At 36.0% G+C, this 144,179-nt stretch overlaps 1 long non-coding RNA gene across 1 annotated transcript; it reads right to left on the reverse strand.

The window, feature by feature from the left end:
- Positions 1-19,503: 19,503 nt before the first annotated feature.
- Positions 19,504-73,132, reverse strand: LOC126940159 (uncharacterized). Its single transcript, XR_007720632.1, has 3 exons — positions 72,351-73,132; positions 56,691-56,781; positions 19,504-20,937 (listed from the first exon to the last, which is right to left on the reverse strand). It is a non-coding gene; the product is annotated as an uncharacterized LOC126940159 (long non-coding RNA).
- Between the last annotated feature and the right edge of the window lie 71,047 nt (positions 73,133-144,179).

A 144,179-nucleotide genomic window follows, 5' to 3' on the forward strand; every position in this document is an offset into this window, starting at 1 on the left:
TAGGAAATATGGACCACTCTTCTCGCCTCTCTAGGCAGGGGTCAGAGTTCAATAAGCCCGTGGGAGAACTCTTGACTTGTACCCACATCAGAAACATCACTGGTGAGTCAAGCAATGGCAATTACTCAGCTCTCCATATACCCCAGGCTGATGTCTGGTGGTACTGTGGGAAAGGGAGCCTCTGTGACCCGTTACTGTCCAATTAGACCGGGACTTGTCTTTAAGTCCAATCGGCCATTCCCTTCACCCTGGTATTCCACAAGATACCTGAAAATACACATGGCCACTGAAACCACAGAGATTAAATAAATTGTTTTGATCCAAATCTATATGTTGACTCGATAGGAGTCCCTAGGTGGGTACCTAATGAATTTAAGGCCTGAAACCAAATAGCTGCTGGGTTTAAGTCAGCACTCTTCTGGTGGTCAACTATTAATGAGGATGTGAATTGGATTAACTACATCTATTATAATCAACAGAGATTCATCAGTTATACTCTGGACACTCTCAAAGGGGTGGTCAGCCAACTGGGTACCAACAGCCAAATGGCCTGGGAAAACAGGCTTGCTCTAGACATACTAGCAGAAAAAGGGGTCATATGTGTTATGCTGGGTGAGAAATGTTGTACTTTCATTCCCAACAATACTGCCCCAGATGGGACCATCACAAAAGCTTTATGAGGACTGATAACTCTAGCCAATGAACTGACAGAAATTGCTGAAATTGATGACCTATTTATGGGTTGGCAAGAAGGCTGGTTTGGAAAATGGAAAGGCATGGTAGCTTCAGTTCTTACATCTCTCATAATTGTGGCAGGAGTCTTAACAACAGTGGGATGTTACATTATCCCTTGTGTGAGGAGACTAACACAGAGATTAATTGAAATAGCTATTAATAAGCAAATGCCCGTGACTTACTGGCAGAATAACCTGCTACTGTTTGAAATCAAATTAAACTCAGTCTCCTATGAGGAAGAAAGTAAAAAACTTCTAGAGCAATTCGAAGACCAAAAGGGTTTACATGAAAATAAGACCAAAGGAAGTAAATAGAAAAGAGGAGGGAATTTGTGAGAAAACATTTTAAATGGTCCCTTTCAAGGCATGATAAGTTTAAGTACCGGCAGCCAGCCTGCAAATGTAACAAACCACACAGCTCCTGCACCTAGAAGGTCACAATAAGTGAACAGAATGTAGAAGAGGGATCAGTTAAATGGGAAGAAAGTTTCATCATTGAGAAATCGAAACTTAAGCAGAGAAGTGGACCTGGGTGTAACCTTCTAAGGGGGATAATGAAACTTAGGCAATGCCTGGGAAGATTGTAACCCCATAGTAGTCGATCAGTGAGGAACTCAGGGAGGGACTTGTGTGCTAGGAGGTAAGTTACCTATTGTGACTGCCCTGGATGTGCCCGCCCACCAGACACTAATCTTGCAAGACCATTATTAAAAAGTCTTACTTTTGCTGTTCTTTGTGTCTTTAAGTCAATTCTTGGTGTTTGGATGGGTAATTGTGTTTCTCATATAACTCAAAAGGTTATGACTTTAGATTATAGTATCTCAGCTGTCTGAGGAAATATAATTTACTCTCACCAGTTTACAAATGAGAGAAAAAAAATAGATAAATATAATTTCCATAGAAAAAAAGTAGCTTTCTTTCAAAGCCACTTGGAGAGATTAAAGTAAATTGATGTTATAGATACAGATAAATGGATGATAGACAGATAGACCTATCTTATAAAATCTATGTCTTTTTTATTCTTTTTGTATGTTATATGAGGATAAACTGAATTATTTCAACTAGTTAAATTTGATTTAAGAGGCAATAAAAATCTACTCAATGAATCTACCTGTATCATTTAGAAAATATCCCTCTGATATAATGCTGTAAGAATAAAATGCAGTTAAAGTGCTGGTTCATTTTGATACATGTCCCTGGTAATTATTTAGAAAAGGATACAAAGAACAACTAAGTAGCATTTTATTTACCTATTAATTTCTATTACTTTGTTTTATGTATATCCATTAATTATGGTATATTAGAACATGTCAAAATAAACACTGTAAATATCTCAGTGCATACTTTTTATAAAATTATGCATTTGACATTTGACAGATGATAATACTATAAATCATACAACTTCCATCTTTGATATTGTTATATTCTGTCAGTCTTAAAGGCGAAGAATAATGCATTCTGTTGATGTGTTCATGCTAAATTACTTTCAGCATACCCCCAAGTATTTACAAATGTTAATTTATGAAAATATTTTATATTTAAAACTTCTAGGTTTAAAGCACCAGTTTTGCTTTAATGTAAGCAATTTTCTTATATTTTGTCAGAAAGAAAATTTGAGAATGATCTGCCTTGTAAATTGAAAATTTTTCATTGAATTCAAATGAAGCTTATTCCACAATCTGAAATTTGAACTCTTTGATACATTTTATTATGTTACTTGCAAAATACCCTTGGCTTAAAAAAAGCTACTGAATGTTTAGTCCATAAACAAGCAAGTGTGCATATTTTGTTTAAATATTTAAAACTAACTTATGTATTAATCATAAAATGAGGACAGAGGTGCCGTTTCATTACATGCTTCAAAAAATACTGATCATTTAGCTCAAGAAAATTTACTTTTAAATTGTATTTTTCTTTATGCAATTCAAATAAATGATCCTCTTAAATTTAAAAAAAATTATACATATTCTTAAAATCTACATTAAGCAAACAAGAAATCATTCCTATTTGATTCCACAGCTATTGAACTGTAAAGTACAAATAACACACTTATTATTACACTTGAGTTTGTTTTGGAGAACTACTAAAATGCAGTGGAGTGAAGAGTATTGGTAAGGGAATAATGTGTAACTACCAAATGCAGCATAGAATATTTAGGTTGTAAATAGAGGAATATAAATGATAGGTTATCATGCTCCTATTCAATTTGTTCTTATCTCAAGAAAACTTGGTGTATAATTTCAAACTCTATAAATTTACATAATTTATTACCTATGGTTTTAGTCCAGAAAGCAGGCTACATTCTCTTAAATTATGAGAAAATTTGTCCAAGAAGTGTTAAGTATACAGTACTGGCTTTTTACAATTAGAAGAACTAAATATTTATTTTTATGTGTACTTTGCCTGAAGCTAAAAACTGTGACTGGATGAAGCAGTTACTTTCCTAGTGTAAAATTTTATTGCTCTGATTAACATTCTTTCTTCTTTTTACTATAAGGGCATAAGATAAGAGAAGGGGCATTTATTATGCACCAAATCGTTTCCAGATACTGTGCTAGATATTTTTATAAAATGGTCTCAATTTTTAATAATAGAAACCATCAATTATTACTTAAGTATTGTATGTTCACTTCTATTTTGCTCAATATAATATAGCTAATAGGAAACACAGTAGCTTCACATATTTGCTACTGAACATACGTTCTGTCTAATATAACTGAATATGTTTTGGAAGATATTGTTACAATCTAGAAAAAAATATAAACATTGTAGAAAATAAATCTTCCTGGTGGCTCACGCCTGTAATCCCAGCACTTTGGGAGGCCGAGGCGGGCGGATCACAAGGTCAGGAGATCGAGACCACGGTGAAACCCCGTCTCTACTAAAAATACAAAAAAACTAGCCGGGCGCAGTTGTGGGCGCCTGTAGTCCCAGCTACTCGGGAGGCTGAGGCAGAAGAATGGCGTGAACCCGGGAGGCGGAGCTTGCAGTGAGCCGAGATCGCGCCACTGCACTCCAGCCTGGGCGACAGAGCCAGACTCCGTCTCAAAAAAAAAAAAAAAAAGAAAAAAAGAAAATAAATCTTCATAGAGTAAATTAATAAAAAGTATAACACCAGACAAATTTTAATGTATTATTACTAAAGAATCATAAAGGCTATAGGCAAAATATAAAAAGTCCTAAAATCAAGTAGAATCACTGCTATCAACTTTGTCATAAACTTCACACTTTACTTTGCTCGCAGGAAGTCATTTTTAACACCTGGCATTGCTTTTTAAAATTTGTATTGTTTGACAGATCTTTTTGAATAATAGATTCTAGCCTTAGGTATATTCCTACTTTTAATTTAAATAGAACGATAAAAGCATGAAATCCTTCTTTGTAGGAAATACTCTGCAGCTTTATTTTAGTTGTACATTATCATCAGAAGAACAAGCCATGACTGGCCTTGCAAAAGTCTTCACTATAAAGGATCTCATTCAGAGATATGAACTTCACTGTAAGAGAAGAATAGCTCCCACAGAAGCTAAAGATATGTGCCGCCTTTGATGTAAGCCAAGAAATTTTTTTTTTTTTTTTTTTTTTTTTTAATGAGGACATTAAAAATCGAGACATAGTATGTAATCAGCAGCCCACAAATTTCTACCAAATTTTTACTCATATAGTTAGGACAACTCAGAGAAATGCTTTGTCATGAAACACACTAAAGAGTGAGACTAGGCCGGCACAATGATTCATGCCTATAATCCAGCACTTTGGGAGCCCAAGGCGGGCTGATCATTTGTGTTCAGGGCTTCAAGTCCAGCCTGGCCAACATGATGAAACTGTCTCTACCAAAAATACAAAAAGTAGCTGGGAATAGTTGGGCTTACCTGTAATCCCAGCTCCCAGGGGACTGAGGCAGGAGAATTGCTTGAACCCAGAAGATGGAAGTTGCAGTGAAGGCAGATTGTGGCACTGCACTCCAGTCTGGGTGACAGAGCAAGACTGTGTCAAAAAAAAAAAAAAAAAAAGAGAGAGAGAGTGAGACTAACAATAAATACAACTATTGCCATAATTTAAGGGCTTCCTGAGGTATAATCAGAAAGGCTTGAGCTATTATCAAAGTTTCAAGTATTAGCTCATAAAATTTTGGCACGTGAAACATTAGTCACTTTCTATCCAGAAAGTTCATTATAAAGAGTTTTCAACACCAGCAAGGGGCTCAGTTCCTACGCCAGTCAGAGAACTAGAAAGGCAGTTCTTCCTTAAAAGCCTGCTGTCTGTTCAGTAGCCTGCTTCACTTCTCCCTCAACAGCTCTCCTTAGAAAACTGAGCTTTTTGTTTGAGGACCAATTCTAGAATATATAATAGTGTCTGTTACTTAGCTGTGTAACATTAACGTTCAGTCCATCCTTTGGTCTTTCATGATCTCATGCCTAATTCTCTAGAGGAAAAAAATTATATATATATAATTTTTTTATATATATATATATCCGCCTACCTTGGCCTCCCAAAGTGCTTGGATTACAGGGGCTAGGTTTATAACAAAGATAACGGAGAGCCTTTGAGTGAGAGGAGCTAAGAGAAGCGCTAGCAAGATATGCAAATTATACTATATATATATATAGTATAATATATATATAATTATACAAATTATATATATATAATTTGTATATATATAATCTGTTATAAGTATATATGATTTGTTATAAATATATGTATATATATAATTTAATATATATACGTATGCATAACACAGAACCAAGCAAAGAACTGCTCTTTACGAACACAAAAATATCGCAACTTTGGAACTGCTCATTTGGTGAATGGATGTTCTCTACTACGTTACAGTGAATGCACTGGACAGCAACGTGGCATCCAGGGAGCACATGTGTAAAAAGAAAATAGCAACAACACCATCGATGTGCACATCACAATGGTGATAGCATCCCACTGGCCTTTTAGCGCTGATGAGTGACACCGATCTTAGTGGTATGTTCACAGCATCATAGCAATTCTCAACAAAACATGACCACAGGTGTCATATTGGCTTGAGGAAACACACATATAAGGGTTGTAATGCACTTTCATGGTGTTCTATGTCCAGCAAGAACTGGACAATCAGTACACGTAGAGCTGAATATACTGTTCTAGGAATCCGCTTAGGAGACTTTTGGGGAAAGTAGTTGAATGGTCCTGTATGTTTTAAAATAGTGAGTAGAAAAAAAGAGATGGAGAAATGCCCTTTACCACTCTTTATGTGAGCTATCCTTCTCTTTTCTTTCAACCTATTGTGCTGGTGAAGCAGGAAAATATGCTATGGGGAAAAATATAAATTTAAGAACACAGAGGTTCTAGTGTGTGCAACTGCACATTGCCACATTATACATTAACTTGAGAGAGAGAGAGAGAGAGATGGCTGTCTCCTACATAATTACCAGAGACTGATTCAGTTGATGAGCAAATACCCATTGGCTGTGAATTTGATTTATTGAATATAAGTAATGAACGAAGACTCAGAGGAAAAAAGAGTGCCATGTGGTGATAGCTATCTCGGTCATTGCAGCTTGTCTATGTGCTTCTTGTACAGTATATTAATGTGTCAATTGTCTTCCTTCCCCCTCTTTCCTTGACATCTAAGAGGAGCTTTTACTTTGCTTGCTTTGAGGTCAGAAAGATGTTCAACATTTTGTGATAAAAAATTGTGAGACTGAAAAGATGGAGACAGAATCTGAGTTTGGAGAAATGAGGAGGGTATACATGGGGCTAGCTATTTTTTTTTTTTTTTTTTTTGAGACAGCATCTCGCTCTGTTGCCCAGGCTTGAGTGCAGTGGCATGATCTTGGCTCACTGCAAGCTCTGCCTCCCGGGTTCACGCCATTCTCCTGCCTCAGACTCTTAAGTAGCTAGAACTACAGGCGCCTGCCACCACGTCCGGATAATTTTTTTTTTTTTTTTTTTTTTGTATTTTTAGTAGAGACGGGGTTTCACGGTATTAGCTAGGATGGTCTCGATCTCCTGACCTCGTGATCTGCCTACCTTGGCCTCCCAAAGTGCTTGGATTACAGGGGCTAGCTTTATAAAAAAGATAACGGAGAGCCTTTGAGCGAGAGGAGCTAAGAGAAGCGCTAGCAAGATATGCAAACAAGTTTCAAGACTTTATACGAGAGTGAGTTTCGAAGAGTGGCAAGCTCTCAAACAGCCAGCTATTAAGGGTTAAACGACTTGTCAAGGTGGCGAAAAGACCTTCCCAAGTAATTGCTGTAAATTACCAGATTTATAACTTGCTTTTGGTTGCTATACTAACACTCTCAAAAGACTGATTCTGTTCAGGCCCGTTACTCTGTTTAAATGAGTTACCTGACCATCCAATGTTGCAGCACCATCTAGGTCCAGGGTATACAGCTGGGAGAGGGGAGATTTGATGCAATTATATTTTCAACTACTGGAAAAAGGAGATAATTTTTTCACGTATTTTAAGTGTAAACTTTTTCTAAAGAAAAATATTTAAACAAATTTTAAAATATAATTTCAAAAAGACCATAAATCTTCATGCTGGTCATCCTTGTACTTTAAATTTTCATATGCTACTCTATGTGTCAGAGGAAAAACAGTGACCATTAGGCAGGGCTAGACTCAGTGCCGTTGGGGCATTACTAGGGCAAATGTCTAGGCAAGGGGCTTCAGCTCTGGGGAACCAAAGGGCACTCCTGGGGTCAAGTTGCTCAGTCTCCTATAGGTGTGGGAGAAGTGGCGGACACAAGGGCAATCCATGGAATCCCTATTTGCATAAAAATACATGATTGGCCACTCTCACCCTGGCTTCAATGGTTTTTGTTCCCAGATGGGAGAATTGTCTGAAGAGGATAAATGATCACCTTCCAGGTGGAGGTGAGAATGCGAGAGCCAGTCCCTTAGAGAAGGGACTCATTAGCCTGATCACAGCCTACACAAGATCAAGTGAAACCACATGTCCACACACAATGCCACCACAGATAGAGCATACTGCTAACATGACCACAATACAGAGAGAAGTGTGGTTACAACAGGGAAAGGCCAAGCAGCCAACCTCTTTTTTTATTTAAACATTTTTAATTAACAAATAAAAACTGTATATAGTTATACAATTGTACAATATGATGTTTTGAAATATGTAACGTGCATAATTTCACATACCTTGTTTGTGATGAGAGCACTTGTTTACTTTCTTAGCAATTTTGAAATACACAATATATTGCTATTAACTAGAGTTTCCATGATTACAACCATATTTTCAATTAACAGTCTTCCTTTCTCAATAGTGATGAGCCCAGAAAGACCCAATCAGATGCCAAGGAAAACCTAAAGCACAAAAGGAAAAAAAAATGGCCATACTAGAAATTGAATCTCAGAGGAAATACAAAAATCCCAAATGCAAGGTTGTATATACAAGTATCCCCAGAGATACTCCATTTTTAAGATAAGTTAGAGAATAAGAAATAAGACTTGTAAGTAGATACCATATTTCCTCTCATTAATAATTATTATTGTTATTATTAAATAGAATAATGTAAAGATAGAATTGAAATTTATATGTCATGGAATAAAAGGCAAAAATATAAAATATGCTAGAATATTATAAAACACAAAGGATCAATACAGGAGATTAATTTACATGTAAAATGCATTTCAAATAGAGGTGGCGCACATCAACACATTAATTCACACGCTTTCATTTTCATTTTTTCAAGGAAGGAGTCTCATTATGTTGCTCAGGCGGGACTCATTGACTCAAATGTCTGGGCTCAAGGGATACTCCTGCCTCAACATGTCAAGTGGCGGCGACTACAGGTGCCGTGTCAGCCACTCAGCTCAATCACACATCAGACCATTAAAAATAAGGATACTAGGCTCAAAGCTAAATTTTATTGTTGTCAAAATTTTCAACATCAGTACTAAAAACCTAGAGGAATATGGATAAGCATTTAAAAAATTCTGTCCAGCTAATTCTGTCCAGTGTTCCTTTAAATATCATGCAAAAAAGCTAGTTTTATAAGTGTAAAATCTGCATTTATGGAGGGGAGGAACGCAAGCTTACTGGAAAAAGCCCCTAATGAAGGAAATTACCTGCTATGAGATTGAAAAAACAATGGATCTCACCCAGCAGGGCCTTGAAAATAAATGTTGAGATCACGTTTTACAACAGACTGGTACAATCAATCTAATAATTACTGTTTAATAATTAGCAGAATTAAGACATTTTATGACATAAGAGATGTAGTAAAGAAAGGCTTACACTTTTTGATTGACAATATAAATAAAAAATTTTAGAAAAACAATATAGTCATGTAACTTATGGTCCAAATATGAATTAAACTAGAAGGTAACATGACTTTATTCAGTTAATGTAGTATTCAAAAAGTGATTCCAATTAGTCTTGGGTGTTGTACCAACTTCCTTCAAAGGAGTAAGTTTTAGAGAAAGCAGATTTCATATCCCATACAAATTCAATAATATTCTTGTTCAAAAGGTTATAAATTACATCACTGTATTATAATAAAAAGTGTTTATAACATTTTATTTTTCAGAGTCAATCAGAAACAGCATGAAATAATTATAGCTAAATAATGAAACATAAATGTTATAAATCTTGACATGGTAAAATAAACAATGTAGTTGTCAAGCTGAGAGGAAGAGTGGTGGAAATGTACAGAGAAATAGTTGTACACGTTTTAGAATTTCACCTAATGAGCAAAGATATATTATCTAAATCTGGTGGATCAAGATTACATTTGAACATAGTATTCAGATTTATAAGCTTGAAAAAAGGAAATAAAAACCAAAGATAAATCTAAAAAAAAAAAAAAAAGAAGGGAATGGGAAGGTAGCAAGGCAAAGCTGTGTAAGTCACACACCTATCTTCTCTCTCACAGCAGAGAGTAAAGCAATAGGGTTTATGTTGATAAATAGAATACATAAATGATAAATGTATACAAACATATTAACTTACAATTACAGAGGTGACCATTAGAAGAAGTGAGAACAGAAATTGTCAAATCCAACGAATAGAATAGGAGATTAGGAGAGGTTTTTCAGTATTTTTTAATGCTTATATCAATTGCGGAACTTACAAATGAAAATGGGAAAGACAAGTATGAATCTAATCATAGATCCATAAGTAACTAAAATGAATAAATACTATACTGATACTTTAAGTTAATGTAGGTACTCTGTAAGCAATGAAATCTATTTTATAAATAGTGAAGTCATTTTTAAAAACCTATAATGTTTATTTTGTCATTGATAACTAACTAAATCACTAGCTAATCACTAGCTACTCTCAGTTGCCATATAGGGTTAAATGTAAAATTGCATACTTCTCTAGACTGGAATTACATTTGTGAAAATACAAAACCATGATGGACAAAGGTCTATGGAAGTGTGCATTGGAGAGTGAAACAGCAGTACCCAGGTGGCTACAGTCAGCAGGGGTGTTTGATGCTGGGACAAAGCGATTATACATGGAATAAATGTTTGCTGTATCTTGGGAAATACTTTCTAGGTATGATTCATTCTAGAAGTTGCTTTCTCTCTGACAAAACTAGGTCAATCTTTACAACTCCGCTCCTGGCTTTGGAGCACAAAGATGAAATTGTTCCTTTGTGGTCAAAGGCAGTTGTGACAGGCATAATTTTATCAAATTTGCAACAGAAAAAATAATCCTCTTTAAATTTCCAGATGGGATGAAATTGTGGAGCAGATAATAGAGGGAAAAAAGTATATCCACAGAACTCTAGAAATTCAGATAATGAAGAACCCATATATAGCACCAGAGATTCTTGTAACTATAGGCAAATAAATTGAGAAATCTTGGTAAAAAATAATTAACTTTGAAAAGGAAGTGATTTTTGATAAAGACATTGTGTTGAGGCAAATAAATGTTTCAAAATTTAGAATTAGGAAACAAAAAAGAAATATAAACATCAGCTGCAAATAGAACTGTGATATGTCCTTTGATCATATTCAGAATTCCCAAGTGAGGCCTGAAGAGTTAACATAAGAATCACATTGCAGTTAGACCTGGATATTAATTTTAGGCATATATGGAAATTTATAAATATATACATATATATGTGTGTGTGAGAGTCTGCTTGTGTATGTATTCTGATACTAAATTACATCTTTTTCATTGCTTAGTGGTGATGCCGTCACTCTTTTAAGTGATTTCTACATACATATTTGATTTTATGAAAGTGATTTTCAAGCTAGTGAAATATATATGTTTATGGGTATAGACAGAAAATAGTTTAAATTGGTATTTTATGTGGCTTTTACATATGAAGGTGTGCAACTGCTTTATTATTATTATACTTTAAGTTCTGGGATACACGTGCAGAATGTGCAGGTTTGTTACATAGGTATTCACGTGCCATGGTGGTTTGCTGCACCCATCAACCCGTCATCTACATTAGGTATTTCTCCTAATGCTAACCCTCCCCTAGCCCCCCACCCCCTGACAAGCCCTGGTGTGTGATGTTCCCCTCCCTGTGTCCATATGTTCTTGTTGTTCAACTCCCACTTATCAGTGAGAACGTGCAGTATTTGGTTTTCTGTTCCTGTGTTAGTGTGCTGAGAATGATGGTTTCCAGCTTCATCCATGTCCCCGCAAAGGAATGAACTCATCCTTTTTATGGCTGCATAGTATTCCATGGTGAATACATGCCACATTTTCTTCATCCAGTCTATCATTGATGGGCTTTTGGATAGGTTCCAAGTCTTTGCTATTGTGAACAGTGCTGCAATAAACGTACGTGTGCATGTATCTTTACAGTAGAATGATATATAATCCTTTGAGTATATACCCAGTAATGGGATTGCTGGATCAAACGGTATTTCTGGTTCTAGATCCCTGAGGAATCGCTGCACTGTCTTCCACAATGGTTGAACTAACTTCTACTCCCACCAACAGTGTAAAAGTGTTCCTATTTCTCCACATTCTCTCCAGTATCTGTTGTTACCTGACATTTAATGACTGTCATTCTAACTGGTGTGGATGGTATCTCATTGTGGTTTTGATTTGCATTTCTCTAATGACTAGTGATGATGAGCTTTCTTCTTTTAATCATATGTTTCCTGTCTGCATAAATGTCTTCTTTTGAGAAGTACAGCAGCTTTTTCAGAATGGTGTCTGAGGCAGGTAATGTCCTCTAAAGATGTCAGCATTTAATCCCCCAAACCTGAGAATATGTTACCTCAAATAACAAAAGGAATCTTGCACATAAAATTGAGGTAGCATACCTTAAAATAGGCAAAATATTTTGGGTTATCCAGATGGACCTAGTTAGGTCCAATTCAGGCTTTTTCAAGTAGAAGAGGAAGACAGATGCGTGGGGCAGAGAATGTGAGAGAAGAGACAGGAAGGATTCAAATCATGAGAGAGACCCAGCCTGCTGGGACTGGTTGTGAAGATGGAGCAAGGGGCCATGAGTTGAGAAGGGTGGGCAGCCTCTATAGTTTGAAAGCAAACCTCAGCTGATAGTGAGCAAGGAAACAGACTTCAGTCCTATAGTTGCAAGGAACTGAATTCTGCCAAAAATCCAGATAAGAAAACAACAACAAAAAACAGATTCTCCCTACAGCTCCCAGAAAGTAACTTGACCTTGCCAGCACCTAAATGTTAGCCCAGTAATACCTGTGCTGGGATTCTGAAATACAGAACTATAAGATAATGAATTTGTGTGATGTTAAGGTGTTTAAAATTTGTGATAATTTCTTATGACATCAATAGAAAACTAATAGTCTCCAAACCATTAACTTACTATAATTATATGCCTTATTATTTGCTTACTCTAGGCTTATCACGTGAGCAGCATCAGCAAGGGACTTCCATATAAATTGTTTCTTTACAAAATTCTGCATTTGGATGTTGTTATGTCCATTTTACAGGTAAGAAAATAAATCTAGAGAGGAAAAGTAACTTTCTAAAAGGAACACAACTAGTGAACTCTATGAGTAGTATTCAAAAATAGGACTTGAAATCAGATTGTTTGAAATCACTGTGACATATTTACATATTTATATGCATATATGCCCACACATATCTACATATACATACTGCATCTCCATAAATGCATTTTAAAATGTCTAAGTAAATAACATAATGCTTTATGGAACATAGAGCAGCTATTTTATTATCTATTTGTGTAGAAATTTACCTTGCAATAAATGTTTAAAGAAATGCAAATTTCCTTGCTTATTCCTTTAAATATATTTGCCTTTAAAAATTAGTAAACATTTTTACTGAACTTAGAAATTTAAATATTTACTATATAAAATTTAAAGCCATCTTGAATTCAAAGTAATTTTAGCATGTAAATATGACAGGTGCATTTGATTATATGTAACATGACTTGAAATTAAATGAAGTTTGACATTCAATAATAAACTGTGAATAAAAGCATTTATGGATCAAATAAATCATGTAAATTACAAAAGGAATTAAACAAACTTCACATGCACATACACTTAGTTTGTATCTTAAACAAATGTTGCATTAATATTTGTTATCTAATTTTTTTAAGTTTATATTTGATATGGTTAGGCTTTGTGACCCCACCCAAATCTCATCTTGAATTATGATCTCCATAACCTTCAGGAATTGAGGGAGGAACCTGGTGGGAGATAACCGGATCATGGAGGTGGTTTCCCTTATGCTGTTATCATGACAGTGAGTTCTCACAAGATCTGATGGTTTTATAAGTGTTTGGCAAGTTCCTTCTTCACTACTTTTCTCTCTCCTGCCGCCATGTGAGAAGGTGTAAGCTTGCTTCCCCTTTGCCTTGTGCCATGATTGTAAGTTTCCTGAGGCCTTCTCACCCATGTGGAACTATGAGTCAATGAAAATTCTTTCTTTTATAAATTACCCAGTCTTGGGTAGTATTATTACAGCAGTGTGAGAATGGAGCAATATAATATTCCTATTATACAGCATCACTTCCATCTTTGCTCACTTCCCCTTAAAGGAAACTATGGTATGACTTATGGTGGCAGGACAGTTCATATAGTGAAGTCTTGAGAACGAGATTGGAAGCAAACACTTATTTCTTGATGTAGAGTGAAACATCACAGTGCAGAAGTGAACTGTGTCCTTCTCTGGGAACAGAAACGACTTCCAAACATGAGGACATAGGTTAGGAAGATGTAGTAAATAATCATTTTTTTTTTTAAAAAAAGGACAAGATAAATAAATGCTAATCTGTTTGATAGGAAAGAGTGTGAATGAGACATTGCAATTTAAGTAGAGTAGTCAGAGAATGCACTAGAATGATGAAGAAATAGTCATGTCAAGAACAAGGTTGTAGGTCTCATATATAAAGATAAAGACTTGTAATGATCCTAATGCATAAATGGAAAATGTGGCTGGAAGTGAGTAAATGAGCTAAGTAGGGAGAGTAATAAAAAGTTGATGTTAGGGACGATGTAGGCAAAGACCAGACAGTAGAAACTTGTGAACCATGGTAAACAGTTCGGATTTTATTCTGAATTTAATGGGTAGTTATCAGAAAAGTTTTTTGTTTGTTTGTGTTTTGATACAGAGTCTCTCTCTGTCACCCAGCCTGGAGTGCAGTGGAGCGATCTCGGCTCACTGCAAACTCCGCCTCCTGGGTTCAAGGGATTCTCCTGCATCAGCCTCCCAAGTAGCTGAAATTACAGGTACCTGCCACCATGCCCATCCAATTTTTGTATTTTCAGTAGAAATAGGGTTTCACCATGTTAGCCAGGCTGGTCTCAAACTCCTGACCTTAAGTGATCCACCCGCCTCGGCCTCCCAAAGTGCTGGGATTACAAGCGTGAGCCACTGTGCCTGGACAGAAATTTTTTTTTTTTTGGAATATGTATTTTATTTACATGATCTGATTATATTGGAAGATATATCTGACATTTTTAGAAGATGCAATGTGGAGAGTAGTGGATCATAAGGAGTCCAGAACAGAAGTGGAGGACCTTCCCTGCTATTGCAGGTGTCAGGACAGATGATGCTGGTTAGGTTAAAAGATGAAGATAGGACCCACTAATGGATTACACAGTGGGTGTGAGAAAAAGAGACAAATTAGGAATGACTTCCTTTCTGGCTGTGACGAATAAGCTGGATAGTGCCATTTGGTTATTTGAAATTGACTGTGTTTGGAAACAGACACTTAAAAGATATCCATAGTACTGACTTTACAGCAAAATTTCCACCTAAGGTAGAGTGACACACTGCAAAGGGAGAACGTTAATAAGCATTACTGTCTCCACCTGCAGTAAGAAGAAACCTGAGATCGTCCCCATGACTCCCATCCACAGCACACATACCCTATAGAATTCCCTCCTCTTCAGTGTGGCTGAGACCATTGAGTATGATGGGATATCACCTCCATAATAGGTTGCTAACCACTTAACTTTGAGGGTGGCCCTTACATAACCATGTGAGATATTCAGAACATGGTGATATGGTTTGGCTCTGTGTCCCCACCCAAATCTCATCTTGAATTGTAATCCCCATGTTGAGGAAAGGACCTGGTAGGAGGTAATTGGAACATGTGGGCAGTTTTCCTCATGCTGTTTCTGTGATAGGGGGTGAGTTCTAATGAGATCTGATGGTTTTAAAGTGTAACACTTCCTTGCTCACACTCTCTCCTGCTGCCATGTAACACGTCTTGTTCCCCATTTGTCTTCCACTATGATTGTTTCCTGAGGCCTTCCCAGCTATGCAGTACTCTGAGTCCATTAAACCTCCTTTCTTTATAAAATATCATATTTTAGGTAGTATGAATACTACAGCAGTATGAGAATGGACTAATACAGACAGTGAAGTATCATTGAGATTGTTTCTGGCAGGCCTAAACCAAACAGCCATGTACTTTGTAAACTGCCTACACAAGGGGCCACATGACTATGACCTGGAGGAAGCATCTAGAAGCCTCTGAGGGGACCACTGGCCAAAACCCAGCAAGAAAATAAGGATCTTAGTCCTACAAACACAAGACACTGAATTCTGCCAACCATCTAAATGAAATCAGATGAGAACTCTGAGCTCCAGATAAGAAAGGAGCCCCAGCTGACACTTTAATTTCAATTTTATGAGGTTCTAGAAAGACAACCCAATTATGCTACCCCTGGACTTTCTAATTACAGAAGTCATGAGATAATAATTTTGTGTTATTTTAAACTGTTAACTTTTCAGTAATTCATCGTAGCATCAAAAGAACACCTTAGTACTTAGAAGTGGAGTGGTGCTGATACCAAAATTTGGGATACCAAAATTTGGGAACAGCTTTTAAATCGGGCAGTGAGTGATGACTGGAATAATTTTGAGTAGCATACTAAGAAAAAATTTAAATCATCTTGAACAAACTGCTAATAGAAATTAGGATTTTAAGGATAATGCTTATGAGAGCTAAAAACAGAATCTGCAATCCAAAGGAAAGGACGTCCTTCTCATACAGTGGCAGAAGCCCTGGTGAAACTATACGATGTTGATCGCAGAATTTTGAAGTGATGAACTTAGGTAGGGACATTTCCAATCATAGTGTTAAGGGTGCTGCCTGGTTTCCTTCTGCTACTTACAATAAAATCATGAAGAGAGAGAGAAATTGAGGGAAGAAATGTTAAATGAAGAGGAACAAAGAATAGATGATTTTGAAACTTTCAAGGTCTCTGGATAGTGAAAGATTCTAAAATTTTCATATGGCTGCCAGAAACCTGGCATGGAGAAGAAGCTGATGTGTCACTATATGACCTTTGCTAAAATATCAAACAGATCAAAGGTCAAAACAATCAATAACACAAAGGGTCTTTGCAAGGTACTAAGGGTATCCCTCACAGATCCTCTTGAACAAACAAGTGGGCCTTTATGAGGCTTTAGTGTATTGTCCCTCAGTCATCTCAGTGGAAGCCAAAGATGGAGAAAAAAAATCTCAAAAATCTTTTGGGATATGCCTTTGACTACTGAAGTGAGACCAGTGAAATTCACACAAGAAATACAAAGTTTTTGAGAACATTGTTTTAGCAGAAATAATCTTGGCTTATACTGAAAAGACTAAGAGAAGATGAAGTTAAAGTAGGCTCTTGGATCCCAAATTCTAACAACAGAAGGCTAATGAAACTCTTCAGCAGCAAACACATGCTGCTTATTCAATAAAGAAAGGAAGAATGGAGCCAAGAGCCTAGAGGACGAAGTCAAAAGCTGTGGGTGATTATTCCCAGTCCTTGAAACCTAATAAAAAATTCTAATGCTGTTTTCCTGTGTTGATTTCAGAACTAGCTTGGACTAATCATTCCTTCTCATCTTCCTCTGCCTGCTTTTTCTTTCTTTTTCTTTCTTCTTCTTTTTTTTTTTTTTTTTTTTGATGGAGTTTCGCTATCGTCACCCAGGCTGGAGTGCAGTGGCAAGATCTCTGCTCATTGCAGCCTCAGCCTCCGAGGTACAAGCGATTCTCCAGCCTCAGCCTCCTGAGTAGCTGGGATTACAGGCACCTGCCACCACGCCTGGCTAATTTTTTGTATTTTTAATAGAGACAAGATTTCACTATGTTGGCCAGGTTGGTCTCGAACTCCTGACCTCAGGTGATCCATCCACCTTGGCCTCCCAAAGTGCTGGGATTACAGGTGTGAGCCACCGTGCCCGGCACCTTTGACTGCTTTTTCAAGCCCAAATGTGTTTAACCATTATGCAATAACCTACTCCTCTACTGTATGTCAGGAGTGTTGGGAGGAGATACCTTACACCTTTAGGTTCACATGTCCACAGGTGGGGAGGAATTGTGCCCAGGAGCTGTGTTTAATGAATTACACACAGTGGCCTCATTCACACTTACTTTAGATAATGAGAAATTTAGACTTTCAGCTGATAATATAATAGAGTAAGACTCTTTGTAATGCTTGAAGAGGGTGAATAACATTTGCTTGTGTGAGGGATATGAATCATTAGGGCCCAGGAAGTAGACTGTGGCAGGCAGAATACTAAGATGACTCCTCTCTGCTATGGTTGAACAATTTTGCCCCTCACAAACTTATATGTTGAAAGCTTAATTACTAATTTGATGGTATTACAAGGTGGGTTTTGTTAGGGGTTTATTAGGTCACGAGGGCAGCCCTCATGAATGGGATTAGTACCATTGCAGGACTTTGGGAGGCCAAGGCAGGCAGATCACGAGGTCAAGAGATCGAGACCATCCTGGCCAACATGGTGAAACCCCATCTCTACTAAAAATACAAAATTTAGCTGGGTGTGGTGGCAGGCGCCTGTAGTCCTAGCTACTCAGGAGGCTGAGGCAGGAGAATCACTTGAACCTGGGAGGCGGAGGTTCCAGTGAGCCGAGATTGTGCCACTGCACTCCAGCCTGGCAATAGAGTGAGACTCTGTCTCAAAAAAAAAAAAAAAAAAAAAAGGAGGGGGTGCCCAGAGAACTGCCTTGCCTGCTCCACCATGTGTGGACACACTGAAAAGGTGCCATGTATGAGACATCACATCTGCTGGTGTCTTGATTTTGGACTTCCCAGCCTTGAGAACTGCAAGAAATAAATTTCTGTTGTTTATAAGTTACTCAATTTATGGTTTTTCTTATACCAACCTGAATAAACTAGGACAGCCCCCAGTGTCCCCATACAAGGTCTGTATGTCTTCTCCTGAGTGTGAGGAGCACCAGTGATATGAAGAAATAACACTCCTATTTGTATGTTATATAATATGCGAAAAGGATTTTTTTAGAGACATAAGTAAGGTCCCTAAACAGTTGCCTTTGAGTTACTCAAAAGGGAGATTATCCTGAATGGGTCTGAGCCAATAGGGTGAGCTCCTTAAAGGAAGGTGAAGCATCATTGAGATCCTCTTCTGCTAGCCTGAACATAAACAAATAGCCATGTTATAAACTGCCCATGGAAGAGATATACAGCCAGGGCCTAGTGCCAGCCTCTAAAAGTGGGAAGAAATTCTTTGCTGATAGCCAGAAAGAAGACAGGAATTTCATTCCTACACATAAAAAAAACTTGATGCTGGGGAAGGGGCAGTGGACTGGTGAATTGGAAGAGTACTCTGAGCTCCACTTGAACGCTTAGCCATAGTTGGTACTTTGCTTTCAGTTTTTTGAGACCCTGAGCAGAGAACCTAGTACCTAGTTATGCCAATTTTAGACTTCAGACCTATAGAGACTGTGAGATAGTGAATTTGTGTTGTTTTAAGTACTAAGTTCATACTCATCTGTTACACAGCAATTGAAAACTAATACAACACCAATGCACGTTTTGAATGGGAATTGCTAATTTCCCAAGTGTCCACATTGTGGGTATTGACCCACACTGGGCCATCACTAGACTTCTAAGTGAGTCATCGTGATTGCTGATGGCAATCATCAGGCTATATGGCATCTTTTACTTAGATTGCTTGTATTGAAATACACGTGTCTATTTTTTTTTTTTTTTTTTTTCTGAGACAGAGTCTAGCTCTGTTACCCAGGCTGGAGTGCAATGGCACGATCTCGGCTCACTGCAACCTCTGCTCCTGAGTTCAAGCAATTCTTCTGCCTCAGCCTCCCGAGTAGCTAGGATTACAGGCGTGCACCACCACACACAGCTAATTTTTGTATTTTTAGCAGAGACAGGGTTTTGCCATGTTGGTCAGGCTGGTCTTGAACTCCTGACCTCAGGTGATCCACCCGCTTCGGCCTCCCAAAGTGCTGGGATTATAGGTGTGAGCCACCGTGCCTGGCCTGAAATGCATGTGTCTTTTCTATGTGGATCAGCCATATGACCCTGAAGCTTCCCTTGGCCATGTTTCCTGCTGGATGAACAAAATTATCACAGAGGAAGAATAAATGGCATCAGTGGCCACGGGGAAGCATGAATAAATGATCATAGCAAGTATGAAGGCGGATGGTGTCTGTGTTGCTGTTCAAACTCCACGTTTCACCACGGAGAAACTGTGAGTTTCCCTGAATCGTAAGTTCTCATGAAAGCTACCCTGGTATATATTCATTAAATTCAAATTGGGCCTCTGTTACTTGAAACCAAGAGTGCTCTCACTCATAGAACTCAAACTAAATATTATATAAATCGTCTATAAATGACCAGGAAACCTACACAGCAAGCAGTCTCAATGTTCACCTTTTAAAAATTTCTTGCATTTATTTCTTTTGCCAGATGTTCAAAACCTTCTCCTTCAATAAGAATTAAATTCCTCAATCTCCTTCTCTTTTATACTTGAGTTGTTTTCTTCCCTGGAAAATCTTCCTGTATCATTAAACTGTCTTTTACCTGTCCTTTTTTCCTTCTGCTTCTAGGGAAGATTCCAGTGTTCTAGTGAAGACTGTTTGCAGACTAATCGCATTGCCGTTATCCATTAGAATTAATGACTTCTACTGCCTCTGGGGCCGTTAGTCTCATTCATTCCCTCTATTTCACCCATTCTGAAGCTTTCTCATTCCACTCGCATTTCCTTTCTGTCCCAGAATATCCTCAGATCTTTTGTACGCCTTGCATCAATTCTTTAAAGCCACATCTGTCTCTCTTCTCTTTATTGCAGTCACTTCATTCAAATTATCTTCTCTCACTACTTATTTTCTCAATGCATATTCCTCTCTGTATCAATTAGAGTCCAGTCAGGCAACCGTATCTATCAAGTTGTTGGAAGGACAGAATTTGATATAAAAAAAATCTTACCCCAATGTATGAAAGTGTTACTAAAGGGTAAACAAAAAACTTATGTAGCATGGAAATAATTGCTGTGGGAAGCAACTGTCATTCCTAGGACTGAAGGAAGGTTCTGGAATTATTAAACCTTAGAAACTTAAGAAGTTACTTAGATCTCTGCAGAGACTAAAGTAAGAGTCCTGAGGAAGGATCGCCAGTTCAGCTGGTTCTGGTGTAGCTGAGTTTGGGAGGGGCCCTGAGGAAGGCAGCACTGCTTAGATAGCCCCTGAGAGGCAGTTGCCGTGAAGCTGGTAGGGCACATTTGGGAAAAACTGGTAAATGGATTCAGTTGTTGACACAAAACCTGCTGGAGGTGTGAGAAGGCCCTATTGGAGTGAGGTTCACAGGAATTACAAGCCCAGGAGAAGGCCCAAGTGAGCAGACAGACGGAAGCAAGCTCCCTTTCCTCTTCCAGACACACAGCCTCCTTTCAAGGCCTCGCATGGGCAAATCTGTGGTGTTCAGGATCCCAGTTCCACCATCACAAAGCCAATCTAGAAGGGCGAGTTGGGTCCTGAAAGACAATAGCTTCAATCTATTGCATTTTGGCTTTGGTGCTTATACTTCTGTAGCAATACCTTTTTAATTACACTTATTAAGAGACAGCATAAACTCACATTGTCTAAAACCAGTGACATCTTACCTGAACTTTTTTCTTATGTGATTACTGATATTGAATGAGGCCATAATTGTCCTCTCTGATACTTGACTCTTGACTTTTCTGGTATATACCTAGGTATTAGCTCTCTAGGTTCATAATTGATTTACCATTGTCTTTTACAACTTTAATTTATAATATATACTTATCCTTTCAACAAATATTAATATTAACAAACATTAATTTAAAGTCTGTCATGGACTAGCCACTGTGCTATTTGACAAATAGAAAATGATCAAGATTAATATAGTTCTTTCCTTGTGGGTTTTATCTGAAAAAAATATATATCAATCATTTTTCAGTGACATGTTCAATGAGGACTGAAAAGCTGAAGTACAGTGCCAGTTGAGAAATAGTAGATACACACATATAAATATGTATATCTGCATAGACATGTTTCTACATGTGTCTATACATACATATATAAATATGTGTATATTTACAAATAGATGTTTATTTACATATATTACAGGGCAACCTCTGTGAATATGCATAGGAGCAGGTTGTAACAAAATTATCTGGCTTACATTTGAGGAATAGGCAGGGCTTTCCTGAAACAATTTTATTTTTAACTTGAAGAGTTAACTCAGTAAAATAGTATATGGAATTAGGAAGTTTCCAAGAAAATGGGAGAAACACTGAGAAGCACATTAAGTAGGAAGGAACTTACTTTGAGGAATAGAAAGAAAGTTAAGAGAGGTGATAAATGTATACAAGTAATAACTTCCACAAAATTATTTTATTATCTCTCTGTTGTCTCCATAGTATAATATGGAAGAGTATATTGTTCTTTCTATAGCATACCACACACACATTTACAGATGTATATACATGCACATATATATATAAACATGTGTACATACATATATACGGTGGGGGATTGCTTTCAGAACCCCCTCAGATACAAGAATCCATAGATGCTCAGGTCCCTTATGTGAAATGATATTACATTTTATATAATCTGTACACATCTTCCCATAAACTTCAAATCACCTATAGGTTACTGTTAATACCTAATGCAATTTAAATGCTATATGAATAGTTGTTATACTATATTGCTTAGGAAATAACTATGACAAAGAAAAAACCTGTACATGTTCAGTACAGACACAACTATCCATTTTTATTTTTTTAATATTATTAATAAATTGTTGAATCCATAAATATAGAACCCAGGGACATCAAGGGCTGACTATACACACACACAGACACACACACACATACACATGCACACAAATAGAAATATGTCTAGACATGTATTCATATACACATATATGTCTAGTTTTAGTCATCAGGTACTTAAGAAATGTGTTCTATTTTGGTAATGTAACATCTTATTCTTGATTGGGGAGGAAAATGATTAACTTACTTAAATTTACCAATATTCAGACTAAAGTTTCACTATCTGTCAATTTTCTGTATACATTCTGATTTTTTAGGAGCTTGTGTCAGTGATTTTTGTTGTTGTTTTCAATTTTATACCTTCCCTTGATGTATTTTATTCCCTACTTTGATCATCCTTGATTTTCTGTTACAACATTTCAAGAAGACACAAACACCTATTGTATCTGGTCAACTAATTAAAGATACACAATTAATTTTGGTAACCTCTGTGTTTATTCCTGATCGTACATTTATTTTAGCATTTTCAGGTTTCTATGTTCCCCTGATTTAGAAATAATCTTATAAGTATTTTTTCCTGTGAGGGAAAATAGCAAATACATTTCTTGGCATACAGTAAAGACTTTAACCTTGCCCAGAGTGTGGTCTGACCTTTGCCCTCAGATCTTGGGAAGTGATCGCTAAGCTCTGGAAATGTTCTGCCTGGTAAGAGTGTCTTTGTTCTTGGGCCATGCCATATAATCTAGGGCTTTGAGTGGCCAGGTATCAGCTTAGTACCTTCAGAGGATCTGGGGACTCGGGTGGATCATTTGGGCAGGGGATCATGTCTCTGTGACAGAGCTCCATAAAGACCCTGGACACCAAGGCTTGAGAGGGTGTCTTTGGTTGACAATGCTCTATGAATGTTCTTTGCTAGGAGAAGTTTATAATGTCCATGACTATGAAAAAAAGCAAACCTGGATGTTCCATTTTTGAAATTATCTTGGATTCTGCCCCATGTACCTTGTCTTTGGCTGATTTTGATCTGTCTACTTCCATTGTAACAAACTGTAACTGTGAATATAACAGCTTTTAGTGAATTCTGTGAGTCTTTCTAGAAAATTACCAAAACTGAGGTGGAGTGGGACCTTCCTGAACTTGCCAGGATGTCAGAAAAGGAACCATCTTGGTGATTGCTTCTTAACTCACTCTCAGTAGGTTAAAAAAAAATGCAAATACTTTTTTTTTTTTTTTTTTTTTTTTTTGGAGACGGAGTCTGCTCTGTCACCCAGGCTGGAGTGCAGTGGCCGGATCTCAGCTCACTGCAAGCTCCACCTCCCGGGTTTACGCCATTCTCCTGCCTCAGCCTCCCGAGTAGCTGGGACTACAGGCGCCCGCCACCTCGCCCGGCTAGTTTTTTGTATTTTTTTTAGTAGAGACGGGGTTTCACCGTGTTAGCCAGGATGGTCTCGATCTCCTGACCTCGTGATCCGACCGTCTCGGCCTCCCAAAGTGCTGGGATTACAGGCTTGAGCCACCGCGCCCGGCCTGCAAATACTTTTAAACACAGAAAAAAATCATTGAAGGTAGTCATATTTTAGAGTGTCAATATTTTACTCTTGATAATTACAAAGGAATTAAGGAGGATGTTATGTACATCTTATTAATGTAATTTCAAATATTATTTTTCTTTATGAATTATTGAAGTGTAACTCTAAAAGATGATTACTATTGATACACCCTCCAAAACTTTTCCAGACAGTTCATATTTCTAATATTGCTAATCAAAGGTACAAAATCAAAGATGAAATAAATGAGAATATTAGGCATTGCACCAAAAGTCATGACGTGTGAATGTTAGACCTAACTCTTCTACACACGAACTCACAAGGCCTTCAGCATATCACTTACGCTTTTTTCACTCTTCTAATTTTTGAGGAGAGAGTGGGTATTCAACAATGTAAGGAATGATAAACTATTTTCTTCAGGGACATTTTTATTCAGCGCCTTTATTCTATAAGTGTGTCTTTTTAAATCATATCAAATTATGTAGAAAAACATTAAGTAGAAACAATTGATTATTATTAAATTGTGGAAAGAAATTGGTAGTTGCCTATATAAAACATTAAATAACTCAAAATTACCTAAGAATGCTTAATTTGTTCTTCATGTAGAAATATCCATTGCATATTAAGAATTTCTGTTTCTGAAGCCAGGCACAGCAGCTCACGGCTGTCATCCCAGCACTTTGGAAGGCAAAGGCAGGTAGGCACTTGAGGTTAGGAGTTGGAGAACAGCCTGCCCAAGATAGCGAAACCCCATCTCTACCAAAAAGTATAAAAAATAACCTGTAATCCCAACTACTCAGGAAGCTGAGGCAGGAGAATCACTTGAACCCACAAAGCGGATGCTGCAGGGAGCGGAGATCGCACCACTACACTTCAGCTTGGGCGACAGAGTAAGTGACACTCAATCTCAAAAAAAAAAAAAAAAAAAAAAAAAAAAAAAAAAACTCTTTTTTCTGAGTCAAAAAATCCTATCTTCAAGCACTTTTACAAAATTTCACCCAGATTATATAGCCTGTTTGTAGGTATTAATTTACTACTACAGTCTTCCCTTGATGTTTTCTTCATTACTAATTGGAAATTTTTTAAATTTTTTTCTAGTAACAGGACAGATCTCAATTCTATTACAAGATAGTATAGACTGCTCCTCTCTCAGACTTTAGAAATCAATGACTCTTCTTTATTAGTCCTGCTCATCAGATTAGAGAGAAATTAGATAATCCAATTTACAATGGCTACTGAATATTAGTGCTATGAATAGGGATTGCTTTTAAACAAAATTCCTTATTCTGCTCATTAGCAAAGCCACATCCTGAGGCTAACTACAGCATTCCGTAGTTGAACCCAATCATGATCTTGTCAAAACTCTGAAGGAGCGTAAGAATGGCCAATTCTAACTATTGGTTTCCCTATTAATCTATTACATGCATTATAACGACCATGTATTCGCACTTAGGTTTCAATGCATAAGTCTCCTTTACATATCCCAGTCTGCAGAATGTGGTGTTCTGAATCTGAATTTCGGTTCCAGTAGCATGTAAAGCTCCATAGTCTTTTTACAGGACTGGCTTCCTATATTGTTTGTTTTCTAGTTCATCCTCTGGAAATTGAAGTTCATTCCCTAAATACTAACTTGCAACAAAGACAGCTTTCCTGCATTGATATTACATATTTTTATGTTCTGCTTTCCTAATGGAACACCATTATTTTGTTTCAGGTTCCTTAATATTGAACATTTTCATGTATTATAACTACAAAACTTTGGGTTCTCTGTTGTAATTTGCTTACCAAACATAACTTAGCTTTGCCACCTGAAATCTAAATAGTTTCACTAGAAATTTCCCTGTTTCATTTGGCAGGTTATCTCAATACCTGTTAGGACACTGTTAACCACCTATCCCTTATATAGATTAACTGTCATATATAACTGATACATACTGAGTTATGGCTACACTTCATTAAATGTGCTAGTTAGTCTGTAAGTCACAATAATAAAATTTAATTTAATACTTTTTTCACTACTCAATAAAGTCTATGACTATATTATAATAATTTTTTGGGAACTTTCGTTACTTTGATTTCATTTTCTGCAGTGCTGATCAGTTTGAAATCTCAATTCTCCTAGAAATAACTGAAAATTCAATTCAAGGCATTGAATTTAACTAGATCAAAACCAACAGAAGTTCTAATACTTATACTGAAACAGGAAAAAAATGAATCAGAAAAGGTATCATTCTTATATAAAGAGATATGAATCTCTGCAGCATCAAAGAAAAGTTAGATGCTGAATTAGTTTGACTAAGGTAACAGGAGAAAGTCTGAATAGGAAGATACCATTAGAAAAGAGAGATAAGCTGCTATCCTTCTTCACTGGCAAACATGTTTCAACAAGGTTGATGCTGAATACAGTGCAAACAAACAAAATGCTCTCCATCAGAGGCAGATTCTTCCTCATTCTTAATGAAAAAGTCCCTGAGTATATGTTTGAAAGCCAAATGTCTGAATATGTAAAAGTGAGATGACAGAGAGTTTCCTTTCCAGAAAGCCAATAAATAATTCTAAAAATTAGTGCTTTATTTGTCTTTCCTTGCCTTAAGCAAATTAAGCTGGCAGAGGATAAAATGTATGAGAAATCAGATATCATGGAACCAGTGGCAGTTCTCCATCTTTAAATCTTCATAATGGTTTATACATCTAGAATAAAATTCTGTCCAGAATTGGTTCCTTCCAGTGGGTTCTTGGTTTCGCTGACTTCAAGAATAAAGTCGCAGACCCTCACGATGAGTGTGACAATTCTTAAAGATGGTGTGTCCAGAGTTTGTTCCTTCAAATGTTCAGATGTATCCGGAGTTTCTTCCTTCCGGTGGGTTCATGGTCTGGCTGACTTCAGGAGTGAAGCCGCAGACCTTCACAGTGCATATTACAGCTCTTAAAGGTGGTGTGTCCAGAGTTGTTTCTTCCTCCTGGTGGGTTTGTGGTCTTGTTGACTTCAGGAATAAAACCACATACCCTCGGGGTGAGTGTTACAGCTCATAAAGGTAGTGCAGACCCAAGGAGTGGGCAGCAGCAAGATTTATTGTGAAGAGTAAAAGAACAAAGCTTCCACATCGTGGAAGGGGACCCGAGCAGGTTGCTGCAGCTGGCTCGGGGTGGCCAGCTTTTATTCTCTTTTTTGACCCTTCACACATCCTGCTGATTGGTCCATTTTACAGAGCACTGATTGGTGCATTTACAATGCTTTAGCTAGACACAGAGCACTGATTGGTGTGTTTTTACAGAGTGCTGATTGGTGCATCTACAATCCTCTAGCTAGACAGAAAAGTTCTCCAAGTCCGCACTTGACCCAGGAAGTCCAGCTGGCTTTACCTCTCAAAACTGGGAAAGGTACATTTCTTCCCCTATTGAACCAGATTTTGCTTGCTGTCATCCTGTACTCATCTGACCAGAACTACAGAGAGAAGATTCCTGTGTTCTTGTTAACCCACAACTCCTGAGATAGTGGGAAGAGATGATACAACCTGTAAGAACCAGATGATGCAGGATAACTAGTGGTAGGAGATTCATAGAAACGAGAGCTCTATAAGCATGACGAAAGGAAAGGGCAGGTAGGATTGAAGTCCAATTTCAGGTAAGACTGAGAGTCAGCTTGTCAAGACTTATCTTCCTTAAATATCATTTTCTAAACCAAGCTTGTCCAACACATGGCCTCTGGGCCACATGGAGCCCAGGATGGCTTTGAATGTGTCCCAACACAAATTTGTAAACTTTCTTAAAACATAAGATTTTTTGTTTGTTTGTTTGTTTTGGTTTTTTTTTTTTTTTTTTAGCTTATCAGCTATCATTAGTTTTATTGTATTTTGTGTGGGGGCCAAAACACTTCTTCTTCTTCTAGTGTGGCCCAGGGAAGTCAAAAGATTGGACATTCCTAGACCTTCCTTGTATCTCAGTAGCGGCCATTTGCTCTACTCCAAATGACTAGACAATGGAACTACCACAAAAGAGCTCCAAATTATATTTTGACATCTGAGGCATGAAAGACCAAATTGGACATAAAATAACATATAATGGCGATCAATAAAAAATCAGATACAACTGTGAAGCTGAGTTGAGTGAATCACAGTTAAAAACATTAAAATTAAATATCAGGAAATGAGATTCAGAGGACATGCCATGTGCATTTTAGAAATAAAAACAAACAAAAATATAATCATGACATAGCTGGTCAGAAAATAAATAACAAACTGAATAAATACATAAACTGAAAATAAATAACAAACTGAAAAATTGAGTACTGAATAAAGGTAGGAAGAGGGGGTTATAAACAAAAGTCAGCAAGGCAATAGAGTAAAGCCATTTTGTCATATAAGTATTAAGAGTAAGTAGGATTTTCACTATCCTATGAGAATACAGTTTTCTTTAAAATAGAGGGGAAAATGAAAGTTGACTTTTATGTGTTTTCATGATGCTTAATGTCTAAATAAGTTTTTTTGAATGGTTTCCTCCATGGGGATCATGATTAGAATGGGAAAACTCAAGTTTGGAGCTGCTACACTATATATTGTAATAATTTAAACCAGAGAAAGAACAAATTGTTAGTTTAATTCTCTCTTTGTATTAATGACATAGTAACATCAAATGTACCTAGAAGCTATACCATGAAGTGCAGCTCTGGGTTATGAAATAAAACCAAGATAAGACTGCAAAAACCAAGACACAAATGTAATAAAACAGGAGGAAAAAGTGAAAAAGGACGAACTCTGAACAGAGTAAATGATGGCCAGAATGTCAGCTTTAATACCATTCATGTTAAACTCTATGAAAAGTTTTTGTATTTGTAGAGGGCTAGATGCAATTTCAAAACACTTATTTAAACCCTATTACAGGTGAGTCACTGCAAACTAAGAGGGAAATAAAGGTTATTGGAGGCTACTTAGACAAAAATGAAAAAATGTAGGAACAAAAGAAGATTAATAGTGAAAACAGAAAATCAGAAAGTAGACCAAGAGTTCTACTATTGAAAAATGAATATACCAACAGTTACTTTCTGTCTCATAATCCCTCACTTATTAGATGCATACATGTGTACATATTTGTTAGCATACTTAGCTCTTTCTATATATTTATGCTAACTTTTTGAACTTTGCATTCAAAATAATAAATGGTTATACCCCCACACCCAGATCTTGGGTTCTAATCGCATTTTCAAATAACAGGAATCTAGAGTCAATGGGGAAAAAATATGGGTGATTTTAGAGCTAAGACAAAGAAGCACGCAAGATGATCCCTGCAGCATCCTGGAGTGCCAGAAAGGAAGAAAATGTTCAAAAAACAAACTCTAGGGGCATGTATAAGTGACAAAAGTGTCAGTCTGAAGCAACTCCCAATGACTGAAACCTGGAACAATTTGAGAAACAAAATAAAGTGGTATGAAATTATGATCCAATGAATAAAATAAACATTCATGAGTCTATGAATATATAAGTAAATTCTAAAATAAATAGGGCAGAATAGAAAAATTTCCCATGCAGAAGGATTCTACTCCATTGAAGTAGAGCATTTTTCTTGCATCCTCAAGCGTGACTGTACATAGTGACTTCCTATTAAGGAGTACACTATATAAAAGGAGATGAGGAGAGAGAGTAACCTTATGGTGGAGAAACTTGACAAACGCTTTCGAAGGAGGGAGTCAAAGTTAACATCAACAGTGATAAAGCATGTTGATAGCATCTACCCTAATATAATGTCCGGAGAAGGGCAATTTACCTCTGTAGACTTCCTCCTGAAAAAAAACACCATCACCACTATCTAACCATGAGAAAAAACATCAAACAATTCCCAGTCGAAGACATTGTACAATATACTTTACCAGAACTCCTGAAAATTGTCAAGGTCATCAACACTAAGAAAAATTTCAGAAACTATCTCCACAAAGAGGAATCTAAGGAGACGTGTAAATGTAATGTAGTAACCTAGATGGGATTTTAGAACAGAGGAAGAAATGAGGAGAAAAGTGGGAAAATCTAATGTATTGACTTTAATAAAAATATATAAATATTAGTTCATTAATTGTGAGACACGAACCACAAGAATGTTAACAATAGCGGAACCTTGGTGTGGCAAATGTAGGAACTCAAAAATTATTGCAATGCTTTTGTAAAACCAAAACTGTTCTCTAAAAGTTTCCTAAATGTTTAAATGTTACATAAAATACAAGAAAAAAATGGTTCAAATTAATGAAATAAATTCTTATATTTCATTAGATAAAGAACAAAGGCCACATTCTGCAAATGTCTGTGGTGCTTATTATCATATAATACACACAATGTGAGTTAAAGAGATGTCTTGAAGAAAGTAATACCAGAATTAGAATATCAGCTACTAGGTAAGGCTTTTGGCTCATAAACAACAGAACATCGATTCAAGATACTTCAAGAAAAATGTCGAATGAATTGAATGGAATAGTCAAACCACAGCAAGAACAAGAATGGACTGGCCTTAGGAATTTTTATAATCAGTGATTTGAATAGCATCTACACTTAATCTCTCACTTCTGTTGTTTTCAAGATGCAAACCTTACAATTTTAGTTAATCATTTTCTTTGACTGCTGGTATTTATGCACAAGCAACAGAGTTCCAGGAAAAAACAAAACAAAACAGAAGAACGTTTATTCACAGGGCTGATTTGCCTAAAAGTTGAAAGCTTTTAGGCAAGAACTCTGATTGGCAAGTCTTGGGTATTAAGTCCAGCAGAGCCACTCACTGTGTCCAGAGTGGTGGACCTGTGTCTACACATCAGTCTGTCACTGCAGCCGGGGAAGCAAAGTCATGAAAGGGCAAGCAGTTCTATTCAGACAACATGATAATAGTGGAGGGAGAAGGACAGAGAGGGACAGTTTTCCTAAGGAAGCTGGTGGCCGTACAGATAAATGGCTATAACAGAGGCAAAAATGTTTAACCAGAGAGCCAAAATAAGTAACATTTATACTAAGAATTTTGTATAATTTACTATATGTATCATTTTCCCCCAAATGCCAGAAAGTTGAGGGTAAAATTTGAAAATTACACTTGGCTTTCCTATAGGTTTTATATTTATGCTTCCCATTCAAAATGTTACCTGGTTGGTAATGCTTATTAACTAGAATCTCCCTGGTCTTTATACTTTCCAATCTGTCTCTCAGACTTTTTAAACCTGATTTTGTAAGTATTTATGTTATTTTTTCATAAGCCATTTCAGTTCATTTTTAGAATTAGTAAATCTATGTTTAGATTCTCCAAGAAGCGGATACCAACACACCGTATGATTGGCAAGGGACCTGTGAAGGAAAATGCCTATTAAAGAAAGATGGTTGGAAACAGGAATTTGCAGAAAGAGCCTTCAGACTACAAGGCAAGACTGGCCTGTTATAACACAGGGCAAGCAAGGAGGATTGCTTAGATGGTCTCACCACAGTTTTAAGAAAGTTCCTGTCCAGGCAGTGGGGAGTGCATAGCCAGTGTTGCCTGTTAGCATAGATGAGCTCTAGGTACAGGACAGCACTAACACTGCAAACACACCCAGTCACTGGGTGGGAATAATCTGGGGAATGGGACCTCAGCAGAAATGGGGTCCTTGATTCCCAGGGGCAGCAGCTGGAGCTGTCAGTCAACCATGCTCCATCCCCCATGAGATCTGAGTAGCACATTTTTATAGCTGTCTCCAGGAGGGACAAGAATTATAAACAAGTAATATATAGACTCCAAATTTAATAATAATATCACTAAATGTCATCAAGCAAAGGGCAAAGGTAAATGTCAATGCATCCTTGCCTCAGAGGGCCAAGTAGGAATCCTACAGAGGGATGAGCAGACGCAGAAGATGCTGCTTTCATAGTACAGAGCTGAGACCTCAGTGGGGCTAGGCTCCAGCCTAGTCAACAGGTGGCAAAAGATCTAAGTCCGTGTTCCAGCTATTCAAGTGGGTTTCTAGTACCTGGGAACCTCAAAGAAAGCAAAAGTGAAGAGTGGCCCTCCCTGCTCTGGTTTGGAGAAGTCTCCTCTCACCCTGGAGGTAGCACTAGACAGCCAGTCACAGAGTACCTGGGCTGTTCACCTGGCCACCCTCGTTTTGTTTCTCATGTGTGATCCTTTGCAATACTTAAACCATGGGATTACAACAAACAGAAGAAAGCATAATACTCTCACAACAGCCAATGTCAATCCAGAGCTTGATAGAAAGTGAGCCTCTGAGAGCTTCTGAATGGTCTCTGAGGACAGAGCATAGATGATATAATGAAGTACTGTCGGGCTCATGTTCGTAGTTGATAATGCCCTCCCAGGGAACAGACCATCCATTTTCAACATCCCATTATCAAGCAGCAGGTTAGGTGATTTTTAAATGTGAGCTTCTTAATAGTCAGATTATGATATGCCTACAGGTTTGAGGAGTGGGAGGCAGGAGGCAGGAGGCAGGAATGAATGATTAGACTAGTGCCAGTGAGAAGGACAAAGCTCCAATTCTTCTGTTCAGCGCTGGAGTCTACACAACAAAGAATGATAGCAGCAGGCAGTGTGCGCTTTGCAGGCATGTGTTGACATCCTAATAAAAAGTAAAATTCTGATTTTCATTCTAGGTCTGCAAATCATCGTTTTATGGCCCTGTGTTTTTCAAAAAGGAGGGAAAATGCAGGAGATGAGTGGTGGGGGTGGTTTATTTCTTTCGGTACCCGAAGACAGGATGATACATCAGAGCCATTTCGGAAGAAGCAGAGAAATATACAGTAGAGACAGCAGGTGGTATCACATGTGTCAAATTAACTTCGTCCAAATAAATATTTTCTCTACAATCCCCAGCTGTGTGGAAAAGTAGAAACCTATGAAAGTCTCCCCATGATGACATTTAAAAGAAAGATACTATTGGTGGTGCCTTGAGATAAAGCAATATGTTTATGGTTGAGTGTTAGGGAAATTTTCCTTTGTCTGTTTCTCCTTTATTTCTGCCACAGCATATGTTGGGATTATATTTTTACTCTTTATGATTAAAATCCAATGGTGGTAGTTCCAGTATCATCAGGATCAGTAATGGATAATTGCCTCCCTCCTCTGCCTTCCTTGTTGCTGTCTTAGAAGAGAACAAGGGCAGAGATGTCTTCAGAAAATAAAGTGATAAGATGAATTGCTAAACTGGGAGGGACATTAAAGCTTATATACACAAGCACCCTGTGTAATATCCTCAGAAGAGCTTTGTAGATTGTCCACAGTGACAGTTATTGGGAGCCAGGGTTCAATCAGTATCTACATATTTCTTGGTTAGTGGGCTTCAGTCCTCTACCAAATGCAGGTGTCTTGACTTTTTCTGTTAATTTTTTATTTCCTTATTAATCTTTCCAGTAACTGCCTCTCTCCCTGAGTACTCTGACTTCTTGCAGTAGCCCAACCAACTTCCCTAGGGAGGCCTAGCTTAAAAGACAGCTACTAAGGAAAACTTTCCCTACTAAGTGTTAGTTTCTGAAAAATTACCTTAGGTACCTGTGCACATCTAAATGAAATTACCTCAATGATCTGGCACTTGTAATTTACATAAAACAATAGTCTTGGGTGTCTAGAAATAAAATGACAGTAGATGAGGACAGTTGTTGGAGTCTGAGAGAGAAATATTTAGAAATGTGTGTATATGGTAGGTGTAAAGCAAATTCAGTGATGCTTTTCCAAGATACTTATCCAGTCATACAAAACAGGTTGTTGTCTATTTGATCTAAGTCTAAAACCATCCATGATTAGGAAATTTTTAAAAATTTGAAGTAGGAATTCAGATTCCCTAAAGTTGGGAAAATCATATTGGTCCAATATCTGGTTTGTGTTTTCTTCTTTAAGTAAGCAACAATGAAATGTGTAAAAAGAGCTGATTTCACACAATTGAGAATCTGGAGAAAATGAGCATTAGTTCTACAAATTAACATAGAATTGTAATCCTGTACAGGCATACTTTCTATTCCAAAAACTCTGTAATATCATATATTGCATTTAAACAATTATTTCCAGGATATCAAGATGACAATTAGATATGTTTCTGAGAGTCCATTTGTTTATGTGGAGGAAAATCAGGCTTTAATCAAACACAGTCTTTGCACATGGGAAACACTTTGCAGATTTGCTAAATTGAATTATATTGAACTAATGAATATTTTGAGTAAAAAGAAGAGTGCCTTGTTAGTGATAAATAAAACAATTTTGGAGGAAGTTTCATTCACCAATACAATCCTCTAGTCCTGTATTATCTACCATTTTCTCCTTTGTGTTAAGAAATGAAAACAGATGCAAACTTTCTGTCATCACAAGGATATCACTGCAACCATCAAGGAGTCCAAATGAATGTATGCCTCAGACTAAATAGGGCTGCATCAGAGAAATACAGTTCAGTAAAGAGTCTCTCTTCCCTAAGCAAAACACACAGGCTATGCACATACAAGGTGAATTGTAAAATTTGGCATATAATCCTAGTTGCATATCCTTTGCTCCTAAACCTTCTACAGAGACTAATGAGGTTGCTGAAAATTATGAACTTGTAATACTTGAAATGTTTTTCTTCCCATCACAAATCTCACTTCTCTTAAAATAATCATAATATTTTGACTATACAGTTTTTTTATTTTTTCTGTGGAAAAAATACCAAATATTTTTATAAGAAAATCAAATGAAAATGTAGTTAAGCTTTTCTTTTAATCTGTTTCCAACTCCCCAAACTCCAGATCTGCCCTTTGTTTTACTCACGTAGATAAAAGAGAAAATTATACTTAAAGGTAATTAAAGGATCTAAATTATACAAGTTCACTACAGTATGACAGCTTTTGAAATTTTAATTGAGGATAGTATGAATTAAATCATGAGAGAAAAAAATGTCTATTCATGGTATTTTTTATTATGCATATATAAAAGAGAAATGTCAGTATAGGTCAATATATTTGCTTTTTAAAATTAAATGACAGAAATAACTCATCCAAGGAACCAGCAGAAAGAGCAGATTTTTCACATTGACACTTATGGCATTTGCAAGTGTGATTGATCATAATGTGATAAAATGGCTTCCTTCTGCCAGTCTCTATGTGAGAAGTACAATCGGAAATGGTGTGAACAGTGTCTCCTCTGCTATTTATGCTTCAGTTCAAAATCAGAGAACAATGGAACAGCATTTTCTATGCAGGAAAATGTATTGAAATGTAAAGGCGCATGTAGTCCCTGAGAATCAGTATTATTAGTTGTCTAATGTCCAGTAGATTGAGTGGCTAAGAGCATGAAGTTTGCAGTAGGATTACATGAGTTCCACCCACAGTCCCATCCTTTTCTGCCTTTCACACCTCAAGCCAGTTACCTACCTATTTAAGGCTAAATTTTATGATGTATACTAAGGAATTAAAAATTGCTTCTTAGAAGGTTTTTGTAGAAATAAGTGATATAACAGACTTAGCACAACACTTGGCAAATAATGCTTTTAACTTGGTCACATAAAATTAGAAGATAGAACATTTATGTGTTTTTATTTAAAAATGTTCATTGTCATGTATGGCTATTGCTTATATAATTTTTCTTGAATGCTTCTATGAATTATGTTTAAGAATATCTATATACAATTGTTCTTTAAAAAGATGATTGTTGTCAATACAGATAACCCTAATTTTTCTCCCAAGAAAAAGTCACACACCTTTGGGAAATCTAGCACAATTTTTCACTCAGAAAGTTGAAAAATATTGTGATTCCAGCAGTAAAATCACTCCTCTTCATTAACAATACTGTCACTAGAGAAAATTATTTACTAACTTTAAGGCCCATTATGTTTCTGAGTTATGCTACTTCCCTATTTAATGTATGAGAAGTAAAAAATTATATAAAAAATTGAAAAACAAGCATAGAAAAACTTTGTACTTTCTAAGTGTTTACTCCTTAATTTGTAAACATGCTGAGGCATACATATCAGTAGTGTACATTAAGGGCAACAGAAAAGAAACAACAACAAACAAATAGCTGATATGGTGTGACCTCAGGTTCATTAAAATTATACATACTGAAGATTCTTTTAATATGAGGTAAACATACACTGTTTGAGGAACAACTTAAAAACATATTAATCATGTCTTTGTTTGTTTTACACAACATCACCTCCTGACAGAGACCTTAACAGGGCAAAGTGTGCCACTGTGACCAGAATGTCATCTTACCCAGATCAGGACTTTGCAGATGCTTTATGATTTTTATTATACTTAGACAGAATTTCCTTACTTTTGGACCAGCGTGTTATACAAAATCACCAGGATATTTGGTCTTCCTAGGTGCTCACTGTATGAAGGCAGATTTCATGTGGATTTAAACATTCATAGCACAGATGTTCCGTGGGTATACATCACACTCCTGGAATACCTAGTGCTGTTTGTTTTGTCTAGCTGTTCAGACATTTATAATCATTTTTATAATTTTCACAAAGGTCACAAGGAACTTTCAGTATTTGCAAATATACAGTTATGGGAGCTCAGCAATATTAAAATGCCATTGACTACATATTAGCAAATGTTCAGATGACTGACTAGGTTATATAAAGAACCTTGAAGGGGTAAAGCATAATATGATTGGAAGTTTGGCTGCATTGGAGTTTAGTCAATTAGAAAACACTTCAATAAAAAGACAAGTAAATTAGATTTCCCCAAATTCAAAGGTAAAAATAAATGTAAGAAAAATGCTATGTCATATGAAAAAATATTTTGCAATGAAATTGCTTTTAGACTATCACAAATATCAAAGTCATACTTAGGTTGTTAAAAGGAATCAATTTCTTCAAGTCCTAAAATATTTATAAGCAATTGTTTTAAAAGTAACCTCGTGAACTACCATAGCATATAGTGAAACATGAACAATTCATCGACGAATGTAAATAATCAATAATTAAGAATCCTTCCTGGAATTTCCTTTAGTGTCTGGAATAATACATTTTCTAAATAATCCATGAGTCTCTACGTTATTTATTTTTTCCACAAATGTTTAAAGCTAATGATATAATTTAAGCTTTTAGAATGCTACAGAGCTCCAAATGTCAATAATCGTATGCTTTTTCACATATATATCCAAAATACACAGGTAATTACTTTGGCATTGCTCAGTAGAAATGGAAGGAAAATGTATACTCTGGAAACAGTTGTCAGTTACCATGCTTCTGAACAACATCCTATTGAAACTATTCAATCCCTTCAATAATATATATTTTTATTTTCCTGCTTATTTTTATGTATGTGTCACATATTTTCTTAAGCATAGACTCTGTATTTTTTGTTTAATATAACCTTGAAAACAAAATAATATGTTACATACAAATTCCTGGACTTAACAATATTTCTTTTTGCTGGAATTTAGACAGTATAATACTCACCATCATTTTCGTTTTTGTGCTAAAGTGAAGCCTAAGAACAGTTATCCTAAAGTTTGCATGCTATAGACATAAAAGGATATGGCTGCTTCTTACCTAGAGCAGAGGATAAACTTGAATGGACCTGGGAGGTTCCATTTGACATAAGAATAAACCTACTGTGAACTCCAATGACTACAGAAAAGCTCTGTCAATCCTTTTCCAGGACTTAGAAGAGAGGGACTAAAGCCAATAGAGCTGCCTGAGCTCATGACAGAGAACGATTCTACCCCAGTGACAAGACTTTAAAAGTTACCTATTTTGTTTCCTCTGAAATTCCAGAAAAACTGAAGAAATCAAGATATTAAAGTGATATTCTAAATGCTATTTCCAGAGTTCACAACATAAAAATAGACAATAAACTTCATTATTGTACTTGCTGCTTTAGAAGATATTTAAATGCTGTCTTTATAGAATGACATACAGTTTCATTCATTTCTTCATCTTGCTTCCCTACTGAATCAATAGTTGACTAGTGTAAGTCTAAAAATTGTCCACTTGAGGCTATTTTAGATATGCCTCATGAATTTCAATGTTGCCCCACTTTTATCACGCTTTTAAAACTGATTTAAGAATTTGTCTTTTCATTTTATATTCTTTTTATAAATTTATATCAGAAGAGTGAAATAAATCACTCAGAAGTACAAAAATACTAATGTACAAAGTTAGAGACACTGCCAAAATATAACAGCAAGCAGCAGCATCATATAATACCTCAAAATATTCTTTCACCAGTTGAGGTATAAAAATCTGAATCTGGCATGCAAAAGAAAATAAGGATGTGAATGTGCAATGCATGACAGTTGTGTGAACGTTGAAAGAAAGAAAGTGAAGGATATTTTACTAGACAATCTCGTCCCATCTCTTGAAGAACTAAAGAAAATCGTATTCACACTTGTAAATGAAGGAAAAACTGTTAAGCAGAATTACTAGATGCAGGAACACGATATATCACCAAAAGGCTCCAAATCATTTAAAACTCACCTTTCTCTATACACTTTTTGTTCTCTATGTTTGTCATGTATGTTTACTGTTTAGAAATTTCTATGGCTTAATATTTAACTCAGAAATATGCCACATCTGTCAATACCCTTGCTATAATTTTTTGCACAAGTGAGCTGCAGTTTGTGGAACTCTATCTAAAAATAAAATACTTTCCTATCTATTACTATGGTTTTACATTTTTCTGATTTTTCGCGGTTCTTTGTAATCTATGAAAATCACTTTCACTTAGGAGGTATCCTAGTATTTTTGCATATAATTTTTCTAGATATAAGGCAAACTTCATGAAAAACATAGAAATCATTTCTGTGTCCTGAGAAAATTTCTGCAACATTGGATTTTACCTTTTATTCTTTTTTGGAATAAAAAGTAAAATTAAGGCTAGAAAACAATAATGTATATTTGATAGACAAAGACCAGCCAGATTGCCAGGAATATAGAATTTCCATGAAGAAATAATGATGCGTGTCGTTAAGAGGGAAGTTGAGGGGCATATTATGGCAAATCTTAATTATAAACCAAATGAATTTAGTTTAATTCAGTAACAAAGGATCACTGGAAATTTGCTGGGCAAAGGTTGTGATTATAGAAGTTGAATATGACACAAATGATTGAGGGTCAAGAGCAGGCAAGTCAGAATTCACTTTTAGTAATACTGAAATGAGATGAAAAGCCTATAAAGTTGACACAATTAAGAATGAATAACATGGAAAAGAGAAAAGAGTTTTTTTGTTTTTTGTTTTTTCGCAGATTGATAATGACTCCAGTGGCATTCACTTAATGTTTGCAATTTGTATTTTTTCTGTGTAAATGAGATTCTGTACTTTCAAAGTCTCCAGGCGAGGATGATGCAATTTGTTCAAGGACCGCAGTTTGGTTAGCATGTCTTCAAAGTAAGGAACTTGTACCATGTGAAAGTATTATGTCTTCCACTTAGGAAAAAAAAAAAAGCATTCATATATATATATATATATATATATATATACACACACACACACACACACACACACATATATATACATACATATATATATGTGTGTGTGTGTGTGTGTGTGTGTGTGTGTGTGTGTATATATATATATATATATATATTTTTTTTTTTTTTTGAGATGGAGTCTTGCTCTGTCACCCAGGCTGGAGTGCAGTGGCGAGATCTCGGTTCACTGCAAGTTCCACCTCCCGGGTTCACACCATTCTCCTGCCTCAGCCTCCCTAGTAGCTGGTACTACAGGCGCCTGCCACTACGCCCAGCTGATTTTTTGTATTTTTAGTAGAGACGAGGTTTCACCGTGTTAGCCAGGATGGTCTCTATCTCCTGACCTCGCTATCCGCCCACCTCGGCCTCCCAAAGTGCTAGATTACAGGTGTGAGCCACCGTGTGCTCGGCCTTTCAAAGCATTTTTAACAAGGTCTCCTGATGATTTGTATGCACATTAAAGAAGAATATTTTCAATAAAGTAATTTTTTCTTGACCAAAAGAAAATTGTTATTAAAAAAGTTCATGTTGTATTAAAAACATGGTAATAGTGATTGATTTCCAAATTAATAATTCACTCCTATTTATTACCTATTATCTATCTATCTGTCTTTATCTCTATCTATCTATCTACCTACTAATCTTTCAGTGTTTTTTCTTCATTGCAATTTTTTTTTCTTTACTGATAATTGAGTTCAAGGTTAGAAAGAGAGGCAATAAAACAATCAGCAATTCATTGTTTTAAACTGGATAGAATGTAGTAATGGAAGTTAAAAGATAAACATCTTAATGACAAAGGTTGAAAAATAAATATGAAATATTTCACAATATTGATATATAATGTCTTCTTATATAAGAAAACCGAAATTGTTTATAATAAAGACAATATCCAAAGGTAGCAATAAAAAAGCAAGTTTCATAGGGATTATATTTGTATGAAGATACTGTGGGTCAAAAACATTTTAAAGTTCAAACTTTGAAATTGTATAACAAGTTTAAAGATATTTGAAGGTGATTACAAATATCGAGGTCATTACACTGAGAAATGTTTTCTAATGATCTGATCTTACACTTTTAAAACTGTATTGTTTTTTAAGTAGAACATTTTCTATTTGCATTTCTCATACAATCAAGGTAATATCTTGCATGATTTATCTTTTCAAGGAGTTGACAGTCTAATTGGGGAGAGAAAAGTAACAAATATGAAATACAAACTCATTAAGAGTTACATATTGATGTATACTCTAGAGGTTTAGTAAAAGTGAATTTAATCATTCCAGCTCCTGACATTTAAGGATTCAGAAGCCTGTTTGTTAGAAATTTGCTTCATCTGTTTTTAGATATGTATTCTTACTAAAAAAAAAAATAAATAAATAAATAAAAATAAAAAATAGAAAACAGAATTTGGAATAAACATGATTTATCATTATTATCATATTTTAATATGAATATATCTACATTATGACATTATGGGCATCAAACTTATCTTATTATCATTGTTCTCAAGTATAACTTCTTTGAAGTCCAAGATGGAAATGTGATTATTTCAAAAAGATAGACATTTTAAAATAATGTACTATAGAACCCTATGCCTCTTTCAAAGATAAATTGGTATTTAAGAATATTCCAATAATAGGGTGATAATAGCCTTAGAAAGTCTTTATATAAAAATAAAAATTTTCTATTTTTTGCATTTTGGAATAACCTAATATAAAATGTGGTGGTTATAGAGCTGTCGTTCTAACTCAGATCTTCAATCATTGTGAAGTTTATTGTTTATAGCAAATAGACAATTACTCTTCAATTAATTTTGAGAATATATATTTTTCCAAAAATATTTAATCCAGGATTTAAATTTATTGGTGAAAATGATCTTATGTATTCGTAAAAGTTATATTGATATTTATGTCATATTCATTTATAATTAGTGAGCACTCACATTAGGTTCCTTTACATGAGGTCAGTACCGAGCACTTAAGTAATGTAATGGTCACGTTAGTTTTACTTTCTTATTTACTTTTTTTCCTGCCATCTTGACAGATCTACGATGGAACTCAGATAAACTTAAATATAAATGAAATTTTCCATGTATTTTTACTGTGGTTTAACTTTCAAATTTTACCTTTTAAAATAAGAAAACATTAACTTTATTTTGTTATCAGTGGTTAAATGAAATTAACCTACATATTTTATCATTTCTAAAAATGTTTTTATGTCTCACGTTTGCCATGGGGGTTCCCTTTTCTCATTTCTAATTTTTCTTTCAGTAAGAGTCTGTGGGTGGTACAACCTTAGTCTTTCTCTGTATAAATATATGATATTATATTGTTAATCATAAAAATGTACCTTAACTGGTATAAAACTTTAGATTAGTAAGATTTCCCTCAATAAAACTGAAGTATCTATTTCTGTGGTGAAAAATCTTTTCAAAATTTTTCCTCTTTAGGGTTTATCTTTCTGCTAAGTAGATTTTAAAATAGCATCTTTATTTTATGCTCTGGAATTTCACAAAATATGTATTTAATATAATAATTCATCCTACCTAGAACACAGAATGCCTTTACTGCTAATCCATGTCCTTTCCTTTTGGAAAAAAAAAAAAAAACATTCATTTTACTTTAAATATTACTTTTGCATATATATCCATTCTTTTTCCTATCTTAATCAAATTCTCTCACAGCTCATTGCATTCTTCAGTCCTGTCTTTTGATGAACTCAGATCAGTCCTGTCTCGGTTGAGAGGCAGTAGCAGAGTGGTTAAAAATACCTAATCTGGAACCAGATTTTATGGCTGCAAGAAGCTCCAGGTCTGCCTTGTAAGGTGTATGAAATACAGAAAATGATAGGATCTAAAACAAGATGCTTTTAAGTGAGTGTGATGCTTTATATGGATAAGTACAAAATGAGTGATAGGTAGTATTACACCATCAACTTTGTTTTTTATCAATAACTTTATTTTTCATTTCATGTGTGTGTGTGTGTGTGTATGTGTGTGTGTGTGTGTGTGTGTGTGTGTGTGTGTGTGTGTGTATATATTTTTTTTTTTTTTTCCTGGGACAGAGTCTTGCTCTGTTGCCAGGCTGGAGTGCAGTGGCGCGATCTCGGCTCACTGCAACCTCCACCTCCAGGGTTCAAGCTATTCCCCTGTCTCAGCCTCCCGAGTAGCTGGGACTACAGGTACGTGCCACCAAGCCCTGCTAATTGTTTTTTTGTATTTTAGTAGCGATGGAGTTTCACCCTGTTGGCCAGGATGATCTGGATCTCCTGACCTCGTGATTCGCCCGCCTTGGCCTCCCAAAGTGCTGGAATTACAGGCATGAGCCACCGCGCCCGGCCCCAATATTTCTTTTTGTAATGGCTGCCTATTTCCATGTTTTCCTTAGTATATTTTGTATTAGTTTACAGATTTTTCTTCTTAAGCCTGGACATACTTCTTATATTATTTTTTTAAATAATTTTTTATGTTGTAAATTCTATATTTGTCAGCTGAATGCTGCAAATATGCTGGGAGCAGTGTCTCGTGCCTGTGATTCCAGCTACTTAGGAAGCTGAGGTTGGAGTATCGCTTGAGCCCAGCCAGGACTTTGATACCACCCTGGACGACCTAGTGAGATGTGGTGTCTAAATAATAATAAAAATAAAAAATATTAGGAAGTCAAGGTAGTGCATGCCTTTGGTCTAGCTGTTCTAGAGTATAAGGCAAGAGGATAACTTGAGCCCAAGAGTTCAATGGTGCAGTGAGCTATGATCACACTACTGCACTCCAACCTGGCCAACAGAATGAGACCCCATCTCTTAAAAATGATAATACTAATAAATAATGTTCCAAATATGTGTTTTGAAATTGGAGTTTCTTAGCTTAACTAGATAATTTTGTTGTTATTGGAGTAGTTGTTTTATTTTTTATTTATGCCTTAGATTTTTTTTTTAGAAAAATGACTTTTCGCTATGTGCATACTGCAAAATCTAGCATCTTTGAAGGGATTTGGCTCCTCACAACTAAAATAATGATTTGTAATTCTAATATTGTTGCAGTATGGGATATTTCCTGATTAGCCAATGGTAACATTCTTTAGTTTCTAGTCACCTGGCAATATCCATGGACTCCTAATTCCCAAGACCTGCAAGCTATTATAAGCTTGAAGCTAAGAGCTTGGTCTACAGCATTTCTTTGGGATTTTTTTTTCACAAGTGGAAACTCTTCTTCAGAATCCCTGAATACAAGCAGAGTTTGTCTCCAGACCACTTTTTGCATGGAGCTATCATATTCCCTGTTACTGCTTGGACGCTTTATTTCTGCTTCCAGATCTGGATTCCAACATGCTGTGGCATGCTTGTAGATTCATCCTCACTCAATAATACTGTCTCTCAATTTAATTTCCAAATGGTGAAATATTTGTTTTTCAACCTTGGCTATGCTATTTCACAATCTGTTTATTGTTCTTGGTTATTCTCTCTGTTATACACATGAATATAAATGTACTGTTCTTTGTAATTATATGTTTTGAACAAGAGAGAAATGACAAATCATTACATTTGACCCATCTGACTATGGGCTTTACAATACTAGCCAGAAGGAAACCATCTAAAATAAAATAGGCATAGATAAAAAAATAGTAAAAATAAAAGTTAAAAGACAAATAGTATTTTAAAAAAAATAGTAAAAATGAGACAACAGAAAACATATTAATATTTGACCAAATGGTACCACAGGCCTATTTTAATAAGCTGGGTAAAAAAAGACATTACATGATAAAGATAATTATCATGCACACAATAGGAAAAAAGTTATAAAATGCTATATGCCAATAAAGAATATTTTTCTCTCACAAAAAAGCAAGAAACATAGAAAAATAAACAAAATTTACGAAGCACAGTTGTAAAGAGTGATTTTATTTTATTCACATTTAAAATATCAGATTGAGCAATATTAATTGAACTATGTTTATATATGCATATATTTATGTGTGTGTATGTATATAAATACATGTGTCCATGCATATATTTGAAAAACTGAAAAACAAAAATAATTGACAAAAAAGTATGATCAAAAGGAATATATTTTAAATGTATAGATTAAGTGATTCATTACTTTGTAATTTTAAAAAATCAAAAAGAAAATAAAAATCAATATTGCAAAGTGATGTCTACAAGCTAGTAGTATAGGCGCTTTCTAGGATAATCCTTCCACAGAAGTATCAATTTTGATAACTACCCACAGACCCACAGACAGGAGTACCTTTGTGGGAGTCTGCGAGCCTAGCAGAGAAGTTTCAGCACACCACTGGAGAAAAAAGTCTGAGAATAGATGCACTGAAGAAGGTAAGAACTGTTTCACTTTTGAATTTCCCCTCCTCCCAAGGAAGCACAGCTTAGTGCCAAGAGAAACCTCTTTGGTTACTATTTTCTCCCACGGGGGAAGTGAGAGTGTCGGAAGTGCCCTGTTTTCCCAGCCATACTGGACAAAGCCCGAAGAGATGCTGACTTCTTTCTTGCTCCACACAGAATATTGAGGCAATCAAGACAGTTGAGGGATTAAGAAAGGATGAGGGCAGAGAAGAGTGGACTCTACCAATTGCTGTGAAGTTTCCATTAGGAAGCCTGCCATGGGCTATTTGGAATGCTTTTCCTGTGGACCCTCCCCTCAACTGCCTGATGGGTACCCAAGTGCTCCATATGCCTCAACCCTTCCTCTCAGCCCAGCTCCCAGGGGTTTTACCAGTGAATGGTGAGTGCAAGTATCGTGCACAGACTAGTTTCAGTCAGCACGATGGGGAGAAGGCACATAAACTTGATCATTTAGTGGTATTACCCTAAGGAAAACAAACAAGAGGTTCTCAGCACCTGGCTTGGCTTTGTGAGATTGATAGAAGCCATTCAATCTTAAAAATTTTCCCCAGAAAGGAACAAAAAGTGGGAAGTAAACTCAAATGTAAAAAATGTTTGAGAGAGACTTGGAACTCTCAGGCAGACTAACTGGTGAAAGCATTTCCCTCCTGAAGCCAGTTAGCAAAAATTGGAGAAGATGACTTCTTCAAATGCCAAATGTAAGACTTCAAGAATATTTTTTAAAAATGAATAAAATATGACACCACCAAAGGAGCACAATATTTTAGTAACTAACTCAACAAAATGGAGACCTATGAATTGCTTGAAAAAGAATTCAAAATACATATTTTAACAGAGTATGGTAAACTACAAGAGAACACAGATGACTCAATGATACCAGAAAAATAATATATAAACAAACTAAGAAGTATAATGAGGATACAGAAATCATAAAAAAAGAACCAAACAGAAATTCTGAAACTGGAAAACAAAATGAAGAAAATTATAGACAATAGTAAGTGCCAACAGAGGACTTATAAAGCAGCGGTAGAAGTCTGTGAACTTGAAGAAAAGTCATTTGAAAGTATTTAGTCAGGAGATAAAAAATACCAAATAATAAAAAGGAATAAAGGAAGCCTGTGAGATTTATAGGGAACCATCAAGACAGCTACCTTACACATTAGGACAGTTCCTGAAGGAGAAGCTAGAAAGGTACAGAAAGCTTATTCAAATAAATAATGACTGAAAACTCCCCAATCTGAGTTGGATGTGAGTACACAGGTATATAAAGAATAAAGTTCTTTAAGCAGTTTCAACCCAAAGGTTTCACAAAGACAATAATCAAACTGTCAAAAATTTAAGACAAAGAGAGAATTTCTAAAGTAGCAAAAAAAGAGGTTATTATATATAGGAGACTGTTAATTAGGAAAAGTCTCTGCTAAATCTTCACTAGCCTGGGAGAGAGTGGGATGATATATTCAAACTACAGAATGGAAAAAAAATAAAACAACAACAAAAAAACCCTCCAGCAAACTACCAACAAAAATTCTACCTGGCAAATATTTTCTTGCAAAAAGAAGGGAAGATTAAACATTTTTTTACAAACAAAAGCTGAGAGCTCATTACCACTTGAACTGACACACAGGAAATGCTAATGGGAGTTTATTAACCTAAAATTAAAGGACACTTGTGACAGAAAAACTTGTGCTAGCATAAAACATGCTAGAAAATGTAATTACATAGTTAAATTTAGAATACTCTAATATTGCAATGGTAGTGTGTACATCAATTATTATTCTAGCATAAAGCTCAAAATGCAAAAGTAGGAAAAATAACAAATTATAAAAATTTGTATGGGTACACAATATAAAAAGATGTAAATTGTGATAAGAAAAACATAAAATGTCAAAGAGGAAAGTAAAAGTGTAGAGATTTTGTATTCCATAAAAGCTAAATTGTTATTAACATAAAATAATCTGTTATAACAACAAATTGTTTTATGGAATCCTCATGGTAACAACAAAATCAAAATAAGTAGATACACATAAGATAAAGAGAAAGGAATCAAATCACACCACTACAGAAAACCAACAAGTCATAAAAGAAGACTCAAATTTAGGAAAAAAGAAACAAAATATATGTATTTTAAAGCCAAAATAATGACAATATTTAGTTCTGATCAAATCATAATTACTTTAAGTGTAAACTGATGAAATTCTCTAGTCAAAAGACATATACTAGCTGAATGAAAAACAAAATGCAACTATATGCTGCTTACAAGAGATTCACTTCAGTTTTAAGGGCACAGATAGATTAAAAGTGAGGAGACAGAAAAATATATTCAAAGTCAATGGAAACTAAAAGAGAGCAGGGTAACTATAATCATTTCAACCAAAATAGACTCTAAGTAAAAACTTAACAAATTGTGATTTTTTCTTTTAGATTTTACATATTCAAAATTATTGTTTTCAAATAAAGTTTGCTCTTCCTTTAATGTTTATCTTGGCTATATTTTAGTTTTATAATTACATTAAACATAACAAAACAAAAAACCACTTTGGATAATACTGATTATAATACACCTCTGACTCCTTTCTTATTTTGATAGAGAAATGAGTCAGACTTTTACAGTTTATTCCAATGCTTGTTGTTATTTATAGTTAAAAAGATCTAATTTAATTAAGTGGAAAGATTTTTCTCTAAGAACTGGAAAAGGATAAGGATGCTCACTCTCATCGCTTTTATTTAACATAGTACAAGAAATCCTATTCAGAGAAACTAGGCAAGAGAAAGAAATATGGAGCATACACATTAGAAAAGAGAAAGTCAGGCCAGGCGCGGTGGCTCAAGCCTGTAATCCCAGCACTTTGGGAGGCCGAGACGGGCGGATCACGAGGTCAGGAGATCGAGACCATCCTGGCTAACATGGTGAAACCCCGTCTCTACTAAAATATACAAAAAAAAACTAGCCGGGCGAGGTGGCGGGCGCCTGTAGTCCCAGCTACTCGGGAGGCTGAGGCAGGAGAATGGCGTGAACCCGGGAGGCGGAGCTTGCAGTGAGCTGAGATCCGGCCACTGCACCCCAGCCTGGGCGGCAGAGCAAGACTCCGTCTCAAAAAAAAAAAAAAAAAAAAAAAAAGAGAAAGTCAAATTGTTCCTCCTTTGTGGAAGTTATAATTTTCCTTTTTTTTTTTTTTGTTTGAGACGGAGTCTTGCTCTGTCACCCAGGCTGGAGTGCAGTGGGGAGATCTCAGCTCGCTGTAAGCTCCGCCTCCCGGGTTATGCCATTCTCCTGCCTCAGCCTCCTGAGTAGCTGGGACTATAGGCACTGCCACCTCGCCTAGCTAATTTTTTTTTGTACTTTTAATAGAGACAGGGTTTCACCATGTTAGCCAGGATGGTCTCAATCTCCTGACCTCGTGATCTGCCTGCCTCAGCCTCCCAAAGTGCTGGGATTACAGGCGTGAGCCACTGTGCCCAGTCAATCTTACAAAATTCCGCCATTGATTATTGTACTGTTTATTTCTCAAGCAGTGCCTCCCTAAAGAGGACAAGTGACTTTCGCATAAATGTAAAAGCACCGTTTCACATAAGAATCTGTTATTCACACCCTCCTTGCAGAAAATGCCTAGAATATATTTAAGAAAGGCATACTTCTTTCCCTATGCACGTTTTCCCCTTGAAATTGTGTGTTTTGTTTTTGTTTTTATACCAGTTCTACTTAATAAAATTCCAAGCATCATTGCTCATTTTGACAATCAGTTACTTCCTTAGTTTCTTTAGTCATGGCAACACCAAGTTTTCTCTGCTGTCTTTCAAGATAGGTAGCTGTTTCCCTACACCCTTTATTTCATTGCATTCTAACTATGTCTTCTAACTATGTCATTCTATATGTCTTCTGCTTTTACCTGGTAGGTATATGGACCTTGCTTTTGTGGCTGGTCATGTCATAGAGTGTAAAGAACATATGCCTTCAAGCCAGGCAGATATGAATTCAAATTTTCTTTCCATAATTTCACTCCAACTTGGATTTTTGAATAAGTCAAGTACCTTATCTGAGGCTCACGTTTTGAATCTAGGATTTGAGTAATAATAAATAACACATATGTTTGGCATCAAATGAAGACACAAAATGTAAGACAATCATGTTGTTTTCCTTTCCGTACTTTCCTACTATACTTAGTTCATTGAAGTTGGGAGCATATTCATACTCTTCTTCATCACAGTTTTATAGCACAATGATTCATAAACATTTTTCAATAAAGATTTATCTGAAAGTAAGTTTACTAGTTACTTCATCTGAACAAAACACCTCTTCTTTGAGTTACTAAACAATAATATACAAGATAACATTATTAATTGTATCTGTATATAGGAATTTTAAAACCATTCTGTAATACTTTTATAATAGCTATTTTTAATAGTGTCTTATGATGAACTTCACTTTATTCTCATCTAATAGTAATTTCTCAATTCTTAGATATTCTCTATTTAATAATTTTCCTCACAGTTTGATGCTTAAATGCTGTCTACAAGATACTATCATAAGAACTACAATAACATTTTACAAAAGCTTATTTATAACCTCTACAGCAGTAGATTCTAATGTACAACTTAATTTGATAGCCATAGCACATAAATATATTTAAAGATTATGTCAAGTCTTGATGTCCAAAATGATTAATTTACTTCCATGACTCCATTTTAACTGCTTATATTTAAAATAGATCTTATATAAAAATTATTTGACTTGTCATTTTTGATGTGTCACTTTTCGTAAATTTTATGCATTTTATTTTTTCATGTTTTACAGTTCATTATTTTAGTTACAAATTGGTGTTTGGTTTTTGGCGCAATTAAAATAATCAACAACTGAAACAAAAAAGTGTTCTAAGTTTACTTCACTGCTCATAAGGAAATAGAGGATCAAAATAATTGCACCGCTAATTATTATTTTTATTTTCTAAAAGAAAACAACAACCGAAACCAGGTACATTTTCATTAATGGAGTAGTTCAGTTGAAAGTAGCTTGCTACATCTGGGTCACTCAGTTAATTACCCTGTGTGGTTTCTTCTTCATCAGCAAGCTTAATCACCTGCAGTCTGAAGCCACATCTATCAATCTCCTTCAACTTCTCTCTCTCCATTTAGTAACTTTTTCACTGTGCAACTCAAGGACCTTCTATTTTTCCTAAGATTTTATTATCTTTAACTGTTCTCTATACATAAATCCTTTCTTTTAAAAATTATCTTGAGTAAAGACATTGTGCATATCTGAAAGATTGTATTACAGAAAAAAAATGTTAAGATAAACTTTAGTGAAAGAAGAAACACCATTTTGTTGAATTAGGTAAGATATTTAATAGGAACTTTAAATGTTGTAAGGAGGGAAGCTTAAATTTTCCATTTTCTTATATCTAATTAGGAGAAAACTTCGATTGCATTCTCTGGGCTGGGCGCGGTGGCTCACGCCTGTAATCCCAGCACTTTGGGAGGCTGAAGCAGGGGGATCATGAGGTCAGGAATTCGAGACTAGCCTGGCCAGCATGGTGAAACCACGTCTCTACTAAAAATAACAAAAATTAGCCAGGTGGAGTGGTGGGTGCCTGTAATACCAGCTACTCGGGAGGCTGAGGCGGGAGGATCACTTGAACCTGGGAGGCGGAGGTTGCAGTGAACCGAGATCGCGCCACTGCACTCCAACCTGGGGAACAAGAGCGGATCTCTGTCTCAAAAAAAAAAAAAAAAAAAAAAAGAAAGAAAGAAAGAAAAAGAGAAGAAGAAGAAAAGAAAAAAAGACACCAAGCCTTTTATCCAGAAATTGACTGCCTATTTGTTAAAAAATAATAGTAATAACAATATACATAAATTTTGATTCAGAATAAATTCACTATGGACAAATACTCAAATAGTGATATCTTCCTTTTATTTATTTATTTGTTCATTTTTTGAGATGGAGTCTCATTCTGTTACCAGGCTGGAGTGCAGTGGCACGTTCTCAGCTCCCTGCAACCTTCGCCTCCCAGGTTCAAGGAATTCTCCTGCCTCAGCCTCCCTAGTAGCTGGGACTACAGGCATGCACCACCACGCCCAGCTAATTTTTGCATTTTTAGTACAGACAGGGTTTCACCATGTTGGCCAGGATATCGGCCTCGATCTCTTGACCTCGTGATCTGCCCGCCTTGGCCCCCCAAAGTGTTGGGATTACAGGCATGAGCCACTGCGCCCCGCCAAAAAGTGATACCTTAAGTACTATCGTACAAAAACAGTGGTAGAATCAGTGGATTTTTTTGCACAAGGCTCTTGTGTTCCGGCATGACACACCTAAAGTATTGGGTTGGTAAACATAACAATTTAATTCACGCAGGCATTGAGCACCTTTTATTCAGGTCTTTTATCTAGAAGACATTGAGAATTTGATGTGAGCAACAGAGAAAAGCAGACAATTAACAAGAAAATAGATAATAGTGATTAGGAAGCAGTCAATTGAAACAGAGTTATGACATATTTGTAATAATGATTAGGAAGAACTCAACTGAAATGAAATTACCAGGTCTGATACATGGAAACCTAGAGGATTGGGAGAGAGTCTACTGAGAAAGTCACAATAAGTCAAATAAGGTGAAGAATAAACTAGTAGGGAAAAAATAGGAGGGAGTATTTCAGGTTCTGAGTGAAAACTTGTAGATAAAAAAGGACTTAGCTTGGGAGACCAAGGTGGATGGATCACCTGAAGTCAGGAGTTCGAGACCAGCCTGGCCAACATGGAGAAACCCTGTCTCTACTAAAAATACAAAATTAGCTGGGCGTAGTGGTGGGTACCTGTAATTCCAGCTACTCAGGAGGCTGAGGCAGGAGAATGACTTGAACCTGCTCCGCTCAGGTGGAGGTTACAGTGAGCCGAGATTGCGCCATTGTACTCCAGCCTGGGCAAGAGGAGTGAAACTCCGTCTCAAAAAAAAGAACATAGCAGGATAGAGGAATTGAACAGAGGGTTGCCAATGAGTCTAGAAGACAATGGATGAGCAGGAGAATAAGAGGAAGCAAAGTACATAGTGCTTAGGTCATTTTGTGCTTTCTTGGCTCTGGCAAGAATAAATTGAATATTTACTGAGCAATTATTTACTGTGTGCCAGGTACTATTTTAAGTTGCTTTATGAATTAACCCATTTAACTCTAACAGTAACCTTTTAAGAGGGTACTATTACAATATTTTACAATGAGGTACTGAAACAAATAGCTTAAGTTCTTCAAAACCTCATCACCAGTAAGTCCCTGAGTCATGATTCTAAAGTAAGCAGGCTTATGTAGAGTCTTCTTTTTTCACGACTATAGTGTGCTTCCTGCAGCCAATAAATTCATATGTTGTATTAGAGATACAATGTGTTATACTTCAATTATCAACAGTGGCCTGAAATTGGACACAGAAATAATGTGGATTGTGACTCTTTTATCGTCAATGTTTACCACAGCTAATATTTTAAAAATGGTTTAGAGGACAAGAATGGTTTAGAGAACAAGAAGGGGGATTAAAAAATAACTAAATAAAAACCTGTTACATTCATTCAGACCTAGAAATCATGGTGACTCAAACTAGAATGGGGTGCATGGAGATGTAGAGAAAAGGAAATTTGACCCTTTGACATGCATTTTGAAACTAGACATGTTAGGACTTGTCAACATGAGGGAGGGTAAGCAATTAAGAATGACATTGAGGATTCTAAATTTTGTAATATGGAATTGCTACCACTGTTATCATCTGTTTGTCTTTGAATAGTCATTAACCAAACCAAAATGAAATTCATCAACCAAAGAGCTCAGAGTGGGGTAACTATTATGCACTGGCATAAATTTCAGGTAAACAATCTATCAGCTCATTCATGGCAACGTCCAAACTTAACAGTATATTCAACTAGGGCTCTTTGTAGACCAATTGGTGATTTACTAGCAGTTGAAAATGTTAAAATGAGTTTATATGGTGCTAAAACTTAAACATTTTCCACTTTAGGAAATAATGGGATATATATTATTGTTGTAGTACAAATATTAAAATGGTTGTGATGAGAGGATAGGTAGGGGGCTATAATATCTATTACAAGGCCCAGTGGAATTTGGCCTTTCATCCTATTCTTCAGTACCTGGGTCTGCAATAGGCACTAGAAGGTAGCATTGCAAAATATATCAAAATACATCATTGGTCTGTGGAAGCCTACCCTAAGCACTCCAAGGCAAATTACATGTAAAACAAAGTAAAATTACTCGTTTTCCTTAGCCCAAGTTTAAAAACTGAATCTCAAAAAAAGGTCCACATATAATCATTTTAAGTTTGTTTAAATGTTTATTGCCCATTTATTATCTAGTATTTGAGTACATTTGTTTAAACTTCTATTTATTGCCGATTTTAATTAAAAGAATGTATATAATTGTCTAAATTTTGTCATAGTTGAGAGTAAGCTGTTTTTGACAAATCAAATTCTCAACACTACACTGAATCTGTGGCTCAAAAGCATTATCCACATTAAAAAAAAAAAGACATTTTTCTACTATAGGCTCATATTCCTGGATGTAATCAGGTGGCAGAATTGATAAATGGTTTTAAGACAACACAGATGGAAACCAAGACATGTTTATTTGTCACCACATATTGTCCATGTGGCCATAGCTAAAATATCTATCACATAAAAATTTCTCCTCTGTGACCATTCTTAATCATGTATATCCTGAATAGTGGTATGAATCTGCCCTGACACGCCACTACTTGTCTTCCCAGGCCCCCCTTTGTTGACAACATCTTTCGTTAACCAGAATATATTGATGCCATATAAATGTCTGGTCATAAGTTCTTAACCTCTTAGGCTCCCTTATCATGATATGTTTATACCCCTTAGAAACTCAAACACTGGCATAAATTTCAGGTAAACATCAGCTTGTTCATGGCAACATCCAAACTTAATAGTATATTCAACTAGGGCTCTTTATAGACCAAATGATGATTTACTAGCGTTAAAAATATTAAAATGAGTTTATATGATGCTGACATTTAAACATTTTCCATTTTAGGAAATAATGGACTTAACAATGTCTACAAAGAGAACCAAGGAAAATTCTAGGTTTTAGTCTGACACTTAAGGAGCTTAGAAGTTGCCACTTCTTCTAACAGCAAGTAAAACCTCAACGAACTGAAAAAATCAACAACTTTTCTTAGACCAAAGAAGTAAAGTCACAGGGTAAACTGCTATCCTGAATATTGAAAAGACAGGCGGATACAGAAAATGACAACTTACTGAAACAGTAACCTACATGCATAAACCTCCATGGGACCCAGTGTTAGGGTAGAAAAACCTAAATTTTAATTGATGAATTGCTGGCGGCTCAGTGTGGGAAAGTCTGAAAGTTAAAACCCCAGAGGACCCAGTCATAGAGATGATGCCCTTACATTTTGTGAGAATTACCTCCAAGAGCTCTACCAGGGACTCGCCGAGTATACAGGAGAAAAATCTCCTTCTACTTCCAGCAGGGGGAGGGGAAAATTACCAGTTGAAATACCCTAGACATTCTGTTTTTAACAAGGTCTGACCTCAGGAGAAACTATTTACTAAAACGTAATCATCTGAGGTCTTATTAGAGCCCAACCTACCTGGGGAAATAAAAATATCCAACTCTGGTCCCCTCTAGCCATTCTGTCTTACTAAGGGGAGAAAAACCGAGGAGCACTGCTGAAGTTCACAGTCTAGTAGCAAAGGTTTATGAACTAATGACAACCATAGACCCATAGAATGCTTCCCTTCCCCCACACCTTAACACCACACCACTAAAGACCTATTTACTGAAGTTTCTTTTACTTAATACATCATGTCAGGATTTCAAAGAAAAAAAATTTTTTTAATTACATACATACATGTATACAAAGAGGCAAAGAAAAAAAAAGAAAACAAGAAAAAACAAAAAATGCCATTTGAAGATACTGAATAAGCATCAGAACCAGAGTCAGATATTTTAGGAATATTGGAATTATCAGACCAGCAATTTAGAACAACTATAATTAGCATGCTAAGAGCTCTAATGGAGAAAGTAGACAGCATGCAATGGATAATGTAATCAGAAAGATGAAAACTCCAAGAAACAATAAAAGAATGCTAGAGATCAAAAATACTTAAGAAACGAAGAATGTCTTTGATAGGCTAACGAGTAGACTGCAGACTGCTGAGGAAAGAATCTCTAAGCATGAAGATATGGCAGTAGAAACAAATAAAAAACAATTTAGGCAAGGCGCGGTGGTTCACACCTGTAATCCCAGCACTTTGGGAGGCCAAGGCAGGCAAATCAGGGGGTCAAGAGATCGAGACCATCCTGGCCAATATGGTGAAATCCCGTCTCTGCTAAAATTACAAAATTAGCTGGGCATGGTGGCTCATGCCTATAGTCCCAGCTGCTCAGGAGGCTGAGGAAGGAGAATCACTTGAGCCCAGGAGGTGGAGGTTGCAGTGAGCCGAGATTGTACCACTGCACTCCAACCTGGCAGCAGAACAAGACTCTGTCAACAACAACAAAAAAAGAATTTAAAAAACAGCAGAAGATTATATTTTCTGTTATTATAACCCTAATAGCCATAGGGCAACTACAGAAAGTATATAATATGTGTAATAGTGATACCAAAAGGAGATGAAAGAGAGAAAGGAACACTAGAAATAGTTGAAGCAATAATGACTAAGAATTTTCCCAAATTATGTTAGACCTAATGCCACAGGTCCAGGAATCTATAAAAACCCAAGCGTGGGCCAGGTGTGGTGGCTCATGCCTGTAATCCCAGCACTTTGGGAAGCTGAGGTGGGCGGACTACAAGGTCAGGAATGTGACACCAGCCTGACTAATATGGTAAAACCTCGTTTCTACTACAAACATACAAAAATTAGCTAGGCATGGTGGCTGGCACCTGTAGTCCCAGTGACCTGGGAAGCTGAGGCAGGAGAATCACTTGAAACCAGGAGGCAGAGGTTGCAGTGAGCCAAGATCACACCTTTGCACTCCAGCCTGGGACACAGCAAGACTCTGTCCCAAACAAAACAAAACAAAACAAAACCAAAATAAGCAAACAAAAAAAAGCCACCAAGCATGATAAATGCCATACACACACACGCCAGCTTCATCTAGGCATATCATATCCCAATTTCAGAAAACAAAGCAAAAAACAAAAGAAGCCAGAGGAAAAAATATACCTTACCTATAAAGGAACAAAGATAACAGACTTACATCAAACTAATTCTTGAAAACTGTGCTAACAAGAAGAGAAATAAAGTATTTGAAATGTTGAGAGATAAAAACCAAACTATAACTCTGTATCCTGCAAAATTACCTTTTAAAAGTAAAAAAAGAAATAATTTCTCAGCCAAACAAAAATTGAGGAAATTTTTCCAGTAGACAATAAGAAATGTTAAAATAACTTCTTTGGACAGAAGGCAAATAATATAGGCCAGAAACTCAAATCTACATAAAGAAGTCAAGAGTATCAGAGAGTGAATAAGTGAAGGTAACATAAAAATAATTTGCTTTCTTATTTTTATTTGATCAAAAAATAAGTTTGTTCAAAATTACAACAGCAATAATGTATTCAATTATGTATACTTATGTTTGCGTGTGTATGTGTGCATATATGTATATATATGATATACGTATGCTTATGTATAAGTGAAATAAATGGCACAGAGAGGAATAGGGAATATTTTGTTATTATAAGGTAGTTTCATGACCTGTGAAGTGATATGGTATTTGAAAGTAGACTTGAATTTGTATAGCAAACATTAAAGCAAAAACTTAAAAGTTTTTTAAAATAGTGAAAATTAATTAAATAATTAAAGAAAAAATATAAAATCATGTAAAATTAAATTAAATGTATTAATGTAATATTAAATTAAATTTAATTTAATATTAAATTAAATTAAAACCACAATGGCAGGAAAAAGTGTAAGACATATAGGAACGAAGAACAAGGGCAACAAACTAAAAACAGTAACAAGTATGGTAGATATTCATCCAACTATATTGGTAATTACTTTGAATATCAATCATTAAGATGCATCAATTAAAACTCAGAACTGCCAAAGCAGATCAAAAAACAAGATCCAAATACTTGTTGTCTAACAGGAAACCCTATTTAAATATAAAGACACCTATACATTAAAAAATAAAGAGATAGGCTAGTCATGGTGACTCCTACCTGTAATCCTGGTACTGGGAGGCTGAGGTGGGAGGATCATTTGGGTCCAGCAGTTCAAGACTAGCCTGGGCAGCATAGTGAGATCCTGTCTCTACAAAACAAAAAAATAAAAACATTTCCAGGTGTGGTGCTGTGTACCTGTAGCTCCAGCTACTTAGGGATCTGAGATGGGAGGACTACTTGAGCCTGGGAGTTTGAAGTTGCAGTGAGATATGAGGTTTGCACCTACCTAACTTCAAGACTTACTATAAAGCTACAGTAATTGAATCATGGCTGCGGGGTTTTCTCATGCTGTTCTCATGATAGTGGATAAGTCTCATGAGATCTGATGTTTTTTTAAAGACGATTTTCCCTGAACAAGTTCTCCTTCTTTGTCTACTGCCATCCATATAAGATGTGACTTGCTCCTCTTTGCCATCCATCATGATTGTGAGGCTTCCACAGCCACATGGAACTGTAAGTCCGCTAAACCTCTTTTTTTTTTTTTTTAATTACCCAGTCTTGGGTGTTTCTTCAGCAGCATGAAAACAGACTAATAAAATTATTAACATATATGAAACCAAAGAAGATATGGAGATGGGAAATCAGCACATAAAAAGATGCCTCACATTATATGTCATTAGGGAAATGCAAATTACAACAGCAATGAGATACTACTACATACTTATTCGAATGGACAAAATTCAGAACACTGACAACATCAACTGATGGCAAGGATGTGGAGAAACAGAAACTGTCATTCACTGTCAGTGGAAACGCAAAGTAGTATATTACAGTGGAAGACAATTTAGCAGTTTCTTACAAAACGAAGTATGTCCTTACCACACAATCCATCAATTATACTCCTTAATGTTTACTCAAAAGAAGTAAAAGTTGTGTCCACACGAAAACCTCCACAGGGCAGCTTATAATACTTTTGTTCATAATTGTCAAAACTTCACAATTGATGCAACCAACATGTTCTTCAGTAGGTGAATGTATAAACTGTGGACCAGACATTGGAATATTACTGATTGCCAAAGAGAATTGAGCTATCAAGTCATGAAAATCTCATGGAGAAATATGAAATGCGTATGACTAAGTGAAAGACTTCAAGTTGAAAAGGTTACATGTTGTATGAGTCCAACATGTTGTATGACATTCTAGTAAAGGCAAAACTATTGAGACAGTAAATATATCAGTGGTTGCTAGAACTTAAGAAGGGATAGAGAGATACATAGGGAGAGAACAGAGGATCTTTAGGGAAGTAAAACTATTCTGTATGATACTACAATACTGGACACATTGCATTATATATTTGCACAAATCCATAGAATATTCTACACCAAAAATGAAACAGAATATAAATGGTGGACTTCAGTGAATAATGATGTATCAACGTAGGTTCATTAGTTGTAATACATGATAGAGGGTATGTGGATAATGCGGGATGCTATGTATGTGCAGGGGAAGGGATTCATGGAAATCTCTGTACCTTGCTTCAGTTTTGCTGTGAATGTACAACTCCCCCAAAAAGTAAAATCTATTTAAAAAATATATATTTGAAAATAATTAATGCTGTAGTTTCTATTGGATGGCTATGCATAGAGACATTACATTGGATGTTCAGCTTTTAAATAATAAAATATAGTAAATATTAAAAATTAATATATAGTTTTATATCAGAAATTACTAGAGTTAAATTATTAATTGAGAAAAAGTATAAGCTCTCATTCTATATCTCCCATTTAAAAATAAGTAGTCCAAGAAATTGTTTTATTTTACAATAATAAGGTTTAAATGCTTAAAGAATATTTATTTTGTTACGTATGCAAACTATAATACTTAACACTTTAATATTCATTTTGAAGTTTTTGTAACATAATGTATTTAATTATGCCCATGAGAAATGTTAAAATGTAAATATACATATCTATGTAATTTTAAGACAGCATTAACATTTCTTACTAGTATATTTTATGTAGAATTTATTTATATCATTGATTTGTATCATTTAATTACCTTACTTTTCACATAGCAAAAGTTCATAAGAATACAAGAATCACAAAATTGATTCAATACATAATAAATCTTGTCAAGTATTTAAAGTGTTAAGAAAAAATAAGACCAGTTAAATTTAACAAAGTTTATTGAGCAAGAAATAGATTCTAGAACCAGGCAGCATTCCAGAGCTAACACAGTTCGAAATGACTCCCTATCCAATGTGGTAAACCATATGTATAGCCAGAAAACAGGAAATTACATACATAGATTACCTGATTGGTGCAGTTCATGGTTGACCTTATTTGGACAGAATTGGAAAACTTTCAGCTTGGGTTTGGCTGAAGGTTTGGCTGCTGTGATTGGCTGTGGTGCTGTTGCTTGATTACCAGGGTATAGTCGTAAGTTTGGTCACAACTTATTTACACATCAAGTTAGGGTACAGTTCACTGTATAGGCCATTAGGAACACTCTTTATCCCACAAGTACAGAGACAGGTTTAGGCCAAGTAACTCAATTTAATAAAAGACAATTTTACCAAAGGCTATTTTATGTCATTAAAATATTTTTCTCCACAATCATAACCTGAGTTCAAGATACTTCCCCACAATATTTTTATTCTTCCTATCAAAAATCATACTGTACCATAGCATATTTTATATGTTTACCACTTCCTATAATCATGTATTCTATTATTTGTTAAGTATAGCTCTTTTTTGTTTGCCTAGGATATCATTTTCTATGTCTCTAGAGAACAATCTAAACTGAACACATTATATCCTCTTTTGTTGGATCATGATTGAGAATCACAAACCAACAGCATGACAAATTTGCATGATTCTTGCTTGTCTATATGTACCTGTGTAAAATTATCTGTCCTTTCTTGTCTCTAATTCTATGTCCCTTTTCATAATTGTCTTGCTTATAGAATTTATTTCACATTTTTTAAATGACATATGTGAAAATTCAATTAGTAATGTGTGATAATTCAAGACTAAATCTATGATAATAATGTAACCTACAATATGATCAAGCATATGAACATATCATTGACTGCTTTCTTATATTCCAAGAACTAGAATGACTATACCTATATAGATTATGATGCTAGTGTGGTGTAAATTAAATGTACAATTTAATTCTTCATTTTTCTGCCATTTTCTTTCCTTTTCCTTTTTCCCCCCATCTTTTTTTTTTCCGCGTTTTTTTTAAAATTATGATTTGTAACTGCTGGAAATTTATTTTTCAATGGCTGATTTCAGCAAGTCACACTAAAGTAGACTTCCGTTGTTCCGAAAACATCAAAACGAAGACTCGTTTGTTGTCCAAGTGTAAATCTTCACCAAGCAGTTGATACACGAACATTGAAGGCAGAATTCATATTTTAAATTTGCAAAGGAATGCCAGAGTTGTTTTTACATTTGAAAATTTAAGATCCAGACTCCTTCTTTGATACTAACGGAACCCAGTATGTGCTTCATTAAAGTATATCAAAATTAGTTCACATGGAAAGCAGAGGCTATAGCAAACTGACTGCTGAGCAGGAATCTGACACATGACCCACGTCTACTTTATCATTCTCATTCTCAGTTAGATGTTATTTGCTTCCAACCTTTATAATGAGAAAGTATAGCCATGCATTTAACCACTTAAGTGAATGCTCCAAAGACACACAGCTACTTAGTGGCAGGTAGGCAAGTCTGAACTAAGCCCAGCTGACATTAAAATCTATGATTTAAAAATCTACCCAGGGCCGGGTGCAGTGGCTTATGCCTGTAATCCCAGGACTTTGGGAGGCCGAGGTGGGTGGATCACCCGAGGTCAGGAGTTCGAGACCAGCCTACCCAACATGGCAAAATCCCATCTCTCTACTAAAAATACAGAAATTAGCCGGGCGTGGTGGCACGTGCCTATAGGCCCAGCTACTTGGGAGTCTGAAGCAGGATAATTGCTTGAACCTGGGAGGCAGGGGTTGCAGTGAACTGAGATAGTGCCACTGCACTCCAGCCTGGGTGACAGAGGGAGACTCTATCTCAAAAACAAAACAAAACAAACAAAAAAATCCACCCAGAACTCTCATTGTGATATGATATCCTTCTTTACTATTTAATTATTTCTTCTTACGAAGTTGTTTTTTATTTAAAAGTTCACAATCTCTGGATGAATATCAGTTTTACCCAATCTCTTATAATTTTTCCAGCTTACTCTTATATGCAACTCAGGTAATTTATTATATATTTTCATTAGTCATATATCACAGAGTGATCTATACCCATGACTAATCATTTTGCCAAAAGCAAAACTATTGAGCTCATTACATGATTAAAATAAAAAACAACAACTAAGTGTAGTAATCAATTTTCGGAAAAGATAAGAATTTGCCTAAAAGACAATACATAAAATGAGGAGTTTCTTTAATATTCATTTAATCAAACTTATAAATGTTTTCAGTGTATAGCCTAATTTTTTATTTTTATTTTTTAAACTGACAGAAGGTAGGAGTCACTATTAAATAACACAATTATTTATAAACTAAGAGATTAATAATGAATTGATCATTTAAAAAGTCACAAATCGGTGTATAGTTGTAAGTATTAGTCATTTGCTTTGGAAATTCAATATATCTAATTTTGGTATGGATTTCAGGGTTAACATTTTATTCTAAGGAAATAAATAAATTAGGTCATTTGTTTCTAAATTATAATGCAAGGGAGAGCCCTGCTGGCAGACTTTCATAGATGCAGCAAGTAGACTCATAATTGAAGCAAACTATCTTAGGAAAAGCAATAGTGAAGTGTAATATATCTGAATGTTTTTTGGCTCTGTATATTCTATATTCTAGAATTGAGTTTCATTAACTTTTAACTCAATGTGCACTGTGCTTTTCAAGTTTTATAGCACCTTTCATGCAATTTCCCTATTGGAATAATCCAGAAATGTACAGTTAACTTTCTATGTGAATTTTATACACTTAGGAAAACAGAACACACAGTCTATTTCCAAGTATGACAAAGCAATTCTATTGCAATATTGCATTTATTAATATCTACCCTACTCACTAGATGCAGTTAACACATCTTGATTTCTTGATTTTCTCTGTTTACTTCTTGTATTTAAAAGTTCTTTATTACTACCTCTAGGGAACATTTTAAAAGGGAAAAAATAGGGATCAGAAACTGAAAGAAAATGTTTGTTTTCTATTTAAAGTCAGATTCAAGTATGAGCTGAGTAAAGGATCATAATGGGAAACTTAACAGAATCTAGTAAATTTTCTACCCTCCCCTCAGGGTGGATTACTTTACATGTTATTTGCTTGTTTGTTTGACATGAATGTACAGACACAAAAAATACACATATTTAAATATAAATGGAAAATTTTCCTGTGTCAGACTTTTAATATGATCTACAATATTGCACTGCATGCCCCACTGCTCTCTACATTTGAGTGGATACTTGAGAGTTAACTATATGTTTAGAGAAATGGCAGTAGCAATATTTAATACTTGAAGATATAGAGATTAATAATATATTAAAGCTTGAGGCATCATCTTGAGTAATGGAAAATTGAAAGCAAGCAAATATCTTAACACAACATACAAAAAGAGAATAAGCATTTTAAAAAATCATTGATCAAACTTTTTGAGCTCCTGGTATGTCAACATAGTAAGCAAAATTTCACCATAATGAAATCGGTGAACTATATCTTCTATTGCTTTAGGATGGTCACCTATGGAAGTTTTGAAACAAGGTGCTCGGAAGAAACTAGTTTCTTCTGAAATGGAGTGATTAGAAGATCATATGGGAAATGAGAAATATTTTTGTTTATATTAAATATTTATCAAAATAAAAATTCTATTCTATTTTATAATAAATTATAATGTAATAAAATCAATATGATATATTGGGCCAACCCTAAATTATGTTATCGTATGTCTGGCTAGGACCCAAAGATCAGTATTTGTAAGCACTATGCCATATTTCATGTATCAAATCCCCACTCTTATAATGGTCAAACTTTTTGAGCTCCTGGTATGTCAACATAGTAAGCAAAATTTCACCATAATGGAATCGGTGAACTATATCTTCTATTGCTTTAGGATGGAAGTTAAATAACACAATTATTTATAAACTGATCCTCAAGGCTATAGTTTTGTATAGTTTTTCTCAATGCACTCACAATGAAATTCTATGAATATTTAAAATATTTAAAGATTATCATAAAGGCAAAATGATATTTTAGTATTTTCTGGAATATCATTGCAAAATTATTAAGATAATAATATTAGTATTCAAATATGATTCGGTATCTGTCAATGTGTTAAGATCATTGAGAATTCACCTTCACTGCCTTTCAGAAATCATAACATCTCTTTGAAGAATTACACTCGTAATACATATTCTTACTTTGGTGGGCAAATTAGGCCAAAATGAACATACAAAAATAAACAAAAATAACAGCGGAGTTTATAATATATTTATAGTTATGAATAATGCACAATAAAATTATGCTTCCTCAAGGTCTGTGATCTGTGTGTTCAATAAATCAGACTTTAGTTTATTCTCACCTATGGTTTGATGTGAAGGAAGTGGCATTTCCATTCCAAAACTTGCTTTATTTTAGGGTTATGCACACAGACATGGCTCAAACAGGAGCAGTAAGAGCTTAAGAGGCTCAGAGGAAAGAGAAGAAGAGGGGTATTTGGAGATATTTAATAATCCAAGAACGCAATAGCATCTCTGCCCATTAGAGAATATTATTGTATGTCTATAAGAAGTTCCTATCACTTGAACTTTGGGTTTTAATACTTAAATATCTAAGCTTTCACTTACTAATTACCTAGACTTCAGTTCTTTGCCCCTTCCAGTAATAAGTGAAAAAATAATAATAATAAAGGAGTTCAAGAAGGAAGAGAGAAGTGAAAATGACCCAATAGTCCCATAGACAGTTTTTTTTTTTTTTTTTAAATAAAGAAGGAAAGTGACCCTCTGCTCTTAAACTTGAAATTTATATTCGTTTTGTTTGAGTTCCTTTCTCAGGAAATGACTTTTAGGCTTCTCAAAGAAAGTATCAAGGAACTGAAACTCACCAGATCACAGCATCTAGACACGGAGATGCTGGACTCCATATTCATCATGATTTCTTCCCTGCCACTCCCTGGCTCCCATTTTCTTATACATTGTTCCATTTCTTCTCTGCTTTATAAACCCCTAATTTTAGAGAGATGGATTTGGGAATAATCTCCCATTTCCTCAGCTGCAGAACCCAATTAGGTGTCTCAGTGGTCAGCTTTCTGTGCTGCAAGCAGCAGGTCCTAGACTGAACCCTTGGTGTTTCAGTAACAGAAGGACAAAGAAGAGGATAAGGAAGAGGAGAAGGAGGCCGAGGAAAAGAAGAAGAAAGGAAAAATAAAAATTATGTTGTAAAGGGTAGCTGTGGTCAGTTCATGCCATGTCTATTCATACTTTTACGTAATTCCATCTTACTTCCTCTGTTGTGTATATGTATGTGTGTGCTTGTGTCTTTTTGTGAACAAGTACACGTGGCCTATAAAGATAATGTTAGAAAGAAAGGACTTTTTTTTTTCTTTTTTGAGATGGAGTCTTGCTCTTGTCGCCCAGGCTTGAGTGCAGTGGCACAATCTCCGCTCACTGCAACCTTCGCCTTCCCACGTTCAAGTGATTCTTCTGCCTCAGCCTCCCGAGTAGCTGGGATTACAGGCACATGCCACCACGCCCAGCTAACTTTTTTTGTATTTTTAGTAGAGACGGGATTTCACCATGATGGCCAGGCAGGTCTGAAACTCCTGACCTTGTGATACGCCTTCCTCAGCCCCTCAAAGTGCTGGGGTTACAGGTGTGAGCCACCGTGCCCAGCCAGAAAGGACAATGTTTGTGGGAAATCAATCAGATTATCCCCCCATGCCATCAGGAGCTATACCTGAGCTTGAACCAGCATCATACCAGATGTAAATGTCTGAAAAATGATATGTTATAAATTTTTTTGCAAAATAATGACTGGCACAATGTTGGCTTACTTTTGAAAAATTTTGAAAAAACCTTACAAAACTTTCCTGCACTGTTTCTTTTATATACATACACACACATATAGAATACTTTTTCTTCTTTTATTCCCCAGACTGCAAGAGAGAATACAATTACGTATGTATGATTTTAAGTACAAGTATAACATTTGGCAATTAGATTACCATTACATCAGTGAAAGTTTGCAATAAACTAAAACACTTTAGCCATGGAGAATCTGTCTTCAAAATTTTAATCAGAATCTCTTTTTAACAGAAATATTATAATAATGTAGAAAATTAGAAGATGGCATTAAATTGTCATGCATTAGAAATTTGCATTAAAATTATGTATTATTACAGTAGTATACTCTAGTTATACCAGAATGTACCACGAACACTCCCCAAATGAGATTTAGGTAATGTATTTTCCTCTAGATCACTGAAGGGCATAATAGCAGCATTTGCAATCATTGAAAGAGTTGAGTGTTATACTTAGCTTTCTATCTTCTTTCTTGCTTTAACATGGCACTGTCTAAAAGGGAAAATCAACAACTTCCAATTAAATTTTGAAATGGAATTGTGTAAGATGATTCAGAATATAGCCTCATTGCAAACGTTAGTGAGTTTTTCTTTCCTAAAAAGATTTCTTTTTGTTCTATAAAACAGCTAAGACAAAATTATCAAGCCAGGAGAACTTCCAAAAATTGACATGTATTTTACCTAGTTAATTACTGTTTTTTAATGAGAATATATCAAATACCAAATCATACAACAAATATTGAGGTGTTTATTTTTTATTTTTTATTTTTATTTTTGCTTTTTGAGATGGAGTCTCATTCTGTTGCCCAGGCTGGAATGTAGTGGCACGATCTCAGCTACTGCAACCTCCGCCTCCCAGTCCAAGTTATTCTCCTGCCTCAGCCTCCTGAGTAGCTGGGATTACAGTCACGCACCACCACACCTGGCTAATTTTTGTAATTTTAGTAGAGATGGGGTTTCACCATGTTAGTAATGCTAATCTCAAATTCCTGACCTCGTGATTCGCCCACCTCAGCCTCCCAAAGTGCTGGGATTATAGGCATGAGGCACCACGCCCAGCCCCAAAGACTTGGTTTTTAGCAAGAAACCTAGACATCCTTAAATGTAAAAAGGCTGTTTAATTAGATTTTCCTTGATATTTATCCTAATTTTGAAGAACGACATATTGAACATTTCTTATTCTCACATTCTTATCAAACATTATTTTAATATAATAAGTTTAACCCATGAAACATGAGTATCAGAATTAGTTATTGTGGATTAAATTAACTTGTAATTTAAATACATTGAGGGTTAGATAAAGTATTTTCTTTCATATTCCTCTGGCTGAAACTCTACCTATTATTGCTTTAAGTCAGCAGTCCTCAGCCTTTTTGACACTGGGGATCAGTTTCATGGAAGACAATTTTTCCACAGACTGAGATTGCAGGAGAGATGGTTTCAGGATGATTCAAGCACACTACATTTATTATGTACTTCGTTATTATTATTATTATTACATCGACATATATAATGAAATAATTATATAACTCATCATAATGTAGAATCAGTGGGAGTCCTGAGCTTGTTTTCCTGCAACTAGATAGTTCCATCTGGGGGTGATGGAAGACGTGACAGATCATCAGGCATTAGATTCTCATAAAGAGCAGGTTGACTGGATCCCTGGCATGCACAGGTCACAATAGGTTTGTGATCCTCTGAGAATCTAATGCCGTCACTGATCTGAAAGGAGGCAGAACACACCGGTAATGCCAGTCATGGGGGTCCAGCTGTGAATACAGAGGAAGCTTCACTGATTCATCTGCCAATTCCCTCCTGCTGTGTGGGCTGGTTCCTAACAGGTCTATGGCCCAGGGGTTGGGGACCCTGTTTTAAGTGGTTGTGATAAAGTATTAAAATGCTAAGTTTCACTAATGTATCAAAGTGCAATAGAAGTTATGTTCCAAAGTGTGTTTCTACGCTAAGAGGAAATTTATTAAATTATCAAATTGGTAACTGGTTACTAGTTTTTTATGATTCATACCTGTTTTAAACCTATAAAAGGTTTCTGACTTTAAGCTGAGAAATTAAAGGATGAATGATGGACTGGCTAGCTTCTGAAAAAGAAAGGGCCTAGCTGGACAGAGGATGTATCCTGTGGACCGACGTGGGCTATCCATTAAAGACTGACAATGTTTTGTTATCTTGGGCACGAATCTTAAGACATAAGTAAATCTAACGACAGAAAATCAAGATTTCACTAGATTCTTAGTGGATGAAGACAGATAAGTACTTAGCTAGAAAAGAGTTGCATTTGCCTGCATGTAAGGACTTGCTAATGCAAGTGCAGGATCCCTAGTGATGTAGCAGCCGCCATGATAGGACGCAGTAGAAAAGAGAAAACTCATTCCAGTCCCCAGTGACATAGTGGGCAAGTTCTGTATGAGCATTTCTGTCCTCTTCAGTTATGCTCATCCTTAGCCCATCCTAAATCATCCTGCTGTGTCCTTCCTTTCAATTCATGCAGTCTCTTGCTTTTTCTTACCGCAACCACTGCTATCTAATTATTTCTTGCTAATAACGTTTGGATAAGTGGTCTCCAACCCTTTTGGTAGCAGAGACCGGTTTCATGGAAGACAGTGTTGGTACAGATGGGTGAGGGGTGGGGTGGTTTCAGGATGAAACAATTCCGCCTCAGAACATCAGGCATTAGTTATATTTTCATAAGGCGTGTGCACCCTAGATCCCTCGCCTGCTCAGTTCACAATAGGGTTCCCGATCCCATGAGAATCTAGTACCACTGCTGATCTGACAGGAGGCAGAGCTCAGGTGGTAATCCTCGCTTGGTTCCCACTGACTTTGTGCTGTGAGGTCCAGTTCCTAACAGGTCACCATCCGGTACCGGTCCACAGCCCGGGGGTTGGGGAACCCTGTTTTACATAACCAGACTGCTTCTAGAGTAGCCTGATTCCATTTCATCTCCCATAACGTTACTAGACTGGTACTCCTAATGTACAGATCTGACCATGTTGCTCGCCTATATAAAGCCTGTAGGCCAAACACATTAGCGTAGTAATAGAGCCCTTTATATATAGCTCACTCCTGCCTTCTGTTCCAGTCACATATGCTGGGCGTCTCTTATTTCTAAGATATAGAAGCCAAAATAAACTATCTAGAGTTTCTCAATTCTCAGTGTTCTTCGATTCCACCAAAATGATGTTTTCTCTGCTTAGAATGCCCAGCTCCTTTTTCTTTTGTTTTTGTTTTGGTAGCTAATCCATATATGCCTTTTATAGTCAAATTCACCTGGATAACAAAAACATAGTTTTTAATTTACCAGTTTTGTGTTCAAACAGACGTTCAATTTTCTGTGATTAAGTTATTGCCTGCATAAAATGAAGATAATTTAAAATGGCCTCATAGAAAAAAAAAAGGGTTAGCAAAGTTTTCCTATAAAGGGACATTCTGTAAACCATATAGTCTTCGTCACAATTGGTTCTGCTGTTGTAGTATAAAAATAGCCATAAACGGCCAGGAGCGATGGCTCTTGCCTGTAATCCCAGCACTTGGGAGGCTGAGGTGGGCGGATCACAAGGTCAGGAGTTCAAGACCAGCCAGGCCAACCTAGTGAAACCCCGTCTCCACTAAAAATACAAAAATTAGCCAGGCGTGGTGTTAGGCACCTGTAATCCCAGTACTCAGGAGGCTGAGGCAGGAGAAAGTATTGCTTGAACCTGGGAAGGTGGAGGTTGCAGTTAGCCGAGGTGGTGCCATTGCACTCTGGTCTGGGTGACAGTGCGAGACTCCATCTCATATATATAGAGAGAGAGAGCCATAATCAATATGTCATGAATGGGTCAGACTATGCTTTAATAAATATGTACAAAAACAACTGAGGGCCTGCCTCCTTCATAAAGTCATCACTTTATGTCCTTTTCCTTATATTCCTACTCAAATATGTTAAATACAAACTCTTAAATCAACCTTTTATGTAAAAGCCAAATAGCAAATGAGGTAAATCAGTAAAAACATACTAATATCAATTTCCTAAAACTTGAAGAATTTACAAATTTTGTGATTAAAAAGTTTGTTCTTTTTATTTCAAAATGTGGAATAAATGTGAAAGATATGCATCAATTAATGGAATGAACAATAATAAAACATTTCTGCCTTGTTCATTAAAGGAAATCCCCCGCCCTGTGTGTATCTGAAAATTCTCGAAATAAAGATCAAATATTCTGAATGTATTAAAAAACTTGTTTGATAGAATAAAGTTAACCTGGATTACATTTACATTTTACATTGTTAAAATGAATTCGAATTAGCACTGAAATATTGGGTTTATATTACATTTGACTATATAAGTTGCCTATATTTTTAGATAGAAAATGTTTTTAAATTGTTTATTGATTATGGAAAATATTACATACAGTTGACTTGGAACCCATGTAAATGTTAGGTTTAAAAATTCAGACTGTATACAGTTGGTGCTTTAACAGTGTTGCCAACTCTTCACGTAGTCAAATATCTACATACAACTATTGGCTTCCCAAAAACTTAATTACTAAAAGCCTACTCTTGACCAGAAGCCTTAACATTAACACAAATGGTCAATTAACACATAGTTTGTATGTTATATGTATTATACACTATGTTTTTACAATAATGTAAGGAAAAGAAAATGTTATTAAGAAAAATAAGGAAGAGAAAATATATTTACTATTAATTACATGGGAGTGCATCATCATAAAAGTCTTTATGTTGGTTGTCTTCATACTGAGTAAGTTGAGGAGGAAGCGGAAGAGGAGAGGTTGGTCTTGCTTTCTCCGGGGTGGCAAAGGCAGAGAAATATTTGCATATGAGTGAACCCAGGCAGTTCACACCTGTGTTGTTCAAGCACCAAATGTGTATTTTTTAATCTACTTAGATTTATTAGATTTATTCTATATTCATAACTGTGCAGTCTTTGGATAATTCACTAATCTGCAAATGTAGATTAATCATTTTCCTAATGTGCAAAATACCAACCAATAATGGGCACTGAAAATACTTTGAACCCTCCCCTCTTCCTTTCTAGTAATAGTGAAAAGAGTAGCAGGCGCCCTTCCTTAAACCAAGGAAGAAACCCTAAAATAATCATTCAAAACTGGGTGGCTGTAAAGAGGGAGAGGGAGGCTTGCTGACCTGATCATGGACACAGAAACCATATTGAGAGGAGAAAACTAAGTGGACTGAACAGATAGAAAGGGACAAAGACCATCTTCTTTCTTGTCTAGTTTCTGTGATGTGTGGAAAACAACTCATCCTCTCAGAAACCACAGTGAACCCTCAAAAAATACTGAATATTCAAAATTTTGGCCTTGCCAGGATGCAATGTGAGGCGAAGTACGTCAATCAGAAGGTTGCACAATGAGGCCAGCAGCTGAAAAGCAGAAGATATATCCAAATTATCCAGTTTTTTAAAGGTCATCAATGCCTAGAGAAGCTGTTTGAGATGATATGATCATCAGCAAAGCCTGTGGAAGAAATCATTTTATCACATTAAATCCGTACATACAAGGGGATGGATGTTTACTAAGAATAACCTTACTGCAGCAGTTTTGAGAACTATTAATTATGACAAAATATGCTGTGAACACCTGAATGAAAAGAAATTGCATACAACATTCACTAAACCTTTTTGTGAACATAACTTTGGCTGCATTGGTATTGGCATAATGGAAATTTCAAGAACCATGTGAATAGAATACAACTGTGAAACAAAAAAATGATGCAAAATGGTTAAAAATTAGAAAAACTGAATAACTTGATACCACCAATAACTATGCAAGTGTATCTATATAATTTCATATCTCAATATTTTCCTCTCTATCCCCCTAAAATAATTAAATCAATGATGTAGTCCATGAAGTTCATCTTAGTAAAATAATGACATGATTTCAGTTACATACAGGCAAAGCTTTTGCAATTGTCCATACTGTATTTAGACTACAGGAAACATCAGGTCAAGTTATAAAGTTGGATATTCTAATTTTTACTATGTTATATAGAAATAGAAATCAGTATGATGAATTCAATGACTCATCTAGTAAATTTAGTAGGAAAAAAATCAATCAATTGCATTATTCCTCTGAACTAATAATGCTTCAAAGGTAGAAAGTCAATCTGGAAATCCCTAAGAACACATAGTCAATCATTGAGGATTAATGGAATCACTTATGGAAAGAAAATAAATACTCCTGAGAATTGCAGGTGAAAATGATGCAATGTGCTTGTGTGAAAAGCATGCCAAATTAATAGTCAAAAGATCTGGCTCAAGTATGACTTACACAAATTCAATATGTAAGCTTGGGCAAAGAATTTAACTTTTTGGGATTTCCTTAGTCAAATCTATTATAAAATGACATTAAAAATGCAGTGCTTTTATCATTTTCTTTGACATTTTAAACATTACTCATCGTTCTGCAATGCAGCTATTACAAGAAGCCCAATAACTGGGCCTTAAATTGGATTGTTGATTGGCGATCACAGGGCAAAATCTGGAATCTCTGCTGACTCATATTCCTCCTTATTTCCTCAACAAATACCCTGTGAAATAGAAGCATGAATTCTATGGACCTAGGGATAACAGTTCATAATCCTCAAGACAGAAAATTTGGATTATGCCCCCATATATATAAAAAATCCAGAAGTAGGAGAAAGAAAACACTACTTTTATGAAATTCTTTTCCTCTCAGATTTTTTCTTTAAACAAAAAAATTTTAATCTCTGTGTTTTATTTGGATTTGTTTTTTATTAAGATAATAAATTTATGCTGATTTAAGGCATTAAGTTTATGGTAATTTGTTATGGCAGCAATAATAAGCTACAACATAGCGTAAGAAATAATACTGAGAACTAACACTATGATTATCGTCCTAGAAAACATTGCGTCACTCCACACTGGGGTATTATTTCTTTAAAACAAGCCAAATCACTTGTGAAATTCTAAAATAGCCAATGAATCCTTCAATCTTGTTCTCTAGCTTTTAATTTTTCTTTCACCTTAAGGAAAATCCAGTAAACTTATTTCTATTCCATACATCATTTCAAAATCTTACATAAAATCACTAAATAATTTAGTACAATCTCCTTAGAGGGACTTTTAAAAAATGTAGTTAAATATGCCTTCATTTGATGTCCATAAAAATTGAAGTATGTTCCACACATTGCTTTCTTCACAGCTATAAGGCATGTTCAGATTGTTGTTACTTTAATCAAGAATTTTTGAAGCAGCTTATATATATTGCATACTACCAAATAGCTAGAGGAGAGGCTTTTCAATGTTCTTACCACAAAGAAATGATAAATGCAGCAGATGATAAATGACTGAAGATATGCTAAATACTCTGATTTGATAATTATATATCATAAAATATATATATCACACATTAAAAATCAATTAATTAAAAATATTTTGTATACAAAGTTAAGGCACCCAGATTTACTGCTATCTTTAAAGATATTTTGAAAGTAGACAGAACTTAACTGACAGAGGAATCCCATTAATTACATGTTCCCTGTATTTTAGTCTGCTAGAGACATTATGACAGAATACCACAGATGGGGTGGCTTAAACAACAGAAAGTTATTTTCTCACAGTTACGTAGGCTGGAAGTTCAAGATCAAGGTGCCAGCAGGGTTGGTTTCTGGTGAGGCCCCTCTGTAGCTCACAGAGGGCCACTGCCTTCTCATTGTGTCCTCAGATGGCCTTTCTTCTGTACCCTCTGTACCCACACACTCCTGGTTTCTCCCTCTTCTTTCAAGGATACAAGTTCTATTGCACTGGGGTTTCACCTTTATGACATCATTTAACCCTAATTACCCCTTTAAAGGCCCTGTCTACAAACACAGTCACTTTGAGAATTAGGGATTAAACACAAGAATTTTGAGTTTCCCAATTCACTCTATGACATTTTCTAACACTCTAACCTGTCAAGTGGTGAGAAACCATGAGATATTCCAGTTGTATCTTCTAGGCCATATATTAAAAAGTAGCCATTAACTGCTGTACATAGATCTGAAATAACATTTAACTGAGTGAGTGGATAGTATGATTCGGGAAGAAATTCCAAAGTGTGTATGCTGATGCACTGCTTTCACGAGATCTCAGAATCGTACCGCTTTAACAATCTAAACAGAGTTTAGAAACTAAAAGAAGAGAGAGGAAAACAGAAAAGGAAAAAGGGGTAACAGGAGAGGTAAAGAGGGAGGGAGGGAGAGAGAGAAGAAGACCAATAAATGCCACTAATTAGGGAGAAGGACTACAGAAAAATTATCACAGTATGAAAATATTCAAGAAAGGCAGTAGGTTGTATGGGAGAGTAAGAGATAGTATTCACTCATTTTAGAAAATATTTAGGTGTTGATTAGGTAATTTCAATGACTAGATTAAAATACAAGTTAGTAATATCCCAGTATATGTTATAGTCTAGCTCATCGAAAAATAAATCCCATTAACACCAGTTTTGAACTATGCTGAACTTTAAAGGGCAAGGCAATAATCATGATCAAGATTGTAGCATATAATAATAATGCCATCAGCTATGAAAGCAAGTCTATGTAGCCAAACAATAAAATAAATATCCTCTGTCGTGCCCATATAGAGAATTAATGGCTGGTTTGTTCCAGAATACTGAAAAGGAGGACTAACAGTAAGGAAAGAAAAAAATAATTAGACATTCTGAAGGTAAGCCCTAAATAACATAACAGAATGTTTGTTACTATAATAGAATTCCATTATATAGAGAGGCTAGTGTTGCAAGAAGCCAAAAAGAAATTGTTTTGAGAAAATACTTATCTGTTTTTAGGATATGATGTACAAGAGTTTTAATAGTCCTACTCTTCCTCCTTGTGTCTACAAAACATATATAAATGTCTATATTTACTGGGGTAGGCAGAATAATGGCCCCCCAGAGATGTCCACATTCTAATTCCTGGAACCCAGGAATATGATACAGTAGATGGCAGAATGGGATTTTGCAGATGGATTTAAGTTTTCAACCATAAAATAAGAAAATTATTTTAGATTATGCAGATGGGCCAAATATAATCATATGGACCTTTCATAGGGCAAGAAGACAGTGGAAGAACCAGGGGAGTGGTTGAAGAAAAAGCAGAAAAGATTTGAGACATGCCAGAGAGACAGTCCACTGTTTTGGCTTTCAAGGTAGAAGTAGGGGTCTAGGATAGTGGCAAATAAGAGTGAGCAACAGCCTGCAGCTGATAGCCAGCAGGAAAATGGAGACCTCAGTCAGAAAACCACAAGGAGCTGAAATTTGCAAACAATCTGCAAAAGCTTGGAAGTGGATACCCCCCCAACTCCCCAAACCTCCAGCAGAAGATTTTGCCTTGCTGACACTTTGGGCTCTCTTAATTGACAAGTAGTAATTGTATGTATTAATGGGGTGTAATGTGGTGTTTTGATATGTGTTTACGTTGTGGAATAACCAAATCAACTCAAATCAGTTAATAAATTTATCACCTCACATACTTATTATTTTGTAGAGAAACATACAAAATCTGCTTTTTAATGATATTTATATATATTTGCTTATATACTAATGCTTTACAATTTATTATAGTCACCATTCTCCCTTTTCCCCCGTACCTTCCCCAACATCTGATAATCATCATTCTACTTGCTACATCTATGAGTTTGACTTTTATAGATTCCAGCAATCTCCCTTCTGAGTATATATCCAAAGGAATTGAAATCAGCATGTAAAGAGATATCTGCACTTCTGTGTTCATTGCAGCATTATCCACAAAAGCCAAGATATGAAAACAACCTAGGTCTCTATCATTGGATGAAAGGATAAAGGAAGTACGATATATATACACAATGAAATACTATTCAAACTTTAAAAAGAAGGAAATTCTGTCATTTGCAAAAACATAAATTAAACTGGGGGAGATTACGCTAAGTGAATTAATCCAGGCAAAGAAGAACAAACATGGCATGATCTCATGTACAATCCATGTCTTAGTCTTAACTACAAAAGTGTGAGATAATAGATTTTATTTTTATTTATTCTATTTTTTTGAGATAGAGTCTCACTCTGTCACCAGGCTGGAGTGCAGTGGCGCGATCTCGGCTCACTGCAACCTCCACCTCCCAGATTGAAGCGATTCTCATGCCTCAGCCTCCCGAGTAGCTGAGACTAGAGGCACGCACCACCACACCCAGCTAATGATTGTATTTTTAGTAGAGATGGGGTTTCACCAAGTTGGTCAGGAAGGTCTCGATCTCTTGACCTCATGATCCGATTGTCTTGGCCTCCCAAAGTGCTGGGATTACAGGCATAAGCCACCTCCCAAAGTGCTGGGATTACAGGCATAAGCCACCGTGCCCGGCCAGTATAATAGATTTATAATGTTTTAAGCCAATTGTAATTATTTTATGGCAGCAATAGAAAACTAGTAACTTGTTTCTAAATTTTATAAGCATGAATAAAAAACTACCTTCAAAAGTAAAGCAGAAGTAGACTAATGATAGATATGTCAGACTTATTAGAAAGAGGGATAATTTTGTGCTAAGGCAAGACCTGCCAAGTAAAAGTGATGGAAGGTATTAACTAGTCAGATATCCATTGAGTATGAAAATATTTATTTATTTTCTTCTGCTCAGCTAACATAATTAATGCAATATAATAGGGCTTTGTCTTATAAGATCAATTTAGTGAATAAAATCCATTCTATTTTAGTGATATTGGAAATAACTTAGTACCAAATCAATTATTGCAAGTTCATATATTTCAAGTTCAGTATAGAGATAAATGGTTTATGTATCTTTTATTTTGCATGAAAATATCATTTCTTGACATATCCATAGGTTTATTTTGAATAAAGTAATATATGTCCTAAAATGAGCAAAGTATTGAAAGCAATAAATTGAAAATAACATATTATACATAGCAGTGTCATTTTGAAATGATTTAAATATAATTAAATATGGCAGAGCTTATGCCATATTTCATTTTAGATCTTTTAAATATGGTAGTATTGGTGTCTTAATTGATAAGAGGTTTTAGAAACTGAGTACATGAAATGATAATTCCTCCAAGAAAAAAGTGGTCTTCAAAAGGACAAAATTACAACTTATTTCCAGTATTATATATTCTGCAATGAAATGCCATACATAGATTACAACTATAGGAAAATCAAACTAGCAAACATTCTCTCTCATTACGTTTCTCACTCTCTATCTGACTTCTATGTGTCGGCCTATATTTCTATTTATCATCATGTAACTAAAAACAGAAAAACGTATCAGAAGATATAAGCAAGTGTCATATTTTGTTGTTGAATAACAACACAAAGATATAAGAAGAATAGCCCTTATTGTTATTCTATAGACATCTATTTTAAAGGTCTCCTTAACAAATGTTAATATAAAAACTACATGCAATTTTAGAATTTGATACCCTAACTTGAAATAGAGACAATAGTCATTTTTACTTTCACTTTCTCCAATATGATTTTTTCAAAAATAGCCACAGATGTCCAAACATTTATATGGAATCAAAAATCTGTTAAAGTGCTGCTTTAGCTTTGTTTACTTATAAATTTACAAATTTACAAATTAAAATAAACGATGAATATTCTCAAAATTTCTTTTCTTGCAGCCAGAAAACAAACTCGCTAAAATAAAACTGCTGCTGCAAAAATTTGATTTTGAATGTGCACGCCCAGGTCCGTCTGATTTTCCCAAAGATTCTACTAGATTTTCTCAAAAGAAGAAAGTTATTAAAAATCGATGGATTGGCCAGGCACAGTGGTTCACACCTGTAATCCCAGCACTTTGGGAGGCCCAGGAGGACAGATCACTTGAAGTCAGGAGTTCAAGACCAGCCTGATCAACATGGTGGAACCCTATCTCTACTAAAAATACAAAAATTAGCTGGGCATGGTGGCATGGCCTGTAATTCCAGCTACTCAGGAGGTTGAGGCAGGAGAATCACTTGAACCCAGGAGGCGGAGGCTGCAGTGAGCCTAAATCAAGCCACTGCACTCTAACCTGGGTGACAGGGCATTTCTCTGCCTTGAAAAAATAATAATTAAAATAAATTAATTAATTAAAATAAATGGATTACACCAAATTTTTTTGACAAAAGAAATTGTTTGAAGATGATTATTTCTTGAGTATTGACGTTTCACACACTAGATACTTAGTGCCATTTAAATAGATTTAATTATTCATTATTTTTGTCAATGTGTTTGACTTCAAAATGTTTCTGCAATTTATATTCCACAAAATATGATTATTTAGCAAGGTTGGCACAGTTTTACAAGTTGTTTTTAATAATTTCTGGCTCCAGTTCAAATTCTGAAATCATATCAGAAATAAATGCAAACATTAATGGCTGCAAAATTGTTGTCTCATTCATAATCATTGAACACTCTTGGGTAATTTGATAATATTTAGTAAATTTTAAAACAATTTTCCACAATATATTTTTTTCATATGTCTATTTCTAATGTTAAACTTCTTAAATTCATTTTCAGCCAAATGATTGTACCAAAGGACTATTGTCATCAACTGTGCATTTTTCTTGTAACAATCATATTGCAATTATTAGAGCATTGCATTAATTTGCAATTCTATCTTACAATATTGGGCACGTACTTAAATTGCCTACTAGTGTTTTAATATCTTTCAATTGTTTGATTTTCTTTTAAAGAACTTCAAAGATATCTGAGAGGCAAAGGACTGTGATCCCAAAGACGATGCTGTTTAAAGCCACATATTTTTAAATCTCATTTCTACATTATGCTAGGTGTGAAACTGTACAAGTTATTTAATATGTGTCTCAAGATGATCATGTGAAAAATGATAATAAAATATTTCTTTTTTCAAAGGTATAGTTATGATAAAATATGAAATATGGGAATGCTTGGCATATAAGTCATCGAAGTATCATCAAAATAAGTTTTGTATCATACTTAATGAACTGTTTGCCCACCCTAAGACCTTCTATTGTGTTTCATTACAGTCATCTTACAGTTTTATCTCTTAAACTTAGGCCAGGGATTGATTTGAATTAGTGTTTATGTTGTTGTTGTTACTAGTTTTGTTCTTTGCTGTTGTTGTTATGTTTTTGTTATTGTTATTATATGGTGTGAGGTAATAGTTTAACTTTTTCATGTTTTGTTTCTGGCTTTTTGTTTTTTGTTTTTATACATGTGTATAATCCAGACTGTCCCACATTTATTAACATAGGGGGAAAACTGGTCTTTCTCTAGTTGTAATTTACCATGAACTTCATTTTAGCTCAACCTAATTTTGCTTGGACTTTTCCATAGGTCTAGTAACATAAAGTTTTTAAAACTTTTTCCCCAAGTGAAAACTGTCAGAAAACTGTCAGGAAATTAGAAAACATAGTATGTTTTTAAAATTCATTATTTAATAAAAGTGATTATTATTTTAGATCTTCAAATATGCCTACTTAATTTCTCCCCAACTGTATATTCTTATTTTTGTCATGTAAGTAAAAAAAGCAACATTTATTTATGAAATACGTAAAGTTAAATTAAAAAACAGATTTACTTTTACTGAAACACCAACAAGAATTGTAATAGGAAATTAAATTAGAGAATATATAAGATAAACAGTTGCATAATGTTTTAAAATGTCCATGTTTATTTTCTTTTGTTTTCTCAGTGGATATCACACATTTCAATCTTACTATTGCTATTGCTGTACATTGCTATTACCTCTACATTTGTGCCCAGAACTTTCAGATTTGTTCCTATTATTCATAAGAAAGTAGTTCCAGAAAACTCAGAGATTACCTGGCAATCTGTCAAAGAGATGAGAAAACTTTTAAAAAGTAATGTATCTAAAATCCTTTCCTTATTGTCAACTAAAGTAGACATATTTTTCTGTATCAAATGTTTTCTTAAATTCGAGATAACTTTACCTAATGAGAACAAAAAATGTTCTGCATTTTCCCCTGTAATAAGACTATAATAACGAAATCAATAAGCTAGAATTTTATAACCTCATATTCCAAGATTTTCTGAATGAATTTGTCAGAAGGAATTTATACATTTAATATTTATGTTTATACTGTAAATAATTTTATTTTACAACACATTAGCTAAATAAAAATTAATACTATATCTTTCTTCTATATTACTTGTATTAATAAATTATTTCTGTGTAACAAATTATCCTAAAATTTAGCAGCTTAAAAAAGTGTGTTATATAGTACAGTTTCTGAGGGTCAGCGACCCAGAAAGAAACTTCTAGGTGCTCTGGCCCATGCTCAATCACCATGTTGTATTCCACCTGCCATCCAGGCAGCAGTCTTTCTAGGCCTGGACTGGAACTAGAGAATTCTCCTCCAGGCTAAGTCATATGGTTGTTAGAAATCATCAGTGCTTTCTGGTTGTTGGCAGAAGATGTTTCTTCTTTGCCTTGTAGACCTCTCTACAGGCTGCCTGATTGTCCTCACAAAATGACAGCTGGCTTTTCCCAGAGCAACTCCGAATATTTAAGAGAGTCTCTTATGATCTAATTCTGGAAGAGATATGTCTTCACTTTTGCCATATTCAGTTGGACATCCACACCAAAATTAAGCTATTCTGTGGGAGGGAACTAAATTATGGTCTACGTGAATAGCAGGAGGGGTTCACAATCACTTATATAAGCAGTGCAGTATCTTTTAATAATTTAATTTCATGGTATGTCTAGTTTAAATAAGAATATTAATTCTAATATTATTCTTATTAATTCTAATATAGGGTATGCTAAAATAAATTACTACCCACCAAAACTCTCTAAAATAAATACCGATTTAAATATATCATAGGATAACTTCACTGCTCTTAAAAATTATTATGTAGGTATATAAAATTTTAGTGGAAAAATAATGTGTACAAATAAATATTATTTAGCTTAGTAGAAGAAAATATGTGATAGAGTTTTATTCAGTTCTAGGCAATGTCGAAATTATTTTTCTTAAGAAATGGCTGTGAATTTCTACCACCTCAGCTTAACTGTCATAAACACACCAGAAACACGCAACTACCTTAGGGGACTAAACTCAAGACAATGTGAGATGTTCTGAAAACCAAACTAAAATGTTACATAATGTGAGAAAAGAACAGTTATATAATGTTTTCTCTAAGGTAAAGTCCATTTAAGAAAAACTATTCAGGGCTTAAGGATTGTATTAATGGCAATGCCTAGTACTGTTATGAATCTTTGCTCAGTCTTCACTAGCTTACTCAGTCGGTAGTTGAAAGAACCTCAGTTCTCTCATGTTCAGCTATGATTCTTTCTTTTAGTGCATGATGTCCTATTCTGTTATCAAAGACTTCCATCAGAATGCTCATTGGAGCCTTGTGACTACTGTAAAAATCACTATATCTAAATATTATTATTTTTGAAGAAATTAAATAAAATGCTTTAGTGTTACTGGACCAAAAAGTGTGTTTGCAAAAAACTCATGTTCATGCATTCATGTAAACAAATACACACACACACACACACACACACACACACACACACACCCCTCAGTCATTCTAAGTCTTCCTTATATGTCACAAATATGCAACTTTTCTCTCTGCCAAAATTGGATGATACAGAGTCACATATAACGTCTTCATTTTTCATTTGCTCCCAGTTTGTTTAATCTTCCAGTGGTGATTCACAGAGCTTTGCTAAATAGATGGAAATTACCAGATCAGTAACACGAGCCTCACAATTTAAAATATGACCGCTTTGAAGTAACATTCACATAAGGTCATTGTAGAGGTAAGTGTTTTGAATATAAGATTATGTGTAAAATGATCCGATTATTTTAATAATAGAATTATGTATAACATTAAATTAGTGCTTCTATTTTATGCTTTCAGCCTCATTATTCATAAACTGAATTTCAACTAATCAAGTGTAACACTCAATGACTAGTACAGATAGCATCAGTATCTGTAATACAGATAGCATCAGCATTTTCACTGTCATGTTAGATATATCTAATTCTTCGGGGAAATGAGTTAATAGTATAGGCTTTCACTGAAAAATGGTAAAGTGCAGATATAAAATATTTGTATACTTAAAGTTATAAAAGTTATCATCACCTTTTTTGTATGTTCAAAAGTGAATTTGTTCTATGTACCCTTTGATCATTATTTAACTTTTGGTATTTGTCAAATTCCCACTGCCATCTGTGTACTGTTTTGACGAAAGCATAATTAGTGTTTTAAAAAGTCCTCTAATTTTAATTCTGAAATCCCATAACATGAATTGCTTGATTTTTTTCTTAGCTCTTTGGCGTCACTCATCTTTTTTGTAAATTTTGCATTTATAGCAATTATTCCTTCAAGGTGTCTGCATGTAGGCATTTTCAATTTATTTCTCAAATGGAGCTCCCTGACTGGCAGAAGAATAAGAGAAATGGCAGATTGGAGTTTTAACATGATTTCCTGTTCATCTTGACTGCCAAGGCTAAACTTGTAATTAAAGGATAGTCCCACAGCAATACCAAGCACACAGCAAGTAAACACAAGCCTATGTTTATAGGGCACTTTTACTTAGTTCTTGGTTCCCAGAAATATTTTTATAAGAGTAATGCAGATAATTACCATAAAATACACTACTATTTAAGTAGCCCCTTTTATGCTGAATCTGAACACATTAACAACTTCATTCTTAGCAGAATCTTTTTAAAACATGAGAAACAGTTCTCGAGTCATAACTACGGTGGACAAAAAAGAATATAAAATCAGCGTCATAAAAAGCTAGGCTTTTGTGGTCTTTGGAATCAGACAGATATTTGTCCTTTTCACTAACCTACCTTTATACATAAATTCTCTCTTAATCTCTGTCTTAATCTTCCATAAAAATAGTAGGTACTTCAACGACTAAATAAAAGAGAACATACTGAGTTTTTGTCATGACTTATATGTATGTGACTTAGCCTACTATCAGAAATCATTATAAAATAGGAAAATAGATATAAACTAACGTTTTAAGGCATTGAACAATTCAGGGATCTGATCTTTTATATAAGAAAAACAAATGAGGTAAACTCAGCATTCATTCCAATATTCTAACTGGGTGCACTTCACAAACCACAACACAAAGTCATTGAGCCCTAACAAAAAGCATTGCTCTCATTAGACAGAGGAACTGGAGACCAGGGTGTGGACTGCTGGTGGCTAGAATTTACACTGTTTTCTACAACAGAAAAATCTCTGCAAATGAAAGTTTCAGAGAGCTGAAGAGGGGTTTCTTTGAGTTTGTGACTAAATGAAAAGCTGTAAATGCATGTGATAAGACTCTGTGGCCCGAAGGGTTTAAGGAACTATTGGGGTAACTTAATTTAATCAAGGATGATGCAGAACTCACAGTTCTGGGTGTTACTGTAGTTCCAGCCATCCCACTGACAGAACTTGTTGAATAACTTGGTATTAGAAAGAAACCTCAGAGAAATTAATCTATCCACAGGGTAACAACTACAGGAGGCATGAAGTAACAAAGCCTAAAATCATGCCTCAACAAGACCAAATTCCTGAGTCAATAGATTAACTGCCTTCCATAACAAAGTTAAACACTTCAAAGAATGATAACAGCAAGAAAACTCCACATAATCCATCCTTTTAAAAACTACTAGATATGCAAAAATTATAAAACTTAAAACACAATGCAAAGAAAAATCAGTCAGTAGAGAAAGACCAAAAGATAAACCTGATAGCAAGTGAGAAAATAAGTACTTTAAAACAATACAGTAGTTATGATTGTGCTCAATAAAATACAAAATAATTTATGCATACAGTGAGTAAAAAGATGATGAAAAAAGGAAACAATTTAAAAAAATAAAACAAGAAAGCAATGGTAATTAAGGCAGTGTAGTGTTGGGAAGAGAATACACAAACAGATCAATGGAACAAAAGATAGTGCCCAGAAATAGGCCCACACAAATATAGTGAACTAATCTTTGACAGAGGAACAAAGGCAACACAATGGAGTAGAGATTTGACTTGTCAACAAACGGTGCTAGAACAATTGGACATCCATATGCCAAAACAAACAAACAAACTAAATTCACACATAGACCTTACACCTTTCAGAAAAAGTTAGCTCGAAATGAATCTCGGAACTAAATGTAAAATAAAAAATTATTTAACAACCAGATGGTAACATAAAAGAAAATGTAGATAATCTTGAATTTGGCGATGACTTTTTAGATACAACACCAAAGATACGATGAAAGAAAGAAATTGGTCAGGCATAGTGGCTCACACCTGTAATCCTAATACTGTGAGACGTCAAGGTGGGAGGATCATTTGAGCCCAGAAGTTCAAGACCTGCCTGGGCAACATAACAAGATCCCGTATCTACAAAAAATACAACAAACACACAAAAAATAGCCATGCATGGTGACATGTGACTGTGGTCCCAGCTACTTGAGAGGCTGATGGAGAGGACTGCTTGAGCACAGGAGGTTGAGGCTACAGTGAGCCATGATTATGCCACAGCACTCCTGCCTGGGCGACAGTGTGACACCTGGAAAAGAGAGAGAGAGAGAGAGAGAGAGAGAGAGAGAGAGAAAAGGAAGGAAGGAAGGAAGGAAGGAAGGAAGGAAGGAAGGAAGGAAGGAAGGAAGGAAGGAAGGAAGGAAGGAAGGAAGGAAGGAAGGAAGGAGAGAGAGAAAGAGAGAGAGAGAAAGGAAGGAAGGAGGGAAGGAAGGAAGGAAGGAAGGAAGGAAGGAAGGAAGGAAGGAAGGAAGGAAGGAAGGAAGGAAGGAAGGAAGAAGGAAGGGAAGGAATTAATTATAAACTGGACTTTGTCAAGGTTAAAAATGCCTGTTCTGTGAAAGACACCCAAGAGAATAGAAAAATTAAAGATTGAGAGAAAATATTTGCAAAAACCATGTTTGCTACAAGGCTATTATCCAAAATATATAAAGAACGCTTAAAAAGCAGCAATAAGAAGATGAACAACTGATATGGTTTAACTGTGTCCACATCCAAATCTCACATTGAATTGTAGCTACCATAATTTCCATGTTTCATGCGAGGGATCTAGTGTGAGGTAATTGAATCATGGGGGCAGTTCTCCCATGCTGTTCTCCTGATGGTGAATAAGTCTCATGAGATCTGACGGTTTTATAAATGGGATTTTCCCCAGACAAATTTTCTCTTGTCTGCTGCCACCTAAAACATGCCTTTCACCTTCCACCACGATTGTGAGGCCTACCCAACCATGTGGAACTGTAAGTCCACTAAACCTCTTTTGCTTTGTAAATTACCCAGTCTTGGGTATGTATTTATCATCAATGTGAAAACAGACTAATACAGTAAATTGGTATTGAGAGGGCAATGCTATAAAGATACCAAAAATTGTTGAAGCAACTTTGGAACTGGGTAACAGGCAGGGACTGGAAGAGTTTGGAGGGTTCAGAAGAAGGAAGGAAAATGTGGGAAAGTTTGGAACTTTCCTAGAGAGTTGTTGAATGGCTTTGACCAAAATGCTGACAGTGATATTGACAATGAAGTCCAGGGTGAGGTGGTCTCAGATGGAAATGAGAAACTTGTTAAAAACTGGAGTAAAGGTGACTCTTGCTGTGTTTTAGCAAAGAGACTGGTGGCATTTTGCCCCTGCCCTAGAGACTTGTGGAACTTTGAACTTGAGGGAGATGATTTAGGGTACCTGGAAGAAGAAATTTTTAAGCAGCAAAGCATTCAAGATGTGACCTGGTTGCTGTTAAAAGGATTCAGATTTAAAAAGGAAACAGAGCACAAAAGTTCAAAAAATTTGCACCTTGATGATGCAATAGAAAAGAAAAACCCATTTTCTGAGGAGAAATTCAAGCCTGCTGCATAAATTTGCATAAGTAATGAGGAGCCAAATGTTAATCACCAAGACAATAGAGAAACTCTCTCCAGGGCATGTCAGACTTTGTGGCAGCCCCTCCCATCCCAGGCCTGGAGGCCTAAGAGGAAAAAGTGGTTTTCTGGGCTGGGTACCCTGCTGTGTGTGGCCTAGGGACTTAGTATCCTGTTTCCCAGTCACTTTGGCCATGGCTAAAAGGGCCAAGGCACAGCCTGGGCTATGGCTTCAGAGGATGCAAGCCCCAAGTCCTAGCAGCTTCCACATGGTATTGAGCCTGCAGGTGCATAGCAGTAGAAAATTGAGGTTTGGGAACCTCCTCTTAGATTACAGAGGATGTATGGAAATGCCTGGATGTCCAGGCAGTTTGTTGCAGGAGCAGGGCCTTTATAGAAAACCTCTGCTAGGATAATGGAGAAGGGAAATGTGAGATTGGAGCCTCTACACAGAGTCCCCACTGGGGCACTGCCTAGTAAAGCTGTGAGAAAAGGGCCACCATCCTCCAGACACCAGAATGGTAGATCCACTGAAAGCTTGCACCATGCACCTAGAAAACCTGCAGACACATTCAGTGCCAGCCCAGGAAAGCAGTCAGGAGGGGGGATGTATCCTGCAAAGCCACAGAGGTGGAGCTTCCCAAGACCATGGGAATCCACCTCTTGCATCAGCATGACCTAGATGTGAAACATGGAGTCAAAGGAGATCCTTTTGGAGCTTTAGGATGTGACTGTCCCACTGGGTTTTGGACTTGCAAGGGGCCTACAGCCCCTTTGTTTTGGCCAATTTCTCCCATTTGGAATGGGTATATTTACCCATTGCCTGTACCTTCATTGCATCTGAGAAGTAACTAACTTGCTTTTTATTTTACAGGCTCATAGGTGGTACGGACTTCCCTTGTCTCAGATGAGACCTTGGATATGCACTTTTGAATTAATGCTGAAATTAGTTAAGACTTTGGGGGACTGATGGGAAGGCATGTTTGGTTTTGAAATGTGAGGACATGAGATTTGGGAGGGGCCAGGGGTGGAATGATATGGTTTGCCTCTGTGTCTTCATGGAAATCTCATCTTGAATTCTGTCTCCCATAATTCCCACAAGTTATGGGAGGAACTCGGTGGGAGGTAATTGCATCATGGTGGCAAGTCTTTCCCATGCTGTTCTCATGGTAGTGAGTAAGTCTCATGAAATCTGATGGTTTTATAAGTACCAGTTTCCCTGCACAAATTCTCTCTTATCTGCCATCATGTAAGACATGATGGGCACAGTTTCCCTGCACAAATTCTCTCTTATCTGCCATCATGTAAGACATGCCTTTCACCTTCCACCATAATTGTGAGGCTTCCTCAGCCATGTGGAACTGTGAGTCTATTAAACCTCTTTTTCTTTGTAAATTACCCAGTCTGGGGTATGTCGTTATAAGCAGTGTGAAAACAGACTAACGCAACAATTCACTTTAAAAATGGTCCAAACACTTACACCTTACCAAAAAAGACACATGGATGGGAAATAAACATTTGAAAAGATCTTCCAATTCATATGTCATCAGGGAAATGGAAATTAAAATGACAATCAGATACCAGTGCAGAGTCACTAGAATGGCCAGAATCCAGAACACTGACAGCACTAAATATTTGCAAGGATGTGGGGCAACAGGAACTCTTATTCATTGCTGGTGAGAATCCAAAATGGTAGTCACTTGGATGACAGTTTGCCAGTTTCTTACAAAACTAAACATATTCTTATTACATGATTCAACAATTATTCTCCTTGTTATTTACCCAGAAGAGGTGAAAGCTTATATCATCACAAAAACGTGCATATAGTTGTTTATAGCAGTATTATTCATAATTACCAAAATGTAAAACAACCACAATATTCTTTAGTAGGTGACTGAATAAACTCTGGTACTTTCAGATAATGGAATATTACCCAGTGTTAAAAGGAAATGAGTTATCAAGCCATGAAAAGATAAAGGAAACATAAATGCATAAAACTAAATGAAAGAAGCCAATCTGTAAACACTATATGCAATATAATTTCAACTATACATTTGAACCCTGCCTCCTGGGTTCAAGCAATTCTCGTGTCTCAGCCTCCAGAGCATCTGGGACTACAGGCATGCCGCACACTTGGCAAATGTTTTGTATTTTTAGTAGAGATGGGTTTTCACCATGTTGGCCAGGCTGGTCTCGAATTCCCAACAATTTTTTAACAAAGCTGGATATCTACCTACTCTGCAATTCAGGAATCCCATTTAACATATGGACTCAAGAGAAATGAAACTTTTTACCCACAAACAAACTTTTACAAAAATATTTATGTAGCTTAATATGTAACAGGTAAAACTAGAGATAATGTGGACATCCATAAAGAGAATGGTCAAATAAATTTAGGTATATTCATGTAAACTACTACTAATAAACAAAACACTGTAATATCTCAAAAACATTATATTGAGGGTAAAAAGTCAGACACCCAATAGTAAAAACTGTAAGATTTCATTAATATGAATTTCTGAAGCAAGCAATACTAATCTATGATGACGAAAATTTTCAGAGTTGCTAGGAGTATGGGGATTGAGCAAGGAGGGCCTGAGGGAACTTACTGAGATGATGGAAATGTTTTTGTCTTGATGGTAGTGTGAGTTACACAAGTACTACTTTTGTTAAAATATAGAATTTAGGCTTATATATGCTTGCTCTAATGCATATGCTATAATACAGAAGAAAATAGAAATAGCATACTACAACACAGCACAGGATAGAACACATATGAAATATTCAATACACATTTTCTGTGTGTGTGCGCGCGCGCGCCTGCTATCTCTATAATAAAGCAAATTACTACCAAATTAAACTCAGTAACAGAGCAAAATGTCTATACAGTAATAAGTAAGATATCGTATATCCTCAAATCCATATGTCTCATCTCCCCATTCAATATGCTTTTTGATGTGCTATGACACCTATGTCTCCAGTTAATGAGCCTGTGGTTCATTAAGTAAGATATTGTATATCCTCAAATCCATATATCTCATCTCCCCATTCAATATGCTTTCTGATGTGCTATGACACCTATGTCTCCAGTTAATGAGCCTGTGGTTCCATCCTATGCAGATAAAATTGCACAAAACTGGTTTATTACAACAAATTCTAATTAGCTGTTGCTGTGTACAGTAAAACTCAACAGTTTTCTGAACTTTCAAACATCTCAGCACTTTCTCCCTAGCTCGCTTAAGAGCTGAAGGTTTATATCATCTTATATTATATTATACTATTATATTAGTGAGATCAGAATCATAGACTAGGTCAGCATTAAAAGAATATAGGTTATAATGTTACCGACATAATACAACACCAACACAAAGAGTGGGAGCAGGAAAGATTTTGTGTGTAAGTCAAAGGAGTAACCTGATTCGTATAAAATGTAAGGGCAAAGAAAAGATACCACAATTTAGTGAAGACATGACATTGGCTAAGATGACTCTGAATATGTATTCTGATGTTCGAGGACTTAGATGTCCTCCATGTTCCCCTAAGATTTACTAAGCTTTGGACAGATTTCTTCCTAACTATAAAGCCCTGAACTCCCTTTTTTTAGAGTATTTACGTTGGCAGTATTCTGATTGCAATTTTTTTTCTTTGCCTCCCTTGAAATGTACATGCATTTCTTCACAGTCTCTTGCCAGCTTTGAGACCCAGGGGATGTGTTTCTCAGAGATCTGGTAACTTTTTTTTTTTTTTTTAATATAAATATAGAAGGAGACAGTATTCCTATCTCTCAGTCTCTGTGTCTCAGTAGGAACCTAACATTAAGTGAGTGACTTTTTCCAAGTGGAAAGCTATCTTCTATCAAGAAGATAGGAGAAAGTTTATTTTTATGTTGGGTAAAACAAATTAGCAAACACAGGTGACCTATGACACCACACACTGAGGCAGGAAAATAGGGTCTGGATTTTATGTTTGTCTTTTTTTTTTTTTTTTTAAATTCTTTATTTATTTTTTTGAGACGGAGTCTCATACTGTTGCCTGGGTTGGAGTGCAATGGAGTGATCTCAGCTCACTGCAACCTCCAGCTCCTGGGTTCACATGATTCTCCTGCCTCAGCCTCCTGAGTAGCTGGAATTACGGACGCACACAACCCCACTTGGTTAACTTTTTGTATTTTTATTTTATTTTATTTTATCTTTTTAAGACGGAGTCTCACTCTGTCACCAGGCTGGAGTGCAGTGGCATGATCTTGGCTTACGGCAACCTCTGCCTTCCAGGTTCAAGCAATTCTCCTGCCTCAGCCTCCCAAGTAGCTGGGACTACAGGCATGCGCCACCACGCCCAGCTAATGTTTTGTATTTTTAGTAGAGACAGGGTTTCACCATGTTGGGCAGGATGGTCTATATCTCTTGACCTCATGATCTGCCAACCTCAGCCTCCCAAAGTGCTGGGATTACAGGCGCGAGCCACTGGGTGCAGTCCTATGTTTGTCTTTTCTAGGTATTTTGAGATGTCAGTGTTTGTCATAGAAAGTTATAAAATTGTAAACCCAGCCAAAACAAAATGATCTTGGATTGCATGCTTTCTTTCAATGAATGAGAGTAATATATGAAAGGAAAATAACTTGGGCCCCCAAAATCACTAAGCTGAATGGAAAATTCAAGCTGGGAATGCTTATGGCAAACCTGCCTCCCACTCTATTCAAAGTCACCCCTCTGCTCACGGAGATAAATGCATGCCTGATTGCCTCCTTTGGAGAAGCTAATCAGAAACTCAAAATAATGCAACCTTTGTCTCCCCCCTACCCTTGACCTGGAAGCCCCCAATCCTCCTCCCTGGCTTGAATTTTCCTGCCTTTCCAAACCAAACCAACGTTCATTTTATATGTTAATTGACATCTCGTGTCTCCTTCTTTAAAAGTCAAAGCATTGCTTACAATGAATGGGATAAATGTTCTAGGTACACTATTTGTGTGAATTAAAATCTGAAAGTTATTTTTGATGCTCATTTAATATCTGGGTCTATTCCAATTTAGAAAGGGTTGTAATATATGGAATTTTGTTTCTAAAATTGTGGAATTGTTCTTCTCTATAAATACCCATATCTGACACTTCAGTATTTCTTGCTTTTTAGGGTTTCACTAAAGTTTTAGGATAAGAATTCTAGTTAACACATAATTATGCATACAAAATTGCCAAAAAGAGTTATGTTATTAGTGAGAAAAATAATAATTTTGTCTAATTCAGAAGTTATCCAAAAGTTTGTTCAAATATAGATTTTAAAATGTTATTTATGAAATTATGTAGTAAGGAAACATTAAGTAGGAAAGAAACATGTGGAAAAAGTTTAGATAATAAAACATTCCTTAAAACCTAATAGAGAATTGGAGACATTTGGCTAATTAATATTTTCATAGTTAAAGCTCTTAGTCAAGTCATCATCTGTTTCATTTATCTGGAATTCCTAAACCACCTTTGTTGGGCCCACAGGAATTAATGGAGCACACTAGCCTTTTAACCTTAAATTAAATTTTTTGGTTTTAGGCTTCCCGATACTTTAAGTATGTTACGTATAGTCTTATAAATAGAATTTAAGTCATACTTCTCTCTCTCTGCCTAATTTCTTCAGAATTTGTAAACAATTGATGAATATTCTTAATTCCTGGTAATGTGTTTGTTTGTATACAGCTGAGTGCTAAGACTTTAAGGAAACACAGACCCTTGAACAGGTTTTGGTTTTGTCTCCTGCAAATCTCTATAACAAATATTCCTGACAGCATATGTATTCACCCTGTGAAGTTCTTATTAAATCTTTTAACCAAATTCATTTCCTCTCACCTGGAGACCTTCAAGCTTCAGATGATCATGCAACAAAGGTTCCCGCCAATTCCAGGGGAAGACACCACCTCTGGACATCAAGAAGCTACCCTGCCTCCACTAGACAGAGCAGGGCAAGAGTTCCATGATCCCCAGTAGGTAAAACTATGCCCCAAACCAGCATGAAGCTTTTATAGAAAAAAGTCACTTGGTCCCTCTGCCTCCCATAAAGATTTACAGGGATCACATCTCTCAGGGGGGAAATGAGGCAGGAAAGTAGGGTCTGGAGGCAGGGAACATAAGACCAATTCACACTTCAGCTATGACAGGAAACGTCCTCTCCATAGGGCGTATGCTGAGTAAATGACTTTGTAATTTTACTTCATCCTCTTCCTTTACATAAGGTGTACACCAAGTAACCAATGAGATCCTTTACAGGGTGTTTATCTCCCAAAAATTCTGTACTGGGGCCCTTGAACCCCTGTGCTCGGGCCCACTCCCGCACTGCGTAGTGTACTTTTATTTTCAATACATTTCTTAATATTTTCCTTGCTTTGTTTGTGCATTTTGTCCAACTCTTTGTTCGAGATGCTGAGAACCTGGACACCCTCAATTGATAACATCACTCCAGCTTTCCAGCCCTTTATTTCAGGGAGTTGTTTTCAATATCTCCTTTATCCCATTAGTTTTCAATAGTCTTTTTTGCCTGTTTACAGTTTATACAGTAAAATTTTTACTTTGCCAACCACTTATATTCCTTGCATTCTTCCAGAGAGTTGCACTTCCCCTAACTTGATTTTACGCTCAGAAATGTCTAGCTTGCTTTCATTAGGTATAGGTAATTTTCTTAAGCAGTGTTGCTTAAAACACATATTGATATCCTTACAGAGAGGGTGTGACAAGTTGGTCAGCTACAGAAGAGGCATATTATTTTAAGGAAATCAAAATTTGTCTTAGAATAAGCAATTCTTAAATGACAGTCTCATTTCCATTCATACTGTACGCTATCTTCTCGTTCAAGATGCCGACAGGTTCTGTTTGAGGAATTGTATAAACAGGTGTGCCTGACAGTTAATAAGGCTGTATCCAGAAGCTACATGTACTACTTTTTTCTTTATGAGCACAGCTTCATAGTCTTTGGAGTCCTAGTGACCCATATTGCAAGATGCATCCTTCCTTCTTAAATAACACTGCATTATCTACCCAGGCAGTTGGAGACTGACTGCTTCATTAGCAAGTCAATGTACTTCCACACTTCCTACTGATGCTATGATGTTTCTATCAATGCACATTATTCTCCAATTGGAACTGACACTTGCTGCTTAAATGTTCTAAAGTATATTACCAGTTAAGTCAATAAGTATCCTTAGAAAGTATGTACATTTGCAAATGTATGTATTTTTATTCATCTTTTCCTTCTTAAAGAATTCCAAACTTGCAAATCAAGCATACCAAAGAGCAAACTTTCTTTTTTTTTTTTTTTTTTTTTTTTTTTTTTGAGACGGAGTCTTGCTCTGTAGCCCGGGCTGGAGTGCAGTGGCCGGATCTCAGCTCACTGCAAGCTCCGCCTCCCGGGTTCACGCCATTCTCCTGCCTCAGCCTCCGGAGTAGCTGGGACTACAGGCGCCCGCCACCTCGCCCGGCTAGTTTTTTGTATTTTTAGTAGAGATGGGGTTTCACCGTGTTAGCCAGGATGGTCTCGATCTCCTGACCTCGTGATCCGCCCGTCTCGGCCTCCCAAAGTGCTGGGATTACAGGCTTGAGCCACCGCGCCCGGCCAAAGAGCAAACTTTCTAAATGATTTCATTATTCCATCTGCTTTGAAGAAATAGAAAGAGACAATGCCTCAGATAATCAACATTCAGTTATTTAGAAATACATAGGCAGGATTCATCACTTTGAATTGTTCTTCACATCTAATAATTTTTAATGTAAAACAGTTTTATTTGGTCTTCATGCTTTTAAACTTCTTCAAAAGTATGATTTAATTACATCAGAAAAACTACTATAAGAAAGGTTAATTATTTTCAGATTTTAAGAAAAATTAACATTTTCCCTTACTATTTATGGTACTTTCTCTTTTTAAGTGTTATTTTTCTGTTTAATTTATGTCTACCACTTACCTTCTCAATAGAGATCAGATTATTACATTCACTTATAAGGCAGTCAGATACACTTAAAGTGTTAAAAAAAACATGCTAATATAATTACTTAAAAACAATGTGTAGTTTTTTTTGATGTTTTGTGATAAATTTTCAGTAGTTGGGTAAATTTAAAAGATGGTTAGTAATATCTTGTCTAGCTATTTACAAGGTCCAAATGAATTAACAAGTCTTCATTCTGGACACTCATATAAAGAAAGGATGTCTATATGTGGTCAACTGATCTTTGACAGGAGTGCCAAGAACACACAATGTAAAAAAGATAGTTTTTTCAACAAATAGTGTTGAAAAAACTGCATAGTCATATGCAATAAAATAAAATAAAACTCCAATTTTATACAATACCAAAAAAATTATCCTAAACGAATTAAAGATCTGACATTATAAAAGAAAGCATAAGAAGAAAGCTTCTTTCCATTGGCGTTAGGAATTTACTGGATATGACACCAAAAGCATAGGCAACAAAAGCCAAAATTGACAACTGAGATTACATCAAACTAAAGAGCTTCTACACACAAATGAAACAACCAACAGAATTAAAAGGCAACTACAAAATGGGGGGAAATATTTACAAACCATCTGATAAGGAGTTAATTTCCAAAATATACATATGGTATAAGAAACTACTAGAAATTAATAACACAAACAACAAACAAACCAATAAAATCCACAAAATGATGGGCAAAAGATGTGAATAGATCTTTCTATTTGTAAAAAGAAAACCACAAATGACCAACAGGTATATGAAAAGATGTTCAACGTTATTAATTACCAAGGCAGAGCTAGGACCTTCTATGAGGTGCCTGACAGACCCCTCAAGCATGGAAATAAAGGAAAATCTTTGGTTTTTCTTCAAGAGAAATTACATGCACCTAGCTATCCCTGAGAAGAAGATAAGTAACTTGATAAGCAAGAAGGGTAGTAGTAGCCTAAAACAATAACCAAGGAAGCTAGGATCATAGGATGCTTTTTCCCCTATGGAAACTGAAGATAGAATCTCTGAGCTGTTTTTCAGAAACCCAGACCTTCACCAAACAGATCTGCTGGCAGGTAGACCTCAGAGAAAGATAAACTGAGACTGAACTATAACCACCATATTTTTTTTTCTAATTTTCCTGAGGTGCTTGAAGAAAGTCACACCCATGAGCCAGGGCTAACATTCTTTTCTGCTGAACCCAAATTTTTAAACAAAGCTATTCTTCCTTAACCAATTTCAAATCAGAAAATCCTTGAATCTACCTATGACCTACTTGTAAAGTCCTTGGTTCAAGATATCCTATACTTTGAGGCCAAAACCATTTTGTTTCTGCTTAAACAATTCCCTTTAGGAATTTCTGAAAGGCAGGCCTGATGGGGCTTAACTTTCTTAGCTTTTGTTTGTGTAGGAAAGTGTTTGTTTCTCTGTTATTTCTAAAGGACAACATTGCTGAGTAAACTATTCTTTCATGGAAATATTTTTTTCTGAACTACTTTGAATATATTATCCCAATCTCTTCTAACCTATAGGATTTCTGCTGAGAAATATGATGAAATCCATATTGAGGCTCCCTTGAATGTGATATGTTTTTACGTATCACATACTTGCTGCTTGCAGTATTTTTTTCTAATCTGTGATTTTTGATAATTTGATTATAATTTGTCTCCTCTTTGGGTTGAATTTAATTGGCAACCTGTATGCTTCCTATACCTAGATGTTGCTATCTTTTTCAGACTTTGAAAATTTTCTGCTATTATTTCTTTAACATGCTTTCTACATCTTTCCCCCTCCTTTCTTTAATCCCTATTATGCAAAAGTTAGTTCATTTCATATTGTCTCACAGTTCCCATAAGCTTTCTGTATTCTTTTTCATTTGCTTTCTCCTCCTCTGAATAATCTTCAATATGCTATCTTCAAGCACAGTTATTCTTTCTTTTGCTTGGTTAAGTCTGCTGTTGAAACCTCCTATTGCGTTTTTCAGTTCTGTTACTTATCTTTATCTCTAAAATGTCTACTTTTTTATTGTTTTGATTTCTTTGTCAATATTGTCATTTTGCTCATAAATTGTTTTACTTTTTCTTTTCTTTTTTTTGGGGGGGAGGAAATTTCATGGAGTTTCCAGAACTCCCTTAAGAGGATAATTCTGTATTCTTTGATAGCCGTTTCATAGATCTGCATTTCCTCTAAGTCCATTTTTGGAGCTTCATTAGTTTCTTTTAGTGGTGTCCTATTTCCCTAGAAATTCATAATTTTAGTACCCTTCCATTGGTGTCTGAACACTTCAGGAGATGGCCACATTTTCCAGCCTTTGCAGGTGTTCTTTGGTAGTGATAGACCTTTACTATTTAGTCTAGCCCGGGATTCTGAGTGGGCTGGCTAGTAGCATCCACAAACAGGCAGTTCTTGGTGCCAGGTTCTATAGCTGGGCTACATAACTTCCTATGCACTGTGGTCACATGGTACTGCTGGCTGTGCTCCATCGTCCAGTGAGACCACTGTTTAAACTCTGCCATCAGGTGGAGCTTCTGGCCGAGCTCTTGAAATTGTCTCTGATAGGGCAGAATTGTAGAGTTGTCTTCCCTGGCTGAACAATACTGTTGTGGGGTAGGGCCATGTGCTGAGCTCTGAGTCTGGGAGAAGTCTGTGGAGTTGCTGCTTAGTCACATGATAAGGGCAGGGGCAGAGCTTATGCTTGACATATATGCATGAAGTTGGGCTTGCTTCAAGGATGAGGGTAGGCTTAAGCAAAGCACTGAGGTTTGGTGGAGTTGCTGCTCAGATACCAGGGTTAGATGGGTAATTGTGGACTTACAGTTGCCTCCTAGTCTGGGGAAAACTTAAAAAGGACACCAGAACTATGACAGGAAACTGGCTAGGGAATTGAGCCAGGTAGACTTGTGGACCGTGCTTTCTGCAATAGAGTGCTGTTAGCTAATCTCTCAGGTATGGCACCTCTGTTGTTCAGAATGCAAAGGAAGAAGATCTGCCTTCTAGTTGTTGTGAGCCTCACCTCCATTGTTTGTTTGTAACAGACCCAGGTAGTCTAGCACTACTGGTACTTTCAGTGTTTCCCATGAGATGAGACAGGAGTGAGCCTCCTGTGATGGGTCTTAGAAAACTGGAGAAGCTGGATGACTACCTCCAACTCACTTTTGCCTCTGTAGAAACTGGAGGTACAGGAAAATCCTCTGTGTGTGCTGCTACTGTTACTCTTAGCCTTCAAATGTAGCTTTTCTCAGTTCTGTAGTCTAAGAACTCCAAGTCCAAGTGTGGGTCTTAGCCTCATTCTCAAGTTCCGGGATATTCATGAAGGTATTTTTGCCTGTGTATAGTTACTAGTTGGATTTCTATGGAAGGGAGTGCAAGTGGAGGAGACTCCTATTTTGCCGTCTTGCTAATGTCATTTCTCTTATGTTTTGATGTTACTAATGAGCATTCTTTCATTTCACTTGAACAATTTCTTTCAAGACAGGTCTACTGGGGATAATTTTTGTCTTCCTGATATCATTAAATTTTTTTCTTCCTGAAATTATCTTCCAATTCTCATTCCTCAGTGATCCTTAATGCTCATTTATGTGCTTTTTTCCGGCTATTGTTCTTTTAAAGTCTGGTAATCCAAGTATGTTTGTTAATTTTTTTTAGAACAAAAACCAAATCAATTGATTAACTTTGCAGAAATGTATTCCCTGTGCTTTTATCAGCTTTTCCCATGCAAGAAAGAAGTAATTGTCTTAAATTGACAGAGAGAAATAATTGATGCTTACTTTTAGGGTATGGCCAAGAAACTGGCAAACAAATTGTTATTCACTCAATGCAGAAAAGAGAAAGGCTTATTCTAGGGAAACTCAGTTTTAGAAGTCAACCCCTAGTCTTTCTGACAAGCTACTAATTCCAAAACTTTTATTCTCCACTTTGAAGGAAAACTATTGCCTACTCTGCTAACAATTAATTTGATGACTGTTTTATAAGTTTAATGCTTCACTAACTCAATATATATTTATTGACTTCCTTGTGTGTATATTTATGACCAGCACTATGCTAGTACTTCTGAAAAGCAATCGTACATAAACTGAAGCTTCGTAATGCTTAGGTTGGATGAGGCTCAAAATAGTAAATAAGTCATACCAATAAAATGTGGTAAGTTATTTAGGAGATAAAGTACAAAATACTATAGAAGTAACAGGAAGGGCATCTGCTTCCAATTTGGGGAATAAGGTTGCAGAAAGCTGAGATAAGATAATCAGTTATCAACAGGACAAAGTGGGTGGGTTGAGAGAGGAGTATTAGTATTTAACAGAAAAGAAACCACATACACTTACAAGGAACTTACCATAGTTACGTACAATGGTAAGAATAAAATCAGAAAGCAGTGCGGGGAAAAGCTAGACTTAGTGATTAAAAGGTGAGAATATAATAACAGTGAATGCAAGGTATTACTTGATGATTTAGTGATGGGAAGGAAAGAGACTCATTGGAATTAGACAATATCTCAAAGTAAACAAATTCTCCTAGCCCTCTGTAAGCCTCTTTATGCTGATTACTGATCTACACATTCAGGACTTAGAAGTTACATACATATTAAAAGTTAAACACCGAAATGTAATGAAGATTTACACTGTGTATTCCCTAAAAAGAGAAAGAAAAAGAGTCTAGGGATATCATATTATTTAGTCACTTGAATTAGAGACACTAAAAGCCAATTTCTGCTGTATAAGCAGACATGTTTTAGTGATGGCAGCAGCGGTCCATCTAGAGTGGCTGCTACAAAGACATCGACTGCAGCTGGAAAGTCACAGCCGCGGCTGTGCACTCTCACGAGCCAGCTAAAGCCAGGAACAGTTGGAAGCCCCACCCCTTCTGAGCTGGTGAGGTGAGAGCCCCGTGTTTCCGGATGCAATCGCAGCACCCTAGCTGTGGCTGTGGACCCGGGCATCTCTGTACTCTCAGGGGCCCAGGGGCTTCCTCCTACAGGCATGGAAGTGCCTGCTCCCACAGCCTGGCCTCTCCCTGCTCCTGCTGGCCACTCCGATTTTGGAGCAAAGTTGAGGCCAAGCCTGGGCGCTGTTGAGACCTGGCTGGGTGTGCATGCACTTGGGACAGCACTGACATGCCAGCCCCTTGCCTCCTTGGCCTCCTCCAGACTTTGGCCATCAATGAGCATTGGAGGGTGGCTGAGGGTAGCTCAGCACAGGCCTGCAGGTGCCCCTCAGCATGAACAGTCTGAACACCATGGGCACTATAGATGGCAGGTTGATGGAGGCAGGAGTCACAGGTTCCTGGGTGGAGAGGAACTGGTACCCAGTGAAGCCCCACCTTCAGTCCAGGAACAGCCTGAAGCATGGGGGCCAGGCTGCCTCTTCCATGGTCCACAATGAGAACTTATGGTGCCCATGAACCAATCAGCATGCATTTTCTCCCCTCTGAAAACCACTAAAAACTGACTCAGCCAGAGTCAGGCAGATGATGGGACAACCTGCCTGCAGAGAGGAGCTACCCACTGTGGGTCTGGGTGTCCTCTGTACTCAGAGCTGTACAGGACAACCTGCCTGCAGATGGGAGCTACCCATTTTGGGTCTCTTCTCTGCTGAGAGTTGCACAGACTTTGGAACAACTTATCTGCAGATAGCAGCAACCCACTCCGGGTCTTCTCTTTACTGAGGGCTGCACAAATGCTCACAGATTGGACCCAAAACCATTTTGGGTCTCCTCTCCACGGAGGGCTACACAGATGCTCAAACAGCCTGCGTGCCAAAAGGAGCCACCCACTTTGGGTCTCCAGAGAGCTGTTCTGTTGCTCAATGAAGCTCCTCTCCACCTTGCTCACCCTCCAGTTGTTCACGTACTTCATTATTCCTGGACATGGGACAAGAACTCAGACCTGCCAGATGGCAGGAGTGAAAGCGCTGTAACACAAACGGGGCTGAAACACACCCCAACCACCACCACCAAACTGCCACATTACAGGCAATGAGAAGGACAGAAGAGCTGCATCCCTTTGGTTAGCCCAGACCTAGGAGTTCCCTGAACCAAGGCTGTGACATCCTCTTTGGGTCTTTGTGATTTCTGGCATCTCCAAGCTTCTGGGTGCCACCACGTCCCCTGATGCCTGTGGTGGAAGCCACTTGTGGTATGCCTGGTCCAGGGACAGCCTTACAGGGAGCCAATGCCCAGGCCAGTGCCTAGAACTGCCTCCCCACTGCAGCTGGCATGCCTGGCTATGCACAGTGGCCAGACCTGGCATTTGCTTTCTCACACACCCCTTGCTGCTCCATGCCTAGCTTGCCCTTGGCAAGTGTGCGATCTGGGCCAGTAGCATGAGCTGAGAGCAGCCTGCTAGGCTGACTGGGTAGAATAAGCCCAGCAGGTCCAAGCAAAACTTGGTCAAAAGTGCCACCAGCCACAGAGGTTTCCAAGTGATTAAATGACAGCCAAAACATTCTTTGACAGTAGGAGAGAGCCACACAGATTAGGTAGCAAAACTTTTTGCCAAAGTGCCTTTATTTTCTAGATGAAGAAATTTGGGGAAAAACTCAGAGAAAGGTAGATGGAAGTCAATTAAAAATTTTTCATGTCAAGCCTGACAATGTTACCATGTACTGTGAGAGAATAAAATACTTTATTATTCACTGAAGAAGGCTTTCCGAAGAGGGCAAGAAAATCTCTCAACGTGTCTAAAAATGGCTTGAGATAAAAAAGAAAGGATAATTGAAGCTGGGTTTTATTCTGAGGTGGGTCTAGAATCTGGGCTTTCCTCCCACATTCCCCTTTAAATTTCATGGTTTAAACTTTCTGCTTGTGCCAAAGGAAAGCGTGTCCAGGCTCTCTTATGCCCCGAAGTAAACATCTGTGGGGCAGAAGGGGATGGGAGAGTGGTGGGGCTTTAAAAAGTGTCCACAGTCAACACCAAAATAAATCCAAAGTCTGTGTTCTGAAGAGCAATATTTCTAAAGCTTCAAATGTGAAGGAAGACTAAGTATAGCTTCATGCTGATGTGTGATACTAAAATACGTTCAAAAATTACAGAAATTTTGACCTTGTATACTTCAACCATTTTCTGGGAGAAAAGAAGCCTTTCTTATTAGGTGTCACATTACATGTAATCAACCTAATCGAAATGCATACAACTATTAACTTTTTAGATAAATTCATTGTGGCTGAAAGAAAAGCTGTCTGCTGAGACTACCAACCTGAGGTCTCCTCAGAATATAACATTTGCTAAAGGTGTTTGAAGCCAGAAAGATAACCATTCCAAAGCAGAAGATTGGCTGTGGATTGCAGATTTCTTATTTGCAGGACTACCTCAAAATTAGGACCATGATTAGAAAGGAAAGTGCTGAGCAATTAATTGAAGTATTATAACAGTTGAAATACACTGGTGCAGTCATGGTATAGAAGTTAATGGAAAATTGACTTGACCAAGCTCTGAAAAATCAAGGCAGTTTTGTTTAGAAAACTCCAAAAGGACCAATGAAAATATTTTTGGAGAAGCCACCATGAATTGCGGTAATTATCATAACATCTGATTCTTGATAATGTCATCTTTCATGAAGTCACAAGTAAAAACTTATAATATTTCGTGGTATTCCTCCTTATGGAGATAGGCAGATAATCTTAGAGAAACAAAAAAAGTCTGTTGCCAGTATGATCGCTAGACCTTTTATACAGGGATACAAAGGCTTTTACATCATCAGAGAGAAGGGGCCCACGGATATTGATATTCTTCAATATGCCATATTGCTTTCAATTTGCCTGAAATTGCCCTTCTTATCCAGACAGAAGACATCGAAAGAGACAGAGTTAACACCATTCTGGAAAATTTTGTTGAGTGTAAACAAAATTTATCTCCCATAAAATATAGCTTTTGTTTTAAAAATATAGCTTTTGTTTTTAGAATCTTCCAGTTAAATGAGTTTATAATAACTGAATTATTACATAAAGAGAGATGGAGTGTTAATTCAGACCAACTACTTACAGGTATGCACAAGTTAGTGTGTTCACAGATGGTTAATGATTCAAAAACACTTCCATTTCTAAAGAGAAGGAGATATTTGGAATATAGAGCATCAGCGGTACTTAAAAGAGGAGGTAAGATTCAAGATATCTTGTTTTGGTTAAGGCCGGGAGCAGTGGCTCACTCCTGTAATCCTAGCACTTTGGGAGGCCGAGCCAGGTGGATCATGAGGTCAGGAGATTGAGACCATCCTGGCTAACACGGTGAAACCCTGTCTCTACTTAAAAAAAAAAAAAAAATGCAAAAGAGCATTAAACAAACAAAAAATGTCTGCTTAGCACAGACATTTTTTTTCTAAATGAAGACATTTTGGGAGAAACTCAGAGAAAAATAGATAGAAGCAATCAAAAATGTTGCATGTCAAGCCTGAAAATGCTACCATGTAAACTTTTATTATGTGCCATAATAAAATCAACATATTTTATTATGGATTTAATGATTAAAAAAACACTTTGAATATCAGCCATAGCTTTTTCAATTATAAGTCAAAATCATACCATTTTCAAAAACTATAATAAATTACATTTCTGAATTTCAATTGGCTAATAAGGACTTGATATTTACATACGTTTACTTTTATAAGCTAGCAGTTTGTATTAAATTTCATGGTACTATTTTACATGAAAAGTATTAATTTTAGTGAATTTGTTATGTTAGGCCTGTGGAACGATGAGTGAAAATGTTATGCCAAAGGTCCTAAGCCTGCGTTCCATGTCTAATGCCACCACTTGCTAGCTGTATTGGTTCTTTCTCACACTGCTATAAAGAACTACCTGAGACTGGGTAATTTATGAAAAAAAGAAGTTTAATTGACTTCTTGTTCCACAGGCTTTACAAGAATCATGACTGGGAGGCCTCAGGAAACTTACAATCATGGCAGACGGTGAAGGGGAAGCCAGCATGTCTTACCGTGGAGGATCATGGGAGAGAGAGAGCAAAGGGGGAAGTGCCACACATTGTCAAACAACCAGATCTGGTGATAACTCACTGACTGTCATGAGAACAGCAAGGAGGAAGTCTGCCCACATGATTCAATCATCTCCTACCAGGCTCCTCCCCCAACATGTGAAGATTACAAATGTATATGAGATTCAGGTGGGGACACAGAGCCAAATCGTATCACTAGCTATATGAAATTGCCAGGTTAATCTCTGTGCATCAGTTTCTTCATCAGTAAAATGGGTATGATATATGCTTACCTCATATTGTTACCATAGCAGCCAAATGTTCCCTGAATGTGAAATACAAAGTGTCTACTACCCATTAACATGAAATATTAGCTATTTTAAAAATGTTATTTTCTTTGTTAACATTGGAAAGGCTCTTTGAAAAAAATTTGTTCTTAACTTTTGTGCATATATAGTAGGTGCATATATTTATGCAGTATATGAGCTATTTTGTTATAGGCATAAAATGTATAATAATCACATCAGGATAAATGGGGTATCCATCCCTTCAAGCATTTATCCTTTGTGTTACAAAAAATTCAATTATACTCTTTTAACTATTTTTAAATGTACAATTAAATTATTACTGAACATAGTCATGTTGTTGTCCTTTAAAATGCTAAATCTTATTCATTCTTTCTGAATACTTTTTGGTGCCAATTAACTATCTCCCCCACAGCCTGCACTGCCCCTCTCAATTTCCGGTAACTGTCATTCTACCTTCTATCTCTCTGAGTTCAATTGTTTCGCCTTTTAAATCCCACAAGTAAGTGAGAACATGTGAAGTTTGTCTTCTGTGCCTAGCTTATTTCACTTAACACTCCAGTTCCATCCATGTTGTTGCAAATGACAGAACTCATTATTTTTTATGGCTGAATAATATTTCATTGTGTATTTGGACCACATTTTCTTTATCCATTCATCATCCGATGGATACTTGAGTTGCTTCTAAGTCTTGGCTATTGTGCATAATATCGTAGCAAACATGGTGGTACAAATATCTCTTCAAAATACTGATTTCTTTTGTGTAGATACCCAGCAGTGGGATTGCTGGATCATATGGTAGCTCTATTTTTAGTTTTTTGAGGGATCTCTAAACTTTTCGCCATAATGGTTGTACTACCTCACATTCCCACCAAGAGTGTATAATGGTTCCCTTTTCTCCATATCCGTGCCGGCATTTATTATTGCCTGTTTTTTGAATAAAAGCCATCAAAATACTGACTTTTAAAAATCATAACATTATCTTCATTGTTTCTCACGCTTCAAATAAATGTCCTGAGTTTTGTGTAGTATTTTTGTCTATTTATTTATATTTTAAGCTCATGAATACTTCCCAAGAGAGTTGACTGTGTCATATCGAATTCAAAAGAAAGACTTGAGTTCCCTATTTGATAAAAATATGATGATAAAAGAAAAGCAATATAATCTGGCAAAATGGCAGATTTTTTTTCTGCCTAAAAACTTTGACACATGGTAAGTATTTAAAATAGGTGATTATCATTATCATTTGATCATAATTATTCATAATTTTACTTATTATTATATAACTAACGTTTAGCTACTTTACATGTTGCAGTCTTATATGGGCATGCTAAAGTCTATAATTATGTTTGGTTCTTTTATTTTCTCTTTTACTTCGGACAATTATTGTGTACATGCATTGATACTAAATTCCTTATTCAGAAAGTGACATAACTACCAAATTTTCATGCTAAAACTTAACATTAACAAAAAATTCCCTGTATGTTCAAATAATATTTAACCCAATTTGCTGCTCCTTGTATATGCTAATGGTGCCATTTCTGCAGTTTTTAATGCAGGAATTGCATGGTACATACTTCATCATCCCTTTAATTTCCAATTTTAGAATTTTAACACTTTCATATGTACTTTCATAATTCATATGTTAATAATGGTTAATAATTCTTTTCTTTCAGGTACCTTGAACTCACTATATTATTCTTCATTCGTTTTCATTCTCAATTTTTAATTTGTTAATATAATCTGGAAGTTGAGAACCATATTATGGTTCCCATAAATATATGTCGTATTGTGTTTTATGGTATTTTTAAAATTTCCATGTTGAAATTTATTATTTATAATTAAATTAAAACAGTTATTTTTATAGGCATGGCTTGTCTTGTCCATATGTTAGTGTGTTTTTAGTACAAACTCACCATTTGTGTGATTGTTCCTAACACATAAAAACTGCCATATAGAATTGCTGAAAGAAAACTTTTATTATTTGAAATGCTCTATTGCTAGCACTGTTGTCTTAGGTCATTTATTGATGCAAAAGTAAAGTTGAAAGAGAACATGATCTTTGTTCAGTTACAGGTTATTTGGTATTTCTCTGACTGTGTTGGGCGAAGTGGCTGAGCACCAGGGAAGCATTCTTTTTCTTGCTTTGTGTTTGACCTCAGTTTTATTCTATGAAAAAAGTGTGGCTGTGTCTGGTACATGCCCTGATACTATAATTTTCCATGTCACTGAAAAGCTTCTAGAAAAGTTCATTAACCTGGTTTTCTGTTTGTTTTCCCACCTTTCTCCTTAGGTCTTCCAACACACTGTTGGGTGACTGTAATGAATCTGTAGTACCAAAGGCAGTTTCAAGTGACCTATTTCCTGATTTACTTTTTGTCTACCATGGATTTTTTGCAGCAGGAGAATATTTAGATTTCTGGCAAACACCTTTTTATCTTTTGTCACACCCCTCATGTCACTAAAGTTTCAGCACAGCTATAGTATAAAGTTTTGAACATTATGCCCCGCAACCCAGTTCAGGCACCCTCTACAGAGTCTCTAAACTTTTCTGTCTCAGGTTTTCCTCTAAAGCTTAAGGAAGGACACTGAGACATCAAAACACAACATTCATACTCGGGGGGGGAAAATTATCAACAAATAGTAAAAGAGGTTGAAAGATAAATGCCCAGCTTCCAATCCCTTGTAGAGATGATTTTTATGGTCATTCTGGAAGGTTTTCTTACATTTTTGGTTTTCTTCCTTCTATGTCCCACTAATGTCATTTTTTCCTCCCATTCTATGGGATTTACTCCCAAATACATTGCTAGTTCTCAGGTTTAAGTGTCAGGCACTGCTTTTGAAAGAACGTAAATTACAACATGTCCTTCCAGTTTTATTTTATTTTAATCTCTGTAATGTCATGTTATGTTCTTGTGGAAGAGAGTTTTGAGTGAGGCTTTATCATCTCCCTTCATTATAGTACTGAATGTACTCTACCTAGCAGAAATTCACTGATGTTTCTGTCATGTAATGGAAATGAAGGCACATTTTGAAAAATCATTCTTACTTTCAATGTGGTCATATTTAATATAAAAATATAAATGGTGGAAAATTCTTCCACCCAAGATGGAGTAACAGATATAGACTTACCCACCATCCTTAAATAACCAAAAAGCTGAAAAAAGATACAGAGCAATGTTTTTAGATATTTGATAACAGGCAGTGTCGAGTAATGATCCTTGAGGGAAGTATGAAAGTCCTATAATTGTTTCTTGCTTAATGCCTGGAGAGAGGGTTGACTGGGCAGAGCCAGTAGAATTTGAGCTGGGGAGATGCAGTTGGAGGTTAAAGGAGGCCAAAATAACTACAATTCACAAGGCAGAATACAAGAAAGGAGAAACTTGCACAAAGAGAGAGAGGGACCACCAGAGACCTTCAAAGTGTCCTTTCCAGCAGAGTGATTATCAGCACATGGATGTGAAGAAACTAACTGAGATGGGGCAATAATGTAAGGAGGAGAAATAAATGAAATAATATTGGAAAGAAAAAATAAGACTGACACTATTTAAAAGTGATATGATTGTCTCCACAGAGAATCTCTATGAACCTACAAACAATAAGTGATTACAAGCAAACACAACTAATAAGTGAATTTAGGAAAGTTGGAGGATACAAGGTCAATATACAAAAATCAGTTGTATTTTTAAATACTAGCAGTGAACAATCAGAAATTAAAACTTTAAAAATAAAACTATTTGCAATGGCACCAGGAAACACAAAATGCTAGGTATACATCAAAGAAATGTGTGCATGAACTATATGTTGACAACTACAAAACACTGATGAAAGAAACCAAAGCAGACCTAAAGAAACAGAAAGATGGCCAGGTGTGGTGGCTCACACCTGTAATCCCAGCACTTTGGGAGGCCCAGAAGGGCAGATCAACTGAAGTCAGGAGTTCCGAGGCCAGCCTGGCCAACATGGCAAAATCCCATCTCTACTAAAAGTACAAAAATTAGCCAGGCATGGTAGTGGACGCCTGTAATCCCAGCTACTCAGGAGGCTGAGGCAGAAGAATTGCTTGAACCTGGGAGGTGGAGGTTGCCGTGCGCTGAGATAGCGCCACTGCACTTCAGCCTGGGCGACAAGAGAGACACTGCATCTAAACAACAACAACAACAAAAAGAAATTGAAAGATACGTCATACTATGGATTGGAAGACTCACTCACTGTACAAAGATGTAAATTTTTCAAAAAATGTTATATGTTGTCAATGAAATTCAAAAGAAATAACAGCACAATTTTAGCATAAATTGAGACTTTGATTCTGTGATTTACATGAAAAGCACCTAAATTAAATTAGTCAAAACAATTTTGAAAGAGAAAGAAAAGGTTGTAAAGCTCACACTATAAATTCATAGTTAAGACAGCACAGTATGAGTAAAAAGATAGGCATATTAATAAATGGAACAGAATAGAGAGTCCAAAATAGACCTAGACATATAAGGGCAATTAACTAATTATGAAAGTGAAAAGAGGCCGGGCGCAGTGGCTCAAGCCTGTAATCCCAGCACTTTGGGAGGCCGAGACGGGCGGATCACGAGGTCAGGAGATCGAGACCATCCTGGCTAATATGGTGAAACCCTGTCTCTACTAAAAATACAAAAAACTAGCCGGGCGAGGTGGTGGGCGCCTGTAGTCCCAGCTACTCGGGAGGCTGAGGCAGGAGAATGGTGTAAACCTGGGAGGCGGAGCTTGCAGTGAGCTGAGATCCGGCCACTGCACTCCAGCCTGGGCAACAAAGCAAGACTCCGTCTCAAAAAAAAAAAAAAAAAAAAAAAAAAAAAAGAAAGTGAAAAGAAAACTCAATGAAAGGAGAGGTTTTTTTTCAACAAATTGTTTGGGTACAACTACGATTCCACATTAAAAAGTGCCCTAGACATTATCCATTGTGTCACTATTATTCAATTTAACATGGTATACTTTCACAACTTTCTAAGCTTTGTTGTAAGAATAGATATAGGCTTCTCATTTTAATTATTTTATCAACAATTTTTAATATCAAAATATGTATTATAATGTAAGAATCGGCATGGACAGTTATACATTACCAGTGGAGACAGACCAAGCTTACGAAGTCAATTTGGTGAAATTAATGGTACTGCACTGATATCCAAAATGCCCTTGTGACTTTTCTCATTACACCCCTACTTTTTAAACTATTTCTTTCTGGAATTCAGCCAGTGCAATTTGTTCCAACTGCTCAAATTGTAGAGAAATAAATCATATAAATTATTACAAACAAATTTCTTCCTTTTACTTACTACACCTCATCTCCCCTACAGGAAATAGTGCAAACAGAGGTCACTGTCATTAGAAATAATTATGTTGCACTCTACTTGCTGTTATCAGATTCTTCTCATTTATTCCGAACAGAGAAGAAGCTTTTTTTATTATTATTATTTTTACAGGAAATATTGCAATTTCATTTATTATTCAATATCTTTATTCTGAATGTGGCTATTTAAACACATATATTTCAAATAGTAGAGTTTCAATCTATTAAGTTAGAGTTTCAATACAGAGTTTCAATCTAACTATATTATTTGAAAATGTATGTGTTTAACTGGTCACATATAGAATAATAAACTCATTTAAGTGTTTGAGTCATATTATCTTGGGTGAGACATGGTGAGGCCAGAAGCAGTTGAAGAGAGAGAGAGTTTTGCAGTTTTATCAAGCTCAGTTCCCTGGAAAAACACAGCACACCAGGCAGGGCAGGGTAACTCAGGAGGCACCATGGTCCACCAGATGGCAGAAGGAGAAAGTGGAACTGGGGGCAAATGCCTTCATTATGGGTCTCTCAAGAAGGAATGGGCCAGGCAAAGAAGGGTTTAAACCCCCGCAAAATTCATCTTTACTGTGACTGTTAGAGCATATGATTTGGGACTATCTAAATCTCCAGATGCGTTTAGGTGAGCCAGGGTTTACTTGGGAACATGTAGCGAATGTTTTGTAGATGTTAGAACACTGATTTACAGAAATGAAAAGTGTGTTTATTACATGAAGCCCAGGAGATAATAGGAAAAAACTAAAATAATATTTGCATGAGTATTATTTATATACTATAGCAAGTTCAATAGCGAAAGTTTAATTTCTACATTTTCAGCTGCTTGCCTTTTGATTTGCTTTATAATCTTCATATTATAATGTTAATGCTGTAGGATTGACAACATACATGAATAAAACTCTATGTATTTTTGTGTTCATGTTTTAAAATTAACATCTGCATGCAAAGAAAGTCTCTGAGTAGATAATATTAAAATATACAATGTTTAAGATGATCATGTCTGGGGGAAAAAACATCGTAATAGAGCTCATCACAATAGATGCATGCTGACTGATGTCTTAAAAATCAATAACCTAATTATATCAGAATCTTTTAAAAGTAAGCAAAGATGCCATACCAATTTGGCTTATAGCTTTTTAAATTAAATATTAAACACTCCCAAGTTAATCTTTACAAATGAAATCTTAACTTGTGTTCAGCATAATAATAAGAGTGAAAGGTAATAACATCTAATATGAACAATACCTATATTGACTAATATATATAAATATGTGATTACAACCTTGATCATGCAATGCAAAATATCTAAAAATTTTATGCACAGTTTCTAAGAGTGAGTTTGAGAAGAAACAGAGTTATAATAATTGTTAATTATTTAGACTTATCCAGGAACTTAATTAACTCTACATTTCATGTTCTATAGTTTTGTTTTTTAGTATACAATAGGCAGTTAGTCCAAATTTTCAGAAAAGCTGAATAAAATATGATTAAAAAAGAAGAAAGCCAAAGAAAGACAAAGGTAGTGTCTGTATAGCCCTTTCTCCTCCCTCCCTATTTCTATGCAAATAAGCTCTAACTACCTTAGCAGGTCACCTTTAAGCCTGGCAGAAACAGAGGAGGCCTCCTGCATCCTCCCTTCTTTACTTTCTGCAATATCCACATTACTAGCTCATCACTCCCCACTCTTTTTGACACACAGTGTCTCTATTACAGGCACTTTAAGCCTGGTGGAAACAGAGGAGGCCTCCTGCATCCTCTCTTCCATACTTTCCACAATATCCACATTACTAGGGCCAGCAGGACATGACTCATGTAACAGTATGGACATTTGGGGTTTTTCCTACAGCGACAGGCACTCACAGACAAGAGAATTTTCCATATGTCCAGGTATGATATATATTTTTAAAAGACATGGAAAGAATGCCTAACAGTTTGTATTATTGTGAATGGGAATACAATTTGCAATTTTATACCTTTCATTGCGTTATAAATTATTTTGCTCTTTTACTATACTTGTTTACCATAATATTGTGTTATAAATTATTTTGTTCTTTTACTATACTTTTGTACTTTTACTATACTCTGTTCTACTAATACTAGAAAAATTATATTTTGGAGAAAGAACAAAGTTAAGTTCATTATAATAAATGTGTACCAGTGCAAAATTTGCAAGAACATAAAATTGCGAATAAGGTGTTCTTTTTCAGCTAGGCAACTGGAAACACAGCTAATACATCTTCCCCTCACAGGACTGCTGAGCTCAATGCATTTGAACTTCCTTCTTTTCACCTCAGATTAATCCCAGAGTTCTCAAGCAGATGCTCACATGTTCTTCTAAGCCAGGCTGTTACCTAGACACGTTCTCATTTCTGCATATTTGCAGTCAACAAAACTCCCTAGAAAAGATTCACTTCTGCTGGAATCCATCATAAGATTCCCCATTCCCAGACATGACTGTTCAAAATACTAGGACAACAGAGACTGTGTGGAGAGGCAGAAGCTGTCTTCCCACAGCTATGATATTCATTGTCACCAAGATCCTCATAAGAAGATTCATTCTGGCCCAGAGTCATTGGAAGTGCCTCATGAACAACAGTTCAATCAGATTTTTTCCTCTAAATCGGTGAGAACTCCACAAGGAACAAAAAACATTCCAGAGAATAAATGTAAACACATGCTATTCTACTCCTTTCCTTCCTCTAAAGGATAGCACACCTGAACTAAAATATTTCTGATAATATAAGCCAATCTTTAAGTAATTTATGAATTTAGTAAGTATTTCTATAATACTAATAACTATGGTAGAACAGCATGAGAATAAAAAGAAAGCCAAAGTCTAAACATTAAAAAAAAATCAAATTCCAACTGTGGTTAAACCAATATAATTTTGAATAGTCTGAATTGGAATTCCTAGCTTGTATTCCTTACGCTACACGTCGCTCTTATTTCGTGTACTTTAAAACCATTTCCCTCCCTATGGCTCTCTGTAGCTTTTGCTAAGTAAAACTTTGTCTTATTTGGGATCTTATCACCTTTCTTCTTTGCAGAAGCTTCTGCCCACATACATTTTTGGCATTCCTGACCTTAGAAATGGGCCAGGAATTTCTCAAGTAGTTCATGTGAGATCGGGAAAGAAGGAGATGTGTTTCAAACACAGCCCAAATAGCACAAGTACACAGAAAATACACACACGCACGCGCACACACACATACACACACGCATCCCACTCCACAAAATACTGGTTTTATCATTTTAAGTGCCTTATATGGCATATATACTGCAGTCTTTCACTCATCTGTTCAAAGGACAGGTGAGTAGGGATATATTTTTGTTTTCCATGAATCTATATAGAGGAAAAAAATAAACAAATTAAATGAGAAAAGAAACTCTAAGACAGACCTATACTCTTAGCAGCTGGGCAAGTGTTGAAGTTACTTTCGTTCCTATGAGACATAAATTTGAGGACTGCAAGTTTTTAATCCAGGAAAATTGCATTTACAAAGTGACCAGCGAAGCATACATTAATCTCTCTCTCTCAAAGTTGAAGATAAACACTCTGAGAGGTTAAATTACTTGCTCAAATTTAAACCAATCAAAACCACTAGCAAACGCAAGCCTCTAAACTTAAACTTAGTCTTTTAAAAACCAATCTTTATCTCATGTACTAAAATGCAGCACCTTTATTGCTTAAGTTGTTTAAAGTCTTTTTAGGTCAATTTTTCCCTAGATAAAATTTAAAGAAATTAAATCTTTTCTGATCTTTGAATGTGTAGCTGGTTATGCTACCAATGGGTTTTCTTATAGGGATTAAATTTGTAGTTTTTTAATCTCTTAGAACAGTTAAGTACCAGCTAATTCACAGCATAGTCCAAAATAGAAATTTAGCCTAGACTTAATCAAGGATAGCTTTCTTTAGAAGGATTAATCTCATTAGAATCTCTCCATGTAGGCTCTGTTGGTCAGGCTTTTAAATAAATAACTAGGCAGTAGAAGATGGGAATAGCATGATTTATTGTATTTGAAAGTTTCCAAAAGAGAAGAAACTTACCCTCTATAGAATAATTGGTCACCAGAGACTCCAGTGGTCAACTAAACCAGTCAATTAACCTAGGAGGTAAGTAGACTTGTAAACTAAAATATCCAATTTCTAAGAACTTTAACCCTTTGGGTGTGGATAAATGAAACATGAAGGCCTGGTTACAAGAGAGTAACACTAGAAATTGATTTTGTTTTCTCTACAGAAAGCACTACAGCAATGATTCTACCAACCGTATTTGTTTCATTCTCTAGGCCCTGACCTTAGGGACATCAATAGCTTAACCACTGTGTTTTTGTTTGTTCTTTGTTTTGATTTTATAAATCTCAGGTGCAGAGCCTAGAGTTAATCAAATTCCAAAGCTGTGCACATTATCATTGGAATCAATGTCAGTCTCCTATTGTTTTATTCTAATTACAACTCTGTCTTCTTATTTTCACTCCCATTTGTGCATATGAATATTAATTTAAGAAAACATTTTTCTGTTACTGATTTTATGCTTGCTTTTGCTTAATTTTACCTGGAACTGTGTATTTTAAGATTCACTCCTATTGTTTTGTGTGTATCTTAAACATTGTTTTTAACTGCTTTGTATTTTTTTTTATACATAGCGACCATTTTTCACCTGTGCACAAACTGTCAAGGAATCAAACATTCCTTAAACAGTGATTACTGCAGCTGTTTGGTAGGTCTACCATTCTTCTATAGATTTGTCCAGTAAAGAGAGGACAAAATAAACTCAAATGGATTGATACTGTTTCTATACACACACACACACACACACACACACACACACACACAGCTTTAGCAAAATCAGCATGGTACCAGTTACTGTAACCCACAATTCTCACTGAAGTGGAGAAGCCAGATGAGAGATAACACAAGCAGTGGGCCACTTTGTCATGGAGGATCAACTTCTAGGCTATAATTAGACGGCCTTATAGCCCCCAGATGTACCTAAAGGCCAATGGCAAAGTGACAAACTACATGCTTCACTAGAACCAGGAAGGTGGGTAAGAAACTGAGTTTCCTGCAAAATAGGGTACATTTCCATTAGGATAGAGAGGTGGATAAGAAAGGGCCTTGGAGAGCTGGGCACGATGGCTCATGCCTGTTATCCAAGAATTTTGGGAGGCCAAGGTGGGTGGATCACTTAGGTCAGGAGTTCAAGACCAGCGTGACAAACATGGTGAAACCCCATCTCTACTAAAAATACAGAAATTAGCTGGCTGTGTTGGTGCACGCCTGTGGTCCCAGCTGCTCAGGAGGCTGGGGCAGGAGAATGTCTTGAACGCGGGAGGCAGAGATTGCAGTGAGACGAGATCGTGCCATTGCACTCCAGCCTGGGCGATAGTGCGAGACTCCATCACACACACACACTCAAGTAAATAAAATAAGGGCCTTGAAGGAAACTTCTCACAACACTGCGTGTCACTGCCTATCTTTCTATGTTCTGGAGAAGACCAAAGGGCATTCTGCTAAGGTGTGAGTTAGACTACGGTTGAGCCTTGTCAACACCATCTATGTGGAGAAATGCAAGTTCAATAGGTTGACATGGCAGAGCTGTTCACCTATACCCTCCTACTGATAGATGCCCAACCTGCCTAGAGCTCATCACATTTTTGCTTATGTCTCTTATTGCCATATGAGATTCTCCTTGGGAGAAGGTAAATACATATGTGTGTGTGTTTGTGTGTGTGTGTGTGTATTCTCTACATAGATACATGAATACATACATATATTGCACTGCAGAATGACTGTAGCAATTTACCTGCTCAGCATCACTATATAAAAGTTCTATGTCTCTGTCACACTCCTGCCTACACTTAGCATTGTGTAGATACCTAATTTTTACCAGTTTTACAGGGGTAAAATGATAATTTGCATCATCATTAATTACTAATGACTTTGTATGTCTCTTTAAATGCTTATTAACCTGTGTGTCCCCAAAAGCCCCATTTTATTCCATTGAGTTATAATTTTCTGTGCCAATATCACACATTATTTCCTGTGGCTTTGTCTTCCAATAATATCAGGTTCCCTTCTTTACTCCTCTTTCATAAGGTTGAATTTTCTCTTGAAAAATAGTTTCTTCAGGTTCTACCTCTAACCCCTCACTCCCTAGGTGATGCAAATATGTTCAAGGAACAAACGAGACAGATGTCCAACTCATGTATTCAGCATCATTCTCATAATCTACATGAAGGTAAATACTTACAATCTCAAAATACAAAGTCGGTTATGATTCTCCTGTTATTCCCCATCCTAAACATGGCCAATCCTCAGTCCTTATATTAGTAAACGAAAATTCTACACTTATAGTTCCCAAGGCAAAACTTCAGAGTTATCCTTGGCTGCCCTCTCTCTCTCACAACACACAATTGTTTCATCAGCAATCCCATTAGTTTCATGCTCTCCCAGGTATACAACAAAATCCCTATAATCCATGGTGACCATGTTCAGCTGATCTCTTAAATTTTAGTTTTGTGAAAATTGAGAAATAATTGTTCTAGTACTTTATTTTATTCTTGTTGATTAAGTCTTTGCTATTCAATTCTAAACAGAAGGTAATTGATTATATTTAAGAAAGTTCAAATGGATTTCTCTTTAAAATCAGGAGAAAGACAAAGATATTAACTATTAACACAATGATTTAATATTTTATCTGTGGTTTTGATAAATGTGAGGAAATAAAATAATAATAGTAATAATAATGGCTATAAATCTTGAAAGAAAAAATTATCATTATTCATATATATTATCACCTAATTAGAAAAAACAGCAGGTTCTATAGACTAATAGTAAATATCAGCGATGAGAACCTTGCTGGAGCTTCTCAATGCTAGGCAATTGGATAACTGAAGACCCCAATTGTGAGGGATCCAGACTTGTGTCCTTTCCACTGGCCAATCTTTTTAAATTAGGGAGGTTTTCTTAAAATTAAAGTTAATTTATTTATGGAATTGGATATCCATTGAGGGAAAGAGGGAAATATAAAGGAAGAATCCAAAACTGTGCCCTAAGGCATTCAAACATTTAGAAGCAGTGAATACTATACGAAACACAAAACAAAATAATCTAAAATCAAGTACCCCCAAATTTAAAAGAAAATCACTTGAGTGTGTTCCAAGAAACAAGAAAAAGATAAAGTATTTCTTTTTGTGTGTTTGTTGTGGTTGCTGTTATTGTTCTTGTGTGTGTGTGTGTGTGTGTGTGTGTGTGGTGTTTTTGTTTTTGTTTTTGTTTGAGACAGGTTCTCCATCTGTCACCCAGACTAGAGTGCAGAGATGTAATCATGGCTCTTTGCAGCCTTGACCTCCTAAGCACAAGCAATCCTCCCACCTCAGCCTCCAGAGTAGCTAAGATTACAGGCAGCTGCCACCATGCTCAGCTAATTTTTCTATTTTTTATACAGATGGGGTTTTACCATGTTGCCCAAGCTGGTCTCAAACTCCTGAACTCAAGCGATCTGCTTGCCTTGGGTTACCAAGGTGCTAGGATTACAGGCATGAGCCACCTCACCCAACCCCAAAGTATTTTATGGAGAAGAGAGTGATAAAATATGTCGTATGTTACTTCTGAGTCCGAGAAAATGAAGACTGAGGATTGACTTTGGATTTGTTACCCTTGATAACACTGGCAACTTTAACAACAGCCATTTTTTTTTCTTTTCTTTGTTTTTTTTTTTTTTTTTTGAGATGGAGTCTCACTCTGTCACCCAGCCTAGAGTTCAGTGGTGCAATCTCGGCTCACTGCAATCTCCACCTCCTGGGTTCAAGCAATTTTCCTGCCCCAGTCTCCTGTGTAACTGTGACTACAGGCATGCACCACCACGCCCAGCTAATTTTTGTATTGTTAGTAGAGACGGGATTCCACCATGTTGGCCAGGATGGTCTCCATCTCTTGACCTCGTGATCCGCCCGCCTTGGCCTCCCAAAGTGCTGGGATTATAGGCATGAGCCACCACGCCCAGTCAACAATAGCCATTTTTGTTGATGGTGAAATAAAAAAATCTAATTGAAGAAATAACAGAGGATTGGAAAATTACCCACATAAAGTATACTCAACTGCTTTGATAAATCTGGTTTCTTCATTTGTTTGTTTCTATAATGAGATAAAGACCAGTTTATTGGCTAATGAGCACAACATGGTAAACAGGAAAAGGGAATTTTGATATGCAGGAGATATTAAACAGGAAGAGTGGAGTTATATCCTTGTGGTAGACTATTTTCTCTGAGAAGCAGACACTGAACTATGTATTTTCACACAGGAAGCATATTGGGAAGTGCTCTCAGGATGAAGCCTGTGGGCAGGGCAGGCCTCATGAGTGTGCTGTGGGGCACAGGTCTCCATGATTAGAATGGTTTCACTTTTGTTTTAATGCTCTGTTGTCAGAATGTTGATTTTTTAAATTATTTTGGACCAACGGATCCCCCGGTTTCAATTTTCACTGAAATCTAAAATTTACATAGTCATTCCTATCTATGGGGGAGCCATAAATCCAAAGCCAGTCAAACAAGGAACTCCACATTTATGGTTACTGTTCACAATTGTCTAGCATTGGAGTGAGGGATCCAGACTTGTATTCCCTACATTATCCAATCTTTGTAAGCTGGCTGCCCAGAAAAAGGTGCACAGCCTTGGGCATGACAGCTCTCTTTAGAACAGGGAAAATCCTAGACAGAGACACAGATAAGGGATGTTCACCATAAGACTAACAGCCACTGGAGAAGAGTGCTTCAGTCTTGGAGGATGAAGGTAGCAATCAGTGCATCACAATCCTTGAATAGACGACAGTGCACAAATACAGTGCACAAGGTAGTGGCCTTGACTGTGAGTACAGAGAGTTCCACATGGTAACAGCAGAGAAGTCAATGATATATGCCAGAAGATAGGTGGAGCTGGAGGATGCAGTTTGTGGAAGATACTTTTTTTTTTTTTTTTTTTTTTCCTGATTACTTCTATGTATTCAGTAAAATAGCAAACAAGGTCATCAACTAGCAGTAGGATGGTGAGTTGGATTTAGAATTTAGGCATGAACAGCACCAAAAACATAGGAGAGGTATACTAGATCAATCTTGAAAGCGTAATATTATTCTAATAGAATTTATACAAACGGTGGGTAACAAATACTGGGTGGATGTTTTTTGAGAAGAAGATGTAAAGAGAAAAATTTTTACAACTCTACAAAAGCTTAAATGAGCTTAAGAAATGCATAAGATTTCACACCGAAAAGTCTGCTGAATTAATAAAAATGATAAATAACAAAAAACTCTAACACACACTTGTGCAATTGCTATGCCTCAAAAAGAAGATAAAATCATAAAAGCATAGAGGGAGAAAGAAATAAAAGATCACTAACAAAGAGACTGAAAATAGAGAAGGTATAACTTTCTAATTAGCATCATAAAATTCAAAAGGATGTAGGACCAGTGCTTTAGATTTCTGGGGGAATGTTTTAAAATTGCATATTCAGAGATGTTTTTAATCAGTGAAAGCAAAACAAATGCATTATCAAAATGTTCAATTACTAAGATATTTTTCCTCCCATAATAACTGCCATGGAAACTACTTAAGAAAAACTTGCAGTGAAGCAATGGAGAAGCTGGGTGTAGTGGCCCAAGCCTGTAATCCTAGCATTTTGGGAGGCTGAGTCAGGAGGATTGCTTGAGCTCAGGAGTTTGCGACCAGCTGGGCAACATAGTGAGACTTCATCTATATCTTTTTTTAAAAATAATAAATGCATAAGTAAGATAAGGGCAAACTCTAAGAATGCGGAAGCCATAAGGCTCAGGAAACAGAGATTCTAAACCCAGAGTACATCCCAGAATGACAGCAAAAAAAAGAAGCCTGAGAACTACAATTTGGGAGCAAGAGTTCAAAGAATTCTAGGAGAAATATACTTTGGTAAAAAAAGAATTAATTAATTGCCATAATTGATGCTGTTATTGGAAACCTGAGGAGTAATGAAAAATGTGAACGTTCACTATTCTTTTATGATAAAAATATTTAAAAGCCTGAGGGGAAAAAAAACTCTATAAAAAGTGTTTCAAATATGAAGCAAATTATTATAGGACACATTTGAGCAGCTGGAGGTCAAATGAATTCATGTGACTTTAATGGTAAGGACAATTTCCACTGACATGCTCGGATACCTTGTATTTCCAATCCAAGTAAAGCAGAGAAGGAAATATAATCTTAAAATATTATCTGATTTCTCAGCCATAATTAATCAATTAACAATTACAGTCTTAACTCTTAAATATTTTTAATTTTTAGAATCAAATGGTGACAATACAAATGTAACTAGAATTATTAATGAGAATATCAACCTGACATATCTTGATAACATAAAAGTAATGGTATAGCTGACAAAGTGAGGAGGCACCAAAAAGTACAAGTGGAAGAGGGGATTGGAATGTGGATACTTACATGGTGGTGAGTTAGAAGAGAGATCAAGGTAAGAAAAAGAATGTAAAAAACCCATGTAACAAACGACTATATGAATGGAAAATTGAATATGGAAACATTTTAAGGAAGATAACTCATCTACATGTGGAAAAATCAATGAATACATGAAATCAATGAAAAATAAAAATCAAATAAATGATTATTTGGAGTTATCTCAGTGATAGGAGGTAAAAATCTATTCTGAATAATGATAATTTCAAGGAAGGTGAGGAGGACAGGTCTTCTGTAATCCATAAATTATGATGGATAGTCATAACATTTACTTATATCATATTGATAAAATAGTTTTAAATTAATTAATAAACAGTAAAGAAGAAAATATATAATAAAAACATGAGATAATTATAAATTACGATGTAGAAGGATGCTTTGATGTGTTGTTGAGTAAAAAAAAAGGAAGTTATAGAAAATAACGTATAATATAAACCCGTGTTTTAAAACTACCAATATATGTAGTGTAACTGTGCATATAGAAAATTCTGGCCAAATATACTTGATAAAGTCAATGGTGATTACTAATGGAAAGTGAAAACAGGAAAGTAGTGTGGACTACAGGAAAGAAATTTAACCACATGAGTCAGAAACTTTAAGAAAATATTTTGCAACAAAATTTATACCTTTTGATTTTAAAATTATCAAACTGTAAATAAGATAATTTTTAAAAACTATCCCAAAGAATTTGAAATACCACTACTGTCAGAAACTTTGCCTGTAAAATGCAGGTAGGTTTCTGGACAAATTTCCTTCTGGACTAATATGTTTCTAAGGAAAATAAATCAGCAAAATGTGAAGGTGACTGAGAAAAATGATGTATCTCATTAAATTTTTTAAAAGCTTCCCCCCCCGCAAAATCATTAGAATTTTAATCAGTGTTTTAAATACCTAAATTACTTTGGAGATAAATATTCTGCATAGCTAGTATGTTAAAAAAAAAAAAAAAAAAATGATGGCCGGGCGCGGTGGCTCAAGCCTGTAATCCCAGCACTTTGGGAGGCCGAGATGGGTGGATCACGAGATCAGGAGATCAAGACCATCCTGGCAAATACGGTGAAACCCCTTCTCTACTAAAAAATACAAAAAAAAAAAAAAAAAAAAAAAAAAGCTAGCCAGGTGAGTTGGTGGGCGCCTGTAATCCCAGCTACTCTGGAGGCTGAGGCAAGAGAATGGCATAAAACCGGGAGGCAGAGCTTGCAGTGAGCTGAGATCCGGCCACTGCACTCCAGCCTGGGCGACAGAGCGAGAATCCGTCTCAAAAAAAAAAAAAAAAAAAAAATGACAAACATCAGGTAGGAATTTCTACTGTTCATTTCGATGGTTCTTTGCAGTTAGTTTTTCCCTGCCCATTAGATGAAGTTGAGGACATGTCCAATAGATTTTATGGTCACTATTAGTGAGTGTACTAGTCTGCTCAGGCCGCCATAATAACATACCACAGACTGGGTGCTTAAACAGCAAAAATGTATTTTCTCCTAGTTCTGGAGGCTGGAAGTTCAAGACCAAGGTGGGAGCAGTTTCAGTTTTGGTGACGGCTCACTTTCTGGATTTCAGACAGCAGCCTTCTCCCTATGTCCTCACTTAGCCTGTCTTCTGTGCACGTATGCCCCTAATGTTTCTTCCTCCTGTTACAAATACAACAGTCCTATTGGTTTAGGATGTTAGCCTTACATCCTCCTTTAAGTTTAACTATCCCCTTAAGAGCCCATCTCCAAATGCAGTCAACTGGGGGTTTGAGCTTCACAATATGAATTTTAGGTGCATACGATTCAGTCCATAACAAAAACTCAAGACTCTTCCAGACACTTTTATGATAAGAATATCTCATGTCAATAATTAAATGTTGATAAAAATCTCAGGTAAGTAATTAAAATGCCAAGTCAGTTCCTAGCTGGTACTTAGCAATGAGCAAGTGGTGTCTTCCCCTTGTTTATTTTAACCACTCAGATCTTCTACTTCTCCTTTTCATTTCATTTATACAATTTTATTTGTATAATTATTATGGGTACATAATAAGGGTATATATTTCTGAAGTACAAGCGATGACTTGATATAGGCATACAATGTGTAATAATCATATCAGGGTAACTGAGGTATTCATCAAGATGAATACAAATGTGAACCTTGTAAAGAAATGCATCCTAATATTGTTATAAATAATGTACAGTTCTATAATTAGAGTTTTCTGCTTATTTATTTCAAGGAACATTATATATCTAGGAAATGAGAATTTTGTCCTTCAGTTGTTGCCTGTCTGGACCAGTGCTTGGATACAGATTACTGCCAATTATACATGTAATGGAGTGCATTTGCGGTTATTACCAGATTAAGATTTGTCATTACAGTTCGTAAATGACCAATTTCCCTTCACAATTGTGTAGTAATTATTGTCAAAATGGAACATCAACATAACCACTTAAACACATTGTATTTTTTTCCTTTTCACAGAAAACAAATGATCTTTAAAATCAGCTATTACCATGGCTAATGAACACTTTGCACAACATAAAGATCCCCTGAATTTCCCTCTAGCCTAATCTCATTAAGTCCAAAGCATAACATAAGTTACATATCCAAGTTATGATCTACCAGCAAACTTTCTAGATAGAAGGCCTGTCAAGAAACAGTTAAGAAAAGAAAACAGATTTCTTAACTAAACTTAAACACTTTCTCCTCTATATTCAATAAGTTACCAGGCTCTGTCTATTATTTTTTTCTTTCCTGTCTTCCCCATTCCTGCTGTTAGCACATCTCTCATGCCATCATCTTCTCTAGAGTAAAAAAAGACTCCTAATTTTTTTCCATATGCTCAGTCTTTCTCTATTCAGTTACAGATTGTGCTAAATAAAACATAAACTTTATGACCTTAAATATCTTCTCATTAAAAATTTCCCAGTAGTTCCTGGAAAGTATTACCAAACTACTGCACTCACAAGACAGGATATTTATTTATTCATTCAAACAATGTTTATTAAACACCCTTCTTGGCTCGTTTTCTCTATAAATTTAATCTATGGTTAATTGTTGTGTTTATACATTACGATTAACATGTGGGCTTTTAAAAACAAACATGCTTTATTCAGTGGTAAGATTTTAATCTGACCTAGTCCTGATCACCTCACTCTGCATTTCAGAATCTTTATTTATATTAAGAGACCCATAGTCTTTCCCAATGTGTGTGTCAAATGCTATGGATATTTTCATGGCTACGTGTCATTACACAGATCTGTGTCAATGTTTTAAGTTAAGCTATGGCTCAGTGGTGACACAGCTATTTGCCTTACCCTCTTTCATTTGCTTTGGTAAAGTCACCCTCAAAAATCTAACTCACCCATGCTGTTTTGGCGGGCTCCAATTCTGCCATGAAAAAGGATAAAAATTTAGCAGGAGTCAATAGATCTCAACTTGTCCTTCTTTAATCTCTCCAATCACATTTTTTGTAATAAACATTTTTAAAACGTTAGAAAAGTTTTAGGTTTACAGAATGATTGTGATGATTCTATAGAGAGTCTTCATATCACACATTTGATGTGGTCTATTAATAATATCTGTATATGAATATGGTCTGTTTCATCTGCATGTTCGTTGTATGATTTGGGGGATTTTTATGTGCATTTTTGAATGTTATGAATACAAGTTACCTATTAGATATGTGCTCTGTAATATTTTGTCTCAGTTTCTGGTTGGTTTTTACATTTTCTTGATGGTGTCTTTTAAAATCCAGCCTGCCTATTTTTCCTTCATGGATTTTGTTATTGCTCTTGTATTTATAAATTTATGGCCAAACTCAAGGTGATGGGATTTTTGGCCCAGTCTCTACCCTGTGACATCTACAAGATTTTCTTTTGATATCACTTTTCTCATCCTTAGGTGTGACACGAAGCTTAGACAGGGCGAGGATGAGGAGAATATTCTTTCCCCACAGCTCTACAACAAGGTTCTGGTGAAGTCTGTCGTCCTGGGGAGTAGGTCTGTGTTGTGGAGTCGATTCTGGGACTAAGATGACTCTTTCCTGACCACTGCCAGAGTCATAGAGGGCCTTTATAGGCTCCTAATCCTGGAATTTTGGTGGGATTCCTGAATCTCATGAAAGTATAGGACACTTCCTAAGACTGCAGCTTCCAGAGTTTCTCATTCTCAAGCTAGTCCGCGCTCAGCCTCCAGCAATTTGTCAGAATTTCATTTAAGTATTCCCTAAGTTCCAGCAGTTTGTGCTCCAGTGAAACAGATCTTGGCTGTGACGCTCTGGATTCTCCTGTCTCCAGATTTTGGTGTGGTAGTGTTCCCTGCAATTTCATTCTCACTGATTTTCCATTTTCCAGCTTTTTGTTTTTGTTCTGGTAAGGATAGGACTGACCGTTTCCCAAGCTCTTTACACGTTGGAGCTGAAAACAAAAGTCCATCATGTCACTTTTTAAACCTCTTTTTTTTTTTTTTTTTTTTTTTAATCTGCTGTGAAGATACCCAATTTGGTAAGTATATGTTGCTGAGTTAGGGAGGATTAGGGTAAAATATATCTATAACGCTCTTATGTACTATGTTAATTAACTGAGCGGTTTACTAAAATCAGGTAAAATGGTATAACATTGTTTATTCTTAGAACACATTGGGTAGTATTAATTCAAAAAATGTTTTACTTTAGACCTCATGTCCTTCAATGATAATCAGTCCATCTTCCAAATAAACTTGAAGATGTCAGCAACATAATCAATATAAACTGTAAGTAATATGATAATTACAGCATATTCCATTGTATTTTTGAGTATGCAATATTTTGGAGTCCATGTACTACACAAACCATCTATGTATATTATTGAAAGTAAGTTTTACTGCCTCTTCCCCAAATTAATTTTTGTTAATTTTTTTAATATTTTCTTTTTCTTGCATATATTTTAAGGCCTAGCTACTAAGCATAGTTAAGTTATATGTATTTGCAGTACAATACACTGCTTTAAAAAACCTTTGAAAAATAATTATGTATTTAGAGATGGAGTCTTGCTGTGTTGCCCAAGCTGGATTCAAACTCCTGGGCTCAAGCAATCCTCCTGCCTCAAACTCATGACTAGCTTTGTTCTCTCTCTTTTTTTTTTTTTTTTTTTGTCCTGAGAGCAAGAATAATAGCGTCCATTAATATATTTTACAGCTTTGAGAATGATTTTATACTTTACTACAGCATGGTTAAAATCCCTAAATATTTAATAAATCATGTATTAGTGCACTGCAGTGTTTATACATTACTGAGAACTCCCATGTAGTCTATATTATAATACTCATTCAAACATAATCATTTAAACATAACACAAGCAAGCAATAGTTACATAAAATTAATGATAAATCTTGGCTAAAATTCAACGAAAAATTCAGTTATAGAGAAGATGCAGTTTGGCAAATGCAAAGCTCATATAAAGGAAATTGTTTCAAAATGTCACTTTAAAAAACATTTTATTTTGTAAATATCATCTGAACTGCTCAACTTGAATAGAGTATTATGGAAACCAAAGTTCTGGATAAAGAATGTAGTGCAACTTGTTAACAATTTAAAGGAAAAGAATGTATTGTGTTTCTAATTTGAAAGGCAAGGGAAACTGCATTCTTACCAAGGTGTATTTGGCAGAATGACATCTTCTTGTGATTGACATTAATGGGAGTTTCACATGTGTATATGGGTGGAAAATCTCCCTAATTAGTGTTTTCCTCCTATACATTTCATTTCTCAAAAGGTTTAGTTGATGAGCTGTATCAGCAATACAGTTTTAGAAATGTTTACTAAGGAAAGAATGAATCATAAAAACATGCCTTCCTTTGCATTTAGAGAGAAATCTAATATAATTTCATGCATAATTAGAGTTTAAATGATACCATGAAAACACATACTACAAAAAAGTAAACATATACACTTCCCATCCCAGAACCGTAAGCCTTGGAATTTAAAATTATGCTCTATGTAGAGCTAAAAATTAAAATAGATAAATGATTAATGAATATAAGGAGAATCTTTACAACTTTCAACATTCATAGATCCATGAAACATCTTAAAATTAAGTGCCTGCCATTAAAAGTATGAAATTATTTGAACTTGTTCTACAGAATTATTGTGCAAAAATTTTTTAAGAATTGTATGCATCAGATACATTTTAAATGATTTATATTTTATTAAAACATTTTATTTATTGGTTATTATTACCATGTCGTAGGTAGATTTTTAGATGTTAGAGTGCCACGTTCTTATGTTTAGTCGATTTTTAAATCTCTACAAAGATTCATGTTATAATTATGTGGAAATTATTGAATATATTTGTATAGAAAATATCAATTGATGTTTTCATTTAAAAAATATATAAAATTATGAGACTTATTGGTAAGGTCTGGGTATTCCAGCACTTAATTGCTTTCATCCATTAATACCTGTTATATATTTCTTTATTTCCCTCTATAGCTGTCATTTTAACCATGAGAATCTTTTAAATTAATGACAAACTTAATATAATAGCTTCATACACAGCATATCTGTTTTAAACAGAATAATAGTCCTCTAAAGATGTTTACACTGTAACCCTGCAGGGGCTGGGTGCAGTGGCTCAAGCCTGTTTGTAATCCCAGCACTTTGGGAGGCTGAGGCAGGCAGACCACAAAGTCAGGAGATCGAGACCATCCTGGCCAACATGATGAAACCTCATCTCACTAAAAGTACAAAAATTAGCTGGGTGTGGTGGTGTCCCAGAGATGCTACATGAAAAAAACTCAACTTCCTACTCCTGTCTTTGAATATGGAGGAAGTCATGAACCGAGGAATGTTTACAGACTCTACAAACAAGGAAAAGCAAGTAATTGAATTATCCCCCAGGGAATCCAGAAGGATCGTAGCCCTGACAACACTTTGTTTTTAGCACAGTGAGATCTACTTAAGACTTCTGACATCCAGAACTGTAAAGTTATAGGCTTGTGCTGTTTTAGGCCATCAAGCTTGAAAATTTGTTACAGCAGTAACAGATAACTAATACAATATCCAAAATATAATTAATTCACCCAAACACAGTGACAGAACATGAATGCCAAAGCCCTCCTCCTTCTCCTTTCACACTTCACCTGATTTCAAGTTCGTCTTTCTCCGTCCCTTACACACTTATTTTTAGTCATACATATTTTATAAATTTGTTCAGTTTGTTTGCTTTTTCATTCTCGTGCATTTCTGACAGCCAGGTTCTCTTCTTCATTCACCCAGATTAATGCAATGGTGCCCTGAAAAATCTCCATGTTTTCTTTTTGAACCAAAAAGTTCTTCATATATCTTACAGAGCTGTAGGCTTTTCAAATAAAGATGTGATATTAAAATAGGTTTTATAAATCTTTGATGAATCTTAGCATATTTCCTGTAACATCTAATACAGTTACAGTAATCATGGTAACAGTTATTGTTTATCAGATGTTTCACTGAATAAATAATAGCCATCATTCTAAATATTTTACTTTCATCACTTAATTTTTCTTCTCAGTTATCTTATGGGGTATTTCTCCTTTGCATAAACGAAGACATTGAAGTTCAGAGTGAAATAATTAACCAAAGGTCATCCAGCTAAATAGCTGCACAACAATAGTTTGAAATTAAGAATATGTGAATTTAGGTCAGGCACAGCGGTTTATGCCTGTAATGCCAGCACTTTGGGAGGCTGCAGTGGGCAGATCAGGAGTTTAGGAGATTGAGACCATCCTGGCTAACATGGTGAAACTCTGACTCTATTAAAAATACAAAAAATTAGCCGGGCATGGTGGCATGTGCCTGTAGTTCCAGCTACTCGGGAGGCTGAGGCAGGAGAATCACTTGAACCCGGGAGGCGGAGATTGCAGTGAGCCGAGATCGCACCTCTGCACACCACCCTGGGCGAAAGAATGAGACCCCATCTCAAAAAAAAAAAAAAAAAAGAAAGAAAAGAAAGAATATGTGAATTTAACCCACAGTCTTATGGAATACACCAGTGACGGGTCATCCCATAAATCATGTAAATTTTCCTTTTTTCTCACACCCCCGTAGCCGTATAGATTTTCCAGGCTTCTTTTTAGCCATTCATTGTTTGATAAACTTATTATGTTTCACTTAATAAGAAATGTATTCATATGTTTTCAAAGTAAATACATATTAAAAGGCTTCTAGAAAAAAGTTTCTTTCTTGTTTCATCCCCTCTAACTTGTTTCTCACATTTCTTTCAAAATTATCTTGAATTTTATTTTTGTGTTCCCTTCTAATTTTATATGAAAATATAAGAAAATAAAAACATATTGTATTTTACCTTTCTTCCAAAAAGATAGTATATTATATATAATGTTCAGCACCTTCTTTGTTTTGAAAAACTCCCAAACTACAGAAATGTGAAACATTAGTACAATAATCAACCACATGCCCTTTGGTTAGATGCATCAGTTGTTTTGTGCAATATTTGAAAAAGTTAATAGTGTTTTCATGAGAAAGCATTCCAGAATCATCTATTAAAACACAAAAAGGAGCAATCAAACGAATGACTAGCAAAATTTGCAAACAATTCCATGTTATGCAAGAATCTTTTGCATTCCTGTTATCTGAAAGTAAAGATTTGTCATTTTAAAAATTTGTCATGTGTTTATCTAAGTGTTTTCACTGCTCAAAAATATACCACTCTCCTAGAGAGTGTCCACTTTTTTTTTTTGAAACAGAGTCTTGCCCTGTTATCCAACCTGGAGTGTAATGGCGTGATCTTGGTTCACCGCAATTTCAGCCTCCCAGGTTCAAGAGATTCTCCTGCCTCAGCCTCCCGAGTACTGTGATTACAGGCACCCACCACCATGGCCAGCTAATTTTTTTTGTATTTTTAGTACAGATGGTTTCACCAGGTTGACCAGGCTAGTCTCAAACTCTTGACCTCATGATCCACCTGCCTCAGCCTCCCAAAGTGCCAGGATTACAGGTGTGAGCCACCATGCCCAGCAGATAGTATCTATTCTTATACCGAGAGTAGCACATTACAAAAGCCTTCAAGATAGCACTATTCAATTGACTTCTGTGAGGGATATTGTAGAATCCTTCCTCTGGGGCTTGAACATATGATTTGTGTGATGTGTAACAGTTTATATGTTAGAACCCCAAACAGTATTTGTGTGTTGTGTCACAGTTTATATGTTGAAATCCAGAAGAGGACCTTCTTCTTTGTGTTTAATGACATAAATTAAAAAAAAAAAAAGTTTGTTTAGAAAAGGCAGGGTAATGCTTCCAATGTTAGAATGAGAATAACTCAAATTTAAGAAATAAATCAACATAAAATGAAAAAAGAGAATATAATTGAGTAAACTAATAAATTTTTTAAAGTATGAAAATGAAAGGAAAACTTTTTAAAAAGACAAAAAGATTTTTAACAATAAAGGATAATCAGAACTTCTGAAATTCAATGATAATGATATGTTATCATATAAACTAATAACCATAACAACACAAACAGCACATTTGAATCTACATGAATAATATGTGTTTTGTTTTCTAACTTTTCTATGTCAAATAGCAGATATTAATGGATCAATAATCTCAAAACTGGAAGAAATGTTATATTACCAGCGTTCTCCAGTGAAAAGGAACAAACAAGATGTTTTTATTTACAGAAAGATGTCTATTTTAAGAAATTGGCTCATGTGATTATAAAGGCTGGCAAGTCCAAAATCCACAGGGTGGACCAGCAGACAGGGGACCGAGTAAGAGTAAGGGAAAGATGCTGTGGTTAAAATGAAGAGGATGTCTAGGAAGCCAGCCTTTTGTTCTCTTCATGTCTTCAGCTGATTGGATGAGGCCTAGCCCCATTGTGGAAGGCAATCTGCTTTATTCAGAGTCCACTTATTTAAACATTAGTTGCATCCAAAACTACCCTCACAGGAATATGGAGACTACTGTTTGGTCACATATCCCAACACTGTGACCCAGCCAATTCAACACATAAAATCAAACATCACAAATGCATTGCACTGCATCTCATATTCGTATGTTATTTGATTATTGTTTCCATATGAAAGTAACTAGATGTTAAGTGAAGATCAAAATTAGCCTGGCTTATACTAATTTATGAAATTGCATTAGACTTGTGAAATCAATAAGCACCATAGATTCAACAAAATACACACACACACACATATACACACACACACATATATATAGTGCCCCATTGTCTAGTCAAACAATAGATTAGATGTTGCTGTTTAGGTCTCTTTAAAATAAGATTAATACTTAAATGATTACCCTCCATAATATGGGTGGCCACACCCAGTTGAAGGCCTTAAGAGAAAAGACGGAGTTTCCGTGAGAAGGAAAGAGTTCTGCCTCCAAGCTGACTTCTGACTCAGGAATGCAACATTAATTCTTGGAATTCCCAGCCTATTGGCCTGCCCTGCAGATTTCATACTTGGCAGCCTCACTAGCGTTTGAGCCAACTTCTTTAAATCTCTCTTTCCCTCTGTCCCTCTCTTTTGATATATCATAGGCACCAGAACATGTGTTTACAAGGATAAAGAAATAAAGACAGAGAAAAAGAGAAACATTACCAAGAAATATGAGACAATTACCATTTAAAATATAATTATCAGCATATTCTTTGATTGGCATCCTGTGACATTTTGTCAGAGAATAGTTGAATCCATTAAGAATTGTTCGGCTACAAGTGACACAAAAGTAAAAAACTGTGGCTAAAAACATATTAGTACATTTTTAACATCTAACAAGAAGCCTGCAATTGAGTATTTAAAGGCTATTGTGTCAAGAAAACTCTCAAAATCCTAAGTTATTTTTGCCATTCTTCCCTGCCATCCTTAGCATATTGGCTTTTTAAACTCATCATGTTTGGAGTTCTATGGTCACAAAATGATCTCCCTACTTCCAGAAACAAACATTGTCTACAATTTAGGCAAAAAGAAAGGTCAGTTACAACATTATTTGTCCCCGTGTGTGTCTCTCACACACACACACACATATATATACACACACACACAAATACATATATATATATGTACACACACAGGAAAGTGTCATGTGTGTATGTCTATATGTTCATATAAAGCCTCCCAGATTTCTTCTTGAATTTCTTTGAACAAAGAATCCAGTGAAGTCTTAGCTCTATTAAGGACAGAGTGATTTATATAGGACTAACCTTCCTACAGATGTAAAATATTATACACCGAACCAATAAAGCCCAACTGTTTGAAGACACTAGATTTTTACCAAAAGTAGTTTCTTCTTGCAGATAATTTAGTCCTAGCAAGAATTGTGGTGCTGGAATCATGGGGCAGCTGGAGGTGAACAGAAAGGCACAAACTCAATCTGAAAAAAAAAAAAAAAGATATGGAATCCAAGCTCATCGACGCCCCTCTGAGTTGAGAGCCAAATTCTTATAGTGGAGAAATATTCCAAATTATTCTAATAAATATCCTTCAATTTTTTATGGCCACTAAATTACACAAATGCAGGTGAGATTACAAGCAGCTCAGAAGAAAACAATACCTGAAAAACTCAAGCAGCTCAGCATGCATCTCAGCTGCTGCTGACAAAAGGAACAATGGAACTTGGAGTTTCATTCAGAGGGGCCAAATTAAAGAAAGTAAATTAAAAACCTATTGAAGACCAGATGCGGTGGCTCACGCTCGTCATCCTAGCATTTTGGGAGGGCAATGTGGGCAGATCACCTGAGGTCAGGAGTTCGAGACCATCCTGGATAACAGGACAAAACCCCATCTCTACTATAAATACAAAAATTAGCCAGAGTGATGGCAGGCAGCTGTGATCCCAACTACTTAGGAAGCTGAGGCAGGAGAATTGCGGGAACCCAGGAGGCGTAGGTTGCAGTGAGCAGAGATCGCACCACCGAAATCCAGCCTGGCCAACAGCGTGAGACTGTCTCAAAAAACAAAAACGTATTGAAAACACAAAATGGTCACATCACAAGAATAACAAACATGCCCCAGTGTACTCAATTAAGAAGTTAGTTTCAAACTCACTGAACACAGAGCCAGTTTCATGGATGAGGGACCAGTATAGACATTTAAGACTCTCTGCTCAGAGAGACCCAATTTTTTATAAGCTTATCTTCAAGCATACTATCACACAGTATCCATCCCTTACCCTCCTGCTTCCCTGGGATGTGTTCTCCACCACTTCCTGCCCCTGACCCTGGCACCCTGAATCCTATCCATCCTGTTTCTCCACTCCAGCCAGTTACTTCTGCTCTGCGGCCATCCTCAGCAGAGGCCTGGATGCAGAAAGAGTGGAGGTCAGGCAAGCATACACCACCTTGTCTGAGGGCAGAGCAGGGCAGCAGCCATTCAGCACGATGGCATATTCAGTGGGTGGCTTGTGTGATCAAGCCTCTCACACATCTCTAATCTAGATACCAAGCATGTCCTAATGCAGAAGTTGCAATGATCTGGGGTCACTCATCCACCAAGAGTTAGTTCGGAAAGCTTGTTGGGGAAAGATAGTTGCCTGGCTCAACTTCCGCTTCCCTCTGTGTGAGCATTTTGATCTGGTTTGGTGGCCATGCACTTAGGTATACACGTGCCTGGCCACAGGATGGGCCGCTGGCCACCTGTAAGTGTTTGCACTCTCCTGGCAATCATCTCCTTGCCGAGGTAATGCAACATTAAATAGCGAAAACCATCATGGCAGGCTAAGAGGGAAACTGTGAGAGAAAGAAAAAATGTCTTATATTTTGGTACCCTTAAGAAAAAATTATTCATGTTGTTTGAATAAGAGTACTACATTTTTACTTTTCACTGCGGCCTCCAAATCATTTATCTGGCCCTCAATGAAAAGGACCCTTTAAAAATCACTGTGATTCACACTTTGTCAAGCCCAGTGGTAAATCACCTTCCCTCTTCTAACTCAACCTAACAGCAGGATTTGTCATAGTTGACGACTCCCACATTCTTGAATTCTTTCCTCCTTTAGATTTCCTCCTGTTCATGGTCTCCTCTGATGTCACCTCTTCTGCATGAACTGCTTAATACTGTTTTGACCTAAGCTTAAGATTCAAGTATTATTTTTGCCTGTTGACACCAATTTTCCAAGTTGATATCACCAAGTCTCATACAGAATACCATCTGTATGCGGATTGATTCTCCAATTTATATTCAAATTCCACAAAGCTTCCATCAAGCTGTTGACTTGACCTTTCTACATGAATGTCTAATTGGTATCTCAAACTTCTTACATCCAAAACACATCCCCATTCTAATTCTCAGAGCTTCCACTTCTTACTTAATGTTATTTATACTTTTGTACAGACCCAAAATGTGTCAGTCATGCTTAATTCCTCTTTCCTTCTTAACCTATATCTGATTTATCAGCAAGTTCTATTAACTTGCCATACAACTTATAGAAAATGTGATCACTTTTCCTCTTTTCTGTTACTGCCATCTTAGTCAACACTCAACTGGGCAATTTAATCCTACCTGGTTTCCTGGTTTTCAGAGGAACCTCTTCTAAATATAATTCCCACGTGGGAATCAGTTAAGTATGTAATGTCAATTTTTTTAAAAGTCTTGAAATAGCTTCCATGGAAAATTTGAATAAAATCCGAATTCTTTACTGTGGACTAATGGTTCTCTATAGCCCTATAACCTACCTTTACTTCTCTCTCTGGACTACAAATACTTTGTTCAGCATTTGCTAGAAATATCATCATTTCCGGTTTTCTCAAACATGTCAAACATCTTTCTATCTGAGGATAATTGTGAGTGTTTCTCTCTACCTGGAATTCTCTTTCCCAGATCGTTTCCTGCCTGACTACTTTTCATCATTCAGGTCTCAATTTCAATATCATCTCCTCAAAAATGCAAACCTGTCTTAAGAGACCTATTTCAACTTGACCCTCAGTCACTCACTATCCCATTATGTGCTTTATGTGGTTTTATTTCCTTATAGCACTTATCAAGGATTTTTTTTTTTAATTGGCTCAGCGTGGTAGCTCATGACTGTATTCCCAGCACTTTGAGAGGCCAAGGTGGGCAGATCCTTGAGCCAGGAGTTCCAGACCAGCCTGGCTGACATGGGGAGACCCGCCTCTAACAAAAATAAAAAATAAAAAATTAGCCGGGCATGGAGGCACATGCCTGTAGTCCCAGCTACTCAGGAGGCTGAGGCAGGAGAATCACTTGAACCCAGAAGGCAGAGGTTGCAGTGAGCAGAGATCGTGCCACTGCACTCCAGCCTGGGCAACAGAGTGAGACTCTGTCTCAAAAAAAAATAATAATAATGCAATAATGATAATTTAAGACTATTTGGCATGATCTCTTGAAAACTGAGTGTCAACATAGGAAGATGAGTACAGTCTTCTACTTGACACCCTAAAACTCATGGTTGAACAAGCAGCTAACAAATAGCACATGTTCACCAGTAAATGTATGAAGGAAGATCAAATTTATTCAGCCATCATTAACAGGGACATTGATTACATTATTAGAGATAAGGAATTTATTTATTTTTAACTTTCATTTTAAGTTCAGGGGAGCATATGTAGGTTTGTTTCATAGGTAAGTCTGTGTCATGGGGTTTTGTTGTACAGATTATTTCATCACCCAGGTATTAAGCCTGGTACCCATTTGTTATTTTTCCTGATCTTCTCCCTCCTCCTATGGTCCATGCTCCAAAAAGCCCCAGTATGTCTTGTTCCACTCTGTGTATTCATGTATTCTCATCATTTAGCTCCCACTTATAATTGAGAATATGTAGTATTTAGTGTTCTATCCCTGTGGTAGTTTGCTAAGCATCAGGACCTCCAGGTCCATCCATGTCCCTGCAAAGGACAAAAATCTCATTTGTTTTTATGGCTGCATAGTGTTCCATGGTGTACATGTACCACATTTTCTTTATCCAGTCTATCACTGATGGGCATTCAGGTCTTTGTTATTTATTAGATCCATGTCTTTGCTATGCATATGTCTTTAAAAATAGAATTATTTTAGACACACCATGCATGTGTCTTTAAAATAGAATTAATTATAATTTTGTTGATATATACCCAGTAATGGAATTTCAGACTAATGATATTTCTGTCTTTAGGTCTTTGAGCAATCACCATACTAAATTTATTAAATTAATATTTAAAGTCTCTATTTGTTCAAAACTTTGAGCAATATCTAAAATGGCTAAACTTCATAGACAAAAGTAATTACGCTTAGGTTTTGGAAATGACATAGACATTGTTCAACATTATATAACATTGAACTTATTTTGAATTGGTCACTGAAGAGACTATTTTTTTCTTATTACAGAAAAGTTCAGTCAGAATCATGTGTCAGTTAAGATAACAAATCAGAAATGTACAAAGCAAACAGATTTTATTCATATTATGAAAGTTAATTGAGCACACAATTATGTCAGCAATAATGTTTTGATTAAATTACTGCTCATGAATTTGCCAAGTCATTATGAATCATTAAACCCTCAATCACTTGTGCAAATCTGTTGCTACTATCATCTTTTTATTTTTATTGTCTAACTTTTGCCTTGGTTGTAATTTTAGGGATGTGTACATAAATACACTACTCATAGCAAGACAAGAAATTAGGTAGTATGTATAAAAGCAATATGTAATTAAATACCAAGTGAATAATTTGTTTATTTTACAAATAACAGACAGAACTAATATTTTAAGCAATAAAAATTTTGGTCAAAATGAATTGGAAATACTTTTATCATCCTGATTGCTTGCCTTTAGCTACAGCTTTGCAATGATTAAAAAGATAACCATTTTGCTGAATGACTTAAAAACTCACTGTTGATAAGTTAAATTTGAAACCATCTAAGGCCATAGTGTACAAGTTATTTTACCACTCTTTTCAAAGAACTATTCAAATATTTCTAGAATTAAGACATAAAACTGGTACAACAAAATGAGTATGATTTTGCAAATCAATAACATGTTGAATTTTTAAGTTGGTTGTCTCTGCTGTGGGATTCAGAATCCATTTAGAAACTCAAGCATGTCCATTGCTATTTATGCAATTTGACAATTTGAGAAAAGATGATGAGGTTCATGTAAAAATATTGGCTATCTACAAATTCCTGCTATCCATTTTTATTTTATCCAGTATATTTTTTTCAACACCCTACATATTGGGTAATTAATTATACATATTCCGTCACAATTTCAGCCCATTGGTGGCTGGCCCCATCAGCCAGTAGACTCTTTTCTGAAACCAAAAGTGTAAATTCAGGGAAATGTGGTGTAAGTGACAATTGAGAGTGGCTAGCAATGACCTCATGGAGAATGACTCTCTTAGAGTTGCTGTTTATAACTTCTAAATAGTAAAAAAAATATATATATTATATATATAAATATATTCTGAGCATAAATATCTGCAGTAGACACTTTTGGTTGAGTGCATCAAAAGTTTTGCCTCTTTGAATGATTACTAACACTGTATTGACCTCTGAAACCACAGTTCCTGAAGTAAATTAAGTCCTGCCAGTTAGAAGCAGCCTTGAGACATTTTAAATCATCTTCCTCTATGGCCGCTATCCATTCTTGAAGAGACAAAGGTTTCCTGTGGCAGCATTCTTATGTCACATCCATTCTCCTGTTTTTTGCTTTTTTTTGTATCAAAAGACAGCTGCAATAGTTCCAGCACTTTATATTGAATGAAACAACTGAAATCAAATAAATTTTGTTAGTTAAATCATTTAAATGTGAAAATGAGCAAACTACGAATGTCTAAAAATATTCTATCACATCTAACTAGGTGATCAAAGCAATCTATTCAATCCAGTTGTAACATGCATTGGAAAATGTCAGAGCTAATTCATGACTCTCTGACATAAAAAAGAATCCCAGTCCAAAATTAAAAAGGCCTTCCTGAAATTGGAAAAGATATGACACCTACAGAAACACGGTCTGAGTTACTGCAGAGAAAAGTTGCAAGCATTATCAAAATAATAATTATAATGCTTGTAGTGTGAAATATTAAGTTTATATAGTAAAGAAGAGACCATAAAATAATTAGATTTAGGAAGTCAAATATAAAATAAAGTCTCTGGAAATAACAGTAAACAAAGAAAAGGTGGATTTTATGCACACCCCCAGCCATAACTACAAGTCATCTCTCAGGACAGAAACCAATCCATTTTCAAAATGCTCCCCGATGGAAGAGTGAGAGCATTTCCCTGAGCTCGCCAGTCAGAAAAAAATTTACATGTTCAGACCCATAACAAAGTGGACAGTCCATTGACAAGTGATCCTGTAGCACATCACCTAGAGATGGCAGTAGTACCTAAACAAAATTATCAATGATCTCAAGTAGAACAAAAAGTTTAAACGCAGGACAGATCAACAGGAATAGAAGTCCACTGGAATAGTAATTGTCACTGCTTTGAAAGAAGATAGGCTTTGTCAGGACATAGGCATGGGCAAAGACTTTGTGACTAAAACACCAAAAGCAATGGAAACAAAAGCCGAAATAGGCAAATGGGATCTAATTAAACCTAAGAGCTTCTGCACAGCAAAACAACCTATCATCAGAGTGAAAAGGCAACCTACAGAATGGAAGAAAATCTTTGCAATCTACCCATCTGACAAAGGGCTAATATCCAGAATCTACAATTTAAACAAATTTACAGGAAAAAACAAACAACCCCATCAAAAAGTGGGCAAAGGATATGAACAGACACTTCTCAAAAGAAGACATTTTTGCAGCCAACAGACATATGAAAAAATGCTCATCATCACTGGTCATCAGAGAAATGCAAATCAAAACCACAATGAGATACCATCTCATGCCAGTTAGAATGGCAATCATTAAAATGTCAGGAAACAACAGATGCTGGAGAAGATGTAGAGAAATAGGAACGCCTTTACACTGTTGGTGGGAGTGTAAATTCGGTCAACCATTGTGGAGGACAGTCTGACGATTCCTCAAGAATCTAGAACTAGAAACATCATTTGACCCAGTGATTCCATTACCCGGTATATACCCAAAGATTTATAAATCATGCTACTATAAAGACACATTCACACATATGTTTATTGCAGCACCATTCACAATAGCAAAGACTTGGAACCAACCCAAATGTCCATCAATGATAGACTGGATTAAGTAAATGTGGCACATATGCACCATGGAATACTATGCAGCCGTAAAAAAGGATGAGTTCATGTCTCTTGCAGGGACATGGATTCAACTGGAAACCATCATTCTACGCAAACTATCACAAGGACAGAAAACCAAACACCACATGTTCTCACTCATAGGTGGGAGTGGAACAATGAGAACACATGGACACAGGGTGGGGAACATCACACACCAGGGCCTGTTGGGGTGTCAGTGGCTGGAGGAGGGATAGCATTAGAACAAATATCTAATGAAAATGACGAGTTGATGGTTGCGGCAAACCAACATGGCACATGTATACCTATGGAACAGACCTGCAAGTTGTGCATGTGTACTCTAGAACTTAAAGTATAACAACAAAAATTTTTAAAAAGCAGGAAGATTGGTTTTGTTCATCTAACCAAACCTCTAACTATAGCAGGGAGAGAGCTATATGGTATCTTCCATCAGGGCATTGGCAAGCAGCTGACAGCTGTATTGACCCTTGGTGTGCTGGATGATCTTGAAATTCTGCCATATATATGATTATTCATTCAAATCATGACTGATTACCAGGTTGTCAGTAAAACTGACTGAGCAACAATATACCAACAATTCGGTTTCAATATGCTTGTGATAGTAGCATGTATTTTCCCACTTAACTGTTAGATTATGTATTACGGTTGCTGACCAAAAGAACATGTAAAAGAAAAACTTTAACAAAGTATCCTCAAATTAAATTACAAATTGGGGCTGATACCAGAAATCTGGCAACTTGGTAGACCTTAGATAAGAAATGTTGGAAGATAGATAGGTGTAGGTATGTATACCTAGAAGAGTAAAGGGGGTTGCTATAGGAGAAGAGGAAGCATGTCAACTAGTGTGGGGATCTACTGACTCCTGAACAGTATCACATGGGTATGAAGAGAAGCTCATCACAGATGAAATCCATCCTAAGTTAACTATTTTAGGAATGCTCAGTATTAGTTGATGGGCTGTAATATTTATGTGTAACTGTGTGTGCTCATCTGTGAAAGGTGGTCAATAAATCATATAGGCTTTTTGGGGAAACCTGAACCATCTTTCACATAAACATCATGATGTGTGATGCTGCTTCTGCTGTATACGAGTTGAAATTCCTGTAGATGGGAAGAATCCACGTAAGGAAACTCTTGGAGGAAAAAAGATGGAGAGAGACCAGAGCAACTAAGGTAAAACAAAGAGAAATGACCTAAATTGAAAAGCTGTGTATAGATATATGTAGGTGTAAGATGACACTTAACATTTTCTTTATAATGTTCTATTTCAAAACTTTAAAATAATTGTAAACTAAAAATTATTCAACCCTAAGAACAGAAACCCAAACTAGGAAATGTATGATACATGCAACAAGATGTCAAGGATTGGTGATCCAGGGGTGATTCAACAGTTTCAAAATATTACCTCAAATTCTTCTTTATCTCTACATTCTAACAACATTGGTTTTTTGTCCTTTGAGGGGATAGCAATATGACTGCTAAAAATTTAAGCACTGCACCCATATCCTGCCAACAATACTCTGGATGACAAAACTCTGGCTCTAGGGCTCTCTTCTTCATTAACAAAGAAACTACTCCCTGAAATCTCCCAGCAGATTTCTTTTTCTTTTTTAATATAACCTTTGTTATAATCAGTTCTTTATTTTTTGAAATGTATTTATTTATTTTAGTTGACAAATAATTGTATATATTTATGGGGTACAATGTGATTTTTTATCTATGTACACATTGTAGAAAGATTCAAATAAGCTAATTAACATACTCATCACTTCACAAATACTATTTTTTAGTGCTATAAGCATGTTAAAACCTATTATTTTAGCACTCTTGAAATATATGACACATTCTTTTTAACTGTAGTCATGATGTAGTGTAATGTATCAGTGTAGCAACATTTCTCCACTCTGAGGCTTTGTACTATTTAATCAACATTTTCCCTGTTCACTTCCCTCTGCCTTTCTCTCAGCCTCTGGTAACCACCTTTCTACTTTCTGTTTCTATGAAGTCAACCTTTTTTTTAGATTCCACATATAAGTGAGAGTGTACAGTATTCGTCTTCCAGTTATTTCAATGAGCATAATGTCCTCCAATTTCATCTATGTTGTCAGGAATGACGGAATTTCCATCTGTTTTGAGGCTGTATACTACCCCATTGGTGGGGGTGTAAATTAGTACAGCCATTTTGGCAAATAATATGAAGTTCCTCAAAAAACTAAAAATAAAATAACTATATGATTCAGCATCCTCACTCCTGGGTATATATCCCCCAAAGTAAAATCTGTATGTCAAAGCGATATCTACACTCCCGTATTCATTGCGGCATTATTCACAATAGCCAAGATATGGAAGCAAACTAAGTGTTCATCAACAAATGAATAAAGAAGATGTGGCGTGAATACCCAGAAAACTTCTCATATCACTACTCTTACAACATTGGCTATGTGACCATCAATAGCAGAAAGGGAGGCTGGGAAATAAATAATCTGGCTTTGACAATTTTCATGATGAGAATAGACAAGCATACTTAAGTGAGAGTGTCTGCCACAATGATCCTCTATCATGTTCATGAAAATAAAATTTGAAATACTTCAGAATATTAAGACATACAAAATTAGTCTAATGCATTGCATTAATGCACCCTTAGGTAATAAACTTAAATAAAAACCAGAACATTACCGATATATGTGTGTGTTCCAAGCACCATCTCTCTAGATTCACTCCCCTTCCTCCCCATCACAGGTAAACATTCATTTGAATTGGGTGTTTATTATTCCAATTCACTTGTTTTTATTTTTATTAAATACACTACACATACAAACACACACAGTGCATATCTGTATACTGCATATGTTAAAATTCAAACAAATATATATCTACATATCAAGAAAAAATAACAGTAAGATAAATTTCCTAGATACCAGTTGGGCAAATGCTATTGAATCTGATAACACCAGTGGTTGATTAATCTGTGCAGAAACAAAAACACTCACATGCCTCTGTTGGGGGTATAAATGATAAATTCATTTTGGAGAAAATTCGACACTATCAATTAATTGAAGATATACATAAATCGAATCCTGCAATTCCAGTTCCGGTAGAGGCGCTAGAAAAATTTCCCATATGAGCAACAGGAAGAACAGTAATAATCCTCACAGTATTGCTTATTATAGAACCATTTGGAAACAGTTTTCATTCTTTCAGATGAACAATAAATAATAAAGGATAAATAATAATTCATACACAAACACAGATAGCTCTATTTCGTTCATTTTCACTGCTTTGAAAATGAACGAAATAGAGCTATCTGCGTTTGTGTATGAATCTCACAAATATAGTAGTGAACAAAATGCAATCATACAGAATTTAATATAATATGCTTTATAAAGTTTAAATACATCAAAGTGCTATTATGTATCACTTTCATAGCATACAGGTATAAAAGAGGGGACATAATCTAAAGTCCATTGAGAGCCATGATTGCAAAGAAGTGATCGAAAATGATATTTTTTTCCTAGAAGAGATATGGTAGTTAGGAATAGCATAAAAGAGATAGGAGAGGAAAATTATCCCTAGACCATCACATATCATTTATTCTAATAATCTGCCACACTCACATATGGATGGGTTGATATTAGCACGTTACATCTTCTAATGGTGGCTACAAATCAGCAAGGAGTGAACACACACACGTGCACACACACAAACACACCCATATTAATTTACTGATTTTTTTAGTCAACATTATCAAAAATAATGATGAGCCCTATGAACAGGAGGAGATGCAGCATATTTGGTGGGTGATAATTTAAGTATGAATTAAATACCTAATTTTTTATTGTATTTTTATGCAAATTACTTTGATCCTTATTTCAATTATCCATTACTTGGAGAAAAAAACACTCCAAATATTGATGTTGAAAATAATAATGTGTTGAAATACTTTATTTTTGGATCAACTGATGCTTGTATCACAGCTGAGCAGAAAGTACAGAGTTCCTGTATACCATCCATGTATAGCCTCCCCCATTATCAGCATCCCCCACCAGAGTGGTACAGGTTATACACTGATGAACAAATCATAATTACTCAAAGTCAGTAGTTCACCTTAAGGTTCACCCTTGGTGTTGCACATGCTATGAGTCTGGACAATGTATAACAGCATGTATCCACCATTGTAGTATCATACAGGGTAACTGCACTGCCCTAAAAATTTTCTGTGCTCTGCCTTTTCATCCCTCCCTCCCTCTTAACCTCTGGCAACCACAGACCTTCTTACTCTGTCCATAGTTTTACCTTTTTCAAAACAGCATATTCAGTAGTTGGAATCATATAGCATGTGGCCTTTTCAGACTGATTTCTTTCACTTAGTGATATTGCATCTCAGTTACCTCTATGTCTTCTCGGACTTTATAACTCATTTCTTTTTAGCAGTGAATAGTAACTGTCTGGATATACTAAAGTTTATTTATCCGTCCACCTACTAAGGAAATTCTGGCTCCTAACTATTTCTTACGATTCTTTGGTTTGATCTGATATTCTTCTGTTTTGCTTGCTGTTGGTTAGGCTGGCATTATGGGCATGACTGGCAGTGTGGCACAGGCTGCCAATCAGGAACTCAGCTCTGACTGTGGGACAGGTTCCTCACGGTTTCTTTATGTAAATCCCTTCATGTGGCTGCCTGTACTTCCTCATTGGCTGATTTTAAAGACCTCTTCTGAGTTCTAAACATGGATTTTTGAATCTTTTAATGGCCATGCTGTTATCTCCTTAGAGATATCTATAATGCTGCATCCTAGAACCTCTATATTATACTGTGAGCCAGGTCTTTCTCTACATGTGCCTGAGAGTTAGTAGCTGTGGAATAAAGCTGTTACAATTTATAGAGGTTTTTTGTCTCTCCGAATGACTCTGTGAACCATATCCTTAGGAACTTTAGCACACAGGTTCTAGGATGTATGGCCATTAATATTTCAGAATTTGTTATAAAGAGTCAAATACCCTCACACTTGACTTCATCTTCATCCTAAGCATTTTTTTGTTTAAACTGGCAGCACCTTAGATTTCATTTCTTCTGCAAGGCTGCCAAATAAAAAACCTGGTAACAAGAAACAGTTTTATTTTTCAACCATACAAGTCATGTTGGAGAAATTTCCAGAAGATTCACCTGAAAACTGAACAGTTCCTTTTTTAGGTCATTCTTCTTTATATATGTTTTATTACAAACAGCGAACATAAGCCAAATGGTAACTTTCTGCCTGGAAACACATTTAGATTCAAAGGTCCATTTGGAACTTTTTCAATCTTTTTTTTTTTTCGTGCTAGTAAATAATATTATATTTTATCACACCTCCAGTATCTACTCCCCCATTTCCTTTCCAGCCTTCTCCCTGCCGTTCAGCCCTCTCAGATCCAAACTCAATGTCTTTTTCTGTCTGTTTGTCTGTTTGTTTTAATTTTTGTTTTAGCAGTATCCTTTGCCCAAATGCAAATTTCTGGGTCAGTTACAGATTATATAACAATGCCCCCTGCCAGCCTATCTACATAAAGTAAGAATAATTTATGGAATTTCATGATTCTACGGGAAGCTGAGGTGGCTTTCCTCCTTCGTTTGGTGTTAGCTGGGATACATAGATGCCAGGAAGGTCCCAAATGGCCTTAGTAAGAGGGCTGAAGTTTTGAGTGCAGATCCATCTGTGGGGAGGATGTCTTGGTTTTCCTTAATGTGGGTCTCCCCATGTGGCTGCTTCTGCTTCTTTACAGCATGGTGGCTATTTTTAAAGAATTAGTACCGTGTAGTGAAGACTTAACCTGTAGATCTCTCAAAACACACTGTCTGAAATCAGAGAGTGTAAATTATGCTATTTTTACTTATTCAACAAGTCTAAGGGCAATCCCAAATTTGAGGGGAGAGGAAATAGACATCACTTTTCAATAGGAAGAGTGGAAAAGGAGTTTCACCAATTTTAATTCACCACAGAATAATCAGTCTGCAAAGCTGGGAACCTCCTAGACCTAAAAAAACATACAAAAACCTTAATTGACTTACCAATTTTGTCTTAATTCAGGTTTAATTTACATTAATACATCTGAAATTATCATATAAGGCCACTTTTACTGACATGGCCTCTCCTGGTTTTGTAACCAAATCCAGTTTTCCTGTTTCCACCAAGAGTGAAATGGCAGCATCAGTGCCCTGATGTTTCCAAGCAGTGTGTCCTTTCCTGAAGCCATCTGTAACCCTAGATTCCATTTTCACAACCTTCTAAAGAAAACGTGCCATTTTTTATTTGAATTTATACTTTTTTGCATATTACCTTTTTTCATCCCTGGTCATATATGAGAAAATATTCACAGTCTTAACGTTTTCCATTGGTGTATTTATTGTTGGCAAAAATATGAAAGAATAAACCACTTTGAATCACACTATGCATGTATCCAAATCCACATAGCTAATATTTCACAAAGAAAAGTTGTACCTCACATTTTGTACAAATAGACAAGATGTGCACCCATGTACTCTCAACATAGAAATAGGAACTTGTCCTCCAGGCTGCCTTCTCTTATCTGAAGAGACTCCTCCCATGGCTTCATCAAGATCAAAGGGCTTAGAAGAAGAGACTTTTGGCTCTTTGACTTATTTGCTTCTAAATTCCATTTGAGTAACAAGGAAGCTAATTATTTTTGCTGAACTGCTTCTCTTTTCTTGAGATTATATTTTCAGTAATAAAAATACACACTTTGTGTGTGTTCATATGTCAATTATCAGTCATCCTAATGGTGACATTTGTATTTTATAATATATGCCATTCAAAGAAATTGTTCACTTGTTTTCTTTAGCTCAGTTCTAAAAGAAATATATCAGTAAAATTGTTTAGAAAAGTCTGTTTGTACTATGGAATGAATATACCTTTTACCATTAATAGTAAACAATAATGACTAGTAAAATTAGAGTGGAGGCAGCAAATTATGCTTTATGGTTTTTCTAGTTCAGGGGAGATTAGCTGTTACGAAGAAACATGAGAAAAAACTAAAAGTAGAAAAAGTTAGAGCCACAAATTGATTCGAACACAGAGATTGGGACAGTGAAAAGACAAGGCAAAGTATGCCAATTTCTCTTAATCTGCATATCTATTTAGGACACAATTAGGCCATGCATGCTAAGAGACTAAAAGCTCCACCAACTTTTAAATTGTCAGCTTCTGTATGTCTGCTTAATTCACAGAAATATCTTATACATCCAGTACAGTATCTGAAACATAGTAGGCACTTGATAATTATTTTTGATTTGTTAATTAGGGATTATATTCAGTCTTTGCAATCTATAGTGTCTCACATGGTGCCTAGACCACAGAAGATCAATTACTGTCATATTTCATAGTCTAAAGGACTTAGAATCAGGTTATATCAATTTAGATAACTACCACTGCCCTAATGTTTCAAAGTTTTCAACTTAGGCCACATCATTGTCCAATCAATAGAAGTAATTCCTTGGGTCAGATTCTCATCCCCTGTAACTATCATCACTATAAGCAAGAACAATGCCTTCATTTTTTCTTATGCCTGGTGCCCTGAGTGAGGAGTTTTGTGCTAAGACAAACTGTATTATAACCATTACGTGGACAATATTGCATTGGCTCTTGCCAATACACAAAATATCTAAACCTACATGCATTTGCATGGGCGATATTTTTATACCAAACAGGATTGTTTTATCAATGTTAAAAGTACCTGTAAAGATAGAAACTTGAATCTTAAGTCAATGAGATCAAAATTTATTTAAAGAATTATCTGCTCAACAAATTGGTTCATCAGAGAATTGCTTGTTAAGATTCTTCTTGAGAATGTCAGGAGCAGTTATTGTATCTAATGAACTTAATTACAATAACTGCATGAGTCATAACTCTGAATTTGGGGAGACAAAAATGTTTGGTCATTAAAAATACTGTGATAGAACTGTTTTTCACATTACAGAAGGGTAAAATATTACTGTCGATAAGTAAACATCTTCTTAGTTTCATATTTATTTTCCAGTTGAATCAAATGTTCGTTACTTCTTTTATTTAATAACTTTTGAAAGGAGTTCTAGAGGTGAAAGACTTTTCTATATATAAGTATACAATAGGTATCTTCTTGTTTTTAATTTATTTTTAAATTTTTTTTAGAGACAAGGTCTTGCTCTCTCACCCAGGTTGGGGTGTGGTGGCCCAGTCATAGCTCACTGCAGCCTCAAAGTATGTCTGCTTAATTCACAGAAATCTCTCAAGCACAAGAAAAACATATGGTGATCTGAGTGAAGGCTCAGGAGATCCTTCCACTCAGCCTAAGTAGCTAAGACTGCAAGCATGCACCACCATGCCCACAGTATTTATTTTTTGTAGAGACGGGGTCTTGCTCTGTTGCGTAGGCTTGTCTCAAACTCCTCTCTTCTAGCCATCCTCCCTCCTCAGCCTCCTAAAGGGCTGGG

This window comes from Macaca thibetana, chromosome 17 (genome assembly GCF_024542745.1).
Source record: "Macaca thibetana thibetana isolate TM-01 chromosome 17, ASM2454274v1, whole genome shotgun sequence".
NCBI classification, from domain to species: Eukaryota; Metazoa; Chordata; class Mammalia; order Primates; family Cercopithecidae; genus Macaca; species Macaca thibetana.